General features: G+C 38.1%; 1 protein-coding gene across 2 annotated transcripts; it reads right to left on the bottom strand.

Annotated features, from left to right (window-relative positions):
- Positions 1-40,867: 40,867 nt before the first annotated feature.
- Positions 40,868-128,655, bottom strand: LOC134531734 (uncharacterized). 2 transcript variants are annotated; one of them, XM_063367577.1, is made up of 4 exons: positions 128,606-128,655; positions 69,926-70,088; positions 64,741-64,851; positions 40,868-46,714 (listed from the first exon to the last, which is right to left on the bottom strand). In XM_063367577.1, the coding sequence occupies exons 1-4, from the start codon at positions 128,612-128,614 to the stop codon at positions 46,482-46,484; spliced, it is 516 nt and encodes a 171-aa protein (XP_063223647.1). In that variant the 5' UTR covers positions 128,615-128,655; the 3' UTR covers positions 40,868-46,481. The 2 variants fall into 2 exon arrangements, with proteins under 2 accessions (XP_063223647.1, XP_063223648.1); XM_063367578.1 differs by having other exon boundaries at positions 46,440-46,711.
- Positions 128,656-144,179: the final 15,524 nt, after the last annotated feature.

Genomic DNA, 144,179 nt, shown 5'->3' with positions numbered 1-144,179 from the left:
GGGGTTTAGTATTTTTTCAAGACGTTTTCACTTATATCGTAGCTGTTTAGTTATATAGTTTAAAATTTCGGTCTGCTAATCAAATGATTCAATAGTCGACGTAGCTACTCCGGCAACTAATTCTAACGGTGGGTGCGGAAACTACCTGTGTTTCGCGTCGTCAAGAAATGTAATTGAAAACACAGTTTTTGTATATGCAATTATCACGCTCGGCATTATTTTAAGGAATTCTATGTTAAATTTCGTGTCTAAGTTTCGTATATGTATATCTGCCACATGAGAACACATGGATTTACTTAGATTTTACACATCTCTGGCGAGTACTGGAAAACTCGCTCACGTGTTTATTTTAATTATTTGATACTGAAATGCTGCAATGATTTGCATGTATTCTTAGCAACGGAACTTTCAAGAGTGCTTCAAATACTTCTAGCAATCTACATGGTACCAAGCTAGATGAAAAAAATTTCACCAATATTCAGGATATAGCTGGGTGGTTGAGTCGACGCAGTATGTAATGCGAAAAAACTATTATTTTAAGACATGTGTCTATCTTTACACGCGGATAAACTTCCAAAATTAATATTAATGCTTCAATATATAAAAAAAAAACTTACACGAAATTCTAATGGTAATAATAGGCGTGATCTTAAACATCAGATATATACTAACTTTTATGTAATAAACTTTATTTAGATTTTCCTTGTAGCCATTAACAAACATTTAGTTCGTATTTTGATATTGTTATGACCTATGTGGGGAGAACTGGGTTTGTAAGGGATAGCCTAATTAAGGTTTTTCACAGTTTTATTAATTACTAATATTTACATTAATAATAAATAATTGAACTCCAAAATGTCAGATCACACATCACTAGCACTTAAACAGATTTGTTCTCAAGTCACTCAATGTCTGTCAAGTTCCGCAGTTTGCACTTATCACTGGAGCTAGGCTCAACAGTGGTTCGCCCCTTACCAAGCGCCTGTCCACACACGCAGTCTCGCGCCACTCAGTCGCAGCATTCTCGCGATCCAGTCGAACTCCGCTTCAGGCCATTCTCGGGAAGGGGGGGGGGGAGGAGGTTATCACTCTCTTCGCCGATGTCGCACTTCCCTTCGCTCTTGGAACTTGCTCGGAACTCCCGCGCAGGTCGGAGTCGCGCCTTAAGGGGCCCGCCTACCTGGGCACACATACGGTGTGCAGAGCTTCAGGAAAAACAACGCGATTTCAAAACTACTCAAGATATCCGAGCGTAGCCTATTTACGAATATAATTTAAGAGTTCGCTGAGGGCCGGAAAGTACTTTTAATTTCGGATTAAGTTTTTAAACTGTATTTTTAGAAGCGTTAAAATGCCTAAAACGCGTGTTTTCAGACTAATTTTTAGTCATAAAACAATCAGTACAGATTCTTGAGAGCACTTAAGGGGATTGGTGCACCAGCATCGTATTATAAAAAACAATATATTTGTGAATGATTCAGCTGCTAGAGAAGATTTGAACCATTCGGGTGTAAAATTTATTTTTTTATTTTTTTATTTTAATTAGATTATTGCTGATTTTCGGGAATTTTTTAAATTCAAGCTTTATTAAAAAACTATAAAGAATTCAGTGGTAAAACTTTCGCAGATAAATTTTCAGACACGGGAGATATGACTGTGAGCATTATTTTATCTGTAATCATTATTAATTTAACGTATTTACAATTTAAATTTTAATAAATGAGCTGCTACGAAATTGCGTGATATTCATTTGCGAATTTAATAACATTCGCGTTTTCATTTGTAATTCAAACGCCTACATATCTGTCGGCTGAATGATTGACTTTATTTTAGTCTTTAGCTTATTGCAGTCGGACCTAAAGTAAAAACGTAGCTGTAGATGTTTGAGCCGCGTGCAAGCTCGGATACGAGAAATTATGGAGCGCGCTGGACAGTAGTGACACCTTGCGACAGTTTCCCGAACTTGTTGCAGCCCGTTCCCACCCTGCCACAGCTGTCTGCTGTTTACGAAGGGGAGACGGGATTTCGCGTGAAACTGATATGAAGTCAACGTATTCATTTTCAGTAGATAAGAGAACGTGTTTGGTCTAGCTCGGCGTATAATTGAATGGTTATTCTCTGTTATTATTGAGCACAGTGATTTAGCTAGATGTTTTTTGTTGTAAGCGTGAGATTTATTCAGGAATAAAATGCCGAAGAAGCAGAGTACACAAAAGAACAAAACTATCGAAAGCCATTAGAGCGCTTAGAAAAAAGAATAAAGAAAGATAAGATATTATTTTATTATAGCTTTTTTTGCCATACATTTATTTTTCAGAGTTGCGTATGTACAACGCGATGGACGCGATGCGACAACAAAAAGATGTGTAAAATTGTAAACATGTTTTTTTTTCCAGCAATGCGTGAACCATTCATAAACTATACTCAACATGTATACGTATAATTACGTTTGAATTTTTTTTATGAGAGGCATCAATGTTAACAAGTTTTTTAAGCCACAATAGACTTTTTTCAGAAAAATAAGTGTAGCAGAAAACACTCAACATAGTCTCACACAAAATCAGTTTACATGAATGCAGTTTTAAGAAGTAAGCTACGTAAATAATAGTTAAACATTATTTAATATCTGCTGGTAACGTTTCCAAAGTATCAGCTTCGCCTTCATTCACGAACAATATTCGTGAGCTTATTTATTTATTTTACTGGCGTTTCGTTGGTGACTGTTAGGACTGCAAAATTAGTAAACATTTTTCACCCTATCCTGAGTTAAATATAAGTGTGCGCGGTTAGATGAGGACCTAGATGTGTCTCATGCTTACGCCTTTACACTCTACTCATGCGGGGTATTAACCATGCGCGTAAGGGCGCGTTGCCAATGACCTGTAGGATAGTCTCAACAATCCTCTACGGACTCGAAAAATGTCACCTGCTCATTGGCTACTTGACTTGTGACAACTGTTTGTTGTAATGCCTGTGATTCATCGTTGATTTTGTTGAGGAGTTTTCAGTGATTCAGAGCCTCCCATTTAACTGTGGCCGAATTGAAGAAGCAGTACAAATGTTACATGCTTGAATTCATAGCGAATGGAAACCACAAATATTTACTGATGTAGTGGTTGGTAAAAAAAAAAATATTATTCGTATCGCGTCCATCGCTTCGCGCCATGTTGGCTACTATATTATATGGATTTACAAAATATAACGATTCATTTACGACACTTAAGATAAGGTGTGTAGGATTTTAAGAATTCACTTGAATTAATATTTAAGAACATATTTCAGGATAACTTGTGAAGACGCTCGTACAGACGGCACCGGTTGTGATGACTCATTGTTACCAGAGCAGGTATATACGAAGTGGCATGTGAAACCTCAACACAACTCGAAAATCACTAAGTGTTACATTGAAATGTGTCCGCTACAAATGTTCAGGAATTATAATTTTGAAATCGAGTAGAAATATTCCTGCAATTAGCATTAGGTATATTTTAATAGACATTGAAAGCGAATCATTAAGTAGCTTCAAAATTCAAATACCAGAATACAGATAGTCTGTAACAAAACAGACCTCACCGACTAGATATGGTCCAGATTGTTAATACTAACACATTTGAAAAAACTGACCAGTTACTGAATATGTTTAAAATTTTTAAACCTGTTTAGATGATTGGTGATGTAATAATGTCTCTTGGAAACTACATAAGATTTTAACTGCTTTTATTTCTCCATAAATTCGCAAATCACCATGGCGGCCATTTTACGATCACGATTTAGTTCTTAAATTTTAAATTAGTTTATTTGTTGAGAGCCTGGTACAATGTGTCTGACCACTAAAGCGATCCGAGCCGCATAGTGTATACTACTGCGAGGTTGCTGAAGTAGGCTCGGGTCGGGACGAATTTCGCTGTGAAGAAACAAAGGTTTTTAATACATGTAAAATTATCCCAAAGCCGAAAATTTGTACAGTAGTAGAATGAACATTTCTTAGTAACACGTCAAAAGTTTAAGTACAGCCGCAAACCTTGTGCGTCACACCAGGGGCGCAACAACAAGGGGGGGGGGCAAGGGTATTTTGCCCCCCCCCCCCTCTGAAACATTGAAGTGGGGGCAAACGGGGGCAAAGAAAGTGCTGTGTAATCAATTTTAGATAATAAAACTGCTTAAATAGCACCATTTTCCACCTTGAAATACAAATTTTCTAGGGGGAGGACCCCCGGACCCCCACGCTTCAATAGGGAGGATCGATGATTCTTTATAAAAAGGTATATTCCCCCCCCCCCCTTTGGAAATTTAGTTGTTCCGCCCCTGCGTCACACCAAAAACGAGCAGTTAAGTACAAAATGACAATTTTTTGAAACGATCCACAATAATGGATATTGCTAATGCAGTTTATGGAGTAGACCGTCAGTATGGGACCAAAAATAATCTAGAAACATTGCCCTATCTGAGGATAGTGATAAAAAGCACAAAGTTTAAACATGTTTCTATAAAATAGACCTTTTAAATCATTAAAGGTAACGAATTAACTTTCATTCAATTTTAAGGAAATATAAATACATCTTACATAAACTTAAAGAGCCCAACGTGGAAATCGCTTGAAGTAAACGTTGTTGCATATTTATTCATCTTTAAATTGGTATATTTTTTAAGTGTCTCATACAATTAGTCTGACCACTAAAGCGATCCGAGCGCGTAGTGTATACTACTGCGAGGTTGTCGAAGTAGGCTCGGGTCGGGACGAATTTCGCTGTTAAGAAACAAAAATTTTTAATACATGGAAAATTATCCCAAAGCAAAAATTTTGTACAGTAGTAGAATGAACATTTCTTAGTAACACGTCAAACGTTTACCGATGAAACCTTGTGATCACACCAATAATGAGCAGTTCAGTCCTTAATGATAATTTCTACAATGATCCACAAAAATGTTTCGTAAACTTAATAACTTTAATACTTTTTTAAGTCGGTTCTCATTATGACACCAATGTAATATAAAAGAATGCCCTACATGGTAATTGTGATAAACACCTCAAAGTTTAAACGTCATATTATTAAATTGGTAATTTTAATCATAAAAGGTAAGAAAAAAATATATTTTTATAGAAATTTGACTACATGTTACATAAATTAAATATGTTGAGCGTAGCGTCAAAATCACTTCATAAATATTGTCTGTGTGTGTGTTTTTTTTAAAGGTTTAAATGTGTATATTTTGAGTGTCTGGTACAATAGTCTGACCACTGATGTATTTCAAGCTGCGTAGTGTGTGTGCAGCAGTGTTAAAGTCGCTCGTGCTGGGACGTTTTTTGCTACAGAAAACTAAGGTTTTTAATGTATGGTAATTCCAGACTGAATTTTACTCTGAAAGAATAAAAGTTTCCTAACTACAAGTGATTTTTGCTGCAAACGTAGATAAAAATCTTCCAGGATGCGATTTGCTTAGGTAAAAGTGTTAGTATGATAAATTCTTTAATTTCTAAATTATTAATAAATAACAACAATAGAACTTCCCAGAAAGTTGTGATAAACTGACGATATTGCGCGAGTAGCAGACCCGTACGTGACTACAGAGAAAGGCTATTTTCCTTGACCGTTAGGATTTCTGGGACAAACACCCTCTCACAGCTAGGGTCATAAAATACGGTCAAACTCTTGCAAAAACATCCACCACCGCTCTTTGCCACTAGCAATTCAACGAAGTAAGCTAGGCGCAGCACTCCAATGAATTAACTTAGAAAAAAAAAATACTAAATATGTAATTCTATCAATACATTTTACAACACAACTTATGTTTTATTTATTTTCTGGAAAAAAATAATATTATCATACGAATTATGTTATAAAAGTGACAAAACTCAATAAGTACATTTACGGTGTATGGTTTTCTTCAATTGTTATGTAGTAAACTAATTTTATACAATGAAATATATATATATTATAATATAGGCTACATTAAAATTTTGCATAGTTCTGATCGAAAATAATATAGTGTACTAGCTGCCCGACCCGGCTTCGCACGGTTGTATTTATGGGGGGGAAAATGAGACCAAATCGAATAGCACCGATGGTTTCCCGACTCTCAAGCACGCAACGTTGTCATGGAAACGAAGTACCCACTGTTTCCCGGGCTTAAACACCAATCAACATTGATAATCAGTTTATTATTAATTATAAATTATTAAGACTATTAATCGAAATAAAAACTACCCTATCTCTCAAGTTGGAAACAATTACACATAAATGCCAATTTTCATCTAAATCGGTTGACTTGGTAAAGAGTTCACTGGACCTTTTTAGAAATCAGATGTAGTTAGTAATTGTCTTCTTAATTTGAATAATTTATATCACTTTCAAATCCCGACCGACTTTGTTCTACCAGTGTATAGTTATTTACCTGTATATATCTAAAAATTGGTGGTCTGTATTTAATGAGTGATGAGGACTACACTAACAATGAAATAGTCGTTGCCATGGAGACGAATGAAGCATCAACAATGCTACAGCCGTTGCCGTGGTGATTTTCTGCCAACTCATACATACATCACATTAGAAAACTCTAAAATTATCAGATTAAGACCATTAATCGAAATAAAAACTATCCTATCTCTCAAGTTGGAAAAAATTACACATAAATGCCAATTTTCATCGAAATCGGTTAAGTGGTTTAGGAGTCCATTGAGGACAAACATTGTGACACGAGATTTATATATATTAAGATTAGAAATAAAACATAATTATATTTTTTGGTATTAAAATCATTTTGAATAATAAAATTTTTGTAACAAAATACGAACACACATATATATAAAACCAGAGGTCCTCTAGAATTTTGATTTACAAGTTCCAAGCAGAAATTGTTTATTATTAATTTTATTGTATCAAAAATCATTCATATAAGAAAAAAGAATATGTATATCTCAATAGATGTAACATGAATACACCATATCATATGCATTAAATATATTTTAAGTAATCCGTAAATAAGACTAAGTTTATTGAGTGTCGCAGTACGCAGCGTGTTTCAAAGCCCGCCGGCCGTGAAAGATCAGTACGGCCGCAGTACACTGCAACGCTCGGGCAGCTTTAATGAGGCAAATAATTATGCTAGACTCTTTATAAATATACTATCTTAAAGCTAAAAGTATAATTAAAAAACATTAGACATTTTTTCGCATTGGGCTCCTCAAATCGGTGTAAATCGTATTTTTATCTGGGTGGCAAAGATAAAAAAATATATGTCGTGAATTAATCGCTTTATATCATATCTTAAATATTAAAAATTTATTTATTTTCTAACATTAATGGGTGTATTACAGTTTCTAGATTATTTTGGTAAGTTTACGGACAGTCAAAATTAAAAACTGTATAAATGGGTAGCATTTTAATGGACTGATGCAAGTTGCTGTCACCTAGGACTTAAATGCAAATTTTCGGTGATAACGTACAAAGTCTACAGCGGTAAACTTTCTGTATGTTATTAAGCATAGTCAACTCTACCACAGTACAAAAATTCAGCTTTGGACAAATTTTTCACAGGTTTGTGCATTTTTAAGTCTTGGTTTCCTGGAGTAACACGAAAGTCTACGCGGGGTAGGGCGGCTACCTGATCCGAGAATGAAGGATAGGGCGAGATGGGAAGCGAAGATAATAGCTGGTTATCGCGGTTCGCTTTCCGTCCGTGTTGGAGAGAGAGAGAGAGAGAGAGAGAGAGAGAGAGAGAGAGAGAGAGAAAGGCGATATTGTGGAAGACCTTCGAAAGATTCCCGCTAGATGGCAGGCCTCAGAGCTGCGACCTTCGACAACCTCCACCCACAGAAGCTCTCTCGCCACTAACTCGCCAAATCTAACCCGCTAGCTTATATACGTGCTGGCTGGCCTTACAGTAGTAATAAACAAGCATTTATGAAAAACTTAAGCTCATTTCCAACAAATTCTGGCGAATGACTGTTTTTTGTCCTGCACCAATCCCCTTAAGGGGCTTGCATAACACCTTTATCTTCATTTCTCCGCCATATAATGTTACGGTCACCGCTCAAATTTCACAGTTATCATGTGAAGACGAGAAGACTGCGCGCCAGTACAGAGACTTGCGCTTAGAGGCTATACCGCGCTGGAAGCACCAGCGAGCGTCGCGCTTATCATCCCGCCTCACTAACACACATACACCCCTGACGAGGCGGGCCCCTTAAGTACTCCTGCGTCGTATATCAAGAACCGACGAGAGCTGCTGTGACGAGTCGTGTCATGTCATCCTGGGCCAACATTACGCCCGAACAGTCTAGAAGGGTGGCATCCATTCTCGCCACTCAGCCGCGTAATTCCTAAGGCAGCTCAGCTATAGATAACGGCACCGAGGAAGGATGATGCGCGGGGAGCAGAGGGGGGAAAGGTTAGCGACGACCCTTGTAATCCGTCCAGGCGCGAGTGGCATGCCTTACATCAGTGGAAGGCACGTGACACGACGCATGACGCCAGTGTCCGTGTAGGGCCACAAGCCAGGTCTGAACCTGGTTTGTGTCGCGGTCCTGTCTGCTTTCGTAACAATATTTTAACTATGCCAGTATCATTTTTTAAATGGCAAGAATATTAATGTGAGATAATTAATTTTACCGGAGAAAAGAAATGTGCCCATAAAGGATATCCCAATTTATTGTGGATAGATTTATTAGCTAATATTGGCACTATTAATTAAATTGCAACAATTTAAATGTCTATCCACAAATTAATCACATTTTAACAAGTTCACTATATACACTCCAGAGGAGCTCGGTTTCGCAGTGGCTCTCTCTACTGTCCATCTTTTACCACGCACCTCGGTATCAACACACTAATCGCACTACTCACTCGTCTACCGCGTCGTTAAACAGTACTGAGACTTCGATCTTCGTTCACGAAGCCTTCGCTCGTCGCCCGCTATCGCCCACCATGAGATAACTCACCCACTTCACTTCACTGCTCTCGCAGGTCGGCATCCTTTTTTAAGTATCTCTCAAGTCCCGCCCTGGAGAGTTCTCGTAGTCCCTCTAAGTGTTGGGTCATCAAAGTCGATTTAACACTCGAAGCTGCAAGAACAATGGCGTTATAGTTACTCCACTTCATGTAACAGATATCTGGGGACTTGCTGAACCCTCGGAAGAGACAGACAGGCGCTAATATTTCTGGAAGGTGCATTGAGAGGGGGAGGGGGTGAGGTTGTTTGTTAGAAAGCGACCACGCTAGGTATCCCACAGGGTGGCGAACCATACTGGCTGGCAGGCCTCATTTTCAACAGCCTCTTAACATTACTAATAAACACTTCACATAAAGCAATAGTTTGTGTATAAAAATTTAAAATAAATGCGAAAATAGGAACTGATATATATTATTAGATACATTTTTATTAATTGTAAATTTAAAAAAGTTAAATTTTAATATTTCGCTGATAGCTTTACACATTAGAGATTAAAAGTATTAAATCCAAACTCACGCAATAGGCCTCCAACTCTTTCTTGACAGCTACCCTTGGGACTGCAGCCATCTTCCTCTTGTTTATTTCGTGCTCGACTCCTTGCAGTTTTTCGGTCCTACAAATGGTCGGAGTCATGGGACAGGTCAATTTAACTCCCAATGTGGGACCATTTAAATTTAATTAGACTTTTGGACGCATTGTGCCGCCGCCAGAAGCTGCTGGTGCATCCTGACACTTCCAGGAGTGCTGAAACACCTGGTGGTACTCAAAAAATGACGTAAAATGGCTTCCTATACCTGTGCAGTACCCTTCTGCATCACCAGGAAAGACCAGAACATCAAAAAATGTCTGTTGTGTGTAAGCCAGTTTCTTTTCCAATATCTTGGCCTAGAAGACCAAGTTATTGAACCACAAATATTCGACCATGCCTGCAACACTTGCTGAGAGAAGCTTGTGGAGAAGAAACTTAAAAGCCCTGTACTCCGGTACTGCTTCGCGCTGTACTTCTCTTGGACGGATTTAGACCTCACCACCTGCCCAACTTGCCATTGGGACTGCCACCTCTTCTGTCTTGATTGGGAAGATACTCTGCTCAACCTTGTCGAAAAGTCATTCAAATTCACCGAGTTTCCAGAATATTCATCCACACCCTTGAGTACCAGACATGCAAGCGCACCCCGGCCCTTTAGAGGACATGATTATGGGGATCTAGCGCAATATATTCGGCATTGGGAACAGATCTTGCCGGTGCAAGGATTTTACCACTCTAAATTAATGAACATGGTCAACTCACTTCTTCGTGGAGAAGCAGCTGACTGGTGGAGTATCCGCGAAGGACTGTAAGATTTCGGAGAATTTTTCACAGCGAGTTTCCTGAAATACTATGGTAACCGACTGTGGATGGCAGAAATCACCGCCCAATTTTTGGCACCAAACAAAAAGAGGGGGGGGGGGGGGGCGTTGCAAGATTGATGTTTTATAAAATGAAATAAAAAGATTGTATTCAAGAATAAATGCCATGAGTCCCTTCCTACCTTACTGTAGCTAGTACGGGCCAACCATGGCCATATTTAAGACACCCACCTCCAAGGTATTTGTCATAACTCATCATTCGAACCAACCTCATGAAGCATGATTGCCTCAAAACCCAGGGCTTCCCAACTATTAAAAATAGGAAAAAAATAACCAAAATAAAAGATCCTGACCCCAAACAGAAGCTTACCATCTCCACTATGACTGTCTGTTGCTCCACAAAATAAGTCTGAAAATAAAGCCTGAATCAGGAAGTGTTTTGGAGGAAGAGAAAAATGCCCACAAGGGTTGCCGTAGAGTCCATGTGATATGATCTCAGGCACCAGGCTCAGGTAGAATGTATATCTACCCAGGGTATTATGTGCACTCAACACAGCTCGCTTCAGAAACTTCCGTGAGGCGAGTTAAACCTGAACCCGCAGCCTATTCATTCCCTTATTGACTTAGTAGCCACCAAAGGTTTTGTGAGCAAGAATGTAATTCTTGAAGTAGGGACTCCTATGAAGTCTCAACCCCAAACTAGTCCGGCATGGAATAGCCCTTAGTTGAAAATGATATCCAAGTAAACAACATATTGGGCCAAGAATGGCTCACGAAGCAGTGGGAGATAATATAATTCGAAGAGAACCTTAGGAAAAACTGCTCCCCAAGCTCTGAACTGGAACACCAAAGAAGAAGTTAACCCGAATGTCTCGAATAAAATAACTACCTACATCCCTAACCCAAAATCTCAGGAGGGTCTACAGATGGACACACCTATATTCTCCCTAGATCCAGGAGACCAGCAACTCCAGAAAACTTTCCCACGAGATGCCGTCGCAAACCTTTACACTCGAACCAACTGAAGTGGGTTTCATTAGCAATACTGTGACGACAGACTTTAAGCATCACATCATACGATCAGAGGTTTAACTGAAACTCGGAGCCCTACCACACAAAATAAATGTGGGCTGGATAGAAAACTAATCAGCTTCGATTCGATGATGAAGGGAAAAATTGGATTATCCCAATGACTTCAATCTAAAGAACACCTCAAGTGATCGGCGAGAAAACAGTGTTGTGCACTGTCCCATGCAGAGTCCAGCCCTAGGTCTAAAGCTTTATGTGCTGGTCTAGGCATGTGCGACGATCCTAGAAATGCCAGCCGTGGCCACAAAGGGGAAAGGACTAGTATAAAAGTTCCTTATTCCAGTGACATCTGCCAGCACTCATACCAAGTGGGAGCAGACGCCATGTTGCTCCAAATTACTAATGAAACACTCCGAACACTCGATTTGTATGATGTAATTATGGGGATTGCAAATTTTGACATCGCTGATCGATGAAAGTTAAGGGTAATCATGAACAGTGTATTTTATTATGTGTCGTGGTATTTCGGCTGCATAACATATGCTGTAAAAAAAATATAGAACACAACATGTGTTTATTATGTTTAATGTGCTAAATGGTATAATGTTCTTAATACAGTGTATATATTTAGTATGATGTGCATGTTCCGAGTCAGAGAATTAATGGATTGATATGTAATTCTGGCAATCGGCCTTCAACTGAGAGATGTCTCGCAAATAAATCCGGGAGAATAAACTGTTGAGGCTTAACAGTGTTTTATTATGCTTTTTTCTTATTTCTCTCATCTCCTGGTCGTGACCTTTGGGACAATGGCAACATCCCTACCCCAACCTGTTTTTCAGGTTGCGATCCTCAGGACTGTGCCTATCTCCCTTTATTTTATTCCATACTCGACACCTCGCGGCTAGTCGACTTCATGACTGGCTGATATCTTGGGACACGTCGAACTGACTGAGTTATGTAGCTGCTTATCGCTGTGTGCCATATTGTGTTAGTGTCTGAGGAAGTGCGAAAGGCGCGCACTACCACAGGGGTAAATGACACAGTAGGCTTCCCAAAACAAAACAGTCGTGACACGTGTGTTCGTCTGTACTGTCGTCGTTGTGTTGTCAGCATACCTGTTTGATTTCATGGATGAGTTCGCATATGCATAGCTATATTATCGGTGTGTTGTCCAAATTATCGGTTTAATATTATTTTCAGGTTCTTCTGTCACTGTGTTCAAGGTTGTTGTTTTGTCTGTATTTACTGTTTATGATGAAACTGCAATGTAGCTATGCACATATCAGCCCACTGTGTTCGTGTATTTTTGAAGTGAAATTTCTTGGGGCGCGATGGGAGTCAAATTTCAAGGCCGAAGTTTAATGCAACGTTTTCTTGAAACATTGTTGTAAATCGTGGCACACCTTCCCTCAAGCTTGACAATGATGATTCCCCAACTAAATTCTTGTATGTGTACTAAAGAGAGCTGATAAACACATACTACCAAAGCCACAGGCGGACCGAGGATACTGCCTCTAGCTCTTACTTATATACTTATGGACGTGGTATAGTAAGTGAAATAAAAACAAAAACGTTTTTCATATATCTGAATACAATATTTTTATATAGTATGACTTTTTTGATTGACCAATCAGATTTTAATATTGCTCCAACAGGTCACATTTGCCTTCAACTATCTCCAAATATATTTTGCTCCAACTGGCTTCAATTGGCTCCAAATGCCAACCTGTCAACCAATATAATCTTTTCTTTTTCAATGAGTAATCAATCGCTTTCGCCGCTGTAAGTTTCCTTCCGTGTTTATTATCAATGATTTTAAAGTCGCTCGAGTTCTCATCACTATCACCAGCCTCATAGTTATAATCAACATCATCATTAAAGCTATCATCATATTCATCATTGTATTCATTATCAATATCATTTCTATTTATTTTAACGCATCGTTTCCATAATTTTGGACTCAGGGTTTCATTATAGACTTTGATCTTGCCAGCTCTAGGTGCTTCTATATTGTTCCCAAGTTCGCGGAGACAACTAGAATTTGAAGTAATTTTTTTTATTTCCCAATGAAATATAAATACCTTCTTCTTCCACTGCCTTATTTGTCCCAATGTAATTTTAAAAATGCGGCGTTAGAACGTGCGAATGAAAGGGGTCTTAGGATTAAGTAAAAAAAGTATAAGGTAATACTCAGCTCATCGAAGATATGTTCTAACACGTGTGCTTGTGTTTAAGGTATTGGACCGGAGCGAACGGCGATGCTGCTGACGCTCCGAACGGTCGCGTTGTGCGGATGTCTGGTCGCGTGCTCGCGCCTGCGCACCGGGCTGCCGACGGAGCTGCAGGAGCTGCAGGAGCTGGTGTCGGCGGCGAAGGGCATCGCCGACGCCTACTTCTCGCGCGAGCTCGCGGACGTGGTGGTGCTCCGGGGCAGCGGGTCGCCGGGCCGCGCGGTGGACCACGTGCTGCGCCACCTGCACGGCCGCGGCTCAGCGGGGCTCCGAGTGCTGGCCGGTCCCCTGGACCCGGGGGACCGCGGAGGGGCGCGGGGCTCCTACAGCACGGAGAGCCGCGTCGGCTACATCGCGTTCACACCCTCGCTCCAAGACCACTGCTCCGTCGGCCGCGAGCTGTCCGCGCTGCCCTTCTGGGACTCCAAGGGGCGCGTTCTGCTCGTGGCCTCCGAGCAACCTCCGCTGTCGGGGGTCGTCAGAATGTTCGAAGACTGCTGGAACGACTACAGCATCTTGAACTTGGCTGTACTCTACCCCAGTTCATCTGGAGATGATCTGAACTATTCTGTGTCAGTTTACACACACAATATATTTAAAAATCATGGTTCTCTGCATCACTTCCATGGACGCAACACTTCGCTCAGTGCCGATATCTACCCCCCAAAACTCCTCGATGTGAGTGGCTACAGATTTGACGTATCCATAGGCCCTGGTCATCACCTGGCCGACATAAGAACCAACCAGGACGGGGAAGTATATCTGGAAGGACCTAGCAGTAAAGCGACGATGGCATTCGTCACAAAGCTAAACGGAACCGCCCGTGTCATCAAATCTTTGATAACTGTTAATGTTAAAGAAAAGGACTACTTTCGGACTCTGTACGCAGACGAAGCTATAAATGTTTTATCAATTGCCAATCTCCTAGCCTACCCACACGAACAAGCATGCGTTACTGCAGTTGTTCCAAAAGCCATGTGCATGCCGACATTTATGAACATATTGATGCCTTTTCCAAACGAAGTGTGGTGTTTGACTCTTCTTACAGCTGCAGCATTCGCTGTTTCTTGGATCCTGATTTCTCGTTTTGATCTCGAATGTTCTTACAGGTTCGGTACGATACTTGAGACTGTGAGGTTGGTTCTTTGGGGTTCAACTATTTGCAGCCCTAAACTATTCCTCCAAAGGTATTTAATTTGTATAGGTCTTTTCTTTAACATGCTGATAAGCAACGCATATCAAGGTTCCATGGTGACCTATCTGTTTAAGCAGTTTTTCTATCCAGATATCAATTCGTTTTCCCAGCTTGTCTCCACCGATTTGTGGATTTCTGTATTTCTTGCTTTAGAAGATTTGTATTTTTTTATGGGTGATTTTGATGTTGCTGATATTACTCTGTTTAGTGCAATCCCCAAAGTTTTATTCATACCTAACGATTCCGAAGCACTTGACACTACGGCCTTTCACAGAAATATTAGTCGCATAATGACCAGAATTACCGCACTATACGCCACAGCACAGCCAAAATACTATTCAGAAGGCAACCCATTGTTGCACATCACTGACGGCTGCATTTCGAGACACCCGCTCAGCCACTGGGTCGCCACGGACAACAACCCGTTTCTGGGGAGTTTCGACGCTGTTATTAAGCAGCTATCCGAGAGTGGTTTCGTGTACAAGTGGAGAGGAGACTATGCCGAAACATCGCGGAAAATGGCTTCTTTTTCAAAACGTGCAGTAAGGCATCAGTCAATCACTTTTGGCCACTTATTGGCTCCATTTGTTTTCCTAGGGTTTGGCCTGTCTCTAAGTTGTACAGTGCTGCTGTGCGAGTTAGTTTTCAACTATCATTAAACTATTGTAATTACGAGAAGTGTAAGGTTTAGCTATAGAAAAGAAAATATCCCACAACACATTTTTGACAATTTTTTAAGACCTGAGTGTCTAAATTGATTGCTTCATCTACGTAAACTCTAATGATGACGTTAATTTGAAGGAAGCATATTTTTTTTGTATATATTTGACATCAAGCTCACAAGATAATTGAAGATTTGTGGTGAAACATACAGTATGAAAGTATTATCTATTTAATATTTTCACTTTATTTTACTAACTCATAAACCAAAACTCGTTTTTTGGAAATATTTTCACTTGGTTTATTTAAATCATTCAAACAAATTTTTTTTTAAATATCATTTCTTTCCGAAGTTGTTTTGGTTTTGAGGGAACAGTTAAAATAAACCCTGTAAATGTATCTCTTAAATATTAAAAAATGTATGGAAATAATTTTAGTTTAAAAAAAAAATATTCAATGTAAACTATTCTAAAATCAAGAACAAGATATGCAGATTTCCTGCCTAGTTGAAAAGTTACTTTCAGTTACTTTCAGTAACTTTGTTTTATGCTGTTTAGTATAAAGTAAAATTGGCCAGTATGTCATAAGTATTGTCTTGCACTAGTATCTGCACAATATTCGAGGATTTTTAGCATCGTAGCATGGTCACACTTCCTTTTTTTCTATTTGCTGTTTGTTGATAATTATTTTTGTTAATGTATAATTTTATTTTGTAGTAGTCTACCTAAAAATACGTTAAACCTCGTCCATTCGGACTAAATATGACTAAAAGCAATCTGAAGAATCGAAAGCTAGAGTGGTGTCGGGCTGATTCTTTAAGTACGCCATGATGTTTGTCAACTGGTGCGCTTTCTTATACTCAACATAAACCATTTTATTACAATAATTCCACCTTCTATGCAGGAACTGTACATTGAATCAAATTAAAGAGTGAATATTTGGCGTACTTACAGTTAAGTTCTTGCTATCGTGGTTACAGATTTTTATGTGAACATTAAATAAAATGTCTACAAATCTGATCTGGATCAAAGAGGACCGGACATACGAGGTTTTACGTATAGGATGTGTGTTATGCTGTAAATAAATTTTTTGGCATTATTTTTATACTTACGATCTCTCCGTCTCTTAAAAATTTAAATGCACAATACTATAAACAGATTAGAAAATGTTTGCATACAAAATGAAATTGTGTACAGTTTTGTTACACTTATATGACACACCTCTCTCCAGCACTAATATGAAATCACTTAACTCAACATACACGTATAAACTTACATACGAAACACACATACAGACATGCCTGCTTCAGTAACTAAGCAACGAAAGACGGGAATTTATGAACCAATATTATTTAGTAAGCCTTTTCATAAAGGAAAGGGAAATTATTTGCATGTACTTATGTACAGACGTTACTAAAATATTATAAAATAAATTGTTACGAAAATTATAAAAATTTCGTTTCAAACTTTTTGTCTCGGAAAAATATTGTAAAGCACACAGAGTTTATTTTATATATATATACACATACATACATACATACATACACATAATACACACACGTTGGCAGGTCTTCACGTAGAGAAAAATCATAATAATTTTGGGGAAATGGCAGACAATATTTTTCCTTCAAATTTGAATGTGAATTCAAACAGTATTTCCCCCTAATTTTGAACATCGTGTATGCAATATTTTATTAAATATTACCAAAATTATTTTTAAAAGGTGGAAAAGGGGTTGGGGTGGTTTTTCTAAATCTCTCGTATAGGTATTTTTTTTTTCCTAAATCAGATGACGAGAGTTACTTTCTTATTAGTTTGAATGTTAAGTGTGTAAAACTCCTTTAGTTAGTCTACACAGTTTGTTTAAGGTGTGGGAACGGGTGATGGGGTAGTTTCGTTGAAATCTCGTGTGCAAATAGGAATGGGTAGGTTTTTTTTTAAATCAGATGTAGACAAAGTATTTTCACTTATTTTGAACGTCAGGTGTGCAAAATTTTATAAATTAGAACCAAAATTTTCAATTTTAAGGGATCAGAAAAAGGGATTGGGGTAGTTGTTTTTTTTTTTTTTTTTTTTTCGAAATCAGCACAGCAGGGTGAAGTTGCACCAAGGCGTTTGTAACTAATGCTCATTGTTTATGTAGACAGCGTATGTAAATGTGAGCGGGCGCCCAGAGGGGATCCAGGGTGGCACGAGACGCCGCTTCTTTGTTACTACCTGCTGCCTGATGTCTCATCGCGCACCCCTGCTGTGTTCCCCGAGCTGTTGGGTCGGAACACCCAAAACAAATAAATAGATAAAATCTGCACCGTTAAAATTATTTTCTAAGTAACACAACCAATCTGAACACAACTTCAACTTGCCTGTTGCAGACATTTTTCTTTAGATCTGAAGTCGTAGGATCTTATTTTATCCACACCATATCACTGAGAATAGTCCTTTACACTGTGGTTTTGTAGGAAACGACATTTTATAGAGTTCAGACTTTCCCTAATTTATATTCCAATGCCAAACATGCTTGGAACAACATAACAAAAATTCTGTTACTTTATAAACAACTGATCGATTTGTTAAATTCACATAATTTTTATTTAAAAATACATAAATAACATACATAGCAGCAAAATAGTTCTAAAATATTGATGTGAAGCAAAAACTTTTTTCAAGTTATTTCATTTCTGAAGCATTAATTTTTATTGTTTTGTTGTAAGACCGTAGCGCCTAACTTTCGGGTATGATCGGTTAAGCCCGCCGTTCAAGATGCCCAACTTCTGCTATAGGTACCTTGTGTTCTGCCCACGGGTATAAAAGTGTGCATGGTACTCTGTGTAGCAAAAGAGGAGGAATAACTTGTTTCTTCCCACACAATTTACCTAAAGCGCGAACAGAACAACGACCATCGCTGTGTGCAATAAACATGTACATGTTGCTGTTAATTCAACATAATACAGAAAATACCCGAACAGTTCAGCTGTTTATTCTTAAATTATGTAAACCGAGGAGTGCAGTTTTGATATTTTACGTTTTACTGCTTTCATTCGCGAAAAATTGCAACTAAGTTTTTAACATTAAAAAAAAACATATAGGCCCTATATGCAAATTTGACCTAACGAGGCTATTTAAAAAATCTAGTAATTTGATATAAAAAGGATAAAAGGGGATTGACGTCTGTTTTAATTGAGGTTTTTATGATATATTCATAAAAATTAAAAGTAATTAGTTCATCGAGATGATTAACAGTAATAATTCTGCTCATTGAACCTTACGATATGTAAATGCTACCAGTTAGAGTTAATCATGTTCGCAGACTTTCATGGCCATTGTCTGAAGTAGCTTGGCTTCTGGGTTGTAGCCGCGTCCTTGGTTCAGTAGGTAACTGCTCCTTGATGATGGCGACTGTAATGTCGACCGAAACGTCGGTGAATTATTCGCCATGGACGCGGCTACAACCCAGAAGCCAAGCTACTTCTACCAGTTAGAATTTTGATTAATTTGAGACACTTTAGTAACAATAATAGTAATAAGCTGTGACTACGTGTAAATCAACAGAGTTATACCAGGTTCTTGCCTATTTTAAGATTGTTATTACTTTATCATATGACTGTTTAAGTTTACAATATGTATTCCAGGATAGTTTTTTTTTACTCTGAAGTTTCATTCGGAACATCAATATGTTTGATGTGTCCCCCGATGTTCCCGAAAGATGATATTTACGGGTGTATGCTACCACACATGGGTCATCGGTCCACCATCTTGTCGACTTCGGCTGTTGGGTGTAGCAGAAAAAAAAGAGCACATTCTAGTACAGTTTTAGGCAAGACTTCAGGTATGAAAACCTTTATACCCATTACCAGACCCCTTGGAAGGGTTCTGAAATTGTACCTTCTAGGGCGCAGACATGCTAGCAGGGGAAAAAGGCACGATGACTGCTAAGGAAATGGGTATCATGTGGGGCCGGTTTAGGGAATTATTTCCCTTTTTTGAGTTGCGGGGGTTGCTGGGTACTATAGTCTGTCTCACCGTAGGTTGCAGTACAGAGCGAATGGCGCCCACCGTTGCCAGATTTATACTACCTGGCTTTTTAACATTAAAATACTAGTTTTTTTTTACCATATATGATTATATGGATTGTTAATAATTATTTTCTTGAATTTTGCTAATTTTTCTAAGACCATAAAATATTGTTTTCTGACAGCATTATTACAGTTACTCGCATTATGAAAACAATTATAATTTCTAGACACCAATTATTATTTCACACTAGAAATTATTTTTAGCAGTCGTTCACTATTAATAAAAATACTTTCCATAACAATATTAAAATTCAATAAACTATTGATAACAAGCCATGGGATATGGTCAAACAGTGCCCAAATGTTTAATATTAAATAAAATTAAATATTTGGATGACAAAAATTATTGAACCCAAGATAGCATCTTTCGGTTACATTTTCTTATAAGTAAGAATTGTATTTTATTAGATGATGCTCTTGGTGAAATTCAAAATGAAATGTATTTACAAAATTCTCATTCCAAAATATCCTTTAAAAAATAAATTTTGTTAGTAAATTAGAAAGTCTTAATTACATTATAAAGTTGTGTCTGGCAAAAGAGCACACCGAACAAGTACTCATGGGCGTAGATCCCCGGGGGGGGGGGGCCAGGGGGGCCCGGGCCCCCCTGGAATTAATGGGCCCCTCCTTGGGGGGGGGGCAACTTCGTGATTATAAAGTTAATGGTGTACACAACATATATATCAGATATATATATATATATCAGATTATTATTTACAACGACGACAGACACTTTGACATGCTTTACATTCCTACCTTCGAGTTCCGTAGTTATTTTCCCCTACCCCTTCTGCAAAAGCCATGGTATGGAGTTTTCCAGTGAGAACTTTGAAACCCTTAATTCCTAGAAACAGTTCATTCCAAAGGACGAAGCTAGGGTAGGGTTCCGTTAGCATTTCCTCCCCATTGTTACCCACACTACCTTGTCCTCTGAAACGACAGTATTATAGGTTTCAGGTAGTCTGTTTTTAAAGTGGTATTGCTCTCGTGTGCGCTACAGTTGCAGCTTACCCTGTGGCGGTATTGCCTGATTAAGCAACAAGTCTGAGCCCTGCGCCAGTCTTCTGCTTTCTTGGCAAACATCAACATGGATAAGTTCGTGACGCGGAAGAAACGGAAAACAGAATCTGATTCTCACCTGGTAAGCTTGATTGTTTTATAAGTAGTGACTATTATTTAGGTAAAATATTTTATTTAAGTGATTATGTAACATTATTTTTTCCAGTTGCAGCGTGGGGGTATCCAGTTAAGCATACCACCAGGGTGCATCCATGCGCCACCAAACACTCCTACTGATTATCCTACTCATGCAAGCGAAGTGTATGGGGGCACAAGAAAATCGTGTGTGGGGTCTTTGCTAGAAAAGACAGTTAAGCAGAAAGTGATAAATCATAAATACAAATAAAGAACATGAGTCGCACTCAACAACGTTATAATTTCGCAAACTTAACACATATACATACACTGTCAACGGATTCGATGCCAGCTAGAGGCATGTGCGTAGCAAATACAAATTAGCATACATTTAATGAAGTTTATTCCCTTCACAATGATTTTCACTCCTTATGTCTTTACTGAGTCCTTACTTATGGAAAAAACTAGGGTGAACCTTGTGCCCAATGTACTCTGATTCAACAAACAAACTACTACTGCGTATCTCTTACAGTCGTACGAAACAACAAGCAACAAGCAACAAGTTAACATTCTTTCTCTCTCTCCGTTACAAGTTGAATTTCCTAGGCATGCCCTGGATCATGCAGTATAAAACAGTCGCCTCTGACAATGGGGATAGACATTTTCTCATTTTCTGTGCGAAATTATGACTCAGTTACCACACACTATAAGAGAGGAGAGAAACCAATATTCAAGTATACGTGCGTACGCATTACGTTATGGCCCGGAGGCGAGCGAAGACCAAAATCATAGTGAACATTATGTCATTACACACGTGATTCACAAGACGTACGTTGCTGTTAACAACTTTAGGAACTGACTCAATATACATACAGACTATACGAGCGGTCCAAACACGTGTAGGGGCAAGGAATTATGTACTACAAAATAAACCAACACCTAGTATAACGTTAATTGTGCACTCCTCGAAAAAAAACATATTAAATATCTATTACTCATAGAGAGCGTAGTCCCGCGGACAGAAATGCAAGCCCAAGAGAGAAGCGAGGGATCGGTTACATGGTTTGTTACAGCTACAATTTTCAGTGGGTCTCGTCATGATGACATTCACTGCCAAGGCTAGGTAAGCGTAATACAGAGAAGTGCTCAAACAAAATATGCTAGATCACGGGGGGTATGCCTTAACCAAATGGCTCCGGTCGGGGGTACAGCTGGGAGGAAAAGAAAGAGGGCAAAATCAAGGCAAAACGATGCGTAAAATTACGTCATACGGAGCTGAAAGCTCTTATGAAAAAAAAAAAATACAAGGGCGGCATCGGGCACTTAACGTGCTTACTTCTAAACCAAAAGCAATCAAAGCGTGGTCTGGATGCCGTTGAAATAAGTTAAGAGTCCACTGCCGACAATGCAAGTCGCGCAGCAACTAAAATCAAAACCACATGCAGGAGGGAGTAAGCAAATGCTTCCAGCAGAAAGAAGAAACAAAAGAAAATATTACACAGAAAATAAATTAAGTGAAGGTCAAAGTCAAAAGGGATGGCTACATGAAAATCAAGGCTGGCAAGCATATTTAATATTTACGTTACTCGCACGGCCATCGTGTGCACACACTAACTCCGTCTCCTGAAGAATTTTACCTAGACGAGCTGCCCCTCGACCGGGCCAGAGACGACCTGCTTCCACCAAGAGAGACCCACGAAATAGACAATTAAAAGTTATACGCGCTCATTTATACTATTCGCTAGATGGCGTTGCAGTCGCTACAATTGAGGAGAGGCTAGGGGGAAAGAAAGGGAAGGGGAAATTGGCACCTTGAGGCGGAGAGGGGTTAAGAGGGGAGAAGGAAAGGAAGGCTGCGGCACGGAGATGACGTCACAGAAGCGCGGCGGGCGCTTCACAGTAAATAAACAACTTAATACTTTAACAGTAATTATAGCAGAATTAAGTTTATTTACGAACTGAAACTTATATACCATTTTCTGGAATTTTTTAGCTCATCTCCATTCTGTAAGGCTAGCTGCTCTGTACGTTACATGTGAATTATACAGGGAATAATTTTTTTCCTCGTCAATATGGAATTTAAAATCACTCCTTTTTTAATCATCAAACGATAATTTTCACAATTCATGGCCGATAATCACTTTATAACATTTGTTATTTGATAACTGCAACACTGCACGAGTAAACAGAAGTAAGAGTGAGAAAGAAGTATTTAAACGTTACACATCCGTATTTAAGTTAATAAGGAAGCAAACGCGTCTCTTTAATAACTAATCAAGCGGCATATTTTAACTAAATAATTCACTGCCAAAATAATGATTATACTAAATATAAGCCGAGAAATGTATGTGGTTCAATTAGCTGTAGGATAAATTTCTTAGTTCTATCTCCGAGAATTTTCATTTGTGTCATTAAGTTTTTTTTCTTTTTTACCTGGTTGATGCCTTACTAAATAAAATAGTCTTTAAGGTTTTAATATGATTCGATCGTTCATTTGATGTTGATCCGTTTATTAGCTTTGGTGCTTTGGGTTTTTAGGGCGCATAAAAAACTGTGAACAAAGAATTTCACGAACAGCATTTGAATCGCAGTAATTATGTGATGTGGCATAAAAAACCCGACAAAGTGCGAGTCGAACTCGCGCACGAAGGGTTCCATACCATTATCTATAAAAACGGCAAAAAAAATTATGTCTGTTGTATGGGAGCCCCACTTAAATATTTATTTTATTCTGTTTTAGTATTTCTTGTTATAGCGGCAACAGAAATACATCATTTGTGAAATTTTATTCTGTTTTCACGTTTGTTGTATGGGAGCCCCCCTTAAATATTTGTTTTATTTTAATTTAATCATTTATTTTTAAAGTGAATATATAACTAAATATTCTGTGAATATTTCAAGCGTCTACCTGTTGCCATTTTCAATATCGAGCAAACGTAAAAATAAAGTGTATAACATACGAGCTTATCATACAGAGAAGACTTGTTTCGGTTGACCTCTGCCGCAAAGTTCTTAAACCACAGAATTCACGGGCTCCCCCTGGAAATCCTACAGATTTGCGCCCATGAGTACAGTGATAACAGCAGAGATCGTGCATTGGAAAGAGAAAGCAAATGCCCATAAAAATGCACGCTGCAGTCCAAGGACGAGACAGACTGTAGCAGACTCCGGCTGGCAGAGCAGCGAGGGGCGGAAGGGGTGGGGTGGGATCAGGTCACGTGACATGCGGCGCGGCACCACGTAACAGGGGTCGAACACAGGAGTTCCAGGTTTTTGGCCCCCCGGGACCCCATGCTAAATCAGCACACAAAATACTAACTCTGGGCCGAAAACAACATGTTTATTTCTGTACCTCGGAGGCATAAGACGCTATGTCCACTTTTGGGCAAAATGAAATTTTATTGATAAACTTGACCACTGGTTGACCTTATTCCTATTTGCATAGAACACTTATATCTACGATATGTCAAAAGTTCACTTATTTTGAGTAGAAAATAGTCAGGTATTTAAGTGAGACGCTATTTAAAATTCTTTAAATTTCTCTCTTGAAAAATATGGTTATTGTGACATAGTGTATTTGTCTCCGAGGTACAGATTTATAAAAGTACAATCGGTCTATTGTGTGTGTGGGCTGCAAGTCGTGCGCGGATATGGTCCAACACACCAGAGCAGTGTAGCAAAAGGGCCTGAAACAAAAAAAATGTTACACAGCTAAACCTTTTATTATATAAGCAACAGCTTCACGTCAACGACCAATCCTTGTTCGAAACATTTATCATCCTTACTTAAATTATGAGTGCCAAAGTGTGTTTGTATTTTTGTCCTTCCTTCACGCAGCAACGGAGCAACGTATCGACATAATTTTTGGGCAAATATATAGTTCATGGGCCGGACAGTGACATAGACTACATATAATTATGAAATTCCATCCCTAAGTGAGTGAAAAAGGGGTAAATTCAGTTTTTTTTAATAGAAAATATAAGGAGGTATGTCATAGAAACACAAACAGTGAGATTGTGTCATTTCTGTACGTCCACCACACCCTCGCAGTCGGGTAGGAAACAACAGCAATCGCTCCCCTCCCCCCCCCCCCCCCCCCAAATATAATCCAGTAACAACCAAAAAAAAATTCGGACAGCAATGTCCAAGTTCCCGCCCCTTGCACGGTGGTCTCTTTCTGCCCCGACCAACTCTTCTCTCCTGGACCATCCTTCGCCCTGTTATCGACCTGCCTGCTTTATGCATGACTTACCGCAACCCGCATGAACGTGTCCAGGGTTTTCCCTGGGCCTCGCTCAACTAGCGCAGCCTAGTTTCAAGGTAGGAGAGTCAGTCATGGCATCAATCGCTGCCACGGCTGGCCCATCCCCAACTAGCGCACGATGCATGCTAGCATTCCCGCATGGCTGGGACCCAGCATGATCAGGCGTGTAGGCTTCCGCCTGGGACGCACTGACGAGAGGAGGTCGGATACTCGTCATATCCGATTTAGTCCGGATTCACAGTATTGTAGGGCATGGCTAGAAGTAGAAGTGGTGCAGGTGGGAGCTCCAGATGGCCAAGCGTTTCGGAAATAAAAATTTTTGCCACGGATACGTACGTATTTTATGTTTGCTTGATTTTCAAGTAGTGGTTGTTGCAGCGACAAGAGTTCAGATTAGTAATGCGAGCCGCAGGTTTAAGTCCCCGTGCGGAGACTCTTTAATTTGGCATTTTTTTTAATATTTTAGGATACTTACACCGCAAATTAACCGAAATAATGCAAAATGTGTTGTATTTATTTATATTTTCACAAAATGCATAGGGCGTCATTATTTTAACCGGCGCGAAAATCACGAAAAATTGGGGATTGCGAATAATTTTACGAGAAAGAATTGTATCACAGCAGCATACTCGAATGTTCATGTATATTATCAAATACATGCATTTTTTTATTGGTTGTAAATATAAGCGTTTGTAAATGTACGCTTCATTTAACTAATTGCGGCACATTTAATGGATTGTTTCAATATGTAAGCTTGTAAATTACCCCAATATTAATTATTTTTAAGTCATTGTTTTGGACACAAGCCATTGCTATTTTTCACGGTTTCTCATAAAGAAAATCCGAAGAACCGACAAAGAAAGATGAATACACAATCACACCTTAATCACAGAAAACAAACCCCAAGTCAGTCAATATCAAATGTTAAATGTAAAGACAGCACAAAATATTGTGTGGAAGGAATTAGTCAAAACAGACGAACACAGTGGCCTAACAACGAGTAGACATTAACAACAAATCAGCAAATACAGAAAAACCACAACATAGGACAACACAGCGACAGACGAACCAACGATGATACTAAAAAGGTAACCTGGAAAACACACCGACAATACAGCTGTGCATACGCGAACACAACGCCGACAGAACAGATGAACTCAGTAGGCTCGTAACGGGTGTTCTACTCCAATTCATTACGCTTCTTTACGGCGACGTACGAGGTGTGTTTGGTCTCATCCCTGAAGGGACGCAATCCTCTGCGCTTCCCAGCGCGAGGGCATCTCAGCTCGCCTGTGAGTTAGGCGACCCGCGAAGCTTGAGCGAGGTTAAATAAGTAGGTTCTCGTTTATTTGACTGTCACCTGGCACTGGAAGTTCCACCCGGTGCTTATGCATTCTGCACAACTTCGGCGAGCGGAATAAAGACTATTCTGAGTTGTGAAAACCGTTGCCCTTGAATGGGTACATAAACCCATGTTTTTTGCAGCAACTAGAGAAACCGGCACCGATGCTCCAAGACACCGCACAGCCACTGCGAGACCCAGCGAAGCTGCGTCGACCGAGGGACGACGTCATCATCGGGGTATGCCCTGTCACTAGGAACCACAACTGAGATGATGACATGACGTCAACAGTACAGAGGGTCTTGGGTTCAAGTCCTGAGTCAACGGGCGAATACTAGAGCAAGGTGGTGGCTGGGGTGTGGCAGGAGTATTCGAGTGGCTGGTTGGAGTCCCTATATGAGCGAGCAATACTCGTCCAGCGAGTACGGGTAAACCAAGTAGAGGGAACCAGCAGACGAGTCGGCAAAGGGCCTAGGGCTCTCGGGCTCGTCGACAAAGGGCGAGGTGTCACAGCGCGCCAAAAGCGAACGTGACTCGCTCGCCCTGTGAGCAGCGAGTGGCGGGAGACATCGGCGACTTCACGGCTGGTTCGAGGACCAGCGCCACTAGCTGCGGCGGTCCAGCTGTGAGGAAGACGACGAGTCCTTCTGGTGCTGAGGGTAAGTGGAGTTCAGCGACTGCATCTCTTCCCGGAGCCGCAGCGAGCGGCGACAGAGAGTTTGTCCTCTTTACAGAAACCATACGTGCCGTCAGGAGTTGGCGTGGGACGGCGGAGCGGGGTGAGTAGCGACAGCGACAGCGACAGCGACCGCGTACTCAGCGGTGTTTTCAGCAGCATCCGAGTTCAAGAGTAAACACTGTGGTCATTTCTAAAAATTTTCTGAGCTGCGTTGTAAGCACAGCTGTAAATAAATCAGTCTCATACATTTTTTTCATGGAGAGTTATTCCGTGCTTGCCGATAATATTTTAATTGTCTGCGGGCAGGGGTCGGCAGACCGCGGCTCGCGAGCCGCATGCGGCTCTATTCACGGGATTTTGCGGCTCTACAACTCACTGCGCTGCCGCAGCACACTACAAAATGAAACGGGCCGATCACAGCGCATGTCCTCAACCTGCGCTCGCACTGCCATCGTCACCGTACTCACCCGGATGCTTCTGTATTTTAATCATTAATTCATTAAAATAATTACCTTCTGTTGTTTTATCAGTAAAGTTCTACTAATTACTGCACTATTTTTTACATTTGCGTTTTTTTTTCTAAGAAGCTTTTATTTTTCAGACTTTGTTGGATTTGTGATTAAAATATTTGGATTTTATCCTAGTTTTTTTTTATCGTTTTAAAATTTCATGTAGATACAGAAAAAATACACGTTGCAGCTCTCTATAAAATTGGGGAGTCTGTTTACTCTCCAACGAAAGTCTGCCGACACCTGGTCTATGGCAACAGAATTGTAAAGCACTATTTTTACTAACGCATGTACTGGAGTCAATGTTCAGTAAGAATTTTAAGCCCCCACTGTTACGTGTTTGTTTCAATTGTGTGGGTGTTGTAGATATTTTAATGCACTTTGTTCCTTTTCTTCTTGTTCGCAGCTGATGAATAGTCAAGACATTGTGAATTTTTCTGTTAGAGCGGCATGTCTACAACGCAGACGTATCCCATATGTTTAATGAAAACTTATAACTGAGTGGACTATATCAATAAATGTTTTGTTTGAACCATTTGTTTTTTTGGCACATAAACAGTAAACACCCTCGCATATCCCGTATCCCCTTCACTAAGAGTGAACACACGAATATTTAGTAGAATTGTATATATTTTAAAATACGCCACTGCATATAATTTGACTGTCATAGAAGGCATTGAGATGGTAATTTAATTTAATTTATAGGAACTGCGTGAAAATATTAACTGCTTCAAATTAATATCATTTAACGTTGGAGTTAGTGTGGAGTATCTTCAACCGCTTAAAAATTAGGCATTATTAACGCCCATGAAAGCAATACTTCACAACATAGCCAGTGCTTTCGTGACATCAACCGTTACAAAACAAACAGCTGACAGTCTGACGCAACATTAATTTGTGGATCGACGTTCAGCGTGCCTGCCAGTAAAATGTGTTCCGTGCCTGCATATAAGCATACAAATTAAAGTACACTTTTATTCTACTACAAAAGTTTTACCGATACAAAATAATTGAAAGTACGTTAAATGGTTAAAAACTATAGTGCATCAGGCTATGTGATTGTGTGACACGCAACATTTCTAAAAAATTAATTTCAACTTTGTTAAATATATTGTTCTAAGTTTACTAAGTTACGTGCTTGATGTATAGGTTTGAAAATAAGATATTAAGTGAATTACATGAGTGACAAAAACTTTACAGCACAGAGATGCATAATTCAGAGAAGACGAGAATCATTTGAGTCCTTCATACGCTATTAAACATTAATTTAAAGCCAAAATTTAAATCGTGCCAGTCAAATCTGTAAAACGTAACCTTTAACCATTAACACCCCTTTTGCTAAGGAAACTGCAGTTAAATGAAACAACTTTCGTGTTTAATTTAAAACTCCTTTAAGTTATAACACTAAAATACAAGCAACATAAGAAATCCAAGGTAATAATATCAGGCAGTATAATGTGTTTGTAGTTTATAAGCTCCTCGTACGGTATCTTGGACAGAAAATAAAGAAAAAGAGCCCGCGGAGCGACGAACACGTTTTTACTACCTCCCTTTAACTTCTGGTCTCCTGATACTTTCTCAAAGGAACTGCTGGCAAATATTTAATTGTATAAAATAAATAATAATAAATACATACAAACAAAAATATAAATTTATTCTTAAAATTTTCAATTGGCTTGAACATTTCGTTACCCGCCATCTTCCTGTAAATTCCCCTCTCACCCCCACACTATAGTGGGAACTGACAGGTCGTAGAAAATGCATACAGTTTAGTTTGTCGTGCGCATTTAAATGGGCATTATTGTATCACACGATGGAAGGTTTCGTACCAAGCTCCTTCGGAAGATTCATTTGAGCATAGTACATAAGTTTCTGGAATTCCTCGTTATTAATAGTGACTGAATGCTACACAGACATTCTCCTTTGGAATAATAATTTACGTTTAGCATAGAAGTATATTTTTTGTCAGATTGACTACAACTGTAATAATAATATCAAGAGACGTTATTTTATCGTCTTAGAAAATTCAAGAAATAGTAAAAAAATAAAAATTCATTAAAATTGTTATAATTAACGATGGTATTCACAATAAGACTATGAATGTTAACAAGCCGGGTAGTTTGAACGTGGCAACAGTTGCTCTGCACTGCAATTGAAGCGCGAGACGGACTGTAGTTCCGCCGCCGGCTACCTGCAGCGCTGCCCGCGAGGCTGGCGGGGCGTGGCCACAGCGCGCGGCTCGTCGATGGGGGGAGGGGGCAGGGGAGGAGGAGGAGGAGGTCGCAAGTTCAAGAACTCCCGCATGTAGTTCCTGCAACTCCGGTCAACTCCGACTCCCGGTGGCTGTGCGCGCTAAGGCTCCACACATTCACGAGAACCGTGTGACATTCATTTATACCTACGTCTGCATCTACACAGTGTTTCCGAACAACTCGTGGAAAAATATTAAATTTTCTTTAAAATAAAATAAAACTAAAACCTAATTGACACTAAAGTGCCAATAAAATTGAACTACAAAAGTATCGTTTTAAAGAAATATCAGAAACTACATTCAAATGAGCAGTAAATTGAAGCATGTTGTTTAAAATACGGGAAAATTACGCCTGTGAAAACATTGTTGGTGATATCATTAATTTAATTAAGTAAATGTGGCTTGTGACCCTTTTATTCTTAAGCAATTTCTTAAGACTTAGAGCTATACCAATTTTTACCTAGACATTTAAAAAAGTCATAATATCTTAACGTTCTCAGAAAAACTTTTTTTTTTAGAAAAATGCGTACTTATATGAGTTAACCGCAATGCGACATGCCAGCATGTCGATGTAGCATGAATACATCTTAAATATAAACATTAATGTTCACGTAATGACAAAATAAACATACAAATATGTTCAATGGTTTCAGAGGGGCATTGAAAATTACTAAAACAGTTCACTATTCTCACTTACCTATTAAAACTGTTCTAAAGTACTGTGCTACCACGAGTATCTGTACAGCCTTGAATAAGTAGCATCGCGTTATATCAGATGATCGTGCAGGTATGATAACACATGTCCTCCGTGGCCAGACTTATTGGTCAAGCACACACATTCACACAGGTTTTGCGGGAATTCACCCGAGATGGTTTGGCAGGTGATTCCGTGTATTGCACGCCCTCTACTTTGCTTTACCTGTGTGTTTATTGTTTGGTGAGAACTTGTACTCGACGCCTGCGGGGCCTGCAACCCGCAATGTTTGCGCGCCTAGAGAGCAGTCGGTCGTCCAGGCAAGCATTGGTTCTGCGGGAAGGAAAAAAGTGTTCCAGGGATAAAAATACATCCTATTGTCAACATCCTGCGATGACGTCATGCCAGAAGGCGGCCATTGCTGCGACTACCTATAATACTGTTCTGGAAGGTTCTCTTCTGTGCCATATGTCGCTCCCACGGGTGTACAAGCCCCTCCGGAGCGAGCGAGAGCAGAGACCGCCGGTGCCCGCCGCAACCAGCATCGTCTCTACGTCCTCCGTCGCTCCGAATCCACAGACGGCCTCACGCCTCCGGCTCACCGCTGGAACCTATAGCACGTCTGGCAGGCAACGAGACGCTAAGTCACATTTTGCAGCTTGAGGGGATAGAATATTTCAGAGGTGGATCGCTGCAAGAGTTGGGCGAAAACAGTCTTGAGTCGAGTTTGGACTTGACATTTTTTCTGGGGACGTTGCGTGTGGTCGCCGTGTTTATGTTGGTGACATATTTCATGGGCATAGTGACTGGAGTCGTTGAGCTGGTCGGTAGTTGGCGGTAGAGACGGCCGGCCTTCACAATTGGACTTTGTTACTTGAAAATCACTACGGTGGTTACCAGTCCTTACGTACGTTACGTAACGTGCGACACGCTTAACTAACAAAAAAAACACCATGCTGAATTATAGTCAGTATGGTGGGGCATTAATGAAAATCAATGTCTGACATAGTTTTTCGTAAGTGCCCAAAGTGTGTTTACAATAATGTACGTAATATACACACGCACTTATACAGAGACGGTGCACTTACTAACACGAGTGGAGTACGCGTTTGAAGTCTTCAGTGAAGGGAGAAATACTTGAAGCACGCAAAAGCTGGTGTGAACAAGTGTTATTTATGACCCTTCATTTTCAATCAAAATAGGCCTGTAGTATAATTTTTTAAAACAATGAAACAAATAATACCTATTTAAAGGGCTGAAAACTTTTCTATTGCATTCACATAATTTTTATATTATTAAATAATCATAACTTTACTAACTTTTGTCCATTACATATTATTTAATCATGTAAAAAAAATGTTTCCTTAATTTAATATAAAGGCATCCTCACAATTTTTGTAGTGTGTCGTATTGCCCGAAATGCTTCATTTTACCAGAAGTTGCGGGTAAAAAGACGCATTGTGGTAAGTCTAGATTCTGTACATCTACTACTGTACTAACGGTACTCTCCGCACAAGTTTTATATAGAGTAATAATAGTAATATAGTGGAGTGTGCAAAACTGCAATTACAGCTCAATATGTTGTTATTTAACAAAATTGTAGGCTCTTACTTTAAGGTGCACCCTAGTCCCTACACAGTAGTGCGAAACGAGATCCCTGCTTGTATTGCTGGCCGCCTCGCGCCTCTTTACCACGCGGCAGTGAGTGGACAACCCTGTCCGCGGCGCTTCGCTTCTCCTCTCCTCGCTTCGCTTCGGTTCGTGCCAATGGACGAGCAGATTTACACAAAGATGGTTTGCTGTTTACTTTGCCCAGGGACGTCGCAACAGGGGGGGGGGGGGGGGCAGCAGGGGCGAGTCGCCCCCGTGCTGTTATGCAAGGGGGGGGGGAGCGAGAGTAGCATTTCGCCCCCCTCCTTTTCCCAGAATAAATGTTTGGTCCTAGTAGTATTTTTCTCAACCAGTAGTTACAAGCGTTGCATCGGTGATCACATTGATTAGAAAATCAAATTTATGATTGTCAATATACTGTAAAATGATTGCCAATTCCTAGATGGTATTTTATTTAAATTGTACTACATCTACTGTCAGAGTAGTATTTAATACATACTGTGTCATCAAATTCTTGGAATGGTAGGTATATTTTTTATTTTGGTTCGGAAACTCATTAAATAGCACAATTTTGCATCTAAAATTCCAAATTTCCCCCGCTCTAGGTCTGAGGTAAGTGTGATAAATCTTTTCGCCCCCCCCCCCCCCCCCCCACCCCGCCACATATGAAAACGTTCCGACGTCCCTGACTTTGCCGATAAGGAATTCCACATAACAGGGGCACCACCATATCGCATTGTGCACGGTAACAATTCTAGCGATTTACGGAACCATTAACGGTCTTGCGTTCATTGATATTTATGCGTCCTCTACGGGTGCTGAGTATGTGCCCACATAACGAGTATATTTTGGATAAAGCTTGTATTATTCAAGATTAATGAGGATTCCGATACACTCATTTAAGGTGAGTGGTATATATTGGTTCCTCCGGCGCCAGGAGGCAGTACGTGGATAGTGGAGTCCGCCATCTTAGATTGTGACCTCACGGCGGCCATCTTGGATTATCTTAACCTTTACCTTGACATTTTACTTCAAAATTGGCCAAGATTTGCCAAAATATTACTCAAAATTTGCTCAAAATTCGCCAAAATTTCCAGTTTTAAGAACAAATTCCGCCATAAAATCTCAAAAAATCAGAAAAATAAATATTTCCCTGTTTCGAGATAAATATGCCCGTTTTGAGGAAAATGTACCCGTTTTAGTCCTCAAAAAATGCCAGTGGCTTAAAATGTCCTCAGAAAGGCTTAAATTCCTCATCTACAAATCTCCAATAAACCTTTGATGACATTTGATCTAAACCAGTAATATTGTAGCCTCAATGGACACCATTTTGAATTATGACATATTGCAAATTTACTTACGACCGGAATATTTAAAAACCGTCATTATTATCGGAAAAACGTGGAATTTTTTTTAAAAAAATTATAGAAAATTTTAATAATAAAAACATTTCGCCATTTTGAATTATGACTTCACATCCGTCATATTTGGCGATCATAATTATTTAACTAGAAATGTGGGAAAAATTTTAATTTAAAAAAAAATTAAAAAACCGAACTTACGTCATAGAGCTCCGGGTCCTAAGTTTGAATACGGTGAGAGCAAAAAAAATGGTGACAGAACCATAAACCATGGAAACCACCGACAGACTGACCTCTCACCACTAATACCAAGGTAGATATATCGCCAGATAGTATGACGTGACATCCGCCATGTATATTTCATATCCCCTTCACTAAGAGTGAACACAAGAATATTTACTACAAAAATATATATATATATATATATATATATATTAATACGTCACTGCAGATCATTTGACTGTCATAGAAGGCATTGAGATGGTAATTTAAACTCTCACTTATTGATATTGTGTGAAAAAAATTAACTGGTTTTTTTTTAGTTACACATTCGGTGTTACTGTCTTGTTACATTTTTTGTCGTGTTATTCTGAAACACATGTACGATGTGTTTTTATTACACGTTTCTTGTGCATATTTAATTTTACTATTCATACCGTCGAAAACCCATTTAAGTTACATTAGGTTACGAAGGTTGTGAGGTTAAGATGCTTGACTAATAATCAGAAGGTTTGGGGGTTCGATCCTCCGCTAGGTCACTGAAAATAAAGGAAGTAATAACGTGATCATTGGGAGGTGAAAAAGTTAAATTAAAATCTAAATTGCACACATTTAAGTAACAGATATAATCTACAAAAAGTAAAATATTTTTGGTAGTAGTGCAAATTAACATGTTTAGTGTTATGGCAAGTTTAGTATATGATGCAGTAAAATTAACAGGCAGTTGTGGTAAATTTATATAACACGAAACTAAAAATATACAAACACGTGTAGGTGTAAAATACACAAACATCGGTGCAGAGAGTGCTGCCACATACAGTAGGTGTAACATAACACAAATTTTTACAGTGTAAATGATCAGACAAAACATTTATATTACAGACATTTTGTTGGATGACAAAAGAGTATACATTAATTTTACAAATGAAGAAGAGTGATGTGTCTAACAAGTTTTCATCAGGTTAAACATATTCTTCTAAGAAAAACTGTTATTAAAATTATTTTCTTATCTATAAAGTTTCTGAGTTAAAATACAAAGGAGTGGTTTTTTTTTTCATATATTTTGCTTAAAATTTTTGTTCCTTCCCCAATAAATACTTCAGATTATTAATAGAAATATGTTTCATGTCTCCATTTAGCATAAGGATTAACCTCACGAATTATGTTTCGGCTAATCAGGGGTAACCTGCATACACGTATGATGGACAAACATACTTCATGTAGTATACTTACAGTTACAGACTAGTGTATTATTAAATACTTTAGTAAGTCGTCGATTAGTATGCTGTATTGTGACTGATATCACCATATTTTCTATATTGACAAATATATAGAATATATATATATATATAGAATATATATATATGGATGTTGGTATATACGACGTCAATAAACTCCAACACCGTTTGACCAATCACCATGAAAGTTGGCACATCGAAGGTTTTTTTTTTCATGGTAAAATATTTTTATGATATCCATTTTTTTTGTAACTCTCCACTAGATGGCGCTGCAGTGCACCTACTTCTACACCGATTAACCGATTGCTATGAAAATTGGTACATTGTGATTTATCATGTCCTTAATCTTCAGTAATAAGAAATAATGTTTGTGGCTGTGATTAGTAACTGGTGAGTTTATAATGGAATACCATTTTAACAGCCTTATTGATTCCAGATTACATACAAACAATCAATGATGTATATATGTATATATAAATAAACACTGGCAGGACAAGTTTGCCGGGTTCCGCTAGTCTCATATGAAAATGGAGGACACATGTGAAAGTATAAACGTAATGGTTAAACAATTTGCGCTGTTCTATGAAAACCCGCTTTGTGCGGCATTTAATTGAGACAATTGTATCCAGTTTTCAAGAAGTAGTGTAGTGAAGATGAGATAAATGCTATTCGACCAATTTTTGTATATGCCGAAACTTACTAAGGTTGTCGACTGCTTCCATACTTAAGGCGATTGGTGCATGGAAAATATTACGACAAAACTAATTTAACTGTACATATTTATTTTTGATGCTTCTTTTTAAGACATAATATACCTAGGATATTTTTAATAAACTTTTTTTTACTGAGTTATGTCATTTTAAATGCATTTATTTTTATTCCAAGCCAGAATTATTTAGAAAACACATAATTATGTTAAACTTAAGTATAGTTCAAGAAACGAGTGAACGAATAGGTTTATGCACATATAAAAGTAAGAAGAAAAAATTTTCATCGTCAAAATTACAGTTTAATATTGACAATTTCCATTGATCACTGCTGGACTACTTCAGGAGCGATTTAAAGAATAAATTTAAATGAAAATGAAAACATAATTGGCAGAACACTATTGAGTTATGTATATATTTTCATATCCTTTTGTTTTTGATACTATCCGACTCAAAACATGCCCTCTGGCGTGACTGTTCTAGTGCTGCGTGTAAAACTCTCGCCGCCGGGAAGAATGTCCCCGCGACGTGGCGCTGAGGGCGGCGCTTGTCGGAACCAGGTAGTCCGGTGGAGCTCCGGCCGGCGGGCCGCAGCCTGCGGGTGGGGAGGGGGAAGAATGGGGTGTAGAGGGATGACGAGAGGAGACCGAAGAAACGACGGGTCTGTCAAGGTCGCGCTCATGGAGCTAATATACAGTAATACATCTGGAGAGCCGGGTATCGGCTTCCTCTGCTGGAAGAAAATGAAAAAGAGCCAAACACGCCTCGCGCGGCCGAAGAATCCTCCAAACTAAACTCGCAACAGCTCCGAAACTATCAAAACAATCAAACTGAAAATTTTAATGGAGTATCTATAAACATTTTCCCCCACATCGCTTTAATATTTTTTTCGAAACATGAATGCTTTCATTTTTAAAAATGAAATACTTATTTACTGCCAAAATGTTTTGTGATTACGCAGAGTAAATTACAACATCGAGGAAAAATTTTTGTTTGCAATTGTAAGTGGCGGACACTAGCGTATGAAATAAGGAAGAAGCCTCAAATTTTATTTATATACCCCTTTTGACGCATTCAACCCCATACTTTTATTTTTACAGAGAGTTGAAGTGGGAATAATGTTTCAGTGGGTAACACTACCGACATATGTCTTCGGAACGCACTTCTTTTTGTTATTATACATCTCAAAATTTATAATTTCATACACAACGTTTATAAAAACGAATTCTTACTTACCTCATTTAATCTATTACAAACCTCTTGTAATATACGTGTATTAGTAGAAGAACCAATGTAACATGCAAACCTTAGGTAAACACTGGTAGAGAATTGTTTGGAATAACTGTAATGCTATGCATATACTGACAATGTAAGAAACTTCCAATTTTATTAATTGTTTGCATAAGAATTAATAATTTAAAAAAAATCATAGAATAGGCCTTTATAGACTGAAAACCTTTCACGTAGTTTCAAGTCGCGTACATAAAAGTTTTTTAATATATATAATTACCAAATATTGTTTAATATATATTTAACATTTTTATACATGTTACAACACACATATAATAACAAACCTATATAGTATATAAAAAGACAAACGCCAAATTTTAGCATTTTGTATTTCTTTTCTCTGTGTGAATAAAATAACAGTTCTTAACGTAGTTGCTAATACTGTACTATATTTCTAAAAAAAAATTACGAAAACCCCTGACATCGTCACCATAACAATGATAAATTTGGAAAATAATTAAGGCACATTTTTTAATGCTACGAAGCACACTCTTAAGAGAAATGTTTTAAACTTATGTTGGGATGTAACTAATATCTTAAAAGCATTCTGAAACCGTTACTTTGAGGGAAACCTTTATATACCGAACACCATACCATCCTTTAATCGAGTACGATTTTCGCTTCTTAAGACCCATTTGTCTTCAAAATGCACTGTACTGTGTAAGTAATAAATCAGTCTTAAAATCAGTTAATTATTTTATCTTCCTATTTCGTATTCTAATTGAGATAAATATCAGATAAGCATGTGTTACTTGTATCACGACATCAAGGTATTATTTATCAGTAATTAATATTTCATTTTATTTTTTTGTTAACTAATGTGCATAGGGCAGTGCACTAGACATCACTACCTGTGTGTAGTGTTGCGTTACACTTTTTAACGCATTAGAGTTTACATAAAATGATAAATTCAAAATTTCTTTTAAAAGTATAAATATCAGCGATCAATTTAATTAATGTCCAGTATAACTCAGTCAGTAAAACATTCGGAAATATGTATAGGACCTGTTAACCTAAATATTTGTTAGCAGTTAAACTGAACTAAGATGTGTTACAGTGGTTTTTTCTCTGTCCGTATATTAGAGGTATGGAACATCAATAAATATAGTTAAAAAAACTAAAGAAACATGCTTTTAAAGATTATCAAACTAAAAAAATAAAAATAATTTTAAAATTTAATTTATGACAATAGTATATAAGCAATACTAGTATAAATGAGAAAAAAAGCTTGAGGCGCTTTGTGCCATATTTTTTGTATATTAAGCGCCCCATGCTTTTTTCTCATTTATACTAGTATTGCTTATATACTATTGTCATAAATTAAATTTTAAAATTATTTTTAACTTTTTAGTTTGATAATCTTTAAAAGCATGTTTCTTTAGTTTTTTAAACTATATTTATTTTTAACTTTTTAGTTTGATATTCTTTAAAAGCATGTTTTTTTAATTTTTTAAACTATATTTATGTTTAATTATCATAGGGAAATGAGTTACCGACACTACCTATTACCATCTGAGATAACTATTTGGAGTTGAAACGTCACAAAGAAATAGTAAAGTCTCTCCGAATCATTTACAGTTAGATGTATGGATATAATCTTAGAATTTACCAGAAAAAAAAAACATTCTTTTTTTCCGGCGTGGCCGGGAGTAGAACCTACGATCGCTGAAACCGTAAGCTGTCGTCTCAGAAGTCGCGCGCCTTAGACCACTCGGCTAACGAACGTGATGCAATTAGTTGGACATTTTACAGTGATGAGCACTCACTCTTAGTCGAAAGAGTTACAGACGGACAGACAAACAAACATACAGGTGAAGCTAATATAAAGCATGTAATAAAATACGCATCTGTCGCCCATTTACTTTAAATACAGAATTATAAACTACATATTGTGAAAACATTCTGCAGCAGTTTTTGCTGAACGGAAAAACACGGATGAGAAGACAGACGAAATGTGTTTGGTAAGTGATTTTTCGTCAAATGAAATGGAACAGGACAGTGCTTATCAGAATGAAATTACAGAACTACTTTTGTGCAAGGAAATGTATTTTACAAAGACATTTCAAGAGAAATCACCTTTAAATGAAATAGATCTTGCTGACATGGAAGAAATAGACTTAGATTTAGAGGCCAGGCCCCTTTCAAGTGACGAAATTTCTCTTGAAGGGCTGAAATATGTTTCTGGCTATATAGCTCACCGTTTCAGAAATAAATATCCTGACCTTGGCACTACGGATTTCAATTCGGAGGACGATAGCTGGATACATGTACAATCAAAGGGTAACTTAAAATGTCCCACTAATGAATTTTTTGAATTAATAAAGATCGCTGAAATGTGTTTTGATAATATTCATGGCAACAATTTGTGCAAAAAAGAGCGGATTTTTGAATTACTGACTAAAATTATTTGCGGAACTACTGAAAATAAATATCCAGAAGAAGTTATATACTGTTTTGTCAGGACAAGAACGTATATGCGTATCAAGTATTTGAACATGAAATATTTCAACGAACAAGACCAAAAACGCAAAGAAAGAAATAAGATGAGGAAAACTACCCTCTAAGATTTTTCAGTGTGATAGTGTCCACTTTCCTTCACCATAATATGTATGTTCATAATTTATTTACGATGTTTTTTAATTACTATATTTAAGAAAAGCATTTATTGTGAATATCGCAGCAATTATATAGGGCTTAAGGTATTTATTGTATTCCAAATATTGAGTATGACATTTTTATTGCCTTTATTAAAAATAATATGTATATTAACAATGCAACAAAATTGCGATATTTTTGTATGGCTATTGCAATTTCGTTTCTTGTAAACATTATTGTAGACTTTTTCATATTGAAATTAAATTTGCTATAGGGTTGTTTGTATTTTAATTTTACAGTTATAAGATTTTTTATATGTTGTTTACTGTTTACAAACATTTGAAAAATATTTCCTTAAACATATTTCCATTTCCATGGCAATAGTCTTGTTAGCTTTTCGGGTAACTCATCTACATGGATGATAAGATGGTGCGACATCTAAAACATATCACACCACCTTTACATAACTATAAAACTAAGAGGTGTTTTCTTTACATAATATTAAAGCACAGTGTTTCCTTGTGGCGTAGGAGATTTAGAATTTACATTTATCTAGAAAAATGGGCTTTCAGAATGTTTTTTAACACACAGTGTTTGGGAAGGTTTTTTAAGAAAAAAATTGACTACGCGTTTTATTTTTTTTTCAGCTGAATTCGGGCACTTGCATGAAATATAATTAATCCGTAGGAAGCGCAATGGTTTAAAGTATTGATGTTGAAGATTTGAAAAGATTTATTGAAATAGTGTGAGAGAATGAGCGAGTTGAGTGAGAAGAGTGCGGGAGTGGCCACATGACGTCTGCGCAGTTGCGGACAAAAATAATCCATTCTGCCTCCCCATGGCGAAGAATGAGTGAAAGAGAAACCTGATAAACATTCCCCTCCTCCGGGCACGATAGAACCTTATCGGCTGTGTGTTAGAGGGAGAGCGAGATACAACCTTCGAGGTTTTGTTAGTTCCCGCTAGATGGCAGGCCGCAGAGCGACTACCAGCGACACCCTTCCCGTATGAAGGCCATCTCGCTACTGACGAGCTGGAACTAAGCTCCTGACCTCCCTACATAGTAACGGTCACCCACATAGGCATCTAGACTCTTTAGTGGTCATATGATACAAAATTCATTGTTTTCGGGCCTGTGACCGTTTTTTACCGTGCACCAATCGCCTTAATACAAATGGGTCTGCCTGTTAAGAATAGTCTTTATATAAATATAGCTTTATTTTTGTAGTTATAAAGGCAGGTAAATATTTCCTAAAATATTAAAACAAATTAACCAGTGGTATATTCACTACGTTTTTCATATTGTATGAATTTTTCGAACAAAACCGGAACCAAGTTTTGCTATCAAGGAAACAAAAATGCAAAGATATTAATCTTATAAATATTTTAATTTTACAAAAACAATATACATTTCGTTTAAAATATGTACAAATAAATAATTAAATATATTTTATACAAAACTGTAAATATAAATAATTTCACAACAAATAGATAACAGTAGATAAAACATTTACACGCGATTACTAGTTTCTTACATTCACCAAATAGTTAGAGATTATTTTATAACATAACATATAACATGCTTGTGTTACCATGCCACGAAAAATTAACAAAACCAAGCACAGTTAATATTTTCAAGCATGACAGTTGTAAACAAACAGGAAGTGCATACTTTAATGTAAGATACAGATAATCCTTGCACGACACCCATAATACGTTTAAAAAAACGCTTCGTGTTGAAATGTACTGACTTAAAAGTAGCGAAACGTCTACGAAAAAACTCTCGACACTTTTTAAAATTTTGTTAACTATGACAAAATGAATAGACATATACAATCAGGGATTCACGATATATTTCTTTTCTGTATCCTATAGCATTGAAAATGTGCGTATGGAAGCTCACGTCCACAAATCAGTTTTGCGAGTTATTGCGTCATAACGGAAATCCAGTCCTTGAAAGTCACAAAAGTGAAAATGCGCTCAGTTAGCATGTCAGGGTCATTTTTATGTGTAAAAGTTTATACTAACTCAAATAACACTTAAGCCATATCGTTAAAGCGTAAGCTGTCATTTTATTGTATTTGAAATTTTTATATTTATTTCAAGCAAAATAGAGGAAGTCCACTATAAGTTAAAGCGTACGCAAAAAAAATTACTTACTTGTTAGTTATTGTAAATATATAATAAAATTCCTACTGAGAAATTCTTTCAAGGAATGAAAATGTACTCCCACACATTCAAACCTTTGTAGCTAAGTAAGTTCATAAAAGTAATTTGCCCGAAGGTGTAGTAGCATTACTATGTGCAAAACATCTATATATACAATGTTAGCTTTGGAAACATTTATACTTAAATTTAAATTTAACGCTGCATATTTATACATGTTGACTTACTGATTATAAATTTAAAATCAAAGACAGAGTGAACACCTACCAATGTGATACGGTGCGCTTTTGGAAATCAGTACTTAAAACCAAAAGTTTGACTGTTGCAAACAGGCTTCAAATTTAAAAAAAAAAAAATCAGAAAACTATCCTCGAAATTTAGTCATTCACATTAAAATTATACGATGAAAACACTAACACTCAAAGAAAAATGCGGTTGGTTCTTGGTAAGTAGTCCAGCTTTCACAACACTCTCTCTTATTAAATCGAAATTAAATTTCATTGTAATGTTAACCCAAATTATTTTGTTCCATTCCATTGACCACTTCCAGTAAAAAAGCAGTCATATTTGAATCACAACAAAGTATTACCCTATGCCTAATACGCCCTAGTATTCGCCAGAGGGAAAATCAGTACAAACTAGACATTCACCCACTTATTACGTCATGTAGATATAATTTATTTTATAGGTTTTTAGAACCCAAATATTAAACTTCTTTTAGATTAACTTAAAAAATTATAGCATATGTTCAGTAGGTCATCTACAGATAATTGAATATTTTTCAAAATAAACTTTCAGCTACCCCATGTTTATCTAATGCCACAAATTTTTCAGTTGGCTGAGAAGCTTTGATTTCTGGGTAAAAAAATATCATGTCAACAGTTTATTCACTCCACAATTCTTTAAGTTGCTTACGAATGGGAATATATTACGATGTTAATTTTATTTTGAGTTTAAACTACAATTAATAATTATTTAGAATCAGACAAACTCTTATATTCTAATATTATTTTTTTGCAATAATATTTTTCATTTTAAATTTTTGGCAAACTTACAGCAAAATGTACACTGATTGGGCGTGTTTAGCGAAATCATTATAATCCACATGCCCTCTGTTGTCAAAAGCAATAGAGAAATGTTTGCACTGAATATCCAAGCAGGCATCGCCAGTAGTCAGAGCCTAACAACCGCTTCTCCTTCTTTCTACGCCGCCTAATAGCCTGTTTGAGAGACTCGTTCTCCTGTTGGGGTAACAGCCTACTTGTCACTGCTGTACGGCAAGTACTCAAGTCTCGGTCTCAAACGCCATACTGATTTATTTTTGAAGTTATACTTCTTTAGGCGCGTTATGAACAGATTTGATGGGAGTGAATTTGTACGATGCGCACGCACCATGCAACGAAATATTTTCACAGGATGAAAAAAAAAGCTAAATACAAATAAAAATTACATATGTGATATTAAATTTATACTTAAGTGATTGATATTGAATTATAGTACATATGTTAAAAAATATATACACTTATTTACTGTAAATATTAGTGACAGAAATAGTTTTTAAACAATTTCAAGTATATATAAGAGTATTTATATAAGTGAGGTTATGTTCCCGTATGTACAATTTATATTCATTATAAATTATATTATTGCATTATTATTTTAAAAATTATAATTTTATACATTAATAAAGTAATAAAATCATTCAGCATCATTATTAATTTTCTTTACTAATTAAAATGTATCTCGATTATTTTACTACATGAAATATTAATTTTCATGTGTTCATATTATTATTGAATACGGAGTATTTATTTAAGTATTTCGATTTGATAGAATTTATTCTTTACCAACCGTATTGATTATATGCTCCCAGTCCTTTCATTATTTCTGCATGCAAAATTAAATTTAGTTTTTTTTTTTACTACGCCAAGTAAGTATAAATAACTTCTAACGTGCATACATAAATAAACGCACCCATGTTTTTTATTATATCATCATTACTTTTATTTAAAGGCTATTTCTAACATTTTAACTTTGCATTTGTTGTTCTGTCATAATTTTTTTCAACAGATATCTACTAAGTGTATTATTGTAAATAATGGGTGTATAAAGTATCCCGTGGAAAAAATTCAACATGGCGTGTAATACCAAGCCTTAACAAGCTGAGGATGTTAAAGCAAGCGTAACTGAGCCAGAAATGAAAGAGCTTATTCTAGAGTTACACAATACCAAATATAAGGTTTAGAGTTCGTAAGTTAAGCTACAAACCGTTGTGTGTTTGTATTTTTCTTTCCTCTGATTCGTCATATTTGGGATTTAAAAAAAACAACTGTTCCGCCTGTGCATCTTTGTTCGGTAGATCAGATGAAGTAGCGATTTCGCCTTAGCGACAGACAAAAACCTATTACCATTTTTTTTTCTTGTCATTCTATTGACCAGCAGTTTACATTGAAGACTCTGTGCCAATGGTAAAGCCTCATTCAAAGGAGCACGGAATAAGACAATCGAGTGAGTGAATAGACGTCGAGGCGATATCTGCCTGAACGATGCGGAGAGAGAGGCATGCAGTTTATTCTCGAGGTCAATGAACCAGGGTATTGTTCCAGTCCAGTTTTAGTATCTACATGAAACACATTTTAAATCTTTTTTTATTTATATCAAAATGAATTTAACAAATTAATAAGTAAATATGCAGTTCTCTGCAAACTACTTGCATTTAGCTTTATTTTTTTTTTAAATCATAAAGTCAACGGTGTTTTTCTTTGACTTTACGAGGTCAATAATTGTAAAGCGCTTAGTAATGATTAACATGACGGTGATCATTGTAAAGCGACAAGTCTAAAGTTTTCAGTTTAGTTAAGACCTCGAAGCAAACACACTAGAAACATATAGAGGGAACTTCATTATTTATGTAATGTTGTTACGTCAGTCCAAAAAAATATGGCCGAAAATATGTGAAGTATTAACATTTTATTTAGTTAAAATAACGTTTGAATGGTGGAAAAAAATATTTTCTCTTAGCAAAATTTTTATTTATATCTATAAAAGTTTATTTTATAGATGAACCAGGGTGGTTTAGATTTTTGTATAGAAGTTAAAATGTTTGTCACCACATAAAACTATTTATTTAAGAATCAATTAATGACAAAAATACATTACGTCGTCGCTGAATGTCGCCAGGTTATTAATCTCACGCTTGCCTGTGTTAATAGCATGGAGCTGTCCGGTTTTGGTTTCTAGTGTATTTGCTTAAAGCATTCGCAGGTCAAGTCTGGGTCATGTAACTTGTATGAAATTCTACAGTTCTCAAAAGTAGTAGCAATTGTGCCAGTTTCCCAAACGTCCCTTGCATAGTAACGCGCGATGTTTATTTACGAACAGTTGCTAACAACATGAGAGGAGTGTCTGTTCAAAAAGTAATATTTCCATCTTTAAAAAACTAATAGTGGGAAAATGAAAGCGCGTAAAAGAATAAATGGGATCGTAGCCATTACATTTAAATGGTACAGTAAAATTGTCTAGAATTACTGTGTGAAGTATTATTCTCGAGTAGGTACTCTTTTGAAAAATAAATAAAAATTAAATTCTGAAAAAAGCAATTTTTGAGTACCTCTCACATTATTTTCTGATTCTGTAAAACTGCATTGCAATATTTCAGTTAGGTAAACTTCATTCGTTGGTTCGATTAGGTTGGCGACATTAAAAATAATTAATTAATTTTTTTGGGACAAGTATTATTCAAAACTAAAATATTTTTAGTTTAATTTTTATAGAAGATCATTGATGAATTATAGGAAACTACCCCAATGTGAATTCAGAGTAAATTGCGATTACATTGACGTGAATTTTAAGAATAGACTAACAAATTTGTTAAGTGTAAATTGCGCTATTTGAATCAGAGATTAGGGAAACATTAAAATGGAGCTTAAGGTCCGATTCTGGGCGAGGGGGAGTGAACCCAAAATGGGAGGGGGATTTCAGTGTACTACGCTTACCAATATGGCGGCCGTTTGCTTACAAATATATCAGCTATACCTTTATCGGTGGCTGAATTGGAGATAAATGTCAACTCATATCATTACATTTGTATTATAAAGATTCGTTTTGGACTTTTAATATGTATAAACACATTAAAGAAGTAATATTTTGATCTTATCTTCTCCCGAACAGCTTAACTATAGTCGATAATAAAAGAAGGCTAGAAGAGCTGATACAAATATAAAAAAAGTCTGTCATATTGTTATATGAAAAATGGCAAAGGATAAAAAAGGGGGGGGGGATGGGTTCACGTCTGGCGGTTAATATTCCATATGTGTCCTTTCCTAATCTCCGATTTGAACAGAAACTCCTCAGAAGTGAGTTGAAAGAACGCGGGGGGTAAATATTTCGTATCGCGTATCCAAGTCTATCCCTTGATCCTAATGGCAGGATCCTGAATACCTTGATCCTGTGGTAAACGATGCTTGCTGTTTTAATTTGGGGCATCGAAAGATCCTGGATATATAAAAAAAAATTGTGATGCAACATTGAACAATGATCGTATTATCAGATAAAATAAAAATCCGAACATAATTTTTTTTTTTTACTTCCTAACATTGTTTGTATTGTAATCAGTGGCGTAGCCAGGATTTGTGTATGGGGGGGTGTTAAGAAGCATGTCCCCCCCCCCCCTACGTATTAAAGCGGGGGGTTCGGGGGGTCCTCCCCCGGGAAAATTTGGATTTTAAGGTGTAAAATAGTAATATTTTAGCAGTTTTCGGTACTTAAATTTAAATATTGTAATAGTAAAAAATATTATTAATTTTAATATGAAATTAATTAAAGATTTGGTGCTAAGGGGGGAGGGGTGTTTGAACCCCTAAAACCCCGCCCCCTGGCTACGCCCCTGATTGCAGTGTGCAGGACTGAATGGCAACAGCGCACGGGATCACGCTAGGCCCCGCGAGGGGAGGCCCGGCGCCACAGGTAGAAGGGCGACTCGGGCCGGTTGCTGCCCAGGCGCACCGGCGGCAGGCCGGCGAGCCGTCGCTCCCGCTGGAAGCGCAGCAGCGCGCGCGCATGCGCCATGCGGCCGTAGAACATCTCCCCGCGACGCAGCACGGCGGCCGCCTCCGGCCCCGTCGCCAGCAGCGGGTCTGCGTCTCCCCCTCCTCCTCCTCCTCCTTCTGCGAAAACCAACACACCGCCCCTCCTCGCTTCATTGCGTTACCCTCTTAGGTCTCGGCGAACGACTTTTGGTCGGAGTCAATTTCCCCCCCCCCCCCCTAACCTAAATTAAAACTAAGTGTTGTTTGGGAGGGGTCTGGGTTAGGGAGAGACTCTATGTGCGTCTCAGGCCGAAGCCCATACGCTCTAAGCATGCAGGGGTTAGCCATGCGGGAGAGGGTGCATGCATCGTGTTCTAAGAGGGGTGTTGGCCAGCCATGGCAGCAATTGGCGCCTTGACTAACTTGACTAACTACCCTCACTGGCTATTCTAGACTATAAACTAGATAAGTTGGGCCCAGGTAAAACCTGCACAGACACAGGGAAAACCCTGGGCACTTACATGCGGGATGCAAAAGTTCATGCATTATTGACAAGCAGGTTGATTACGGGAAACAGAAGGATGGTTCAGGAAGAAGAGTTGAGAAAAGAGTCTACCATTCGGGGGGGTTGGGGGCTTGCACATCGCTGTGCGCATTGGTTTAGGTGGCACTGGTTGTTTCGGGGGCGACTTTAGTCGTTTCCCGCCAGGCTGCCAGCCAGCCAGGTCGGAGTCGTTTCCCGTACCTGGAAATAGTGTAAACACGGTGCTGCCATCTGTGGCGGATGGCGCGAACCAAAGTTCACAACGCCAAAGGGAAACTTTGTGGTATTAACTGTTTAATGAGTTCTAACAAGATGAGCATTATTTTAATAAATATTCCATGTCGGAAATCAGGTTTCAGTATATATTTTAGTTCCATGTGTTTTTTTTTTTTTTTTTTTTTTTTTTTTTTTTTTTTTTTAGCTTATTTCGGAGTTTGAGATTTCGATATTTAATTCGAAAGGTTCAATAGTCGACGTAGCTGCTCCGACAGCGAATTATAGCAGCGGGTGCGGAAACTACGTGTGATTCGCGCCTAGTGATGTAGTTGAAAACAATAATTGTGCATGCATTCATCACGCACGTCATTATTCTAAAGAATCCTACGTTATATTTCTAGAGACCGGAAGAATTCTCGGGTTCAGTGACCTCTAGGATAAACACCTCTATGTACTAGGACAAATTGCGCCTGCTCATTGGATAATGACTCGTGACACGTGTTACGTGAGATGCTTGTGATTTGATACTTCTTTTGTTGAAGTTTTTTCACTGGCTTAGAGTCCTTCAAGTAAACGGTGATCCAATCACTGACTCAGAATGAAAATGAACGAGTTTGGAGTGTAGCCTACAGCGAAATGAATCAGCGAATTTTTCCGGTCTCTATATATTTCGTGTACGTGTTTGGCGTTTTAAGTGTGTTTACAACATGAGAACACGTGAATTTTCTCGTTACCAAGGTTAGATGTTGCACATCTCTGGCGGGTACTGAAAGACTCTCTCACATTGTATTTTTTTTTCTAGAACGGCACAAAGCACTGCATGACCACCGGAAATCCTCCCCCTTTTCTCCTGCAGACGATCCTCCCCACCCCCGCGCGTCTATAACCTTCAAGACTCGTGGCGACCACAGCGACGTAAGTAATCTGCAATATAGCTACCAGTGTGCAGAACAAGGGGTTGGTTGTGCATGCATTTCTACATGGATGCTGCGTGAGGCAATTCACTTTTGTCCAGCTGATTGTTTGCAACATGATTGCGGGGTACCGAAGATATCGAGTGAAGTGTAGTGTTTGCACTGTGGAAATAAACTCGGTATGGAGCTGCCCTTTTTCTTGGAATTTTTTAAATTTTTATGGAAGCTATTGTAAAAATTAGTTTATAATATGATGTCCAATTATATGCGATATATATATATAATGTGTAAAAAATCTGAACAGGCATTTTTATCAGAGATTTTTGTAGAAAGATGTTTTTATCATAATAAATTTATTTAACTGGTTTGCAATTTAATGAAAGTTTTGTGATTTACAGTGATCCATGCAGTCTTCCTCAATTTTCTATACGGATTGATAATTTTAGATTATTTCTAATTTTCTTTGAATACCATCATTCTGGGGGGTTGGTGGTTGCTTTTTAGCCCTGTAACTTCATTGGTAATTTCGGTGTGCAAGTTAATTTTACGAATTTTTTGGCAACTCCTATTAGAGTGATGAAGATTTGCCCCTCTGTCCATCCAACTGGTGTTGTGATTGACAGTGTGGACCACAACCAAATGGGTAGAGTTAGGGAAGGTTTTTTTCAAAAAAGCAGATATAACTCTTAACTCTCTAATATGACAAATATTGCATCACTAAGAAATTAATGTATCTTAGGGAATATACCAAAAACTTTGACACAAATCAATTTTTTATACAATCAACCATAATTGCAAGGAATGAAAAAAACAGGCTTGGCGGACAAATTAAAACTTCTATAGTACAGACACAAACAAATCCGTTAAAATTGTTTGTTAACCTTATATATTACCTAAAACATTTAAATTAAAAAATTTTGATGCAACCAATCATTGGTGCAAATGTTAAAGAGGAGGGGTGGGTGAAAGGACATAAAAAATTCATCACTTTATTACTACATACCTACACTAACAATCAAATTATTTGAAACTTATTATAAACTTCCTAAGTATTAGCTTAAATGTTGGTTAAAACCAATTTTTATCACCACTTATTAGTGCAAGGTATAAAATATAGTGTTTGTAGGTAAGAATTTCATAACTGCCTTAGTTGTCTTATTTTTAAATAATATTTTAGATATTCAATGCTGAATGCAATTAATTAAAAACATTCAAAACATTTTTGCTGCGTGGGAGCAGAGAAAAAAAATTAATTGATTATTTTGGAATTGTGAAGGATATTTTATTTATATTAATCTCTCTAAATGTTCAAGTAGATTTTAAAAAGTTCCAGAAGTATCCAGAATGTTCCAGAATAAATTGGTATTTCGAAATCTGCACACGTAGGCTGTTTCGAAAGAATTTTTTTATTACTGCTCTGCTTGTAAAAATGCCCAATATCTTTAAAAATGCATATGCATATATAAAACTCATTAAATTCACATAAAATTACTGTTTAAATTGCATTTCTTTAATACCTAGGCATGCAAGTAGTATTACCATAGCTTCAAAGTATTTTAGTGTCCACTTTGCTCGACAGGTCAAGATGTTAATCCAATAATCCGCTAATTAATTCAGTACATTATAAGTATTTTTCAAACAATAGGTTATATAATGATTAAATTCCGAACGGTTTCTTAAAGTACACATTGTAGTTAACAAGAGCTACATGAAATAAAATAAATTTTAGATCAAGTAAGTTTGTAAATATTTTTTACTTTGTTTATATTTTATTTTGACAGTAAAATTATAAATTTAATTTTTTTAGTTAATTTATCTTGTTCCAAAATGTGATTTACAGTGCACTCATCACAAATAGAGATCACTTACTGGCATAGAAGCATATCAATTTAAGTACAGTAGTCAGTCTTCGTAATCTACCTAATTGTGAATGGCTATAAAATACTCTAGTATTGGAGTTTACCTTGAAACTTATGTAACATTAATATAATTAACTATGTAATGCCATATTATTGTGATAAATAGTGCTATAACAATAATGTTAATTTTTTCCATATTTGGTTCTTGTTTTTGAATATTGCTTATAAGACCAATTTTTATGATATGTATGTTAAGTGTAAGTATATTAAAGTTATTTATTTATTTATTGAAAACGAGACTTTGGCCGAACTGCACGTGGGTCAATAAAATAAAATAAATAAATAAAGTGAATGAAGGAATAATCTGCTAGAATGAATCGAACTGCTGTGTTGTGTACTCATGTAGCTTCGACTTCTGTGATGTACGTGTGGAACTGTGCTATATTAATGCTGTTAATGTGCCATTGCGAATGTAGCCTAAGCTTCAAATGTTTTAACGGGCACCATTTGTAGAGACACAAGTAAAAGAGAAACTTTCACTTCATCTATGAAACGTTCAAATTCTAAGTCTTCTGTGGACTATGGACATTTTTTATAAGATTCATATAATGTTGTTAAGGCCTATGGTTTTATTAGAGTTTTATTAATTACCAATATTTAAATTTATAATAAATTATTGTACTTAAAAAATTCCGACCACCAAGATGTTTATTCGCAAGTCACTCGATGTCTGTCAGGTTCCACAGTTCGCACTCCTCACTGGAGCTAGGCCCACCAGTGGTTCATCCCTTACTTCGCGCCTGTCCACACACACAGTCTCGCGACACTCAGTCGCACTCTCTCGATCCCGTCGCTCCGCATCGCGCCGCTCTTGAGGGGGTCCCTCACCATCTTCGTCTATGTCGCACTTCCAATCGCTCGGAATCCGCTCGGAATCCGCTCGGAACTCCCGCGGAGGCCGGAGTCGCTGTAAGTAGCTGTGGCGCCCTTATCGAATCCACGAGAGCGGCTGTGACGAGTCGCATCATCCTGGGTCGACTCGACGCCCAAATCATCGAGAAGGGCGGCGCCCATTCACGCCACTCCGCGCGGCGGCCCACGGAATTCGCAAGGCCGCTCAGCGATAATAGCCCGAGGCGGGACGATGCGTAGGGTGAAGAGGGGGAGGAGGTAGCGACGACCCTTACAATCCAACCAGGCGCGCGTGGCATGCCTTACGTCAGTGTACGACACGAGACAAGGCGCGTGACGTCAGTGGCCGTGCGGGGCCGCCAGCCAGCTCCGAACCTGGCGCGTGTCGCGGTGCTGTCCGCGTTCGTAACAATATGCTATGCAGCATGTGAAAGTTTCGTGTCGATCTGATTAGTACCTGTATATATATATATATATATATATATATATATATATATATATATATATATATATATATACGCAAAGGTACTAACATTTGTCTGTAAGTAATTTTTGTAATTATTTTGTACCGCGACCGTGCTGCCATCTGTGATCAGTCGCGGCAACCAAGTGTACCTCAGCTTAGCGAGATGTGTTCTAGCAACTGTAAATCGAGTTTTAACCAAGCGCAGCTGCAAAAGGGGGATAAATCATAAGTTAGGATGATATATTTATGATTACTTAAATACTTAAAAGTTATGTGTTAAACTTTTATCTCATTAAAATCTGTAAGTATGGAAAGTTTTAAGGTTCTGTATTTGTGACCATAAAATTGTACATAATATTCCTCTGGCTTATATGATGTGATTTTTTGCATCTTTATCCTTTCCTTATACGGTAGCCCCTCCTGAATAGTCATTCTTAAGCCGCAATTGATTTAACAAGTTTGTCCGTATAAATATCTCAGTACAATTATATAGTTCGAGGCTTGCCATTGATAATTACGAGTAAAAACTATTGCTAAAACTCATAATTAATTATATGTTTTATAAAAAAAATTATTTATACTGCGGGTTCGGCGTTCGTCTTCTTCCCGACGTGAGTGTGTGTGTGCGTGCGTGCGTGGCTTGGGTGACGTCACGCGCTTCTCTGGTTTACTGACACGTCGCAATCTCTCACCCCACGTTCACTTCCGAAACACGCTCCCCGGACATGCATTCATGTACTACTTATGTGCAAAGAAGAATGTTGATGCAAATTGAGTGTTTCTGGCGATGATAGAATGAGGCAGTAACAAACAAATGACGTTACCTTCAAGGCAATCTTGTACATCGTTACAAATGCTCCTTTAATTAATTCAGTGAAAATCAGTTAGTTTAGAGTTTGCATACGATTATTTTGCTGGTGTATAAAATACGAAGCAAATTCGCATACTCTTAAGCGTTTAAACGTTTAAACAGCAAGAAAAAAGAAAACAGGCAATGTGAGAACTCATTATTGAAAACCAGTTTTAATATAACAAGGCCATTTTTAAAGCTGGGCAATAAATCTTTCGTACTCAGCAGAACAGGTAATAAATTACTAACGAAACTTGTACCTCGGTAGCGTAATCAATTTCAACACATTGACTTAGCTTTTTCACAGTATGAATTACGTATTTATTTCTTCATGTGAATGAAAAATTATGTCTCAATATTATTACGTGAATTATATATAGATCCTAAGTGCGCAATTGAATTTAAAAAAAATTTGTTTTATAACAACCTAGGTGTATTTTAATGATTCAAATGCTCTTTAACTAAAACTTTTTATTTTATAACAGATAAACAAATAATAAGTAGCATCATCTTGCAGAATATTCTCAATTTTATAACCGCGATGTAGTTAATCTATGTCTTCTTAAATTTACGCATTTTGGAGAAACGCTAAAAGTATAAAACCGGTTGTGAGTTTGCTTTGTATTACTTACTTTTATAAAACCAGATGTCCCATAAGCCATGCAGATTTTCAAACTATCGCCATCTCGAAAAGAGTTTTGTTAGTATTTTACATTCTTTTGAGCGTTAGTAGCAGCCCAAATGTGTAGCAGCGTTTGACGTCATGGCTCGTACGAGAGGAAAGGAGGAAAGGGAGAATATAAATTAGTGTCGTTGAGTTGCCGGCTTGTGCGCACTGTCATTAAATTATGCAGCAAAATTCTTTATTGTTTCTCACAGAGAGGTTTGAACTCAGGATACAAACTAAAGTTGCGAATACCGATGTAGTAACATTTTTACTAAAATATTTTAAGTCGTTAATTAAATTATAAAATGATAATGTATTTGAAATTTCCAAACATTTAACTACTTTGATATTAGTAAAATAGTGATGTTTAATGTATCTTGTAACCTTAAAGGCCCAATAATATTTCAATCCTAACAGAACTTGAGAGCTTAAAATCGTGTTTTACACAACTTTTAACTAACCATTTGTATGTACTCTTTGTCTTAAATTGAAGTGCTTTATCGATAAATAAATTATGTTTTTCCCGGATCCTTAAAATTTTTGTTTTAAAAGCTTGTCCGGAAACCGAATACTTAATTATATTTAAAAGATAAAAAGATTTACGATAGAGGCCGCATAATGATGTTTAATTCAATTCTGTTTACTACACGAATACACGATCTTTGTTCATGCTAGGAGTAATATATAAATATTGGCCATCGTGTTTTTAAAATAATTAAATAAACACTTATTAAACATATAAAACCAAACTTTTTTAAAGATAAAAGTTAATAAAAATAATACTTATGCTCAGCTTTCTAGCCAAACCATTTATGAACAACTATCAATAGCTATATTAGTATTTTTTAAAATAATGGCGTAATCATGAAAATGAATGTACTCCCAATAAGAGAAGTATCCTAGGATGAAGCTGCAGAACAACAGTGAAACCAGAAAGTGACCTCACAAACCTCTCTATCTTTAATGATAGAATGTTTCAAAGGCTATTAAAGCATATTTCACGCTTTCCTTAACTACGCTGAATGGAATGACCAGGAAGGTGAACAGCCACTTGAAGAACGCATCCTCATTTTATGAACTAGCTTTGTTAAAAAAAAAAAAAAAAAAAGTGGAACTCACGCAAAGAAAGTGTGAATTATCCCATTTTTTTCAAGTTCCACAAAGTATTTATAATACTTCATTAAAATTTATTTATTAATTATTCATTAATTACAACCATTAGTTCCGGATTTGTAATGCGAGTTATTAACACTAAAAAATTTTATTGCTAAAAGAATATTTGCATCATGAGACTACTCGTTCTAAAAGTTTAAGTATTGAATGACATTTTAATATCAAAAATGAAAATTTTAAATTTAATTACCCTTTTGGCTTGTATTTTTTTAAAACCAATGAAGTCGTAAAAATAAACGCGTACAACCGAAGCTAAGCGAAAACTATCCTTTAATAACTTTTCCTCCTGATCGGTTGATCGGGTTCCGTGTGAATCAGCTAGTACCATTTTCAGGTAATCATGCGTAACATGAAACTTATTTAATATTTTTTTAATATACCAAGTTTTTGAAACGGGCTAATAAGTATAACATTATTTTTCCTAGTCCCATACAGATTTCTAACCCCATACAGTATGTCCTGAAGATTCGTGACTGTGAAATTTTAATAACCATGAAAATACTTGTAAGATTTAAAACGAAAAAGTGGGGAGTAAGCTATAGATAATAGACAATTTTATTACACTGCAAATGATTTGAACTGCTGTTTGAGTTTTCTCAACGACAGCTACTCCCTACACTCCTTAGGCACTACTATTATCTACTGCATGCGCCCCAAGTTTTTCGTTTTAAATCTTACCAAGTATTTTCATACGTATTGAAAAATCACAATAAAAATTTTTCAGGACAGTTTTTATGGAGTTATAAATCTTTAATGAATTAGGATAAATTATTTTACACTTTTTATTCCGTTTTAAAAAAAGTGGTATGTTTAAATAATTATTTTCTGCTTTTTAGTCTTGTGTAAGCAATGTCATCCAGTTCTGTGCTATTTTTAAAGTTTAAAGTCTCTAGCTCATTGGGAAGTTAGTTTCGAATAGATTGCAAAATTTGTACCGAACAGACAAACGAACAGACCAGAAATCGAGTTAAAAAAAACGCGGTAAACAATCTTTCTGTTCTCATGACCAGGTGCACCAATGTAAATTATGTTTGTGGCCAATCCTGCACATGAACCGCACGAGGCGCGTAGGACTTACGCTTCATGCGCTGACGCCAATCTTGCCCCTCAAGGTCACCTTCACTCCTTTTTTTCCTGATCGCGGCTTGCGTCGCGTCGGCTAAAAGAACACTTTTTTAAAACATTAAGAAAGTATTAATATTTCTAAACACAACCATACTTTCTCTATGAAGTAGTCAATCGATAGTATTGGACCATCGTTGTTTATTTCTGTGGCAGTCAATTTATAAAATTTGCAATCTTGACAAATTTGAGGCTCTGTATCCAACACTGGCCCCAAGAGAACGTTGACGAACTGAAAAGTTTTAACAGACCTTCAACGATTGATGTAATTAATAAATGTTTCTGAACCTTTGCGGAAAACTTGTTTGGGTTATAGCAAATATCGTAATAGGTAAATATGGGAATCTCTGGCCAATAAATTAGCATGTCAAGCTATTCCACACTCCACGCCGCTAGATGCCAGTACTGTTGACTAGTTTCACTCCGCACCGCCAGATTCGCCGACATCACTGGTCTCGTGTATTTCTTGCCAGTTTTCCCACTTTGTCACTATTACAACATATTTGGTTACTACAGGTAATTGACAAACAGCCCCTCGCGCCTGGCGGTTTAGGCAGTCCGCGACACGCACAGCGGCGGCTAGCTGGACCACTCGTGAGCACCGCGCGACACACATCGCGAGTGTGCGCGTAGAGTGGAGTCAGGCGGCGAGGCTAGGGAACACCCGGTGCTGGCACTGCTCAAGGCGCGCGACTTGGCGAGTATGTTCACACGTTTGTCGTACTCGTCGTTGCTCGTTGTAGCTCGTGGTAGCTCGTGGTAGCTCGTGGTAGCTCGTGGTAGCTCGGGAGGGCTCGACCTTCCCCGTGAAATTCCTGTGAACGCTCGCACATAAAAGGATGAAAAGCCTCAGTGCAGCTATTACACCCGTTCCCACCTCCTGTTGAATTTGCAGCGATATCATGTCGTGCAGTTGCGCAGTTTTCGTTTCGAAATCTTCAAGCAGCATTTAAGTAGTTTTACAGTTTTAAGTTGTTCTATGGAGACCAGCCATAAAGTGACTATGGAGTTTTCAGATCCGTACGAGGGATGACGGGTCATATGTAATCCCACTAAATGAACAACCACAATTGTAGGAATTAGGTTTTAACATACTTGGAAACAAATCCTGAGTAACACAAAACTGACTGTTATTTAATCATGGTAAGTTTAAAATTATTTCCATTAATCAAAACTAGACAAAAATTGAAGCAGGATATAACAAATGAAACCGAAGAACGTTTGAATGGTGTACGAGAAGTGGCCCGCCCGACGCAACTCGATTTAGTCCAGCCACGCGCCTCGTGAACGAAGCCACTTGTTTGTAATTCAACTGACCACAATTTCGCAGTCACGAACCTCAAACAACTCGAATTGTGCATGATGGAGAACAAAATGTAAATTGAATTACAACAATTATTTATAGTACTTAAACTACTTTTTTCCTACGATGTAGGCATTACACAGATGTTGGATGCCTCACTGGCCGCCTATATTTCAGGCAAAAACCTCTCAAAATAACAAAATTTAGAAATAATTTCCTTTTCCTTTTCCTTTAAGTCACGGCTATTCAATCTGGTAGTTGTCACTAAGATGAATCTCTTAAAATCAGTTCTACTTTTTTTTTGTTGCCAAAATTGGTTTTCATTACAAAACTCATCACACAAAGAAGTTTGAAACAATGGCCTAAAAATATCCCGTTGGGAAGAGACGAGAGAATAATTAAATGTTAGGAGACAAAAAAACGCAGAGAAAATATATAATGGTAAATAAAGCTGACAAAATATTAGGTGAATATTTGAGTTAGTCTATATCAAATTATCATAAATCATACACCAAATGAATTGTGCATCGGCGGTAATTCTCATTTTGTTTACCAATTAAACGCGCGTAGAGTAACTAAAACATTCGGAGATGTGCTGAAAACTACACATACATAAACTTAGACTGCTATAGAGAACGTACACAAACACAACCAACATTGCTCAGCAGGAGATGTCCTACCAGAATGTAAGATTTTCATACAGCTAAGAAACAAATCAGTGATTTATGTTTGTTATAACAGAGATATTAAATCTTTGAAAAAATGGTTGAGAATATCATTTCCATTGATTCATATAATGGGCTGGCCAAAATTTTATTTTATGTAATCTTACAGCGCACCTAATTTTTTAAAGAAAGGAAACGAAATTTACGACAATGTTTAGTATATTAGTTTCAAGTTTTTTTTATTGTGTATCGATTGTTTTTAATTTTGTTTTTATGACGTAATAACACAATTTAAAGGGAATTTTTTTAAATATAATATTAGAGCATATCTATGTCATAGATCATTTTTAATCTAATATTACTAATGACGAAACATATGTTGTTAAACCTGTGAAGATGATATTTTTTTTATTTGGTTAGCAATCTTATCCCTAATATGACAACGATACAATCAGTGTGTGGGTAAACAATTTACTTTAGCCTGTAACTTAGAAAATCATTGCTGTATTTTATATTTTTGCTACGAAATATGGATCTGCTTTAATGTCCTTTCTTTTTGTTGCGTGACGTCATGTTGGTTTCTGCATTAAACTAACTAAGGGAAATATATAGTAAGGAAATACAACTGGAATTTTTATTTACGTACAAAATATAACGAAGGCTCTAACAAAACTACTTGGCTAAGAAAAATAAGGTATTAAAGCCCGAGAACGCTAAGCAAGCGTAACCACATATTATTAATCATTTGTCTCTTTGCCTCTACGCGCAAGACTGAACTACAGCGTGAAGTCTTTTCGGCGGTAACGCGCTTCTAAGGGTTTTGAGTTGTGACGCTATCCTTTTATAGGAAAACAGAAGACTCACTTCACTATAACACACTTCTTTCAGTTCGGCATGCCAAAATGATTATATCTAAAACTGTTTTGTTGAAACTACCAGTTGCAGTCCTTTTATCCATAAATTACAAGATATTGACTGATCGCTATTTGATGACAAATTAAATGTGCGAATTCCACTTAAGAGGAATCAAAATTATGTAATCACAATCTTCCAGAACAGCTCATAATATGGACAACAATGGAGTTAGGAATTGTTAGGAGACTGCATGCTAAGTCCTTGGAAACTTAGTTGCCAACGATATAACTTGTAAAATTGCAAGGAAGAGCTCTGTACCATTTTCAGTTTTACAAAGCTCTGACTTGCAATTTTACAAGTGATATCATTGGCCACCGGGTTTACAAGGGGTTTCCTTGTAAAAAAAATTGTACAAAGGTGTTTACAGTGTAGTTTGATCACTTTCTACGTAACCATCGCTGTGAAGAAACACCCAAAAACATTGCCGAAGTGAAGACTGGCCATCTCTGATGGTTAATAAGTATGAATCAGTATTGCCATCGTCAAACACATCCTTTACCATAAAATGCAGTCGTTTGAAACGGTTCCCACGATGCAAACACCACACCTCGCCCAATGTTTTGGTCGTTCCACAAACATGGTGCCGACCATCAACTGGACAAACAGTAGCTTCACGCAGTATTCGTATTGTAATGCATGCGCAGAGAGCCCTGGTAACAGCAAATGTCCGGGTTGGAGATGACATGCAACTGTTCCTACAACTAATCAAGGAACAATTGAAAAATGTCCTGTGTACATATTATTCTGTCGGCGGTATGAAACTTGGCCACTGCTGCCTAGTAAAGACATAACAAAACTTTTATGTTGTCCTTTCTCTGATCATTCATCCCGGTGCAACGCCTGAAGCAAGTCTCAGTGTTTTTGGCTGCGAGACCAGGCAGCCAAAAACTCCGCTCCCATTCGCCAGGCGAATTATCGGCCCGTAACGGCAGTGGGGAGTTGACCAACTCTCTTGCGGGTTTTTTTCCACACGCTTCCGTATCCTCTCCAGTTTCACTGCGGACGCAATATGCATTGTTACTCATCCTACCCCCCCTCCCCCCTCCAACACCACATACACAGCAGTTGTGCGATACACGATTATGCACGTAATAACAGAGCAGGACTTGGATGATTCTTATTTTAATTAGTCGTTACGTTTCGTTCGCGGCGAAGTAAATTCACAGCAACACTACACTATTAAAAGTGTTCACCTTAAATTTTTTGAATAATGCTGGTTACAAAATACCCAGGTATCTCCAAAAAATTCACAGCTTATGTTCGAAAATTAAAGGAAATCGGTTAATTTGTTTTAGAAATAAATAAAATATAACATTCAAAATATTTTTTGATATACAGAAAATAACTTTTTTATTCTTTCACGCTTATATTTACATTGTTTACAACGAAACACTAAACTTGAAAGTCTGAAACCTAGTTTTGACGAAGTTCCGGTTATATGAGAAAACGATAAACTCTTCGTTTATTTATGGTTAATTCTTCGTTGTAAAGTCCGTAAATTTAATGAGATCTCTAACAGTGTACTTGCTGCTTGGTATTGGTAAAAGACTGTTTATTCACGGCATATTCTTCGTCGACAAGTCTGTAAATGTAATGCAGTTTCTAAGAATGTGGAGTTTGTATGGCACACAGTTATTCTCCAAGGTACATTCAAGATTACTGAATGCTCTGAGCCATTTGGGTGTCAACTCGGACCCATGGTGGGATCAAACCGTCAAACCCTCTCTATACTAGCTCTTGATTGTGTAATTAGTCCTCCCATACTTTACTTTTAGGCCCCTGACACACGTATCGCTCTGTCGCGCGCAAGAACAAGCAAGCGAATATAGCCACTCGGTGGCCCGTGCGAATAAACAAGCTGCAGAGAAGCGCTACAGAATAGACATTTAGCGTGCTTATTGAATTTCATTTTTAATCAAAATCCAACTCGATTGTTTTTCTAAAATTAAATAACTTATTTTATACACGGGTGATATTAATACTACTGAATACAGAGTTTTTTTTATTTAAAATGTTATAATTTGATTGAGTTTTTACTATTATTTCATTTCTATTAATTATTTGAATGCAAAATAAAGTTATTTTTTTACTACTCCAAGTAAGTATAACTTCTACCTGGCCTACATAAGTACACGCACCCATTTTTTTTAACATCAACTCTTATTCGTACAAAAAAAATTTGCTTTTCTTAATGAGTGTAATATTTGTATACGTTTTATTTTACAACACACATACAGCAATTTGTATATACTTGCTTAAATTCTTTCTTGTAGCATCCATGACAACAACATTGCTCACACCTTCCCTCGTAAAATGATATTGATGCAGGCATCAGATGTTAGATCCTAGTTGCTGGGCTTGATTCTATTTCAATGATGGATCGGCGTGGACCAAAGAAGCCGCTGTAAAACAATCCGCGCGTGCCTAGTATCTGAGAGCGTCGGAGCAGCAGAGGCCTGGCGCGCGACTGGAAGTGGCCCGTGTGGACATCCTCACGCCACTCTGTTGGGACCCGCGTCAGCCACAGTCGCCGTGTGGACGAGTCCCCGCGTCAACAATGGCGGCTTATGACTATCTCCTAACTCGTCACTCAGTGGCGCCACCGAGTGGTCGTCAGCCAGAGCTCATACCTTCCGGGGATTAGAGCGGCCTGATCTTACCACCCCCTGTCCCCGTGTCCCCCTTCCTGGGCGCTGTTATCATCCCTTAGTAGCCTGAAAAATCTGCGGGCTTACTGAGGCTTCCGCGTGGAGTGGCATGAATAAGCGCCGATGTTCTGGATACTTCGAGCGTCGGATCGGCCCGGGATGAAGCGACACGTCGTAACAACTCCAGAAAGACGTTCAACGGGTATAAAAGTGGTGACGCCGGCCTGCGAGGAAGTTTCCAACAGGCGAGTTGAGTGAAGTGCGAGTTCGACGAGCGGTGAAAGCGCGGAGCGATGTTACCATGCCAGTGTGACCGAGTAGCGCGAGACTGTGTGTGGACAGGTGCGAGGTAAGCGGTGTACCACTTTTGAGCCTAGCTCCAGTGAGGAGTGTGAACTGTGGACTAGACAGATGCTCTTTGATTTTTTAACAGACATTAAGTGTAGTGATTTAATTACTAATGTAAATAATAGTAGCAAATAAAACTGTATAAAGTTAATTGGGCTATCATTACGAACCCGTTTTTCCCACTCGAAACATTTGGTGTCAGATGTGGGGTATCCCTAATCAAATAATTAATGGTGAATAAAAATATTATAATATATTTAAAAAATACTATTAGAATTTATATTTTTGAGATTAAAATTGAAGTTGCGAACTGGAATTAATTTTGAGTAAAGTAAGGTTAGTGTTAGTTTTGAGTAGAAGTTTAGGTAATCTCATACGTGAAATTATAGTGTAGTGATAGGATAGTAGTGATAGTGACAGATACATAGTGTATGTAGACAAGGAAGATGGCTGCCGACGAACTGAAAAAAACATTATGACTTTCTTGGCCGGAATGAATAATAAAATAAAGAGTTACCAAAAATATATGAAGAGTAAAATTGATAATAGCCAAGAAGAGAATGAAGTGAAGAGTGAAATAAGAAACAGCCAAGAAGACTTGAAGAATGTCATTAAGACCTAAATGGAAGAAATGAAGAATGGCCAAGAGGCAATGAAACAAGCACAAGAAGATATTCGAAACGAGCTGGTTGCTGCGCAAGAAAACATGCGGAGTGAGCTCGTGGCTGCTCAAGAGGTAATGAAGAAGAAGATGGAAGAATCCAGTATTCAAATCGAAGGCAAGGTGCCTTCGAGTTGAATACTGGATCCTAGCCGAAAATGGAGAACTGATGGCGCAACAGCTATCTCAACTCGAACAGACCACTGAACAGCGAGTAGCAGCTGTAACTGAAGAATGCCGAGGAATGATCAAGGAAGCTCAGCTGCTACGAAAAGGAGGTGTTCTTCAAAGTGAAGTTACCCAAAACTCAAGCCACCCATCATTGATGGCCAATCGTCGGGGCTGCTGAAGTAAACGGCTAAGGCACTCCTATTGGCCCTGCGAGGATCTCCACTTGAGCTGCTTCAGACCATGCCAGTTCCGGAGTAGAACTATGCTGTACTAGTGGAAGCTCTTGATCTTACATATGGCGACCGACACATAGGCGAGGTGTATAGAACGGCGCTCAAAACACATCAACAGCAATCTTAGGAAACATTCCAGGAATCGGAATCTGACATTGAACGACTCGTGCACTTCGTCTACCCGGAAGCACCAAAAGAGTTCCGACAGCAGCTAGTCACCAGTGCATTTATAGACGAACTCAGAGATGCAGAGATTCCACCAACTCTTCGTATGGCCCGCCACAAAAATATTCGCTATGTTCTTGTTCACGCTCTGGAAATCGAAGGTGCATACACTGCCTCAATAAACATGAGCCTCAGGGTGAGTGAGGCAGGCCGTGATAAAACTTTACCACAAAGTGAATCGCAGCTCAAGTACTATAGAAGAAATTATGCTCGGGTCAATAAGAAAGCTGATGGATGGTTCACAATTTCGAAGAGCAAGAGGTCGCCCACAGTGCTTCGCATGTCGAGAACGGTGGCATGTCCAGCGTGACTGCCCGAATTGTGGGAGCAACCCGAAGGAAGAGGACAGCGATGCAACAATGCGATCAAGGAGGGGAACAAGTCGCAAGTTCAATGAGCAGGAAGTCGCCTAAGTGTTCTGCGAGCCAAGGACAAGGGCATGTTCAATGGGGATGCCCGGAACGGGAACGTGCCCACCGGGGCTGCCTGATGGAAAGGGAGGCGTCACGACCACAAAATGCAGAATAGAGAGATCCATAGTAATTGCAAAGCGGACCTATCACCCTGAAGAGTCTGAGGACGGCCGTGATGTTACATCTGCCACGAAGTGGGCCATATCCAGTACAATTGCCAGATGCGTATGATGGCTTCACAGCATGGTCTACAACAGCACAGTGTTACCTGTTCAGAACGAACAAGTTTACGGAGGAGGCAGTGTTACGAACGCGGGAGACAAGTCCGCGACGCGCGCCAGGTACCTGAGCGGCCTGGCGGCCTCACACGGTCACTGACGTCACACGCTCATACATCGGGAATTAGGTTGGCCCGGCCTCACCACCCCCCTGCTCCTGCGTCCTCCTTCCTCGGCACTTTTATTTATCCCTGGGTAGCCTGGGAATACGGTGAGCTTACAGGGGCCTCCGCGTGGAGTGGCATGGATAAGTGCCGTTGTTCTGGATGCTTCTTGCGTCGTGTCGGCCCGGGCTAATGCGACACGTCACACCCACGCCAGTCAGTTCCAGAAAGACGACCACGGGTATAAAAGTGTGACGCCTGCCTCCGCGGGAGTTCCAACAGGTGAGCTGAGTGAAGTATGAGTTCGATGAGCGATGCGACGTGGAGCGACGGGACTGTGTGAGTGCGACAGAGTGACGCGAGACTGTGTGTGTGTGTGGACAGGTGCGAGGTAAGGGGTGAACCACTGTTGAGATTAGCTCCAGTGAGGAGTGCGAACTGTGGACTTGAATAATTCTTGGTGTTTTGTGAACATACATTAAGTGTGGTGATTTAGTTAGTAATGTAAATATTATTATCAAATAAAACTGTATAAAATATATTGGGCTATCCTTACGAACCCATTGTCTCCACTCGTAACATTATATACGAAATCTCCAATACTATAAACGCCGGTGAAACACCAGTTTTAAGCATTTTTTTCTCGCTGTTCAAAAGTTACATGTTATAAACGAAAACATAAAATGAAAACAGTACAGGCAAGTGTAATGGTTCTTAAATTCTATTCTTAACCAGATGCCTGTACAATGTAACTTATTTTTGTAAATGGAACAGAAATATTCATGTAAAATGACAGATATTTGTAAATTTGTACATTTACATTATAACAGCTGTATCACAACAAAACATTGTTCGCAGTTATACTGGGTTCAGATAATTACCCGGGAATTTATGATTCGTGTCGTCCCAATGCATGCAATAGTTAAAATTTATTTGTAAACAGTTTCCGGTTTGGCTTTCCAGTATTAGCTGAACACGTAATAAGCATGCTACAACAAAATAAAGTAAAATCGTTGAATATTCGAATTTCTTTAGCATGATTTTAAAAAAAAAGTTATGCTTTAATGTATCATCGATTAAAATTTAAAATTATGCGTCAATTTTCGTATCAAACACTCAGTATTATCTCGAATGACGTTATTTAATATGTGGAAAAAAAAACCATTACCATTTGTAGTACAAAGTTACAACATCTTTCTTTTAGTGTTACAAACTATTTCTTGGGAACTGGTTTCAAAAGTATTATTTTGTAAAAGTACAGATTATTATTTTCCTGTGTAGTAAACATAGAGCGGTTTGCACGTCATTTGGCAACCTAGCCTTAAGACCATCCATAGACTTCACTGCGTCGTGTCAGCACGCTTGGTAAATGTACGGTGAGGGTTCGAAGCAGTGTTTAACGAAAGAAGCGCTCGTCCTCCGTGGTCCTCCGGGGGCGCTGTGTGGGGGGGGGGGGGGGGGGAGGTGCCGGGGTCACCTGGGGGCGGGAAGACGTATCGCTGCTGCGGCGGGGGCAGCAGCCAGTTCTCCGGGGGCAGGAACACGCCGACGGGCCACATGGCTTCCGGCCCGCCCCCTGCCGCCGAGCCTGGAACACACGAGCGCCACGAGGCCATCAGACACGCAAGCAAAAAAAAAAAATTATCACACTGTATTGTAAGCCGTGAAACATTGTTTTCAAAAGAATGCAATGACAAATAAAAAAAATTAATAACATTTGAAAATTAAAAAATAGCTTTATTTTGAACTTTTATTTTCCGGAGTTAAATGTTCAACAACAACAAAATGTATCACGTTAAAAAAAATTATGTTTTTTTTATTACGTTCTTGCAATGGGTAAGATTGAGTTAAATGTTAGTTTGGGCATGCGCCTTTAATAGTTATGATGTATGCCATAAGAAACTTAAATTACCATATTACCCGCTGCAAGAACTTTTCTAATGGCGTATCGATGTCCGGTATGAACCAAGTTTGGAAACATCCCAGCGTGAAAGATTTCGGGCGAATCAGTCGAAACAGAAATCAACCCGTCCTTTTTAACTGCAAGTCCAGTGTTTTAGCGTCAAATAATTTTTATTTTTTTTGTGTGACATCTTACCAGTAACTCAAATACCCATTCCTTACCAGTAACTCGAACACCTATTCCTTACCAGTAACTCGAACACCCATTCCTTATCAGTAACTCAAACACCCATGCCTTACCAGTAACTCGAACACCCATGCCTTACCAGTAACTCGAACACCCATGCCTTACCAGTAACTCGAACACCCATGCCTTACTAGTAACTCGAACCCGGATCCCTTCGCATGGAAAGCTGGTGTGAATCAGAATGTGCTACGGAGGTGGGTTATTAAACCCCCTCCCCCTTTTTAACCCTTTCACCGTTACGCCATCTTGCTGGGTGAGTCGAATAAGGCCCATTAACCGACTCAACGTACCAAGTAATAACACTGAATGCCTCGTGGTTCGGAAACGCTTGATCCATATGCCTAATGTTATGTTGTGGGCGTATGGCACACCGTGTAGTGAGCTTACCACGCTAAATCTATCATTTAAATTGTGATTAATTTGTGGACAGACAGTCAAATTGTTATAATTTAATAACCAGTGTAATTAAATTTAATAAATGTAACTGTTCTTGATTTATTGAGTTGTCATTTACGTACCTGTATTCCCCCTCGTAACAGTATTAAATTAGGATAAAATAACATGTTAAAGAAACCTTGTAGAGTGTCTCATTTATATATATAGTGTAAATTTAATTACAAGAAATATTTTCTATCTTGTTGCCTAATGACGGCATTAATAATTAGTGGGGTAGTGTACAATGAGGATGATCAGTACACTCGGTGAAAAGGCAATGGAAAATTGCCAGTAGTGTAGTTCACTGCGCTACCTAGCTACATGTGTGATAGTAAATTATATGTATGATTTGCTACCGAGCTGTGAAGAACCTGCGCACTTTTATTCTGCTTTGGCGTAGAGCGCATACTTTAGCGAGCCGAGCGCTACGTAGAGACAGCCGTGACGCTATGTTGCTATGTGAATAAATGCTTTAAAATTTTCTACACAAGTTAAACTGCGTGCTTCATTCAACTGTAGACACACGGGAAATGAACTTCTGATGAGTGGTCTTAACGTAATTGGTGGAAATTAGATTTTTTAAAAATTTGCCCCGGGTTTTTTTACAGTCGGCATATAACGTGCTGCGATAAAAAATTTCAATATAAAACTTAATATTAAATGCTTATATGATTAAAAACGTGTCGGAAAAATAACTAAAACAAAGCGAATGAGGTGAAGCTTCAAGGCTAGTTAATTTTCTTGTAATTTCTATTATCTGAGGGGTTTTCCTTATTAATTAATCTCGATAGCTCTTTTGCATTTTGTTTACCCCACTGATTATCATCCAGATATTTACTACATGGAATATATTAGCGGAGAAAGGCACTCAAGTTTTCAAATTAACTATGGTTTTAACGCTTACCTATTGCGTGACGTATTAACAGCTCATAAGTAAGGCTAAGAAAATATCTGTTGCGAGAATTGATGATCAAACACCATTGATTAGTAGCTATGACAATAAAATGGAATAACCAACCCGGCATGTGATAGCGAGCCTCGTGATGAAACTGGATCATCACGGGAAGTCTTGAGTGCTGCCACGTGACTGGTTTTTGTTATTCAGAGCGGACGCGTAACCCTGGAAATGGCGCAAAGCTTTCAACCACTGCGCTGCTCTCTAATAATCGTCTCACGAACGGCTAACTGAATAGAGAAGAAGACGAGTGTGTGTGGCACAACGTGCCCTATCCCCGCTGGAATGAGTTCTGCACACGCCACTGAGAGCCCAGCACTAGTGCGTGCAAGGCTAGAAACACAGGCGACATGCTAACGATGGATAGAGATCAGGTTTATACCTTCGGTGGGCATACCATGAACTAAGCTCGTCACTTTAAGCCGAGTCAGTTCGTAATCAACTTCTCCAAAAAAAACATGCTAATAATTAAACATGATTTAAATTAAAGATTGTCTGGTTGAACACACTGCCAATTTTGCAGAAAGTTAAGAATATTGGCAGCGACGGCCCTAAACATAACTGGCCCCTGAACTATTTTAATTTTTCGGGGGCCCCAAATATTTTCGAGAGGAACCTTATCGGGGGAGGGGGAGGGAGGGCTCGGAAGGTGTGGAAAAGCCATCCCCCGGAAAATTTTAAGAATAAATATATAAAACAACGTTTACAAACCAAACCTGATCTTAAATTTTGGCAAATGTTTTGCCAATAATTTGTATTAAGAAATTATTATATTCGTTACTAATACAGTACTCAAGTTGGTTTTATAAATGCTAATGATCGAATTCCTGTTAAGTCGTGTCATTACAGACAATAAATTTTTGAAAGTAAGAAATCATTAAAACTAAATTGAAATCGAAAAGATATTGACCAGCAATTTAAGTTACATGCTAATAAAAATTAAATATATCCTTTCTCTCATGAATGTCCATATGTCACACAGAAGAATAGACGAACAAGGAAAATAATAAATATAGTTTAAAAAACTAAAGAAACATGCTTTTAAAGATTATCAAACTAAAAAGTAAAAAATAATTTTAAAATTAAATTTATGACAATAGTATATAAGCAATACTAGTATAAATGAGAAAAAAGCTTGAGGCGCTTTGTGCCATATTTTTTGAATATTAAGCGCCCCATGCTTTTTTCTCATTTATACTAGTATTGCTTATATACTATTGTCATAAATTTAATTTTAAAATTATTTTTTTCTTTTTAGTTTGATAATCTTTAAAAGCATGTTTCTTTAGTTTTTTAAACTATATTTATTTTTAACTTTTTAGTTTGATATTCTTTAAAAGCATGTTTTTTAGTTTTTTAAACTATATTTATTTTTAACTTTTTAGTTTGATATTCTTTAAAAGCATGTTTTTTTAGTTTTTTAAACTATATTTATGTATAATTATCATAGGGAAATGAGTTACCGACACTACTTATTACCATCTGAGATAACTATTTGGAGTTGCAACGTCACAAAGAAATGGTAAAGTCTCTACGAATCATTTGCAGTTAGATGTATGGATATAATATTAGAATTTACCGGGGAAAAAAAACATTTTTTTTTTCGGCGTGGCCGGGAGTAGAACCCACGATCGCTGAATCCGAAAGCTGACGTCACAGAAGTCGCGCGCCTTAGACCGCTCGGCTAACGAACGTAATGAAATGGGAGGGACATTTTAGAGTGATGAGTCACTCACTCTTAGTCGAAAGAGTTACAGACGGACAGACAAACATACAGGTGAAGCTAATATAAAGCATGTAAAAATGGAAAGAGCCAGTGCGGGGCTCTGTGTGGTTACCGGACCCGACGGACCCGTCCGACCCTGGTGCCAGTTATAAATAGTGGTGTAATTTCTTTACGCGTCATTAAACGTGTATTTTTTTCTAAATTGGATTTCTTTCCCTGTCATCCCACAACGTATTTATTTGATCTAATTTGCAAAGTAATTTGAGAAATTACGTAGGGTGCAAGTACACATGTAATTTCCAGTGTAACTTCTCCTTCTGCAGTATCTATCATAATATTCAATCAGAGATATCTTACATACCTAATTTTAAAGATTGTAAACGGTCGTTTACATAATTTTTTTTCACTTGGTTCTTTTACCGCGGCTTGGTATACATTTTACACAAATTACACCAAATATAGCAGCTATTTTGTATTGAAAAGCATACTTAATCATATTTTCCGTATATTGTAGTTAACGTGTAGTTAACGTAACTGATGAATGAGTATACCTGAAGCTAACAAAGGTTTTATTTTGGAAAACGCTTAATATCTTATACAAAACTAAGTAATGTTTGCAGAATGATTATCTATATTCCAAGAACCAAAATTTATACATTCGAGAAATTAATAAGCAAACATTTGAAATGACATACATTTGAAAAACCATCGAGTAAAGAAAAATGGAATACAATTTATATATTTTACATTAACTGATGTCTTCCAATAAATTTGGATACAGACGAGTTCGTCTTGCTAGTCCTGTCAGTAATAACCTCATGGATCAGGTGTTCAATATAGGCGGCCCGCAGACAAATTTCTGCAGGCCCACTATGAAAATGATAAAGTTAGGACAATAGTTCAAAGAAAATTACTTAAATGTCAGTGGAATCAACTATTTATTTACTGGGGTACGTTAACCGGCTTGGGAAGTTGCATTTGAAGTTGAATGTGTGTGTCATTTGAAACTGTACAAAAACCAAAATATTTTCGATTTTGGAAGATATGCGTTACAAAGCTTACTGGATGCGTGATTACGTAGAGACCTGCAAAATTCGCGGATTCAATGACCTCCAGGATAGACTCCAATATCCTCTCCACACTCGGGCAAATGCCACCTGTTCATTGGCTGCTGACGCGTGAGTTGTCTCGACTAAGTGGCCTGTGATTGGACAGTTCTATGAGTAAGGGTCTCTAATTTGCTTTCATTACTCCAGATTAACAGTGAAGCAATTGCAGAAGCAGCGCTAAGGTATAATTATTTGAATTGTAGCATATCACGAAATGAATCCGCGAATTTTGCAGGTCTCTAGTGATTCGGAACAGTTGCCATTGTTAGTTTGGAGTCGCGAACCCACCGCCAGCGAAGTGTCGGCCCTCAGCTGTCGAGTAGAACGAGCCGGAGTAGGAGTGCGCCGGCCCGGCGTAGTTGACGTGGATGGCCGCGAGGGGCGCTGGCGACGACAAGACGGTGACCGCGTGGTGCAGCAGCGCTAGCAGCACTGCGACCTCGCACCGCGCCTGGGAACACGAGGAGCGACATTACCCCTCGATGTGGCAGCAGTGGCCATACACTCCGCAGGGCTACGGGCTACTCACATTTTTATTTTTGGAAGCCCTCCAGCGGAAAATTTTAAAAAATTTACTCTTGAAAACATTTCTGACCCAACCTGGAACTCAATTTTCAACGATGGTTTTGCTACTTTATCTTACGTATGATATTTTTATACTCTTTCATAATAAATTATCCTCGGACCAGTTTTATAAATGCTTAAGATCTTTTTTTTTTCGACGAAAGAACATTATTATACGTGGAAATAAAATATTTCAGTTTTTTTTTCCCCTAAAACGAAATCATAATTGAAATAGGCACTGACTATCACTTTAAGTTTCACGATATTAAAAATTTTGATTTTCCTTTTCCCATTAATGTCCATATTTCTAACATCGTACCATACAAACAAAAATAAACTGCCCGGCTTGCCTGTCCTGTGGCCACCCCTGCAGGACATACAAGCCCCCCCCCCCCCCTCACCACGGACATGAGGTGAACAGCACTGTACAGACACCTGCCAAATTCGCGTTACTTTTCTGGACCAAGGATAGACTACACACGCTTGTATGCAAATTAGTCAATGTATTGTGTCCACGGACTGCTCCATCATTTTTTTTTCCTTTTTTCCGACTGGCATGTCACAGGATCATTTTTAATTGCACAGTGCTGTTTCTCGGTTTCTTGTTCTTCAGGGACACTGCGTGTGTAAAATGGTATGCATTCCAGCATCTCACTAAAAAAAAAAAAAAAGAACTCTATTTTTGCATGTCTTTTCTAATGGAGCAGGCTATTAATTTATCGAGTCACAGACTTAATTATTATATTTCAAGGCAAAACAAAACCTAGTTAAGTCACGAGCTTATTTGTACGAAATTTGTTGAAACAAACTGATTACCTATTGCAGACCCGACGACTGTCCTGCCAGTACACTTGACAAAAATCAATTCCGGCACGTCGGTTTGTTTATCTTTGTATTTGCTCTATTCAATAGACCGCCTGGTAAGTGAAGTGGTCTTAATAACTACCAGTCATTCTCCCTCTTCGCTCTTTCTACCCTGTGAGCCTTTTTGTGAAGATGCCTTGACATTAAAATGTTACATAACGATAACATTTGTTTATTTAACATGTTAAATGATAGTCAATATAAAGTTCAGATTAACTTTACAGACATAAGTGCAATAACAATAATACAATAGTTAATCTTACAAATGAATAATCAAAGTGACTTGCTTGAGAAACACAATAACTCGATATAGTTTTGGTATTATTTTATTTTATATAAGTTTGCATATGAGTCATCTCACAAATTTTGTATCAGTTGATCAGTGAGAACCTGCATTTCGTACCTAATACTCTTGGTAATGCTGGTTTGATGAATCTATAATAAAATTTAATGTTATGTTAAATTATTCATTAAAAACGCAAATTTTTCAAATAACTGGCCTTGCAATCATATTTGAGAATTATAAAGTCCCCAGTGGGCTTACGAAAGTTATATTACCTACACACAACTAAAAACAGTCAACGATTAGCATAATGGTATATGATGGAGTAGTTATACAAGCGTAAATAAAAATGTTCATGTGTGAAACTAACCAAAATATCAAACTAGGAGACTCAATAAGTGGCATATGTGACAAAACCTGTAGACTATACATTAGGTTCTTTCCAAATCACTGTGCCTCGCATCACAAATTTTGCAATGAGCCCACTGTAATCTAGGTTGGTTGTAGGGACTTCTTTATGTGATAAAATTATAAAATATTCGCCTCATGCCGGGAAGATTAAATATTGTTACGAAGACTGGTACAATGCTGGCCAGCCAGCACGTGAGCATGCCTGCGGGTGGGGTGTGATCCATTACCGCTACACGTCTAATCCGATTAGCAGCGGTGCCTCGCATTCCTACCTCCTCTTCCCTAAAACTTTCCCATTGAGACCGGAGTATTATCTGCGGTTCTCGAAGGTTCCGCACGTTCCCAGAGACACGTTTGCGTGAAGTGGCGTGACTACGACGCCGTTGTTCTCGAAGCTTCGAGTGTTAAGGATTACGAGACCTTTCCAGGGCATGACGTGACAGGTATATAAACGGAGAGATTGACCTGCGAGGGCAGTGAAGTTAATAGGGCGCGTGACCCGTTGGTGGGACAGCAGGCGGCGAGCTGTCAGACTTCGTGGCGAAGATTGGTGCGTCGTCGGGGGCCGAAGCATCCGGGTGTTGTATGCGAAGCGGACGGGAGAGTAGCGCGAGGCAGCGTGTTGAGACGGAGGTGCGCAGTAGAGAGAGCCACTGTCGAGCCAAGCTCCAGTGAGGAGAGTAGATTGTGGACTTAATGAAAGCGTAATTAATTTGAGGAAAGAGAGATTAATTTGAGGTCAAACAGTCTAATTGTTAAAACTTTACGAAGTGTGGCGTTAATAGGTAATAAATAAATCTGTATTTAATTAACTGGGCAATCCTTACCGGACCTGTTTCCTCACTCGTGTGTGTATGTATGTATGTCTGTATATACATAAGGATAAGCCTACTAATGGACACATCAACGCGCCCAGGCTCAAACATTGGTTCTAGAAACACGAGCATTAAATATAATAGTTTCCATGTGACGTAAACACTTCGCTAAGTAAGTATTTTTGAAAAATTGAACCCTTAAAATGTGGGTTCAAAGTTCAGACGACATATCAACGGCCAGCCTCTACAATTGGCCAAATAAACGTAAAATTATAATAAAAATCATTTAAATTACGATGAAGGCAACTAACAACGATTGATTTTTCTAAATTAATCTTTAAAGGGAGCAAAGGGAGTACTTTTTTTTAATACGTAATCTTAACTCCGAAGTTGATCATTTGATTGTAAGAAACTGAGCTCCCAGAGCATACAACAAGTGTCACGTAATTTTTCTTTTCTTTTCAGAAATTTTATTTTTAGGAGATTAAATAATGGGTGTATGGTTTTAGAATGTATGTATGTTCTCAGGTAATCAAAAAAGTAAAATATTGGTGTATTAATAAAATACAAATACACAAACCACTTGTTTATCACTTTCTTAAAGTTCATATTTAATGAGTTGAAAATTGGAAGGTAAGAAACTTACCATATCATTTATAAAAATGAACCTAGTGTGTAATATTTTATTTTCAAAAACCATCTTGACTAGATGGTAAAAGAGAGGTAAGATCATATTAAAAATAATAATTAATATCTCCGAAGCTAATCATATGGGAAGTGAGCTATAACATATGGGAAGTAAGCTACTGTATATCGTTACAACCTATGATGTGAGTAGAACTGGGTTCGTGAGGGATAGCCCAAATATTTTTTTTTTCGTGGTTTTATTGATTACTAATTTTTACATTAATTTATAATAAATAATTGTGCTTAATAATGTACGATCACAAATCACTGGCACTTAAAAATGTTAATTCTCAAGTCACTCAATGTTTGTCAAGTTTCACAGTTCGCACTTCTCACTGGAGCTAGGCTCAACAGTGGTTCACCCATTACCTCGCGCCTGTTCACACACACACACAGTCTCGCGCCACTCCACCACCGCACTCTCACGATCCAATCAAATTTCGCTTCTTGACACTCTCGGGGGGGAGGGGGGGGGGGAGAGAGTCACTTTCACCCTCTTCGCCGATGTCACACTTCCCTTCGCTCGCGGAACACTTGGAAGTACGGAATTGTCGCGGAACTCGCTCGAAACTCGTAACTCACGCGGTACTCCGCGGAACTCTTCGCCGCACTCCTCGTGGAACTCACTCGGCGCCCGTCGCAGAACTCTCGCGGAGGCCGGCGTCGCTGCTTAAGCACTGTAGCGCCCTTCTCGAACCGACGTGTGCAGTTGATAACGGGTCGCGTCATCCCTGACCGACCCATCGCCCGAACAGTCTAGAAGGGCGGCGTCAATTCACGCTGCTCCGCGCGGCGGCCCGCGGATTTCCCAAAGCCGCTCAGCGATAGATAACAAGCACCGAGGCAGGACGATGTGGTGGATCGGGGGGAGGAGGGTACCGACGACCTTTGTAATCCGGCAAGGCATGCGTGGCATGCCTTACGTCAGTGGACCGCAAGAGACTCGGCGCGTGACGCCAGTAGCCATGCGGGGCCGCCAGCCAGCTCCGAACCTGGCATCCTGGTCTGGTCTCTATCGTTCGTAACAGTATGAATACAAACCTACAATACCACCAACAGCTATTTTTTTTAACACTTTCTGAAATTTAACCATTAATGGAGATTTAAAAGGGGTTAAGTTTGATAGTCAATAATATTAGAACGAATAATAAACATAAAGAGTTACACAGTGTGTGTTTATTTTAATAAATTTGACCACCAAGTATGCAAAAAATGTATAAGTGTGTTTTTTTCTAATATTTATGTTAAATGTAGGGAATGACTTAATACCAATGCCCAGACGCAACCATTAGTCCTATAAACATGAAGTTATAAGAAAACATTATATGTATATGATGTAGTTAGCTACAAAAAACAAAAAGTCTTTAAAAATTGACACCTCAAAGGATAGAAAGATGGTTTAAATATTCTTTAAAGAAATATTTTGGTGGTTTCTAGTAATTCCAGATTTTGAGAAATAGCTGTAAAATAATTATTAAACCGTGTTTTACATAGTTTTTTTTTATTTAGAAAACAAGCTCAGTGGTTGAAATGGGAATGCGAAGTTTGTAATAGAGTAAAATAATAAAACAATTCTGTGAATTATAAACTTAGCGAAATTATTCTAAGAAGAAAACAATTACGTTTAGGAAACAAAACATAGCTAAGAACCTACTCAATACAAACCTACATATTGAAACAAATCTATTATTAGGAAGCGCTAGAGACGAAGGCTCACAAGCCTGGTTTATTTCTGGGAAAACCCGTCCCTCCTAGGTAAGGTATCGTCTGCACTACACGGACCTTCCATTAGCGGGCAGCTTTGTGACGATCACGCCGCCCTCCGCCGACATCGCGCGGAGTCCGGGTGCCTCGACGTCTGGATCGTTCTGCGGGTTCCCAGGGCGCTGCCGCGTGAAGTGGCGTTAATACGGATATTTAAAAAAAATTTACAATTACATGAAAACAACTGTATCTCTACAAAATAAAGTTCGCAGTATTACTGGGTTGGGATTCTTACGCGGGCATTTATGCTTTGTGTTGTCACAGTACCTCCAATAGTTAGAGTAGTTTGTAAACCGTTCACTGAATAGCACATACAGTATCATTATCAACTGCGCACATAATAAGCATGATACAACAACAAAAAATGTCCAATTATTGAATAATTCGATTTTTTTCCCCTCATTATTTAAAAGGTTATACTTGAATTAAACATTAATTTTCGTCAGAAATACTCAGTCTTATCTCGAAAGACGTATTTCATATATGTGAAAAAAAAACCATAGACACGTGATGCAAAAATTCAAAATATCTTTCTTGTAGTATTACAGACAATTTCTTGGCAACCAGTTTCCAAGGGAATCATTTGTAAAAGTAGCAAAAAAAGATTTTTTTTTTCCACGTACTGCCATGCAGAGCGGAATGTCGATGGACAAAGACCACGACAGCCCACAATGCACAGTTAGTAATGAGTAGCTGGGACCCGAGCACCCTCAGACCAGAGACTCGGTGCGAGAACGTGTGACGTGTGCCCGGCATTCACCGCGCGGTGGATCCAGGTCACGCGAACGGCTCCTAACTGGAGCTGAAAGGAAGTGTCTGGAAGCGGTTGTGGTGGAGGAGGTGGGTGGTGACTAGTGCGACGGAAGGTCGTGAGAAAGTGTCTCGCCTGCAGCCCGAGGTTGTCCGGCCCTAGCGCTTGCACCGCAGGGCGTGTCTCGCGCGGCCCCGCGCTATGTGGGTCGTTGCGACGCGTGGCCCGCCATTGCAGGTGCTTTGTTTCCTCCGACCGGCGCCGGGACATGGTGTCGCTATCTCCTTGCTATCGGGAGCAGCGAGCGGCGGGCCGGCCGACCTTCGGGAGAGGCCGGGCCGAGTGCAGCGCACCGCTCCACCGCTCCCTGGTGGCGATGGTGGTTATTGCTGTTCGTACGCCCGCCGGCGTTCGACGACCACCTCTTTTTTTTTGACGTGACAACGTCTAATAAATCGATGAACGCCGGCTGCACGCACGAAAAAGTGTCCCGTTACGCACATTGTCCCGTTACGCTCATTGTTCCGTTACGCTGTGTCCCTTTACGCTCATTGTTCCGTTACGCTGTGTCCCGTTTCGCTCATTGTACGCTTGCACCGCATCTATCTCTCTTCCACTCGACTGTTTATAAAGTGAAGTGAAAAGTTGATGTGGTTTTCATTGCTTATTACAACAACAATTTCGGCAATAAAAGGTTAATTATTCTTGCATTTTAAAAATCTGATTACTAGTATAATTTCAAGTATTTATTATTTTATTATTAAAATAAAAATGATTCAATTTTATTCGTAAAAGTATGCAATCATTTCATCAGTGTTTTGTTATGACGTTGTCATGTTAAACTATCGTCCGTAAACCAACTTTACAGACAACCAATTTATTAAGTTAGGCACATTAAATTTCAAAAAAATTATAAACTTGGTTTTTTTACGATGCGCTCGCAGTATGAGTCGAAATTTTCACAGGATGAAAAAAAAGCTACACATAAATAAAAATTTTATATGTGTTTTTCGAACATATACTTCAGTGAATGATATTGAATACCGGTCAATATAATTAAAAACATGTATTTATTGTGAATATCAGTGATAGAAATTGTGTTTATAAACCTTTTAAAAGTGTATTTATATAAGAGAGGTTATGTTCCCGTATTGTATAAATACTATGTCAGGTTGCTTGTAAGCTTCCATTTTCGCTGGCAGGGAGTGTCTGTGGAAGGTTTAGTAGTCTCCTGGTTTTCATGGGAGTGTTTGTGAGGTTATGTTCCCGTATGTATTATTTATTTACATTATAAATTAATATATTATTATTTAAAAAAATAAAAAAAATAAATAATTTATAATAAGTATTCTGCATATTTATTGATTTTCATTAAATAATTTTATTCCCGTGTTAAATTAACATTGAATACTTAGAATTTATTTAATTTTTTTAACACATTGAATTTATACTTGATCAACCGTATTCATAATATAATTCCAGTCCTTGTGTTATTTTATTTATATTAATTATTTCCACTCAAAATTCAAGTTAGATTTTTACTACGCCAAATAAGAATAACATCCACCGAGCGTACCTAAGTACACACGCCCATATACTTGTTGGTGAGCCCTCGCAGACTGGCTGTTAATCGTGAGAGCGCAGCAGCGCCGGTGGCGCCACGCTGCTCGCACAGCGGCGTGGCGGGACGGGAAGGCAGCAGAGCGGGGTTCCTCCTCCTCCTCCAGGCACGCGCGCCTCGTCGCGGCCGGGTCTCCGTCAAGCACCTGCACTCTCCTCTCTCCCCTGGAGAGGCGGGCGCGCCCCGCTTCCCACAGCGCGCGTGAGTCGCGCCGCGACATACGTTTAATGGGCAGTTGGGAACACCAAAAAAAAAAAAAGCGATATCCGGAATCGCAGACCTGTAGTAAAACGTAAGCGCGTGAATTTTAATTTCCCGCTCATCACTGGCTGAGAGGACGCGCGATTGCAGCGCCGTGACGTTCGGATGTTCCCCCGGGAAATGCCTGATGCATGGTTAATTCAAACTCACGCGCTATTTTTCGCGCTTGTTTCTTAGGAAGGGTTGCAGTTCCGGACAAATATTTCTTAAATATATAAACATATTAAATCCCTAACACGCATTAAATATACGGCCTACAATTCACGAACACTGTGTATAATTAGAATGTATATGCTTTGCTACACAAGTGCGTTGTCAGGGAGATGGGAAGTGGGTCCATCCCCACCCTCCTTGCAACCCTAAAGCCAGAATATATATAACTAATATTTCACCTTATTAACTAGCTTAAAATGATTAAATTATGGCTCTATGTGCGGCTAATGAATAAGCAAAATTAGATAGTAGCCTTATATTCAAACGAATGTTAGGACATAATCATAAGCAGAGAAATTCAAGAATCTACCTTTCAATCATGGCAGTCTTTCTAAGACTTTCTGGTTTTGAAAAAAAAACTGTAATAGGTTCTCAGATAGACAACTTATGCACCTCCATCCAGACACTCTAGAAAAACACTGTCCTATATGTTGTTAAAAACATATGGCGTATAATTAAACCACAGCTTTGAAAGTAAAGTTAATTTATTTCTTACTCCAAATTTTTAAGAAGTAATATTTTTTAAATATTTGTACTAATCAATTTATACACAACAACTAGCAGTGGAAATATATATAAATAACTTCCAGTAAATAGCCTCTAAGAATTAAGTCTGAAAAACGTTTTTTTTTTGTTATGAAAACAAAATGATTTTTTTTAAAAAAGCAGGTAAAGAATGGCATATTGTCAGGGACGAAATATGCAATAAACCATCCGTACGAATTCTCACACTACCAAACTAACGACTTTCATGGAGAAACAATAGCCTAGTATGATCCGTTACAAATACAAATTGTAGGTCCACTGTTCCGTTAGGTTAATATTGTTGCGAGGACGCCAGCGATGAGCCAGCCGGCGCGCCAGCCTGCAGGAGGGGCGCGATGCAGGTAGCGCCCGTCCTTCTGAGGTAACCCGATTAGCAGCGGCGCCTCTGTACCTCTCTCTCTCTCTCTCGAAGAGGTTTTCCCAGAGCCATTCTGCGTGAAGTGGCGTAACTGGAACGCCATTGTTCTCGCGGCTTCGATAGTTGGGTCGGGGATTCTGACAACACTGCATTTCAAAGGTCTGCGGGAGTTTTCCATGGCGGGGCTGGGAGGTGTTTCAACGACGATGACCTGCGAGGGCAGTGAAGTGAAGAGGTTGAGTGACCCCTTATCAGGCGATAGCAGTCGACAAGCGACGGCCTTCGAGAGGAGGGGGGGGGGGGTGAAATGTGGACTATTGAAAGTGTGATTAATTCGTGAACAGACATTAAGATCGTTGTAATTTTAAAAAAATAGTGTAATTATTATTTAAAAAATAAAACCTTTTTTTTAGTGGGTTATTCTTTCCTAACCTGTGTTCCCCACTCGCAACAAATAAATGTCTGACGAAGAACTTTTACGTATTTTTTTACAGATATTTCAGAAATTACTAATTCGTAAACATTATTTTCGGGTGAATACAGTGTTATACAAAGATATATCATGAAGATTTATCAAAACAATTATTAAAAAGTTATATGACATATACTTGTGTGATAATAACTTTAAAAAGCTAATATTAATTACAACTATCTATAACAACCATAATTTCTTCCTTTAATTTTTCTTTTTTTTTTAATCTGCACATGCAAATGTTTTTATACTTCCCATAGTACTGACTTTCTTATTTCTGTGTGAATTCGAAGAATTAAACGACAGTCTAATAGGCTTTAAAGGCTCTCTTATAAATACAAAATCATAATTTTTTTCTATAACAGGTTTTTTAAAAATTAACTGAAATAACTTAACAGACTTCTAATGGTGTAGTTTAATCTGGCCTACTGATTTATAAAGTTCAAGGCCTACCTATTTTCTTATATATATATATATATATATATATATATATATATATATATACACACACACACATTAGCAAACCCGGTGAACTCCGTTTCGCCACCAGATAGCTTCGTTTTATGTAACATTTCGTTTGGTGATTAAAAGAGGAAGAAAAATTTTTTTTGTTTTATATTTGAAAAGGAAATAATTTATTTCATTTCACAACAGTAATGAATTCATTTTGATAACAAAAATGAAGTGTTATGTAGTTGAACTTCTCTAAGTAAATGAAAGTGAATCCAAAGTAAATACTGAATCGAAGCGTTATACGTGTCCGCAAATTATCCGTTTCATTGAAGTGCTCTTTGGTAAACCACATTTTTTGTTTTTTGGTCTGACGTTAACACAAACAAAGCGGATGGTTTCCCAACTCGTGAACACGCAACGTATAACTGCCCATGTGAAAAACAATGATTTTCTAAATTTATTCCGCAAACACTAAGCGATTGGCCTTGCGACTTGTTAATTGTCATTGCGAACGCAAGGCGAACTGGAAATTGCAATCGTTTGAAGTCAAACGGAAGATCAGTCGGAATCATTGGTATTCGAGGAATACATACATTTTCACCTGCGTACTTTCCGTTAATAATGGTTGCCTCAATCAAATTCGGCATAAGTCTTTTTACCGAAAGTCGAGTACCGTTGCAAAGTCGCGGTGGATTCAAATTACGCAATATCATAATAACTGTACCAACTTTGAGTAGCAAGTTATGTGGTGGAAATCCTGGTAACTCCAGAGAGTTCAAAAACTCCGTTGGATAATTTACTACATAATCGGGATTTGTTATGGAATCAACGGATTTGTATGTCACCAAGTCGCCAGAAATTTTTGATTGAATGGTGAAATTCAGTGCGTGTACATCATTATTCTTTGCGGCAAGGATTGCTCGTTGACTTAACCAAGCATAATTCTGATAATTCTCACTAATGTTTGGGAAAACATTTTCAATAAGAGCTAATTGAGAGTCTACAAATCGGCAAAAGTCGTTGGTAAGAGTAATTAATCCAGATGTCGCATCAACTGGGACTTTTCCATTTCCAACATCTAACAATTGTTTGGAAAATTGTGCAGCACTTTGATCATTTTGAAGTTGAACTCTCATATTAGTGGTTAGCGATAATGTTTTTACGTTATTCCATAAAGGTGATGCCTTCAGGCAAGCATTCAATTCATCTGCAGGCGTTCCACGGGGAATTACTGGCAACGTCTGCCTGAAATCGCCTGCCAACAATATCATGAAATTAACTGAGCAGAGAACAATGAGTAGTTGATTTGATGGTTTCCAATTGAAATGTTAGGAAACGAATAACTTTTTTTTTCTTTTTTTTTTTTTTTCACAATTTCACAGTGCACACAATACCGGTTTGTCACATGAAATTAACTGAGCAGAGAACAATGAGTAGCTGTCAAACAATGTATCACGCACCGGCGCCATCTACTTAAAATGTTGGTTTGTCCTGAATTTTTCCTGAATTTTCTTTGCTATAAACCTCACGGAGCCCGAGACCTTTCCAACGTCTGCAAAACCGTGGAAATCGGTTCGTGCGTTCTGGAGTTATAGCGTCAGGAAGGAAAACCCGACTTATTTTTATATAGTATATATATATATATATATATATATATATATATATATATAGTATGTATATATATATATATATATATATATATATATACTAGCTGCCCGACCCGGCTTCGCACGGTTGTATTTATGGGGGGGAAAATGAGACCAAATCTCCTATTTACAGTTATAATAAATGAAATAAAATGAAAATTAATTAATTATGACAAAAACTTAATACAATGCTTTGTAATGTACCGAAGAAAAAACGAATAGCACCGATGGTTTCCCGACTCTCAAGCACGCAACGTTGTCATGGAAACGAAGTACCCACTGTTTCCCGGGCTTAAACACCAATCAACATTGATAATCAGTTTATTATTAATTATAAATTATTAAGACTATTAATCGAAATAAAAACCACCCTATCTCTCAAGTTGGAATCAATTACACATAAATGCCAATTTTCATCGAAATCGGTTGACTTGGTAAAGAGTTCACTGGACCTTTTTAGAAATCAGATGTAGTTAGTAATTTATTGTCTTCTTAATTTGAATAATTTATATCACTTTCAAATCCCGACCGACTTTGTTCTACCAGTGTATAGTTATTTACCTGTATATATCTAAAAATTGGTGGTCTGTATTTAATGAGTGATGAGGACTACACTAACAATGAAATAGTCGTTGCCATGGAGACGAATGAAGCATCAACAGTGCTACAGCCGTTGCCGTGGTGATTTTCTGCCAACTCATACATACATCACATTAGAAAACTCTAAAATTATCAGAGTAGGTGTATTTGGTTCATATGGGGACAGGGGAGGGGGGAGGGGGATTCGGGGATTCGAGGCGGCCATTTTGGATGACGTCACTTCCAGCGGCCATCTTGGATGACGTCACTTCCGGCGGCCATCTTGGATTACTTCACTTCCGGCGGCCATCTTAGATTGCGTCACTTCCGGCGGCCATATTAGATTGCGTCCCTTCCTGCGACCATCTTGGATTACGTCACTTCCGGCGACCATCGTGGATTACATCAAGTCCGGTGGCCATTTTGTTTTCTACAACATTCCTCTATTTTGAGTTTCGTCCGCCATCTTGAAAATCTTTATTTATTATCCGATTTTAAAGAAAAAAATTTAAATTTTAAAAAATTAAATAATCAAAATTTTAAAATAAAATTAAAAAAATATTATTTAATACAATTTTAATTAAAAACCTACATATCGAACACCCCACTCCTCTAAATTACAAGTACATCATCTAGCACCCCCACCCCTCTGTTACAATGGCATCGTCATCGAACACCCCACTCATTCATGTTACAATTTTTCGTTACATCCACCATCTTGGAAAATCATAATTATTAACTTAGAAAATCAGGGAAAAAAATATATACCATCGTTGTCTGCTGGAGGGACCATCTTATTTAGTGGAGACTGCCATCTTGATTTCATCTGATGGATGTCGTCATCGGCTGTAGGTTTATAAAGTATGTTAGTGTATGTAAGGTCGAGTTACAATTCTCTACCAACATTGTTATGAACCTTATAGACCAAAATCCACAGTCATTTTGTTGTTGTAACCGACAGTTTTTTCTTAAAGTCTTATCACTTATAGGTTTTAACTAAAATATATGTTATCAATACTATCGTTGTGGATGCGTTAGTTAAAGTAATGATAATTTAAAAAAACATTTATTACTCCATCTTAGCTGGCCAAAAAATTTTCAGAGTCCTAACTCACAAGTAATAATCTCTTCTCATGTTTGCGTACACGTGTTTTAAAGCTGCATGGAAGCAGATATTTTTAATGTCTGCGTTCAATTTCACTTTTATAAACAAGTTCATGTTTGCGTACATGTGTTTAAAAGCTGCATGGAAGCAGATATTTTTAATGTCTGTGTTCAATTTCACTTTTATAAACAAGTTCATGTTTGCGTACTCGTGTTTTAAAGCTGCACGGAAGCAGATATTTGTAATGTCTGCGTTCAATTTCACTTTTATAAACAAGTTCATGTTTGCGTACTCGTGTTTTAAAAGCTGCATGGAAGCAGATATTTTAATGTTTGTGTATAATTACATTTCACCATTCTGTAAGACATTTATAAGTATCAGTACCTCGTGGGATATAGGTTCTATATTAAAAATAATAAACAATATGTAGGTAAAATTGTATTTATTAAATTAAGAACATATTTTACACAACAAAAATGGAGCAAAAACAAAAACTACACATAAAAAAACTGAAACTTTACAACAAAAATTGAAACTATAAATCAAAAACATAAACTGTACAGCAAAAACAGAAAAACTATACAACAAATGGAAACAACTACCAAACTGCCAAACTATTTAAATCAAAAACTATTTACAGAAAAAAAATTATTCGCCGCTTCCAACATATCCGTGGGGTACTGTGTGGATACCATCTTCGCAGATCAGCCGTTTGTCGTCCTCCCACGTTATGGCCAGCTTATTGCTGTACTCAGTATAGAGTATGTGCTGATGGGAGCGAATTGCTCTAACGCCTGCCCTCATTGTGCGGTGGTCTTGCAGGGCTTCCAGGTAGTCATCGAATGTTATGTGGTTTTTGACCACACATCGCTGGATGCCCTTGGCCTTTTTCTCGCTCTTACCACCACACCTGTAGGCGTAGAGTTTGGCCCGTAGGCTTACAAACTCCTCCATCACTTCTCCCCCACATTCATCTTTGAATTTACCGACAACTTTCTTGTTGATGGGGGAGAAGCATGGGTGGTCGGAAGGGTAGCAGCTGGTGTCGAATTTAGCCATCAGTGTAGGGTCGGTTTTGAGGTCTGAGTAAAAGTCTGTTGTCTGGATCTCATACACAAAACTGTCTGTATCCATATACATCAGGTGAATATTGTCATGGTAACGGGGTTTCATGGTATTGTAGTGGAAGTCGTACATGAGAGTCTTTGAAAGATCTAGTACGGCCAGTCCAGCATAGATCGGCTTGTCGAAAATGATGGTCTCGTGATTAAGGTGGACTAGAGACAAATTCGGTTCGTACATTGTACGGTCCTTGAAGGACGGACGACACACCAACTTCTTGAACCTCTTCTCAGAGCACACCAACTCCATTTTGAGCCTCCGCCTTTTATTTTCCATCAGTTTACCAAATGTCGAGTTCACAGCGAGCTTAAAGAACTCCTTCTCGAACTCGTTGGCTGCTGCTTTCCGCTTGTTGGTATTCAGCCGAATATAGGGCTCCAACCATGCCGACTGCTCAAACTGCAGGACTCGATGTATCTTAGTCACTCTCAGCCCATGAGATACCGCTTGCTGGAGGTTTTTGTAGTGGACAATGTAGTGCTCTTTATTTTCAAGTGTTGTCATCAACTTTGATTGATTTGAGCCGGGCAGACACTGATTTATGGGGAGAAATGGCAGGTCTTTATGACTTTCATGGAGCTCGGGAGGGTACTCCACATCACACTCAATAATGTAGCCTGTAGGAGAATCATCTGGGACAGACACGACATCAATTGATGTGTCTGCCCATTGGAAATGCCGAATTGGAAGCGGCAGAGACATCGCCCACCCGTACAAATTATTTGCATCAATGTACTCCAGGAATGTGGATGGCTTGGATGCATCATATGTCTCAGGTATGTAGGAGTTATTGGCTACGCAATGACGTTTAATGCTTTGCGCTACTCCCCCCCTAATACCAGCCTCCACAAACATGTACATATCATAATCGGTAAGAAGCTCTAGCTGTACGCCTGTGGTTCGAAGCATCGCATCGAAAGCGAACCCTGGACAAGAAACATAGTGAGACGGATCTAGGCTGTATGTCTCCAAACATATGGAACGGAAATTCTCGAATACATCCGCCAAAATCAGGACATCTGTCTTTAGATACAAGTCAGCGTACTCCCCCAAAGTAGCACACTGAAACTTGTCCCAGACTTTCACTGCATGAGCGTACTCCATCTCTGAAATCATGGAATCAGTCAGACTATTGTAGAAATCATCGATGGATGGAAGACGAGTATCATCTAGTCGAGCAAAAGAATCCACAAAATCATACGGGAAGACACCCTTGCGGGTAACCAACTCCAACTCATCAGGCGCGAAAAACTCAGTAGTACTTATAAACTTGTCTGCAGGCAAGAACTCAGCGAGCGAAGCAAGACCCCGACTCATAAAACGGAACGTATCGACAAACTGAATGCTGAACTTATCATGTAACTTCTTGGAAAAAGTTATCAGCTTCTCCTCTGAATTCGGAATGATGAAGATGTCTTTACTATCATACCCCAACTTCCTGATAATGAAGTTCTGATCGTATGCCAGGTTGTGGAAGAACACAATCAACTTTTTCGGTCTGCGCCTGAGAAGGTTGCAGTCATTACATGCAGGCCCAATAAATTCGCCGGTGAAGTGATTGTGGTCACGAACTTTCTTTACAGTTCCTCCGAACTTTCCTCCACAGTAGCAACAACACCTTGCTTGCAGAAAAGCAGTGTTTTGTGCATGTGTGAGCGGAGTCATAGGAACAGACGTAGAAAATATTTTCTGTACGTCATGTCCAATCTCCACAATGCGGGATATGAACTTATCCTCTGCGTCACAACCGCGATACAATACAGGCTCTGATGGAAGTGCTGAAGTGAGGTGTGCAGGAATGATGGTATTATCAGCTTTCACGTAAATACAGTAGCTGTATGCTTTATGCTTTTGGTACTGCAGCGTGTATGACTCATCAGTATTCGGGTGACATGTATGGATTTTCTCTAGAATAGCTTCAAAGTCGCAATATACCACGATGGGCATCTTATCACTGTGATGGAAGTTTTTGAACTTCAGAACAGGTGGCTGGCCGTTTTGATCGGGCGATGGCATCTCCATCCTAACAGCAGCATGCTTTTTGCAGAGCCCACGGTGTTTTTCCAAACACTGAAGACCAGTGAGCCCGCTAACCCTACCCCGATCATCGTAATGCTTGAAGCATCTTTTACAAACATGAATAGCATCATGATGTGTAGTGATTTGGGACCGAACCAGAGCAGAAAAATTAGTGATGTAGGTGAAATGGGATGAATCGTCATTGACCAAGAGCAGAAGATCGAAATGATGTTCTTTTTCTTCAGGAGCGACTCGTGCAGGAACAACATTCAGATTCTCGTCGATACTGTAGATGTTGATGGAGACTCCGGGGTTCTGTTTTTCAAACAGTGGTATTTGCTTGATTGGAGTAGGGAAGTCAGTGTTGTTGAAGTTGAACTTCCCCTCCAAGTCATGGTAGCGCTGGTTGACACGTTCAGGATGCTCACCTTCCACGTACTTCACAAGAATCGACCACTTAAAGCACATGTGGTCTTCGAGGTTTTGCGGATTTATCACTGCGTATTTGTCTTTGATGGAAGTAGGTAATTCGATGTAGGAGCTGGCACGGAGTGGATCGAGCTTGTTGATTCTCAACTGTAGTCGCTTAACGGCCGACAAAGTCCATCCGGACCCCTTACCCATGTAGTCTTCCTCCTCCTTGCAGATCTTAGAGATGGACTCGGTAACTGCCTCCTCCACCTCATGAACTGCGTAGAGGGGGACATTCATGGTTTTGAAGGCCCTCTTGTCTTCACAGGCATCTACGGGTTTTTTGTAGGCACACTCGAGCACGATATTGAATTTGAGAGGTCCGTTCTCTTCAATCTCCTCCACAAGTTGGTTGATTATTTTGTTCTTGATGGAGTCCAGGTACGTACAAATATCCTTGGCAGAACTTGACGTATTTTCTGCCACGTACGTCTTCAAGTTACCCTTGAAACCCACTTCGGCGGTGATGAAGCCGTGGGTATTGGCCAAACCAGTCACGGTCACCACCTTTGTTCGGCTGGTCGAAGGCTTGGGCGTAACTGCAGGCTTAACTGCTACCATCCTCTGCTTCTTTGTTGGAGGCGGAGCAGGCCCCTTGCATACCTTGATGTGGGCTTTTAACTTATCAGCCCTGGCGAACTCCTTAGCACAGTTGTCGCAGGTATGTGATATGCGGTTTGGGTTAAGACCGCAAGCCGACTTCTCATGGCGTCTTGCAAAATCAGCACGGGCGAAGGCCTTATAGCAGAAGCTACACCGCATGCCTGATGTCGTAGCGACAGCTCCAGCACATGATGCAAGGTGCTGCTGCATCTTATCGCTGCGTGCGACCATCTTTCCACATAGGTGGCACTGTTGGTGGTCACGATGCTGGTTCTCAGCACACTGACGCTCGTGCCGGTAGCGGTTGTGGCCTGCCGTGAATGTAGCAGAGCAGAAACGGCATTTCTGAACGGTAGACGCCATCATCACGACACTCGGTAGACTGGTCTCAACGTACGGAACACACAACGGTAGCTCGACGCACGGAGAACTATAACAAAAGAATTAAGAATACAATGTAGCTAGATGTTAACACGAAAAAGTTGCAAACATAACCTCAAAACTCTATCCCTCAAGCTTATTAACCTAAACTGATAGCAATGTAACTAAATAAAAAAGTTACAAACATAACCTTAAAGCTCTAGCACTCAAGCTTACTAACCTAAACTACTAGTAATGTTACTAAATAAAAAAAGTTGCAAACATAACCTCAAAGCTATTCCTTCATGTACAATCCTAAAAATGGTAGAATATTTAAAGTACCTACTCATAAAAGTTAAAGCTGAAAAAGTATTCAATGTTAACTCAAAATGATTGATTACATAACCTCAAAACTACACTAATGCACAACTCAAAAATGCTAGAATATTTAAAGTACTGTTAAAAGTTTAAGCTAAACAATTCCTGGTTACCCATACATAAGTGTACAGAGAAAAAACTAGCTATCAGATAACCTACGAAAAAGCTGAGAAACATAAAAATATTAACGAAACATGTAGCATACCTCAGAAAACGATGAAGTGGAGCTGCAGAAGATGATGTATCGGTGGCGGTAGGAATCGTGGTAGCAGCGAAACTCACACACGAACTAGCTCACTCAAACTCCAAGAACACAATGAAGCTCCGACAGTTAATCCTGGCCTTTTATAGCCTCGGACCTGCCTGTTCTTGGAAAAACATTAGGAACAGAGTATTTCTGTTGTATCCGCCAATAGGAATGTAGTACATGGAAGTACCATTGTCTTCGGAAAAACCCAGCATGACTCATGTGCATGTCGTAGCAGGTCTGTGAGTGGTGGTGGTAGAAATGTAACCTGACAGCCAAACATGGGAAACCACACTCGGGTAAAACCACGAATGACCTAGGTGATTAGAGATTAGGGCGCGAGGCACTGCCTGCATCGTGACTCATCACTCAGGAATGTCGTCTCACAGTGTCCAGGGGACCCAAACAATAGACTTGACCGTGCATGTCACAACTGGTACATTAGTCCGCGACTTTGTGGCGCCATGAGGCGCTCATGAATGTCTGAGCCTGCCACCAACAGCTCGTCAAAGTGTCATCACGAAGCACTCGAGCTGCAGTCATGACGCGCATGCTACAACAGGCCCGTTAGTCACCGACTTCGTGGCGCCAAGCTGACACTCGGGTAGACAGGTAGCTAAATGATAATACTAGTAATGCAAGGAAATAAAAAAAAATCGGGTATGTTTAATACATTTATTAAAAGTAAGAACACATTACAAAACTAAAACATTTACAATTTATTCTACATTTATTATGACCAACATTCGTTTATAAATTTTTAGCATTTCATTGCGAACAATCAGTTGAACATCCACAGAATGACACATTTTGCTGATGTTCCAGGAACAAACCCTTTTCACAAACATTTAAGGAGACTTACCTTAAGCTTTATTTTCATTGGTCAAATAAAACATCTCCCTCTCTTCCCCTTTTACAATGATGCTGCTTCACCATTACGCTAAAATTCTGTAAGACCAAAAAAAAATATACTTCCCTTAAACCTTACGGTAGAAATTTCATCCTAGGATGCTGTTACTGCATCTAGAAATTAAAAATTATATTATCTCATACAGGTTTTATTTACATGTTAGACTTAACCATCCTACCACACACACACACACACACACACACATGCGTGCGCATGCGTGCACTGAGATGAAATACATACTTGCCCAAATAATGTACTTTTATTTACAAAGGCAACATATTAAAACACATAATATTTAAATTTTGTGTAGATTGGATGGTACCAGAAACCATACTACAAAACGAGCGGACAACACTTGATTCTTTACTATGATTGGGCTGACGGATTGCCTCTGGAATGCCCTTGTTACCTTTAACGACTCAGAATTAATAATTTTATCCATCAAAAAACAGCAACAGTTTAACTAAGCAAACATACACCCCACACCCCTCAAAAAATTGTTATTACACAAGGCATTATTTACATGGTAGGAGACCGCACATACGAAGTGCGAAGCTTCAGGTTAGAAATATTGATTAAAATAACTACTAAAGATGCTAATTTGTTTATGAAAAAATTGCACATGAAATACAGACACTTGCTTATTTACACACATATACATACATACATACATACATACATACATACATACACCCTGCATGGCTTCAGAAGTAAGTACGATATTTTGAAAACCACTCAAGACTTACATCTGTTTATGAAAAGGAGCTAAATATTAAAAAAAATTCAAAGTTAATTTTAGAGATGAAATATCATGTGCAAGTCCTTGCATGCGAGAAGATTTTATTACGCAATTATCTTCATTTTCCCCAAACCATAGGTCTGATGTCTGGATACCACACAAATCCCACACCTAACATATGCAATACGAGATGACTGCACGCCAGTCCAAGCCCCTGCGCTTAGAGACGAATCTGCACTAGAAGCGTTAGCAAGCATTGCAATTATCTCGCTTCACTAATGCAGATTCACCTCTGACTAGGTAGACCTCCTGAAACAGTAAACATAGGACGGTGAAACACGTTAAAATAATGCATTTCAAAATAATTGAATAATATAAAACACTGCATATTTCACGAAAATCACCACGCAAATGACAGCCCTTTCAGTCACAATTCTGCGAATGCTATCACAGAATGCTAGATTTAGAAAGAAAGGATCATTCATTCCTTCATTATGGAACAAAGTAATACATCACATGAAGAGAAACAAAAAAGGCACACACTTCGTTCTTAGACTCGTGCCGCCTCCTTGACAGAGAGAAAAGATTGTACACATAAAATAGTATATATTTCATTTCCAGCGATGAAGCTGTACTAATATCACCTTGACAAGCTTAGATGATCTAGGGAGAGATAAAGTAAATATATTAACAAAAAAAGTCGACTAAAATTCATTTACAAACAAAATACTTAACATTCCTTCGATTACATATTTTTCTCAATTTAATAAATGAGAGAACACAAACATTTGCTTAAATCACTATTTATCAATTTTAAACTCTCTTGTACATCAGGAAAAAATATATTGTATCATTCATTATTAGTTGTAATGTAAAAAATGCAAAACAGTTTCTTTGTGGGATGTGGAATGCTCACTCACGATCGAAAAAAAGAGGGGCTTCGCTGTAACTCAAGGGGAGGGGCGGAAACCATCTTGAAAGTTGAAGTTTCTCATATATTTGGATGTATAGTAATCAAGTAAGTAATAACATTTGGTGGTATAATATCCGTCTGATTAAAGTTTATTTGCTAACATGAATTCACAAATTAAACGAATCTCTGAGTACATTTGCTTATCTTTTTTAAAAAAAAAAATGCACAGATTGATTGTTTTATCATGAATAACCAGGAGCACACTAAAAAAACAAACGAAATTCTCGCCAATAATAACCAACAGCACACAAACAATAAAAAAAAACCATGTGTTAGTAATAACATGCAGCATGCGGAGAAAATCACCAAAATATTGTCAAGAATAACCATCAGTACATGTAGAATACCAATAAAGTCTTGACATGAAAAAGGCTGAAGTGCACGGAGAAAATCATCAAATTCTCGTCAGGTAAAAAAAGCAGAAGCACATGAAAAAAAACCAACAATATTATAACACAGTAATGTTGAAGCACACGTAGAAATCTATCGAAATTTCATGTGAAAAAATAGGAGCACTCAGAGAAAACTATCAGGGAGAAGATTAAAAACTCATAAATTATCAATTTTTTTAAAAAAGTTCAATTTAAATCCTGCCCAAACTCTCATGTTGCTTAAGCAAAGAGTTCACAAGTTGACTTGTGCTAGAACTCTCATGTTGCTTAAGCAAAGAGTTCACAAGCTGTGCTCCTGGTTATTCATGATAAAACAATCAATCTGTGCATTTTTTTTTTTAAAAAGATAAGCAAATGTACTCAGAGATTCGTTTAATTTGTGAATTCATGTTAGCAAATAAACTTTAATCAGACGGATATTATACCACCAAATGTTATTACTTACTTGATTACTATACATCCAAATATATGAGAAACTTCAACTTTCAAGATGGTTTCCGCCCCTCCCCTTGAGTTACAGCGAAGCCCCTCTTTTTTTCGATCGTGAGTGAGCATTCCACATCCCACAAAGAAACTGTTTTGCATTTTTTACATTACAACTAATAATGAATGATACAATATATTTTTTCCTGATGTACAAGAGAGTTTAAAATTGATAAATAGTGATTTAAGCAAATGTTTGTGTTCTCTCATTTATTAAATTGAGAAAAATATGTAATCGAAGGAATGTTAAGTATTTTGTTTGTAAATGAATTTTAGTCGACTTTTTTTGTTAATATATTTACTTTATCTCTCCCTAGATCATCTAAGCTTGTCAAGGTGATATTAGTACAGCTTCATCGCTGGAAATGAAATATATACTATTTTATGTGTACAATCTTTTCTCTCTGTCAAGGAGGCGGCACGAGTCTAAGAACGAAGTGTGTGCCTTTTTTGTTTCTCTTCATGTGATGTATTACTTTGTTCCATAATGAAGGAATGAATGATCCTTTCTTTCTAAATCTAGCATTCTGTGATAGCATTCGCAGAATTGTGACTGAAAGGGCTGTCATTTGCGTGGTGATTTTCGTGAAATATGCAGTGTTTTATATTATTCAATTATTTTGAAATGCATTATTTTAACGTGTTTCACCGTCCTATGTTTACTGTTTCAGGAGGTCTACCTAGTCAGAGGTGAATCTGCATTAGTGAAGCGAGATAATTGCAATGCTTGCTAACGCTTCTAGTGCAGATTCGTCTCTAAGCGCAGGGGCTTGGACTGGCGTGCAGTCATCTCGTATTGCATATGTTAGGTGTGGGATTTGTGTGGTATCCAGACATCAGACCTATGGTTTGGGGAAAATGAAGATAATTGCGTAATAAAATCTTCTCGCATGCAAGGACTTGCACATGATATTTCATCTCTAAAATTAACTTTGAATTTTTTTTAATATTTAGCTCCTTTTCATAAACAGATGTAAGTCTTGAGTGGTTTTCAAAATATCGTACTTACTTCTGAAGCCATGCAGGGTGTATGTATGTATGTATGTATGTATGTATGTATATGTGTGTAAATAAGCAAGTGTCTGTATTTCATGTGCAATTTTTTCATAAACAAATTAGCATCTTTAGTAGTTATTTTAATCAATATTTCTAACCTGAAGCTTCGCACTTCGTATGTGCGGTCTCCTACCATGTAAATAATGCCTTGTGTAATAACAATTTTTTGAGGGGTGTGGGGTGTATGTTTGCTTAGTTAAACTGTTGCTGTTTTTTGATGGATAAAATTATTAATTCTGAGTCGTTAAAGGTAACAAGGGCATTCCAGAGGCAATCCGTCAGCCCAATCATAGTAAAGAATCAAGTGTTGTCCGCTCGTTTTGTAGTATGGTTTCTGGTACCATCCAATCTACACAAAATTTAAATATTATGTGTTTTAATATGTTGCCTTTGTAAATAAAAGTACATTATTTGGGCAAGTATGTATTTCATCTCAGTGCACGCATGCGCACGCATGTGTGTGTGTGTGTGTGTGTGTGGTAGGATGGTTAAGTCTAACATGTAAATAAAACCTGTATGAGATAATATAATTTTTAATTTCTAGATGCAGTAACAGCATCCTAGGATGAAATTTCTACCGTAAGGTTTAAGGGAAGTATATATTTTTTTGGTCTTACAGAATTTTAGCGTAATGGTGAAGCAGCATCATTGTAAAAGGGGAAGAGAGGGAGATGTTTTATTTGACCAATGAAAATAAAGCTTAAGGTAAGTCTCCTTAAATGTTTGTGAAAAGGGTTTGTTCCTGGAACATCAGCAAAATGTGTCATTCTGTGGATGTTCAACTGATTGTTCGCAATGAAATGCTAAAAATTTATAAACGAATGTTGGTCATAATAAATGTAGAATAAATTGTAAATGTTTTAGTTTTGTAATGTGTTCTTACTTTTAATAAATGTATTAAACATACCCGATTTTTTTTTATTTCCTTGCATTACTAGTATTATCATTTAGCTACCTGTCTACCCGAGTGTCAGCTTGGCGCCACGAAGTCGGTGACTAACGGGCCTGTTGTAGCATGCGCGTCATGACTGCAGCTCGAGTGCTTCGTGATGACACTTTGACGAGCTGTTGGTGGCAGGCTCAGACATTCATGAGCGCCTCATGGCGCCACAAAGTCGCGGACTAATGTACCAGTTGTGACATGCACGGTCAAGTCTATTGTTTGGGTCCCCTGGACACTGTGAGACGACATTCCTGAGTGATGAGTCACGATGCAGGCAGTGCCTCGCGCCCTAATCTCTAATCACCTAGGTCATTCGTGGTTTTACCCGAGTGTGGTTTCCCATGTTTGGCTGTCAGGTTACATTTCTACCACCACCACTCACAGACCTGCTACGACATGCACATGAGTCATGCTGGGTTTTTCCGAAGACAATGGTACTTCCATGTACTACATTCCTATTGGCGGATACAACAGAAATACTCTGTTCCTAATGTTTTTCCAAGAACAGGCAGGTCCGAGGCTATAAAAGGCCAGGATTAACTGTCGGAGCTTCATTGTGTTCTTGGAGTTTGAGTGAGCTAGTTCGTGTGTGAGTTTCGCTGCTACCACGATTCCTACCGCCACCGATACATCATCTTCTGCAGCTCCACTTCATCGTTTTCTGAGGTATGCTACATGTTTCGTTAATATTTTTATGTTTCTCAGCTTTTTCGTAGGTTATCTGATAGCTAGTTTTTTCTCTGTACACTTATGTATGGGTAACCAGGAATTGTTTAGCTTAAACTTTTAACAGTACTTTAAATATTCTAGCATTTTTGAGTTGTGCATTAGTGTAGTTTTGAGGTTATGTAATCAATCATTTTGAGTTAACATTGAATACTTTTTCAGCTTTAACTTTTATGAGTAGGTACTTTAAATATTCTACCATTTTTAGGATTGTACATGAAGGAATAGCTTTGAGGTTATGTTTGCAACTTTTTTTATTTAGTAACATTACTAGTAGTTTAGGTTAGTAAGCTTGAGTGCTAGAGCTTTAAGGTTATGTTTGTAACTTTTTTATTTAGTTACATTGCTATCAGTTTAGGTTAATAAGCTTGAGGGATAGAGTTTTGAGGTTATGTTTGCAACTTTTTCGTGTTAACATCTAGCTACATTGTATTCTTAATTCTTTTGTTATAGTTCTCCGTGCGTCGAGCTACCGTTGTGTGTTCCGTACGTTGAGACCAGTCTACCGAGTGTCGTGATGATGGCGTCTACCGTTCAGAAATGCCGTTTCTGCTCTGCTACATTCACGGCAGGCCACAACCGCTACCGGCACGAGCGTCAGTGTGCTGAGAACCAGCATCGTGACCACCAACAGTGCCACCTATGTGGAAAGATGGTCGCACGCAGCGATAAGATGCAGCAGCACCTTGCATCATGTGCTGGAGCTGTCGCTACGACATCAGGCATGCGGTGTAGCTTCTGCTATAAGGCCTTCGCCCGTGCTGATTTTGCAAGACGCCATGAGAAGTCGGCTTGCGGTCTTAACCCAAACCGCATATCACATACCTGCGACAACTGTGCTAAGGAGTTCGCCAGGGCTGATAAGTTAAAAGCCCACATCAAGGTATGCAAGGGGCCTGCTCCGCCTCCAACAAAGAAGCAGAGGATGGTAGCAGTTAAGCCTGCAGTTACGCCCAAGCCTTCGACCAGCCGAACAAAGGTGGTTACCGTGACTGGTTTGGCCAATACCCACGGCTTCATCACCGCCGAAGTGGGTTTCAAGGGTAACTTGAAGACGTACGTGGCAGAAAATACGTCAAGTTCTGCCAAGGATATTTGTACGTACCTGGACTCCATCAAGAACAAAATAATCAACCAACTTGTGGAGGAGATTGAAGAGAACGGACCTCTCAAATTCAATATCGTGCTCGAGTGTGCCTACAAAAAACCCGTAGATGCCTGTGAAGACAAGAGGGCCTTCAAAACCATGAATGTCCCCCTCTACGCAGTTCATGAGGTGGAGGAGGCAGTTACCGAGTCCATCTCTAAGATCTGCAAGGAGGAGGAAGACTACATGGGTAAGGGGTCCGGATGGACTTTGTCGGCCGTTAAGCGACTACAGTTGAGAATCAACAAGCTCGATCCACTCCGTGCCAGCTCCTACATCGAATTACCTACTTCCATCAAAGACAAATACGCAGTGATAAATCCGCAAAACCTCGAAGACCACATGTGCTTTAAGTGGTCGATTCTTGTGAAGTACGTGGAAGGTGAGCATCCTGAACGTGTCAACCAGCGCTACCATGACTTGGAGGGGAAGTTCAACTTCAACAACACTGACTTCCCTACTCCAATCAAGCAAATACCACTGTTTGAAAAACAGAACCCCGGAGTCTCCATCAACATCTACAGTATCGACGAGAATCTGAATGTTGTTCCTGCACGAGTCGCTCCTGAAGAAAAAGAACATCATTTCGATCTTCTGCTCTTGGTCAATGACGATTCATCCCATTTCACCTACATCACTAATTTTTCTGCTCTGGTTCGGTCCCAAATCACTACACATCATGATGCTATTCATGTTTGTAAAAGATGCTTCAAGCATTACGATGATCGGGGTAGGGTTAGCGGGCTCACTGGTCTTCAGTGTTTGGAAAAACACCGTGAGCTCTGCAAACAGCATGCTGCTGTTAGGATGGAGATGCCATCGCCCGATCAAAACGGCCAGCCACCTGTTCTGAAGTTCAAAAACTTCCATCACAGTGATAAGATGCCCATCGTGGTATATTGCGACTTTGAAGCTATTCTAGAGAAAATCCATACATGTCACCCGAATACTGATGAGTCATACACGCTGCAGTACCAAAAGCATAAAGCATACAGCTACTGTATTTACGTGAAAGCTGATAATACCATCATTCCTGCACACCTCACTTCAGCACTTCCATCAGAGCCTGAATTGTATCGCGGTTGTGACGCAGAGGATAAGTTCATATCCCGCATTGTGGAGATTGGACATGACGTACAGAAAATATTTTCTACGTCTGTTCCTATGACTCCGCTCACACATGCACAAAACACTGCTTTTCTGCAAGCAAGGTGTTGTTGCTACTGTGGAGGAAAGTTCGGAGGAACTGTAAAGAAAGTTCGTGACCACAATCACTTCACCGGCGAATTTATTGGGCCTGCATGTAATGACTGCAACCTTCTCAGGCGCAGACCGAAAAAGTTGATTGTGTTCTTCCACAACCTGGCATACGATCAGAACTTCATTATCAGGAAGTTGGGGTATGATAGTAAAGACATCTTCATCATTCCGAATTCAGAGGAGAAGCTGATAACTTTTTCCAAGAAGTTACATGATAAGTTCAGCATTCAGTTTGTCGATACGTTCCGTTTTATGAGTCGGGGTCTTGCTTCGCTCGCTGAGTTCTTGCCTGCAGACAAGTTTATAAGTACTACTGAGTTTTTCGCGCCTGATGAGTTGGAGTTGGTTACCCGCAAGGGTGTCTTCCCGTATGATTTTGTGGATTCTTTTGCTCGACTAGATGATACTCGTCTTCCATCCATCGATGATTTCTACAATAGTCTGACTGATTCCATGATTTCAGAGATGGAGTACGCTCATGCAGTGAAAGTCTGGGACAAGTTTCAGTGTGCTACTTTGGGGGAGTACGCTGACTTGTATCTAAAGACAGATGTCCTGATTTTGGCGGATGTATTCGAGAATTTCCGTTCCATATGTTTGGAGACATACAGCCTAGATCCGTCTCACTATGTTTCTTGTCCAGGGTTCGCTTTCGATGCGATGCTTCGAACCACAGGCGTACAGCTAGAGCTTCTTACCGATTATGATATGTACATGTTTGTGGAGGCTGGTATTAGGGGGGGAGTAGCGCAAAGCATTAAACGTCATTGCGTAGCCAATAACTCCTACATACCTGAGACATATGATGCATCCAAGCCATCCACATTCCTGGAGTACATTGATGCAAATAATTTGTACGGGTGGGCGATGTCTCTGCCGCTTCCAATTCGGCATTTCCAATGGGCAGACACATCAATTGATGTCGTGTCTGTCCCAGATGATTCTCCTACAGGCTACATTATTGAGTGTGATGTGGAGTACCCTCCCGAGCTCCATGAAAGTCATAAAGACCTGCCATTTCTCCCCATAAATCAGTGTCCGCCCGGCTCAAATCAATCAAAGTTGATGACAACACTTGAAAATAAAGAGCACTACATTGTCCACTACAAAAACCTCCAGCAAGCGGTATCTCATGGGCTGAGAGTGACTAAGATACATCGAGTCCTGCAGTTTGAGCAGTCGGCATGGTTGGAGCCCTATATTCGGCTGAATACCAACAAGCGGAAAGCAGCAGCCAACGAGTTCGAGAAGGAGTTCTTTAAGCTCGCTGTGAACTCGACATTTGGTAAACTGATGGAAAATAAAAGGCGGAGGCTCAAAATGGAGTTGGTGTGCTCTGAGAAGAGGTTCAAGAAGTTGGTGTGTCGTCCGTCCTTCAAGGACCGTACAATGTACGAACCGAATTTGTCTCTAGTCCACCTTAATCACGAGACCATCATTTTCGACAAGCCGATCTATGCTGGACTGGCCGTACTAGATCTTTCAAAGACTCTCATGTACGACTTCCACTACAATACCATGAAACCCCGTTACCATGACAATATTCACCTGATGTATATGGATACAGACAGTTTTGTGTATGAGATCCAGACAACAGACTTTTACTCAGACCTCAAAACCGACCCTACACTGATGGCTAAATTCGACACCAGCTGCTACCCTTCCGACCACCCATGCTTCTCCCCCATCAACAAGAAAGTTGTCGGTAAATTCAAAGATGAATGTGGGGGAGAAGTGATGGAGGAGTTTGTAAGCCTACGGGCCAAACTCTACGCCTACAGGTGTGGTGGTAAGAGCGAGAAAAAGGCCAAGGGCATCCAGCGATGTGTGGTCAAAAACCACATAACATTCGATGACTACCTGGAAGCCCTGCAAGACCACCGCACAATGAGGGCAGGCGTTAGAGCAATTCGCTCCCATCAGCACATACTCTATACTGAGTACAGCAATAAGCTGGCCATAACGTGGGAGGACGACAAACGGCTGATCTGCGAAGATGGTATCCACACAGTACCCCACGGATATGTTGGAAGCGGCGAATAATTTTTTTTCTGTAAATAGTTTTTGATTTAAATAGTTTGGCAGTTTGGTAGTTGTTTCCATTTGTTGTATAGTTTTTCTGTTTTTGCTGTACAGTTTATGTTTTTGATTTATAGTTTCAATTTTTGTTGTAAAGTTTCAGTTTTTTTATGTGTAGTTTTTGTTTTTGCTCCATTTTTGTTGTGTAAAATATGTTCTTAATTTAATAAATACAATTTTACCTACATATTGTTTATTATTTTTAATATAGAACCTATATCCCACGAGGTACTGATACTTATAAATGTCTTACAGAATGGTGAAATGTAATTATACACAAACATTAAAATATCTGCTTCCATGCAGCTTTTAAAACACGAGTACGCAAACATGAACTTGTTTATAAAAGTGAAATTGAACGCAGACATTACAAATATCTGCTTCCGTGCAGCTTTAAAACACGAGTACGCAAACATGAACTTGTTTATAAAAGTGAAATTGAACACAGACATTAAAAATATCTGCTTCCATGCAGCTTTTAAACACATGTACGCAAACATGAACTTGTTTATAAAAGTGAAATTGAACGCAGACATTAAAAATATCTGCTTCCATGCAGCTTTAAAACACGTGTACGCAAACATGAGAAGAGATTATTACTTGTGAGTTAGGACTCTGAAAATTTTTTGGCCAGCTAAGATGGAGTAATAAATGTTTTTTTAAATTATCATTACTTTAACTAACGCATCCACAACGATAGTATTGATAACATATATTTTAGTTAAAACCTATAAGTGATAAGACTTTAAGAAAAAACTGTCGGTTACAACAACAAAATGACTGTGGATTTTGTGGATTTTGTGGATTCTGTGGATTTTGGTCTATAAGGTTCATAACAATGTTGGTAGAGAATTGTAACTCGACCTTACATACACTAACATACTTTATAAACCTACAGCCGATGACGACATCCATCAGATGAAATCAAGATGGCAGTCTCCACTAAATAAGATGGTCCCTCCAGCAGACAACGATGGTATATATTTTTTTCCCTGATTTTCTAAGTTAATAATTATGATTTTCCAAGATGGTGGATGTAACGAAAAATTGTAACATGAATGAGTGGGGTGTTCGATGACGATGCCATTGTAACAGAGGGGTGGGGGTGCTAGATGATGTACTTGTAATTTAGAGGAGTGGGGTGTTCGATACGTAGGTTTTTAATTAAAATTTTATTAAATAATATTTTTTTAATTTTATTTTAAAATTTTGATTATTTAATTTTTTAAAATTTAAATTTTTTTCATTAAAATCGGATAATAAATAAAGATTTTCAAGATGGCGGACGAAACTCAAAATAGAGGAATGTTGTAGAAAACAAAATGGCCACCGGAATTGATGTAATCCACGATGGTCGCCGGAAGTGACGTAATCCAAGATGGTCGCAGGAAGGGACGCAATCTAAGATGGCCGCCGGAAGTGACGCAATCTAAGATGGCCGCCGGAAGTGAAGTAATCCAAGATGGCCGCCGGAAGTGACGTCATCCAAGATGGCCGCTGGAAGTGACGTCATCCAAAATGGCCGCCTCGAATCCCCGAATCCCCCTCCCCCCTCCCCTGTCCCCATATGAACCAAATACACCTACTTATCAGATTAAGACCATTAATCGAAATAAAAACTATCCTATCTCTCAAGTTGGAAAAAATTACACATAAATGCCAATTTTCATCGAAATCGGTTAAGTGGTTTAGGAGGAGTATGGCAATTTTTGATATTATTTAAAGTACTTGCAATATTTCAACGGTGATGAGGACTGCACTAACAATGAAATAGCCGTTGCCATAGAGACGAATGAAGCATCAACAAAGCAACAGCCGTTGCCATGGTGATTTCCTACCAAAAACTGGAAATTAAAAAAAATTTAGGGGTGGACTACCCCTAACATTTAGGGGGATGAAAAATAGATGTTGGCCGATTCTCATAGATACCGGATAAGCACAAAAAATTTCATCAAAATCGGCCAAGCCGTTTCGGAGGAGTATGGCAACGAAAACTGTGACACGAGAATTTTATATATAAGATATATATATGTATACACACGCCGATATTAATTTAATTTCCTTTGCCTCCAATTTTTTTCTAATCGTGTTTTGTTTTTCTGTACGCCTATACAAACATATGTAACATTGTGATTAGGTATCATAAAAAGCCGAAAAGAAATTATTGAATTACGACACAGAAATAAATCTCAGTAAACTTTACAATGTAGTTTTAAAATGTATCAATTGCTTGAAACTGCTGGTTTGAAGCAAATCACTCACCAGCCAAGTAATAAATAATAATCACGTAATAAAACTAAGCCAGTGGGTGTTTCTTGTGGTATAAACACATAAAACTGTTTGGTATTTTGTGTTAGATCGACAGTTATAACAGCCGAATTGTAATTAAGGTAATCTATTAGAGGACCGTGAGTAATGATGCCGCCAGTCGCCATTTATCTTCCCAGCTGAGACTGGAACAGGTTGTTCCAGCGAGGGGAGCTGCAGGCCCGGCACGAAAACGTTTATCGGTAATAGCCGTCCCACCTACCAGGGGTGTAGTGCCCGCCTGCCTGGGCGATAGTGCCCGCCCGCCTGGGCGATAGTGCACGCCCACCTTGGGCGATAGTCCTCGCCCGCCTGGGTGATAGTGCCCGCCCACCTGGGCGATAGTGCCCGCCCACCTTGGGCGATAGTGCACGCCCACCTTGGGCGATAGTGCACGCCCACCTTGGGCGATAGTCCTCGCCCGCCTGGGTGATAGTGCCCACCCACCTGGATGATAGTGCTCGCCCACCTGGGCGATAGTGCCCGCCCACCTTGGGCGATAGTGCACGCCCGCCTGGGCAATAGGGTTTTGAACATAATTTATTAAATAAGGTTTTTTTTTGTCTAAAATATTTTCTTTTCATTGATGGAGTATCGAACAAAGAACGGATATCGAGCGAATAAATCAGTGAACTGAGTGATTTTTTGATGAATTTTGGCATTTTCTCGGAATTTTCAGCTAAATAATTAAGAATTTCCAAGATGTTCAAATTTCAAGATGACGGGGCGCCACAGTAATAATAAATATTTACTGCACTCTAATGGGTAAAAATTAAACTAACATGGCGGCAGATCACTTTAGCAGAATAAAAAAAGATGGCGGACGTGACATCATACAAGCTGTTGATATATAGGTATACATTGGCATTAGTGGTAGAAGGTCAGTCTGCCGGCAGCTTCCGTGGAGGAAGGATCTGTCGTTAATTTTATTTTTTGCCTTGACCGGGTTAGAAACAAGGACTTCATGACGTAAGTGCGATTTTTAAATTATTTATTATTATAATTTGATTAATTTTCTTATAAATTTTAATCTTTTCCCGATTTTCTAACAAATAATTACGGGTTTTCAAGATTATGGGCTTGACGTCATAATCCAAGATGACAGATTGTTTTTATGTACATTTTTATTAACTTTTTTATAAATTAAAAGATTTTTCCCGATTTTCTAGAATACAAATTACGGATTTTTAAGATAGCGAACGTAACTAAACGTGCAACGATGACGTCACAAAAATCCATGATGGTGGGAGTAACGAAAAGTGCAACGTTTCTAGAATCAAATATTGCGACCGTAACGTAATGTGCAATGGTGTTTTTAAATATGTTATAACATTTTTTTTTTACTTTAAAGTTTTTTCACATTATAATCAGATAACAATTACATATTTTCAAGATGTCGGACGTAACGATAATTGCAACAGTTACAACATAATTCAAAATGGTGGTCATGGTATTCTAATTGTCAAGGCCATGACCTCGGAGGGTTAGGGATGCTATTAGATATTGATTCTTAAGCCTCATTACGGACTTTTGAAGCCATTGGCAATTTGAGGACTAAAATTTTTTCGAAATAGAGAAAAAATTGAGATTTTTAGCAAATTTGGGCAATCACAGTTTAATGATTCATAACTGCTTAATCTTGAACCTAAACAAGTGAATTTTTCACCACCATTTACGCCTTCTAGTCAGTTGGCAGCATCAAGATGGAAAAGTATTAGACGGATGCGCGGATCATTGTGAATCGCTCGGCTTGGTGAAGGACGGACGGATGGTGGACGAATGGATGACGGACGGACACAACGGACTATTGTGAGTCCAGCTTTATACTTTCCAGCCAACCTCGCGCACCAACTGCGCGTGGTCTGAAGCACAGGCGATAAATGCGCTCATGTCGCAACACTGTTAGAAACAAATTTTTTGACGTGACAACGTCTAATAAATCGATGAACGCCGGCTGCACGCACGAAAAAGTGTTCCGTTACGCACATTGTCCCGTTACACTGTGTCCCGTTACGCTCATTGTACGCTTGCGCCGCATCTATCTCTCTTCTACTCGATTGGAACAACCATCGATTTGACTTTTTCGAGGCACATTAAACTTGAAACACTCCCATTCGTTTCCTACTTTTCCTATCATCGTCCTATCCTTAAGAGAATAACACAGATTGGAAGAAGTTAAATAGCAAACATGTATAAAAGTTATAGTTAAAATAATCTCTTCGTTAAAGTAATAAACATATTTGAATTAATGAGTACAAATAAAAGTAGATTTATCAATTAAATTGTAGATTTCATTTCACTCCTTCTTTGTATCCATACAAAATAGTGATAATTCAATAAAAATGATTCAATTTTATTCATAAAATTATGCGATCATTTCATCAATGTTTTGTTATGACGTCACGTTAAACAATCGCCCGTAAACCGACTTTACAGACAACCAATTTTTTTTCCTTCGTTAAATTACGTAACATTGCTGATAAAACTTCTCCCGATACCTTCGCAAAATTAAGAAACAAATCTGTGAAATTTCAGAATTTTCCGTAAAATAACAGTTCATTATTTTATTGATTGCCGTGGCACCAAACACGTAGCAGCATCAGCGGCCGGTAGTTCAGCTCTTAACGGCCGAAGGATGCGGACCAGTGGGGATGCGGACAGTTTGAAGCAACGGTAGTACATAGCGGGCACGAGCCTGTGATCGCCCGCAGAATCTTTGTGAACCCAAGGCGTCGAAACGCCCAGAGCTGCATTCGAGCAGCCAGCGTGGCTCTGGCTGCGCAAGACCGGGTTTATAAACCACGCAATACTGCAAGAAACACAAGACACAAGATGTTGAAATACGTCATTTTAAAATTCCCATTTATAAAGGACGCAAGACACAAAAAAAAGCAAAGCAATCATCAGCCAATTTCAAACTCCTTGCATAAGCTTGCATTTCCGCCTTCCATATTTTAAGTAAAGTGTTCCAAATTATTTTAAAGATATTTACGATTTTCGTTTTATAACATAACTTTTTCACTTATCAAACTATCACACAGCTATATAAAATGTCGCGTTTAAATTAAGATTTTAAGACTTTTCGCTCGTTTTCGCGAAGAAAAGATAATTGTTAATGATATGAAGCCAGGTGAAGAATTTTTTTCTACAGTTTTAAATTTTTAATTTGTAGGGCCTTGCCACTTACGTGTTTTATAAACGACTGAAGTTTCCTCGTGTTTTTTTCGCGCTGTGTCCTTACGCTCTTGCGTTTCTTGTGAAGGTTATACACTTGGCCTAAGTCTGCACTCTTAGCTTCGCCCCCTGAACGAGTGGCTAAAGTCTTAACAATGGTGCTGCGCGGGTTGTCGTTTTTCCCGGCGCTTTGCAGTAGCGAGTGTCAGAGTGTGAGAAGCTTAGCGGAATGTCCTGGCCGTTTCGAGGAGTGTCTGATTTGCTACGACGACGCATTCAAACAACCCCTTGGGAATTCATTTCTCTTTATAAACTACTAGGCAATAACTCGCGCAATTTCAGAATATTGCTGATGTCTTACAATTGAAAGGAAAGTATGTGATTGATTCCACACATTTTTAATATAAATAAATGGACACAATAAATCGTCAGGTGCATAATTTAATTCAGTGGTTCTTAACCAGTGGTCCGCGGACCACTGGTGGTCCCTGGAGGCATTCCAAGTGGTCCGCGAAGCCATCCTAATAATATGTGACGTAATGAGTAGAGTCGAAACAACGCGAGCCGCGCGTGGCACGAGTCCGAAGGCGAAATGCGGTACAAGAGGGCGGGGGATGGCGGTTTCGTTCCATTCGTTCTTTGTTTTATCGGCGCGGGTTGCCGATCGTCACTTGTAGCGTCGACGATGTAATGAGCGGTAGGGATTTGTAACGTGGCCTTGAGAGAGTGACGAGTACCTACCTACTACAGTACTTGGTTTAATTTTTAAAGTTCGTCAGCAAAAAGCAAATTTCCTTAGTGCACGAAGGTAGTTATAGTAAATAACTACTCCAGATATAAATACTACGTAGGTAAGTAAAATAAATATTATCTATTTGTTTGGTTTAGGTATGCCACACAACTAACTAATTGCGGATTACTAATTTTACTTTATTTTCGTCACATTGTAAATCTGCTAGGTTTCTTATTAGGTACCTACTGTTGTTTTTAATCATTTTTATAAAACGGAAAATAATGCACATTTCAGTACTTTTGTAGGTTAGGTTAACCGTTTTAGTGAGCAATTAAAAACGAACCTTATTTGACTTGCATTGTTTGTTTTTTCGGGTTAAACCTTAAGGTACGATTCCACCGGTGTGCTGCACTGTGCTGCACAGTATTTTGGTGGAATCGTACCATTACAACTTAATATTTCAAAGCAGTTATTCTCAACCAATTGAGAGGCAAAGTCGGGAATACATAATAATGTCATTTCGGTGACAATGCAATTGTTTGGTATAATTGAGCAGATTATGATGTATATGTAAGTATAGGTACCTACTTAATAATACTGACGTATTTGGGCTCATTTGATACATCTTGAGTAGTAGATACTTTTACCGTCATTCCCACAGCTGGCCATAGACCTCACAAATAAAAGCTTGTCAAAACAACACATTTTTATTATTATATATAAGGTATACATGTAATACATAAGGTATACATAAGATTATACCTGTCTGTATTATCACTAAAACTTTGTTTTCAGGAAAATGCCACCAAAAAGAAAATATGACGACGACTATATTAAGCTGGGATTTACTTCAATAGAAATTAATGGAGAAACTAGACCGCAATGCGTTTTATGTGCAACTGTTCTTTCTAACGACGCTTTAAAACCGGCAAAGTTGGAACGTCATTTGAAGACCGTGCATCCGAAGTTCTGTAACCATTCGCGAGAATTCTTTGAAGGCAAACTAACAAATCTTAAAAAAATGAAACTTGGACCCAGTGGAACAAGTTATTCAACGTCTGAAAAAACATTATCTGCATCATTTGAAGTTTCAAAATTGATTGCGAAATCGAAAAAAGCACACACAATCGGCGAATCTTTATTAAAGCCCTGTATGATCAAAGTTGCAGAGGAGCTTTTAGGCGCGGAAGCTCAAAAGAAAATTCGTGAAATACCGCTTTCTAATGACACAGTTAAGTCACGCATTCAAAAAATGTCAACTGATATTGAAGACCAAGTTATTGACAAGATTAAAAACAACCCTTATTTTGCATTACAATGTGATGAGTCTACCGATGTTTCGCAATGCTGTCAATTACTTGTATTTATTCGATTTTTGGAGGACAATAAAATGTTTAAAGAAGAGTTATTATTTTCTCATGAACTTAAAACGACGTCGCAAGGTGCAGATGTTATGAATGCTATAAGTCAATATATGGAGGAACGTGGACTTATGTGGGAAAGGCTTGCCGGGTTTTGTACTGACGGTGCTCCTGCTATGCTTGGTTCTCGCTCTGGTCTTGCAGCATTGATAAAAACCAAAAATTCCCTCCTCAATTACGACGCACTGCGTTATTCACCGTCAAGCATTGGCTGCCAAAACGCTCCCGGAATGTTTCACTATGGCTCTGAAAACTGCTATAAAAGTAGTTAACTTCATTAAAAAGAGCGCACTCAATACTCGTCTATTCAAACAGTTGAGTTCTGACATGAACTCTGAACACGAAACTCTGCTTTTCCACACAGAAGTTCGTTGGCTTTCCAAAGGAAACATGCTGTGGAGGCTGTACGAACTAAGAGAGGAAGTACAAATATTCTTAACTAACAAGGAAAACAAAGAGTTGCTAGATCAGTTCTGCGAGCCCGAATATAAGGTACGTTTTGCTTATTTGGTCGACTTTTTTGCGCAAATAAATAAATTGAACCTTCAACTGCAAGGGTCAGGAAATTTGAAGTTGCAAGGCATGAGCAACATATTTGCATATGAAGATAAAATCAGGGCATTTATTGCTAAAATCGAGCTATGGATCAATAATGTCGAAAGAAAAAACTTTTCTGCATTTGATACGCTCAACCAAATTATTGACGGACTGGGTGCAGATATTAAAGAAGAAATTCAGAAGAACATGATGATCCATTTGACTAATTTAAAAAGTGAATTCAATCGCTATTTTCCTGACTGTTAGGACAAAAGTATTCAGAAACTGATCCGGAATCCTTTCATTGTCAACGTTTCCGAAGTCTCTGATGAAATTCAAGAAGAAGTGATTGAAATGCAACACGACACGAACTTAAAAGATACATTAGAATCAGGAATAAATCTTGAAGATTATTGGAGCCAAAAAGCAATTTCTTTTCCAAAGTTTCGAGACATTGCTATACGTTACCTACCTTTATTTTCATCGACGTATCTATGCGAGCAGGGATTTTCGACGCTTCTGATTATTAAAAACAAGCATCGAAATCGGTTGGATGCCACTGCCGACATGCGTTTAGCTTTGAGTAGCACTGAACCAAGAATTCAGAAGTTAGTAAAGAGTATGCAGCCACAAAAATCACATTAAATTATAATCTGTAACTTTTAGATTTCTGCCAAATAATTAAGAAATGAGTGCTAATTATAAAATTGTGCTTGTTTTCCTTATCAAACAACCCTTAATTTAGGTTTTTAGGTAAACAAACTGGGTGGTCTCCGGCAAGACATACATTTGGTAAAATGGTCCCTCATAACTAAAAGGTTAAGAACCACTGATTTAATTCATAACAAAACCGTGTAAGAAAGATATTTTTAAAAGTGGTTATTCGTAGGCCATTTTTATTTTCTCGTATAGATTAAGTACCTATCTGATTTAATAACATGCTTTTGCCCACGACTTCGACTGCAGGACTTCGGGATTAGACCCATAGTAAAATTAATAGAGAAAATGAATTATATAAAAAAGATAGATGAGAGTGATTTGTAATGCATTTTTGCGCATCATTGACATGGTAGAGTCGTGGAATTCATATTGTTTCTCAGTCTTAATTTAACGCAATATATTTTTTAGACACCATTAAAATATTTTTATTTTATTTTCCGCCGGTACGTATAAGTTTTGCGCACTCGATACTCTTGGACAACCAACATAGAGCCGACCATGCGAGAAGCGTGGAGTGCCCAGATTAATTCTTGTCACTTTCAATGTTTGGCTTTGAGACGTGTTGTCAATGCAAATGCTAACTTTGCAGTAATTGCAGCCTATTAAACTGTAATGGCTAATTATTGGCAATTATTGGAATGAGGGTAATCAACACGCTCTCTCATTTAGCTGATCCGGTGAGAATATGTTTCTCCCCAGCTCTGTGATGCACAGCCTCGTGCCGTTGCACAATCTCGGTGCCTCAAGGTTACTCAGCAACAAAATCGGGACGCCAATCGCCAGCTCCAGTTTGTGGGGAGGCGGGTAAGTCCAAGGCAAGACGTGACGGACGCAACAAACGATAACGCCTTTCAAATTCAAGGCAAAGCCATCTATTGAAGAAATTAAATACTAAACTGTTATTGGCGCCGTTAGTTCGCTAGCCGCCGCGAGCTCCACAAAGCGGACGGGTCTCGCCAGACCTTATTATATGACCGTGTGGCGGACACAGAGAAACACTCGCTGTTTTGTATTGCACATGGTTCAGCCAATTTGGCATGAAAAGGTATTTACAGAATTATGCTTCACATCCCACAGTAACCGTGCATTTATTTTCGGGATAAAAAGTACCCTATGTCACTCTCCGGTCCATAAAATATCTCTATGCAAAAATTTTTCTCGATCCGTCTTTCCGTTGTTGCGTGAAATAGGACAAACCAACAAACTCACTTTCGCATTTATAATATTAGTAAGGATAAGACACTGTACTTTAAATATAAATTTATATCTAATAAATATTTTTAATAAATAATGTTATTTATATTTTCATTTATAATAATTGTGAACAGTACATATTCTAAAAAAATTAAATTATTTTTAAAAAGTGACCTTCAGCAAGAATCGAAACCCGAGCATTCGTACGGCAAGCTAGTACGTCACCACCTAGGCCACTGCCCGTTGGCCAGAGCGAAACTTAACTAGGATAAAAACTGTGCTTACATTTACAACGGCTTTTTTGTCGGAATTGGCTGGCCAGGGCCCTTTATTATTTTAATGGGTGAACACCCTAAAGGTATACTACTAATACACCGAGTCTCATTCAGAAGTGAATTTCCCCAAGTAATGTCCTCCCCTTGTCAGTGTGAGGAGGTACAGAACTGGTGTACCTCTCTTGGACTTTTAACTACCACTCTAATTATATGTTCGAATATTAAAGATGAAGGTAACTTGCACGTCACTTTGTATATTACAATGCTCAGTTCCAAAATTTCTGTACTAAATTACATCCGTAAAACCAACGGTTTTAGGGATTTTCACCGTCCGAAAAATACAGGCTGTCCACAAAATAATGTTTCAATGGTGCGATGCAATAGCCTCTTCAATTCTGTGTCTCAAGTCTGGCAGATCTTTAGGTAGCGGCGGAACGTAGAAACGATCTTTTATAAAGCCCCAAAGGAAAAAAAAATCGCATGGCGTTATGTCAGGTGAGCGTGGAGGCAAGCAAAAAAAAAAAAAGCTTTGTCGTCTCGAACATTACGACCAATCCAACGGTCAGGTACTTCGACGTTCAACCACTCTCGCACAAAGAGATTCCAATCGGGAGGAGCACCATGCTGTTGCCAAATAAAGTTTACAGGTTCAACATTATTTCGCGCTGTAAGTCAGAAAACAACAGAAACAGTACTCGTGCATGCAATTATATAAAACTTTTCGAGTTAATCTTTAATTATGACCTTGAATCATAACACTTTACAACGCTTACAAGCGATACTATTCGAATTGATAACTGGGACATTCATTTACGGACAAACTGCACGTATAAAAAAGAAACTTTTGTAGGCAAGTGAAACTGCACTTAAATGCTTCAACCCCTCTCCCTAAAGTGTCTCTGCCCGGAGGAGAGCATGTGGATCCACACGATGAAGAAAGTTCATGGCGTTGACATCGGAGACTGGAGACTGGAGACTGTATCAAACAGCAAACTTCAGGATCGCCGCGGCGATCAACGAGATGGCTTCGGACGTAGGCACACGCTACGCAGGTCTTCGGAACAGCGGTAGATAGCAGCCAGCGGCTGATACGGAGTACGGAGTAAGAAGTTCAGGTATGAAGTTGATGTTCAGTCCAGAACAAGGGCTCGGAGCAGGGCGGTCCTGCGAGTCGCAAGCACCCAGGCATGGGAGGGGACTCCAGCAGGCAGCACCAAATCACAGCCAGACACCTTGAATAGATCTAGAGGTGTTCGTGAATTGCGCGTTGACGCCCGGTCTGCCCGCTCGACACGCCCCGACGCCTGGTTGAAAAGTCCGTGGAACCGGTTCCGTTGGCACACGTCCCGCGTCCGGCAGTTAACTGTCTGTGCACGAGCCAGACTCGCACCTGCGCAGCTCGTTCCTGTTGGCACAACTCGGGTTGGTCACATGCATTTTTAACTTTCTCGGAATACCTACATTCCGTTGCGCCCCTCCCGATTTTGTGCAACAGCTTAGCTCCCGGTATGCGGCATTTGGTAGTAGTTTATTTCGTGAACGGACCCCGGGAAGCAGAATAAACGGAAAGAGTGTAACCGCGTTGCTGCCATCTGTGGCGGATGGCGCGAAACAAAGTTAACAAAGCCAAAGGGGAACTTAGAAGTAACGGTTTAGTTAATTTTAACAAGATGGGCTGTATTTTAATAAAAATACCTTGTCGAAAATCAGGTCTAAATCCGGGGTTTTGTAAAATTTTTTTAATACCTTTTTCGCTTTTATCGGATCTGTTTCATTATATATTTTTAATTTTCGGTCCACGTAACTGCTCCGGCAACTAATTCTAGCGGAGGGTGTGGAAACTACGTGTGATTCGCGTCAATAAATGTAGTGGAAAACGAAATTTGCGTATATAATTATCACCCTCGGCATTATTTTAAAGAATTATACGTTAAATTTCGTGTCCGAGTTTCATATAATTTTGCTCATTACCGAGGTTATAAGTTACACTTCTCTGACGAGTAATAAAAGACTCACTGGCATGTTTTATTTTTATTTTTATCCTTCAATGAGGTACAGTGAGTTAAGAAAATTGTCACTACAATCGAATCGCGAGTTTCGTGCCGAATAATAAAGTCGATATAAGTTTCAGATTTTTACGCGCTGACACCTGGACTGAATCACTACAGCCCGAGATGAATTTCTTTGGATAACTGTCGTGGAACAGCGCGAGTTAAATAGTCAACTGCCTGCGGCAGGTAAGTGACTGTACGTGTGCTTTCAGACTGGACCACAGAGGGCCTTCGTGTAACCCAGTTTATACCTCTTTCAGCTGCGAGTAGCAACCAATAATCAGCTTCAGATCAAGCTCTTTGTGAACAAAACAGTTACGATATTATCTTTGGAATAAATATATATATATCTCTCTCTCTCTCTCTCTCTCTCTCTCTCTGTAATTGAGTGTGTGCATGTGTTTCCTTGACAGAGACTCAAACTATCAAAATAATTATATATGAATTAAATATGTCAATCAATTAATAAATGCATGGTTGAGGGGTTAACATTTGGACTACCATGAAAACTGGACGTTACTGTAACTAATGCTTCAAACCATGAAGATGATAGTATTTTCAAAAACATGAATGTAATGTAACTCAGCATTCATTAAAAAAGTAACATTAGTTTTTTTCTGCGGAACTGGTTCGAAATGTTTGCAAATTACGTAAATTTTTTAATCAGTTCTAAACTACTCTGTATTAATCTATTTTCAACCTAAGAGAGGATGCAAATTTCTGTTTTAAAAGTTGGTAAATAATATTAATGACGATCTTGTAATTTACTTGGGTGTTTGCTAGATCGCTTACGAAAAACCATCGCACAAATATCACAACAGAATAAAATGTGTTATTTTTCGTAGTGATTACTTAAGAAGAGTTAAATGCAAAATGAAGTTTTAATAATTTTCAAAATATAATATTAAGGAAAATTAGAGCATTACAAAAAATGTTAAGTTGCATCTCTGAAGAAAATAAACTTTTAATTAAGTGAGCATTAAAAATGTCTGAGGAAAGGAAGATTCTGAATTTGTGGACCTTAGTAGTAGGCTATGTAAACGGCAGAGCTGGCGATGGAGACGGCGGGAAGATACGATACGATAAGAGACGGATACAATGTACGCCCTTATGGCTTTTGACGTAACGGTGGCCATCTTGGTGTCAAATTCCCTCAAAGTTCCTCAAATATTCCCTATTTCTAGGGGAAAATTCCAGTTTTATTCCTCAAAAATTAAAAAATTCGAATTTGAAATGCCCCAAAATATATTTTCCTTTGAAAAAAACAAACGAAAATTCCAAAAGCAGCTTAAATTCCCCATTGCCAAGCCGCCCTAAGTAGCTAAAGTCATGACCTTGACCTTGACCGTAAAAATTAATTTTCTTAATTATTTGACCAAACAATCTGCATTATTCAATCTATGACGTTGTTTTGTCTTCTTGAAAGTCACCTGAAAGTATAGTTACGCATCCATATCAACCAGCTACATACTTGCATTCGATCAATTCACATTTTTTACTTGGTACCTAAAGATTTTGTCCTTCATGCCAAACGTTCGCGCCTTAAGACGTCAACGCATTTATCCCTTGTAGATCAGACCAGACCACGTAGCACTTTATGGATGAGGTTGGCCGGAAGTAGAAAGACGTAGAATTTACATTGACGCTCTTGATGTAGTTACTGAACTATTGCCTATGCTCATAAAGTGTTAGAATGCAGAAAACGGAATCAAGCCTAATTTTATTATTTTTATTTTTATTTTTTGAAAAACATGTATTCTCTAATTTAAATATGTTATTGACTGAAAGTAAGTACAAATCCAACGATTTTAAAGCGTTCAGATATGTATCGTTGACATCGAAGTACTTAGAGACGGAAAAAACGGGTAAAAATGTAAGATGGAGAAACGACGGAGTACGTGTGGTAGAGGAAACGGGACTACCAAAAAAAAAAAAAAACACATTGGCCCATTGCCACGCCCGCCACCTGTTGGGAGGCGAGTGCTCTAACCACACCACCACCGTGGTCGCGAGTTGATGACTGGCCTCTACTTTCGACACTATTCGCCTTGTTTTTAAAAGGTCGTCTCGATAAACATACGAAGTACTATACTGTTAGAAATTTTTAACAAAATTTTAGTTCATTATTAAATAATAAGTGGAAAATTTCAAAATTGAAAAACCATAAAAACATGTGTGGGAATATAAAACATTAGCAATTTAAAAATGGTTGGTATTCCCGTTAAAAACTATATTGACGTTCGATCATTGAGCAGCATCGCTAAGACCCGTTCTACAATGGCACGTAAACGTGGACATTTATCACGGAACAGAGTTTCTGCAAAAGCACGCACCCGTACGCATTAGATGGGCAATGCTGAGATCTTCCGTTTACGTTGCTCCGTGCGATCAATAAAAGCCGAGTACGTTAAAAAAGATTTTGACGTGACAACGTCAAATAAATCGATGAACGCCGGCCACACGCACGAAAAAGTGTCCCGTTACACACATTATCCCGTTACGCTGTGTCCCGTTACGCTCAGTGTACGCTTGCGCCGCATCTATCTCTCTTCCACTCGATTGGAACAACCATCGATTTGACTTTTTCGAGGCACATTAAACTTGAAACACTCCCATTCGTTTCCTACTTTTCCTATCATCGTCTTATCATTAACAGAATAACACAGATTGGAAGAAGTTAAATAGCAAACATGTATAAAAGTTATAGTTGAAATAATCTCTCAGCTAAAGTTACAAACATACTTGAATTAATGAGTGCAAAAAAAGTAAATTTATCAATTAAATGGTATATTTAATTTCACTCCTTCTTTGTATCCATACAAAATAGTGATAATTCAATAAAAATGATTCAATTTTATTCATAAAAGTATGAAATCATTTCATCAATGTTTTGTTATGACGTTGTCACGTTAAACTATCGTCCGTAAACCGACTTTACAGACAACCTATTTTTTTTTATTTTTCCATTGTCTGCGTAGATAAAAAGGCTATTTGGTTTACCGACACAAGAACACGCAACATACAGTTGTTCCTGTGAGGAGCAATCAGTATCAAAATCGAAACCACACAATTCTAAAGTTAGACCTTGAGCTTTATTGCTTGTGATTGCGAACGCCAATCTAATTGGGAATTGCAATCTTTTTCAATTCAAAGAATATCTAGTGTTCTATAATTACTTTGTCTTTTATTTTTTTTATTACTTATGTAAATTCTGCCCGTGCTATGATTTCGAAGCATAATATTATTATTTAAATTAAAATTGCTTAAGTTGGAAACGCAATCTCGTTAGTTGCCATTCGCTACGTTTCCGTGCGTCGCTAAAGCAGCAGACGCGATAGTGAAATGTCCCGGAGGATACGTCTCCGTTCCCGCTCCAAGTGCAGAACGGGCCTAGTGCTAGACGGCCGTGTTCCCGAACCAGCGACGCCTGGCTGTACAGCCCTGCAGCCTCGGGAAGGGAGGGGGGCAGCGTGGTGGCCGGGCGGGCTCGCCTTTGCCCTGGAGGCGACGGCTTCACGCCTGTCGCTCTTCGACCACAGCCTCGGGCGCTGGCTTCTTACCGGCCGTCGCCATGGCTCAAGGCTCGGGCCCGCAAGCATGCATGATACCAGCTGAATTACCTGGCGTCGCGTCCGGGCTGAATCACCCTTGGGAGCTGATTTACGGAAAACCTCCTTCTCAGTTCATGGCTATTGTCCTATATATGGTTTACGCTCATAGGGGCAGAAAATTTTCGCGAAAAAAACCGAACCCCTACTAGACTGCAACAAGGTATACCCACACCAGCGATTTCTTCCTTGTGATTGGCGGCCGTCTGCGAGAGAAGTCGTTGCCTTGTTTGCACGAGCCACTAAGGACGAATTTGCTTCCACACTGGATTAGTGTGATTGGTTGTTGTAACAATCGGCATGCACCTCAAAGTAACTCAACCAATCACGAAACACAGACGATGCTACAGTGTTTTAACTTCCAGCTACTATCGGGATCTTTTCGCGAAATTTTCATGGCCCTACTCATCACTGACTTAATGATCGCGTAACGCTGTGGGCTATATAAGTTTTATATTTCTCTTTGCTAATCTAACATTTTCATTGCTCTTTGCGATCGCGTCCGTGGCGCAATTCTGTTTTCATGCGCTTGCAGTGTAACATTTTCATTGCTCTTTGCTAACCTCTTCCTCCTGGCATTGCTGCAGAGTCCGTGGGTCAAATATAATATGTTGACATCTTGGTGTTGGGTAAGCCATTTTCCTGCACATCATCGGTGATTTAGGTATCTTAAATGTATTATTCTGTGTGTTAGTTGATTTTTTTTTAAATTCTGTGTGTGAATGATGTTTGTCCATTACATGACCATTATCTTACATGACCATTATCTTTCCATATGTATGACCATTATCTTCCCTTAAGTCGTTCTGTGTTTGAATGATTAATGTCATAAGGTAGATGAATATTCTTTCCTTTTTTTGTTGGTACCACCTTTATATGCAATGAAATTTGAAATAAATATTTTATTGTTCACTATATCTTCACAGACCAACTGTATGTGGCTTTGTCACGATCAAGAGTTGCAAGTCAAGTGAAAGTTATGTTGAATCAATCAATAGCAAGGACGATTATTGAATCACCACAGACATTTAATGCGCTTACAATATATTAAAATTAATTGAATTGTTAATAAATATTTCATGTATATTAATTTAAAGAGTTTGTTATATGCATAATTTTTAACCTTACAGTTAACTAAAATTACGTAAGGAATTAAATATTAAATTCCAATTCAATGAAAGGTTTTTTTATTACGGTACACTTCTTTGGTTGCGTTATGGAAAAAAATGACAGTGAATTTATAAGATGCGCGCGCAGCATGCAACGAATAATTGATAAAATTAAAGAAAAAAAAGCTACATACCTACAAATAAAAAAACTATATATTCTTTTAAATCATGTACTATTTTAGTGTAAGATATTGAATACTGGTCCATATAATTAAAAACATTTATTGATTATGAATATTAGTGACAGAAATTGTTTATAATTTTTTCAAGTGTATTTATTTAAGAGAGGTTATGTTCCTGTGAGTATTATTTATTTGCATTACAAATTATAAATTATTACATTATTTTAATTCAGTTTGTTTATTGATTTTAATTAATAAATAAAATTTATCTCCATTACTTAATTAAATTTAATAATTAATTTTATACACGGACTTATATTAATATTTGATTCAGCGTATTTAATGAAATCGTTTAATTTGATTAAATTTAAACTTAACCAACCTTTTTATAATATTGATCCAGTCCTTTTTTATTATTTTATTTATATTAATTATTTGCACGCAGAATTAAAGTTAGTGAATCATGGAATGACGTACCCACAAGAAAGGACAGTGGCGTACCCACGAGGAGCAGAGGTGGAGTTTAGCGTAGCAGTCAGTCACTGACTTATCATACACAGTAAATTATAATTAACATTCATAATATCAATTTATTTTATTATTTGTGCGTATGTTCCTTGAGTATATACATCACACTGTTATGTATCCAGATCCGTAGACAAATTTTATAATAAAATAATAAATACAAATTTAAGAATTATTAGTATGTTTCCACTAGGTAGGAAAGCTAATATTTAAATTACCATTATGGTATCACTACAATATAAATTTTATAGGATCTACCCTGTACCAGACTGAGTTTTGATCAAGTACACGGATTAGGTTGGACACATAACACTCAAGTGTTCTTAATTAAATATAATGAATATTTAATTATGATGTCTATGTTTGATTATGAAATCTATCAATTTCAATTATTATTTCTTTTTACGGTAAATCTATTATATTTCCTCGGCTATAGTTTAATCTCAGGGTAGCATTTCTTGAGTTCTTTCTAACTAGACTTCTGGGGGCCGAAAATGACTTGACTTCTTTCAACAGAAAACATATTATCCAGAAAATATTTGATTTATTTTAACTTATATTAAATTGTCAGTTTTTCTGGTTAAAATTATCACCAATTTCACTTTAGCATGTTACTTATATGAATATAATTATTAAATCTTGTAGAACACGAAAAAAATGTAATAAAGTACACATACCACATCAGCAGGATGAACTTACAATACGAACATTGTTTCTTAAATCAACTCTACGACAATTCCTTTAGTATTTCACAACAGATAGTATTAGTAATGTTTTTTTCAATCTTCTCAGCATTAATTACATACATTTTAATTTTAGCGTCCTTAGCAACCACCTTATTTTTCATAAACAGACGTTTCCAAAGAATAATGTACACCTAGACATGATTGTCTTTGACCGCAACCATGGAGTAACAAAAAAATAATTAAATGAATCACATGCACAATTTGTAAGATAATTATGCACCGTAACGGTACATATTAAACCATTTTCTCGATTATTATACTAAATTAAATAATTAATTTTATACACGTGTTTATATTAATCGTATAGGCTATATAGATACGCTCATCACTCACTGACTCTGTAACCTTGGATACAAGCGCAACATGAAGCACAAATATAATTCTACTCCATAGAGATGTATAGAATATAAAATGGAAGTGTAACAATAGAGAAACATTTGAAATACAGCTACATAAGAGGAACACGCCTATATTATTAAATTTAAGTTTTGTTATATTCATAAGTATTAATTGGGCACCTTAGGGTCTCACGAATAACTATGCTTAAGTATAATTATTAAAAAGGCTTATATCATAGAAAATTTATATTTAAACGAAATACGGTGAAGTTCCTCCCCCCCCCCCTTTTTTTTTTTGTAAATGTAACTGAGTCACTGGGAATATGTTGATGATATTTAAAGGTTGTACTTATGCCCTTATGAAAATTTATTTTTTAATTTTTTAATATACTTATATCTTTGAAGTTAATTATTTTATTTAAAAAGCTGTTAGTATTTTTTTCCCTTTTATATATATATACTATATGTTTGTATGCCTAAAAGGTTTTTAGTAGATTTGTTTTTTGTAGTTACGCCCTTTGTTCACATAATTTCTTGCTGCTAAATTTATCGCTAAACAGCAAAGATGCATCTAATATATTAATTTAATTTTTTGTCAAGATATATATTTATATATATATATATATATAGAGAGAGAGAGAGAGAGAGAGAGTTACGAGTGTAATGTAGGGGAAATGGGTTCATAAGGGATAGCCCAATTAAGTTTTATTACATTTTTATTAATTACTAGCGACCCGCCCCGGCTTCGCAAGGGTGCAATGCTGATACTAAATATACTACAGAATGTCTTTATATACAACGTTCACAGCTTTTTTGTCATTAGACAATACACACATGTTTTCTTTAGAGGTTACTCTTGAAATATAATTGGTCATGTGAAAAACACTCAACGCTCAAATCTAAGCCTGCAACGTTGAAAGTTTGACCCTGCGATTTATTAATGGTCATTGCGAATATATCTTTGCCGGAAATAGTAGGTGTTTAAATTGGACGGTAAATCCGATGGTATCAGAGGAATTCGGGGAATCAATACATCTTCTCCGGTACCATATCCGGTGAGTATTGTGCACTCTATTATGAACGTTTTTAGTGATTTTACCAGCAAACGCGTGCCATCGCAAAGTTTAGGTGGATTCAGGTTTCTTAAAAAAATAACAGGACAACCTACTTTCACACCATTTTATGAGGAGGGAATCCAGACAGTTCAAAGAATTAAGAAATTCTGTAGGAAAATGAACAGCTTCTTCCAAATCGAGAACAGTATCGACCGAGTATTATAATTTCTGTACAAAATTTACTCAGTTCTTGTTTGAACTCACACTTTAAAACTATATGTATGATTATGAACAAATTGCCTTACAATTAGTATGTACTGCAGAAAAAAATATTTTACTTACTATTCGTTCAACTAAAAACAAAAGATAATCAACAATTATCAACAACAAAAGATACCTATTGTATTCAGTTTTTTTTAAACTTAAATACCTTACCTTAAACTACGACTTTCGATAATTAAAAATACTTGCCCTGATACTAAATTGCCATAACTCTAAATTCAAACAAAGATCTTAATAGAAGAAATACAATTGATAAATTATGGTTTCAATCTAATCATATCTAACCTAATGTACTTACTATAAGTGCGGTTTAAAAATTAACCTTAATACCGACTAAAGTACGAACATACAATTTCGAAAAAATTGTCGCTCTGAAAAGCACAATTTGTCTTTAAAAAAATTCACCTTAGTATTTAAATACTATCATACAATTTCGAATATATTTTTTGAAATTTATCCTAACGTACTTATAAGTATGGATTACGTTGTCGCGCTGAAAAGCACGTTTTAATTGTTTTAACTGTCCATTATTTTTCATAAAAAGTAAAGGATAAAAAATGGTTATTGTGGATGATCACTAAGAGATACACATATACCATCACGGACTTTTTTTTTACTTTTTAAGGTGTACAATAGTGTAGTACATTATTTTGATCTATCTCGTAGGGTTCAGCCAGCGTTTGCAATGTAAGCGCAAAAAATGTGTTTATTTACGACATAACATTAGAAACCTCTAAAATCATCAGTGTTTCTCTACGATATTATGAATGTATTATACATATAAGCCTTTCTCTTGAATCACTCGATCTATTAAAAATAACCGCATCAAAATCCGTTGCGTAGTTTTAAAGATCTTAGCATACATAGGGACAGACAGACAGACAGACAGCGGGAAGCGACTTTGTTTTATACTATGTAGTGACTAATATTTACATTACTAAAAAAATAATTGTACTTAAAAAAATGTCTGATCACCAATCACTAGCACTTAACAAATGTTTATTCTCAAGTCACTCAATGTCTGTCAAGATCCTCAGTTCGCACTCCTCATTGGAGCTAGGCTCGTTAGTGGTTCGCCCCGTACCTCGCGCCTGTCCACACACAAAGTCTCGCGCCACTCAGTCGCACTCTCGCTGTCTCGTCGTGTCTCACCCCCTTCGCCGATGTCGCACTTCCCTTCATTCGCGGAAATCTCCAAAGTTTCGGAACTCCTGCGGAGGCAGGTGTCGACGCTTATACACCCATAACATCCTTCTCGAAGGGACGAGAGCGGCTGTGGAGTGTCATGTCATCCAGGCCCGACCCGACGCCCGAAGCACCGAGAACAGCGACGCTCATTCACTCCTCGCGGCGGCCTCTGTAAGCCCGGAATTCCTAGGCATCTAAATGTTACAATCGCCCGAGGCGAAACGGAGCGCGGGAAGCGGAGGGGGGTGGATAGCGAGGACCCTTGTAATCCGGTCAGGCACGCGTGGCATTCCTTAAGCCAGAAGACGGCACGTGACGCCAGTGGCCGTGCAGGGCCGCCAGCCAGCTCCGAATCTGGCGCGTGTCGCGGTCCTGTCTGTGTTCGTAACAATATATAAGAAAAAAATTATTTTGTGCTTTATTAAAAATAAATTACTTTTTTAATAAAATTTACGTGTATATCAAATTTATGGGCTTGTTTACTTCATCATCTATCAACGGGTACCTTACAACTTCCTAGTGTAGTATAAGGAATATTCCTGCATGGTTTCAAGTCTGTAAGAAATATACTTGAATAAACGGGAAAATTTGATAGTGAACGCCCCGCAATTAGAAAAACTGGAACGCCAATCTTTAGCTTCATTGTGGGAAGGCACGATATGTCGGGCGCAAAAACGACAGCGCGTTAAAAATACAAGGCAACGTCATCTATTGACGAAGTTCAAAACTAAACTGTTATTAGCGGCTTTAGTTCGCTAGTAGCCACGAGCTCCACTAAGCGGACGGGTCTCACCAAGGAGAAGGATACGAAGTTGCCAAACCTTACTATATAACCGTGTTGCGGACATAGAGAAATGGAGACACTCGCTGTTTTTATGTCTGTTATAAAAATGAATTTACCCATGGCGATCGGTTGAACGGTATAGAAGCTGGTGCACGTCAGTGCCATCTAATGGCGAGCTACAAAATAAATGGATAGCATTAAAACCTACATGAAAAAAATCACTTAGATCTGCCAACTATCATAATGATCGGTCAAACGTTGTCGGTATTTAACATCTCTAGCTGCTCTAACTGCTATTTTGCGTGAAAATAACACTATGCCTCGCTTGCAATTATTGTCAATATTTTCAAAAGGAGATAATAACTACCTGCAATATAATGGATGCAAACAAGTCGCGCCAATTTCGTGATTATTATCACTATCCATTATACGACACATAGTGAATAGCCGTTGGAAATATTTGTGACGGAGCAAAAAGAAAGATAGGTATCGTGATATGTTTACAGAAATAGCCCTTAACTAACAGTATGCACTGACAAAATTAAAAAATGGCGAGAGAGATCGAGCCCTAAGGGCCAGTCCATTAAACTCATCCCTCATTTGTTGTCCGGTAGCATATTTCGTGCCCAGACAACTGCTTCACTTAATTTGCGAACTGTTAAATGTTACGCAAGACGAGGTCATAGCTGTGGATATTGCGTGAGTTTTTATCGCTATTGGCGAATTCACCCTTTCGGCCCAATTTCATTCAGCGTAATAATTGTGACTAGTGCCGCCATTTAAGTGTTGGTATTTAAAAGCAAAAATTTGCAAACACTTGCGAAACATTAAAAATAAATATATATCAAAAGTTAGGATCATAATTTAAATACACACGTCTAAAGCATACCCAAACAAATCTAGATGTAAAAAACCTTCATAAAATTATTTATTAGGTTATTCTTAAATAAAAATGAAACAATTATTTTCTACATAATATTTTTAGAGAAATTTTATGGTTAAATAAATGTGTAAGCATTTTTAATTAACTTTTGGTAGTATTACTTATTATTACTTTTTATTACTTTTATATATAGTTGCCGAGTGGATAAGTTTTATACCACTGTCTATTCAAAATTATAAACTGTTCAATCTTTAGCAACTGAGACGTGTTATCTATTCTTATGAGCATTAGACAAACAAAACTTTTGGTTCTATGATTTTTTTTCGGAGATATTGCTGATCACGTAACTCATGTATGAAGTAAATGTCCTCTGTGTGTTGCCCGATGTTCACCAGAACTTCGGGAAGACTATGCTAAACATAGGTACTGTCTAATGGTAGTGGTTTCGCCTTATCACTATATCACTACAGCCATATATCACTTGTCCCTTCCTTGGGACACTAGCGCGTCGATTCGACGTGGTTCGGACCCCTCTAGACTAGTGGAAAGGCACGACTTGGCCTGTGACGTCATGCGAAATCTGCTTCCTGGGAGAAACAGCTGACATTATGTCACTGCTGTTTCCTACAGCAGTTAATTTGAGGGAATCGTACGATTTACTAATCCCAGATCAGTCCCCGAACAAATAAGGAGTTCGCCGCTCGATCGTATACAACTTCGCGATCGGAATAAATAAAAAACACAATTGCTCAAGATTACGCACATTTTCGCAAGTTTAGAGTATTTTAAATATTGTTAACCTAACAGCCTTAAATTTTAGTTACTATACCTAAACGATCGTAAACCAACCCTCCCAATAAAAAACAACAAATGTAACAAACCTTTTATTTTAGTTGTGTACAACTAGAAATGTGAAAACCAACAAACCCAAAAACAAAGATCAAGAACGAATTTTTGCGAGAAATGTATTTATTAAACACAACTAACTGACAGATTTAAAAAAAAAAAAAGTGTGTAAATGCGAATTATTCGGACATATGGCTCGGTGTAAATGACTCGCAGGTTACCCTTCATTAACAGTGACGATGCTTAACATTTGAGGCATCATGCAGCACCGATCCAGTTTTATTTTCTCGTGGTGTAACAAAATAATCAATATTTGCAATGGAATACTCATCATTGGAACTTCTGGAAATGGCAGGCATACGAACACAGCTAAAATCTCTTACGCATCGCACACGTCAGATAATATGTACATACAAGTAGTCTTTTCCCATGCTAGCGTATTTTTAAAGTGAAAACTTTTTGAAAAGGCTGCATACTAAGGTCCCACCAGGTTTAGCGATTAAACGCTTTTGTTACCACCATTTTTTTTTTTATCTATCTCGTGACTCATATGTTGTATCGCCAAGTGTTGTACATGTCCTGAAAACAGACCACTGCACGTTGCCTGTCAGTGCACTTACGCCATCGTGCACCTACGTCATTGAGCGTGACCCCGGGGGAAGGGGATGGTGGGGAGTGTTTGAAAAAGTGCCTCGAAATTCACTCTGGGCGACCAAATAATTAGTCATAACTTCGCAACGGTAAAGGTTTACACGAGTTACTTGTGCGTCGTCGGGTGGATGTTGAGGTGCTCTAAAAGGTTAGCTAAGCAGAAAGAAAAAAAAAGTTGTCGAGTGATAAGTTGTGTCGGGTGAGTTTACAAAACGACCTAAAACTGCTTGTTTCAGGTACGTCTCGTAGTTACAGCAGTATTCGGCGCCAGAGGCGGCGGGACAGGACTACAGCGCTCGGGGCGATTCGTGCGCAGAACCGAACGAGCGCCAGAACTCAACAACAGAGCGAGTGAGGCGCCTTCATGAGCGCCGGAGACTTGGAGCGCTGGGCGCTGTTGGAGGGCCACCGACTGCGCCGACCAGTACAGAGGCCAGGATGGAAATTTATTAAATGTAAAGTAAATTAAACATTTATTTACGCTTGATAAATGTAAAATATAATTTTAAGGTTGACCGACAAAAAAAATATATGTAAATACATTCATAAAAAGGCCAGTTTTATTTATTTCCTCTTAAATTACACCTGGTGGTCCACTGGAGTCGTTTTCAAGTAAAAAAAAAAATTACGGTAGTGTAGCAATGCTACCCACCCCGTTTATTTTCTCAGCCTTTGTAGGTACATCAGTTGCTTCCCAAGCTCGGATACGCCCGCCCGCAGTTCTCAGTCAAACTGAAGGGGGAAAAAATCAGAGTATTTTTTTCAAAATATTAAAATGTGTATTTTATTTCATTTCTGATATGTTGTCAAGGCACTGAGTCACGAAGCCATTTCAGACATTCTTCACGTCCTCGTTTCCAGCAATCTATACTCATCATTGTAATCCACGTTGATTTATATATATATAATTGTAAATACGTGCGTAATAGTTGCATATTTGTATTTATATAGTTTCATGATATCATCCTTTCGTAACTTAAAATGCTGTCTCTCGGCCAGTAAAGATGCTAATTATATTATTCATAGTGTAACGATGCATATATGTAATGAACAGAATGAATAACTAAGAGCTTTTAAAAGTGTTATTTTCACTGTGAATTATATATTAAAATTTTTTTAGCCATAAGTTTAAATCTATGTTTCATATAATGCAGGTATTTTTCAAATAAATTATTTATAGTAATTTAAATAGAGTATTAAATGCATTTGTCTAAGCTTAAAGGACTTCACTGAAAGATCAATCTGGGCGTATTTTTTGCAGAAACTTGGCATAAACGTTGTATTTTATACGTACTTGCATGGCATTGTGAGCAATGGTCAAATCAGTTAAAAAAATATCTTTCAGAATAGGGCTTCATGTAATTTTGTACGTTTAGTAACTTAAGTCATTTCTTAAATCGATTGGTGTAGCTCAGTTCACACGGGTAAGTGAACCTGAGTGGAAAGTCAGGTCATGTATTATGATAGCTGGATCGTTTCCAAATAGGCTAATTTACTTCGCTAATATTCATTGGACCAACCACTGTATGGTTTGGGTGGAGCGGGGGAGGGATGTTGGTTTCCCTGGGCGTGAAATGCGCTTAAAGACCTCTTCGCGTCTTTTCTGCCGGAATGAAATACATATCCCTTACAACTGCACTTTCGTGCTGGCAACGTCTCGAGTGAGACGTCTGGTGAGCGACTTTCTTGGCGCTGCGATTGTACCTTCGCAGCGCGTGTGGACCCGCGGACCAGATAATCAGATCATCAGATACGATCACCGCTGTTGGTAGATCTGGTGAAATGGCAGTCTCGGAGGTAGTCGGGAACTCCCACCAACTGACACGCAAGACGTTCGATCAAAAAGGACTCTCAGATGAATGTATTGCAAAGTCTAGCGTTAAGTGCGTGAGCTGACTAAATAAAGGCTGCACGACAACAAAAAATTTCACACGCTTCAGAATAATAATACAAATCTTCACTTAAAGTAATAAACTTAACAGATCCTAATTAATTGTTTAAGTACTATCGCTATATCTATTTTTTATCATATTAAGTATTAATTTAATCACAATAGTGTTGCTATGGTTAGTGTAATTCATCACTTTTATTTGTATTAATACTTGCAACCCACCCCTGCTTCGCACGGATGTTTACTACTTATTGTTGCGTCATTTAGATTTAATAGATAAGTAAGTACTTATAAGTATAAAGTTCTCGCAAGTGTCTGGTGTTCCCAACAATTATATACCTAATAAAACGTACTGCCCATAACTAAATAATTACTTTGTAAAAAATATTGACAGCTTTTTTTCTCATCAGACAACACAAACAGTTATTGTTTTGAAATCAATGATCAGATTTATTCCTGGTTACTGTGAGTCATCCTTAGAATATACGCATGCTATCTGCTATCGTGGACTTTTCTGTAGGCCTTTTAAAGACCTACAATTATGTAGTACATTAATTTGAGGTCCAAGTCATGTATAAGTCAACGTAAGGCATGCAAGCGTAAAAGCGTCTTTTTACAACTTTGTTGCAAAACATCGAGATTTCTCTAACATCTTTATAATCAATATGAATGGGTTTTTTAATAAAAAAAACCTTCTGGAAAAAATTCTCTACATGATGGTGAAAATGGTATCAAAACCCATTGTGCAGTCTAAAATAAGTAAGTGAACAAAAAGGCAGACTCCGATAACGACTTTGTTTAGTACTATTTAGAGATTAAGCTCTGAAATTGGCTATTGTAATTTATGTACAAACTTCTTATCGTATTTCAGATTGTGCATTTTAAATCGCATTTTAGACATACCTTTGTGACATTTGTACGTGCAATGAAGTTGTAACAGGACTTTATTCTAAAATCTTTAATCTTTCTCAACTTTACGAATAGATTCTGCACTCGAAACCAACGGGAAAAGTCATATTTGAGATGGGGGAGTAGTCTCGTTTTGTCTGCAATGTCTGTGTATTTATTAATCGATAACTACTGCAGTTATTTAAACCAAACCCATAAGTACACGTCATTACGCAGGGTTATCTATGCCTCAGAATAGCTTTGTCTGACTATTCTTACCTGCGCCCGTTGCAGTTTCTTTTTTGAATGTTTGTTTCTGGTTTGACAGAAATTTTATTACTGTTTACTGTAACTTAGTTTTTGTCATACGCATTAGTAGTATATAAGTTTTTGTCATACGTATTAGTGTGTATATATATATATATATATATGTTCCCCCGAGCCCTGGCTTCCGGCTGAGGAGCGAGGAGCCGACCGCCATCTTGTATTGTGACGTCACGGCGGCCATCTTGGACTCAAACTTCCTAAAAAATTACTAAAAAGAATTTTATATTTCTAGAAACTTCCCTATTTCAAGGGAAAACAATTCCCGTTTTGAGGGAAAATTTCCCGTTTTATTCCTCAAAAATTTAAAAATTTGGATTTCGAAAATCACAAATACTTTTGCCTTAGAAAGAACCAAAATTCCTAAAAATGGCTTAACAGTCCTAAGAGAAGCCGTCCCTAAGCCGCCAAGGACACGACTTATACCTTGACCATAAAATTCAAATTCTTTAATTTTTGACCAAAAAATTACGAAAAAATTGAAAGAATATAAAAAATTGCTTACTTCAAATGATTAGTCACTTATTTGACTTCAGTCCTCTGTTCGATTTCCGAAAACCCGAAAACCAAATTAAAATATTCCTAAAATTAAAAAAAAAAAAAAAAAAAAGTTATTTAAGTTTCCCCAACCAAGTGCCTGCGAATTTAACTAGCCGGCCATGAGTCCGCTCTCCTCTTAACCAGCAAGTTAAACTGCCAAATTACCTAGTTAAACATTCTCAATAACCATTTCTAATATCAACAGCCTATAGACTCAAATACCTACATTGTATGTACCGTCCGCAACGGATTTCAGTGAAGTTAATAAAACTACAGCACAACTCATGTGTTCTACCTTCTGTTTCAGGTCTACTGCTAGCTTTCCATTGAGGGAAAAACAATCGACATTTAATGGCTCACCCTAAATTTTACCGACTACTTGGTAACGCAGCAGTTTTAGTTCCTAGCACGAACAATTTGTTACTAATATTGTTTCTTTTTCCTACACCAACACAACCACACGACGATATGGCTGCGCGAGTGTCGGCCTGATTCACCTGTGCTGTGACATGCTCATATGGGCCAGCTACACATTCATGTGTCGTTAAGGGGTTTCGCTGGAGCTTTACGCTACAAGCCACACCCGCGATTAACTAGATCACTTGCTTGCATCACACCAACAAGCCTGTAACAGCTCAGACATCACGACACTACATCACGCCAGTTGGCCGATCTAGCTGGTGGGGAGCTGCCCTCCCCCGCCGACGACACTTGAACGTAATTATCTTAGCATTACACTACAGGCCGATGTGCCAAACCTATCCCACAAGACACGCGCCCCGCCCCTTGATCCAAGTGATTCTACAACAGCGTGTGGTGCACCTGAATTACAATGCACTGAGCGAGCTATAGAAACTTCTGTTTCTGGTCTCGCACACCCTAACTGCCCCGGTTGGCAATACGATGGATCGGGGGCGAACGCAAGGAACTTACGGATCGCAACGCCGTAGCACACAACATACGCAAGAAAACCTCGGTCGTTTATGAAGCACGAAAGTCGCAAGACGTCACCAACCCTGCAACTCGAAATCGTAAATAAATAGAAAACGTAACTTATTCCCCGAGATCTTATTTTTAAAATTTATTTCATAGAAAACTACTGAAACAGTCAATAATTTGATTAATAAGTGATATTTTCTTTCACTGTGCGAATGGTTAAGAAGGGAAAACGTGATGTATACAATTTTTAAAAAAAAATCGTTGCTTTCTATGCACTTAACGTCTTCGTCTTTGAAAGTTTTCGGTACACTAAAACTTAAAATATTGAAGGCTGAAAAAACAAGCCGAAACGCAAGAAGTTGAAAGTTGGGCGATGATTGCGTGTTGCGTAGTTCGTAAACGAGGCTCATGGCCGTGGGTCGACTGCAGACCGATGTTCCCGTGCAGCCGCGGCAAGCGAAGAACCAGGCACTCACCCAGTCCATGGTCTGTGTGGTTCTCTTGCACTCTGCACACGCCGCTGCGGCTGGAGGGTGACTGGCCCGCCAGCGCGAGAGATGTTCTGCTCGCCTCGCCTCCCCACCCCCCACCCCAATAACACCTACCGCCGGAAACTTCCCCCTCTCCCGCCGGAGAGGTCCTCGCAAGAGTGCGCGACTGCACTGGCCTTTCTCCTCCGGGCGTCGACAGCGAGTGCCGGTGCCGTGTCACACACATTCCCGAGACCGAGACCTAGTTTTTCGAAGTAGTTTTTGGCCCATCCGCTAGATAGTAGCATTCATAATCTATACTAATATTATAAAGCTGAAGAGTTTGTTTGTTTGTTTGTTTGAACGCGCTAATCTCAGGAGCCACTGGTCCGATTTGAAAAATTCTTTCAGTGTTGGATAGTACATTTATCGAGGAAGGATATAGGCTATATTATATTATCAATTACATTAGGGATCCTTACTAAAAAGTCCAATTTAGAATCAAATGCGTTGGAGGGGGTTAGATACAACATGCAGTACACGTACGAAGTGTGTGCTGACAATGCCGCAGGCGCTAGAAGTTTATTTCCTATTGCCTATTAACATTATTGCCACGCACTAGATGCCTTATCATTCTTAATTTTCCCATACAAGTAAAAAACACCCGTGTGATATTAACAACGAAGCAATCAGTACCCTCAAAAGAGTTCAATTAGTAAATACTTTTTATCACTTTAAATCGCAAACCTAAACTATTGTTTTTTTTTCCTCTCTACGTGTTTAATTTGTTTTGTTTTTTACTAAAATTATTTTTTATTATTTTTAATTAATTTTCATTTTTCGGACCATCAATAATTTTCCTCTCCCATTACAATTCTGACAAGGACTTGTATATATATATATATGCGAAATACCACTCACTGACTCACTCATCACGAGATCTCTAAAACTATACACCCGATTGACTTGAAATTTAGCATAGTTACTCATTTTGTGATGTAGACGCTCACTAAGAACGGGGGCGTAGTAATATTACATATTATATACATATACATATACATATTATATCAAAATTTCCAGTTTTTGGTAGGAAATCACCATGGCAACGGCTGTTGCTTTGTTGATGCTTCATTCGTCTCTATGGCAACGATTATTTCATTGTTAGTGCAGTCCTCATCACCGTTGAAATTTTGCGGGTACTTTAAATATCAAAAATTGCCCTTTTTTTCAAGTATATATATATATATATATATATATATATATATATATATATATATATATATATTACAGACTTGAAACTTCACGGTAATGTTCTTTATGTTACGCAGGATGACACTTTCCGGAAAATTATATCCCATGGGTGGTTAAAACCAGGCAACGGTGGGTACTTTGTCTGCATGAGAACAGGATTTTGCATTGTTCATGCCTTCTGCGTCTCCATGGCAACGGGCATCGCGCGGCAGTGGCGTACCCACAAGGAGGGACATGTATAATGAGCGGCGCAAGAGTGATCTGCCTGTAGACTGCCGTAGCGAAGTACGGGTACATCAGTTGTACGTTGCGTGCACGAGTCGGGAAACCATCGGTGCTATTCATTTTCTCTCCGGTACATTATACAGCATTGTAATAAATTTTCACTGAATTTTTTTTATTTACCATTACTGTAAATGGGAGATGTGGCTTAATTTTTTTCCATTAGTATAGCCGTGCGAAGCCGGGTCGGGCAGCTAGTTAACATTATAAACTTAAAACTTTGGAAATCAACAATTGCCCCAAGTTTTTTTTTTTTTTTTTCGTTGTCAGTTTTTCAAGAAGGCTCCGTTTTTTTAGGGAGGTAACAGTTCTTCCTGATCTTTCAGAGTTATAGGGATTTTTTCTGGGGTCAGTAAAAGAGCTTTTATTTGTTCTGTGACATCAACAACTGCCTCCTTGCTACTTGATGCATTTTATTCTGCTGTTGTGAGAGTGGTTTCAATATCAGAGATCACAAGAGATTTTGGATCAGATGATTTGGGAGAAGTAATGATTTCTGAAATAAACTTATGGCCTGCGATTGCTGATGTGTTGAGAGAATAAATACTAGTACTTCAAACTCATTAGCTTAATTCCCAACTGTAGCATCTGAGTTCCAGAATATGTTTAATATCACTCCGAAATTTTATTTGGAAATGCCCTATCCGTATTACTGTGTTGCCATTACGCCGCCTGTAGGTAATAATATGTGGCTTGAAGACACAGACATCAAGAGGCTGGATTTCATATTTTGTTGGGGTAGTAGGATTAGCACTTCAATATTAAGCTTCTCGCACAAATCTACTGTTGTAAGCGAGTGTGTGAAGCATGTCCATCAACAATCAAATTTATTTTTCCTCGTGTTATAATATGCTTACTGAAGTACTCCAACCATTAACCAAATGTTTCCTCATTCATCCATCCTGAATCTGTAATACAGACCTATGTAGTAGGTCCTTGCCCTGGTGCCGGTACATAGAGCTGGAGCCGATGTCCGCCATCTTGGATTGTGACGTCACGGCGACTGAACTTCAAAAATTTCCAAACATGACTAAAACATTTTTACAATTTGCCCAAAATTAGCCAAAATTTCCAGTTTTTAGAATAAAAGTCTGTCAAATAATCTTAAAAAATTGGAGAAATTAAAATTTCCCTATCTCGAAGGGAAAATTCCCGTATTGCATCAGCCAGTACGTCAAGTCCGCCATCTTGTTTTCGTCTGCTGGAGCCGCCTTCTTGGATAAGAAATATTGTTTTAGTCTGCTAGAATATGCTACCGCCATGTTATTTTAATCTTTACCTGCTAGAGTTAAGTAATAATTTATTGAAATATACCCGCCATCTTGTCGGCCATCGGGCCACCATCTTGGAAATTTGTAGTCTATTTATTAAAGTGGAAATTGGGGAAAATTCCAAAATCAATCAAAAATCAGCAATTAATTAATTGATTGATTTGATCGATTCCTGTCCTTTTTTGATACTTGATCGATGAAAAATATTTTAATTTTACGTAACAAAATATTAATTTCAATAAATATGCTGGAAAGTTATAAAAGAGACTTAAATTTCTCTAATGCCAGCCTCTGGTAAGCTGATGACATATTGGCTCCAATTTTGGAAATTTGTAATTATAGCTTTCAAATTCGGAAAAGAATACCAATTTTAAAATAATTACTCATTAGTTTACTGGTTAATTCGATGGATTACTGTACTTGCGTCAAACCTCGGTCAATGCAAAAAAAAATACAAACTTGATTAAATATCACTATAATACATTTGATCTTTGTACTTTTAAGAATGTTTGATCTGTGTTCTGCAAAAATCAAAAATTAAGTTTTAATTGTAATGAATACATAGAAATTTCTTAAACATAATAACTTAAATAAATAAGTAATTTTACAAACATTCTTATCTCAGAATTTATGGAATGTTATATTAACGGAATGGCGTATTGAGTAAAATGGCAAAGTATTTTACTTTGGAATAATTTTTGACAAATTTGAATTATGAAGTAGCTTGGCTTCTGGGTTAACCCAGAAGCCAAGCTACTTCAGAAAATGGCCGTGAAAGCCTGTGAACATTATTAAATTTGAATTATCTTAGTAGGTATCAATTAAATAAGCATGGCTTTGTGTCCACCTGTGCAGGCGTACGTGCGTTCTGTGGCGTAACGATCGCACACATAATCGGGAATACATTATCTACAAACTGAACTGTTTATATTTTAAAAATATTTTGAATATTTGTATATAAACAGTATTTCGGCCAAATATTAAACTACTTATCTACAATAGGTACGCTCTATAGCTTCTAGAGACCGTTTTTAAGTCTCAATAGCTGTGACCCCTCTATGGAAAATTATCCTAGCAACGAACTTTTAAGTTGAAATAATTAAGCAACTTTACGAACTTTATTCGACACTATTTTGGAAGACGTTTAAAACTCGCTATATTTACAATTTCATGTAACGTGTGTATGTGTGTTTGCTGCCTCTGGAGTCAGTGGACCAGAGAAGCAGAGCCAATCAGAGACGAGCTACAAAGAAACTAATTTATTTGAATGAACAATGTTAGGAGAGAGTAAAAAGGTACTACAAAATGGCTTCACGCAGTTACCAAGCACTGTGACTTTATTAGTGCGTTTTAGCTAAGGAAATTAGCATTCATCGGAGTAAATATGCTTAGGGAGTGCCAAACGTTGTGCTAGTTAGCTACAGTAATAAGGCATCACTGTTAAGTATTGTTTAAAAGCAGGAATCTACAGTACTATAAACGCAGTGAGTCCTTTGTCTTTACCCATAGCTGCTATTGTTAGTGACCGTTAGGTGACGTCTCGTAATTTATTCAAACAGTTGTGAACTGACGCTAACTAGGCCAATTTTTAAAGAAACTTAAATTATTTTATTTATAAAAGTAATATGTACGTTAAACTTTAGAAAGTGACAACAACAAAATTAAAAGATTGACAAACACTCGTCTTCCCCAGTGGTCCTTTGAAACGATTTGATTTGCCTACCACTGAAAATAGTTAGCTGGAATCCATAAATAACTTTGAATCAGTGAGACAGTAAAAGTGGTGTGCGATTTAACCTGAATGGGAATACTTTCACTCGATAAGACTTTTGTTTGGTTTTGTGCCCATCATATCAGCCAGACCATTAACAAGTGTAGGCTGACACAACTCGCTTATTCATTCAATATTCTGACAAAACTTAATATGTTAGTTGATAATATAAATAATTGACAATTATCTTAACTGACCAATAAGTTGAATGAACTAGGCAATCTAAACGTATATGTGTTGTAAATTCAACAGTTTGAATATCATCTTTATTTTTTTTATGTAATTTGGTATCAGTATTGCTATAAAATATTGAAAACCATATTTGCTAGTGTATTTTTATTTATAATATGTCAGAATCCAGCTTTATTTAAAAATCTACATTTTCAAATTGAGTTATATTTTTCTAGTCACACACTAGTGTATATGTATACCTAACCGCCTAGTAATTTTTCAGATTGATTCTTATATACTATATGATATATTACTAGCGATGGATTAGGCACCGGGTGGGTGTCTTGGTATAGTGTAGGTATAGTGTGTATTTATTGCAACTAAAACTGAGGTTATGATTTCCATCACTTATACTTTGTGGCTACGCAGTTATTAATTTTTTGAAACAAAATATGAAGCATTTTAACATTGTGTTTTGATTGTTCCGTATTGAAAAATAAATAATCTTAAAAATGGTGTGGTGAATTTTCCCAGCAACGAATGACCAAAAAATAAAACCAATCTAGCAAACATTTTCTTTAAATAAATGAGCGATTTATAGGTTGTTAGGTTGCCAAAAAATACCGTGATTTTCCAAAGAAAATAAGAGCATTGGGTCGCATGGGCGTCGCAACCGGGTGGTAGGGGGGGGGACACGTCCCCCCAATAATAAGTTTTCAATTTCGTCCCCTCCAATAATATATTTAGTTTCGTAGTTATATTAAAAATATGATTTCTGTGACATAACCCATATGTTGCGCATGGTGCATTTAGTCCAATCGTGGTAATGTGAGCACTGTGTTTTTACAAATTTGTTCTCTAAAAATATTTTTTTATAAAAATAAATTATATATTGCAACCAACTATAATTAGAATATCTAGGAAAGAAAAATGTCTAAAAACCACCTTTTTGCACCTTCAAACCCCAAATTTTCTCGGGGGAGGACCCCCGGGCCCCCGCTTTTTTTTTTTTTTTTTTTTTCATGGGATGGATATTCCTCAACAACTAAATCAATTGCACTCTCCCCCCCCCCCCCCCCCCCCAAAAAAAATATATCCTTGCGACGCCTATGTATGGGTTGCAACTCTTTATCTTCCTTGATTTGTGCTCCTGCTCTGAGCGCTGTCGAGTGGCCCCGACACGTGGCCTTGACACGGAATTGTGTCGATGCTGTCGAGCTGATAGCGCAGCTGAGCCCCCCCCCCCCCCCCCAATGCTACTACTAACCCCCATTCCCTCCACATCAACACTCTCTCCCCCCCCCCCCCCCCCTTTAGTGTATGGGCGGTCGTTGCGCAATCGCCCACCTTCTGAAGAGGCCTATACAGAGTTTCTTCAGGTCGGGATTGTAAGACCTTTTGTTTAGGAAAATTTAGAGCTTCCCATAACAAATAAAACCATCATGATTTTGAGCTCAAAAAGAAAGGACGAATGAACCTGTCTCAACATTTTTTAAAGCTTTTTAAAGTTCGGGACATAGGTTGAAAAATTTCCGAATGTATGGTTTTAAACAGCTGTTTTTATGGCTCGTGTGTAATTCTTAATAAAAAAAATTAAAATTAAAATGGTACATAAAAATGCATAGGTCATTGCGAAAAAAAACTCCCAGGATTTTGTTAACGACGTAACGCATTTCCGCACATTTATTCTGCCGGGCGGTGACTCCCTCTCGCGCCGTGTTCTTCAGCCGGCGACTGGAAGTAGGGGTGGGGAGATGCGCATGCGCGGACAGCGGAGGGGAAGATCGTCCGCCACCACCTTCTCCTCACTGGCGCGTTGCGGTGTCGGGTAGCGCGATAAGCATCTGCGATCGCTGAGAGCGGCTACGGCCTTTTTGAATATATATACTGTATAGAAGTCGCCAGCCCAGGTTAAATTTTCTAATACGGTTTTGAGGTAGTTGGTTAATTCACCGCCGCAATCGCCACCATCTCTAGGGCATCGACTTGTGGTGGTCCCTAGCGGACAAGTGTCGAACTCTTCAAACACCCCTTCCCCCTCCTGTTGAACGAACTTGAGCTGCAGTGAATGATAGTTGGGGGGTGCGGGGAATGACAGCGGGCGACAGAGCTGCGCTCTAACGTGTAAATAACAACTAAGACGATACAGGGCATTACGGCAGCGCACTGCAGCGGTGAAGTTCCCAAGCTGCTCATCATACGCTCCTGAAAAACGTAGAGTAAATCCTATCCACTTGCGATTTCTATACAGTATATATATTCAAAGCTACGGCGCAGGCCGCTTGGTCTGGAAGGAATGGATATTCCCAGAGAAAACCTCGACCATTCTTAAGAGTACGTGGGAGATAATATTTTCTCGCGCGCGGTCAGTTGAAGTGGTTCATTCTTTCCTCGTAGGATAGCGTCTCGTTCGGCCGCCACGAGCGTACGTAGCGTATCCATGCGGACATCCCGCGAACTAGTAGGAAAACTGATGGTGAAGGGGGGTGGAGTGGAGTGAGATAGAAAGAAGAATGAAAGACGGCTGATAGGAGTGGGATGAGTCACCTGAAGCAGCGGCTTTGTGATGTGCTGAAGCACAAGAGAAGACACGACACTGGACTATCACGCCCGTTTCACACATAACCAGACAGAGCGGATAGAACATTTTTTTTTTTAGTTTAAAGGAACGCCGATTTTATGCTTAGCTCTTTCGGCGTCCATTTTATAACCTTCTTTACGCTTCGTGGATGTTACTGTGTGATACACCACTTCGTTTAAATAAAAACCGTACAACAGTTCTGGTACATAAAATATTACAAAGCGAAACAAAAAAAAAATAGAACTTTAGATACAAGTCTACCCTACATACCTAATAGATTAGTATTGTCATCTGCCTGACAACTGCAGAACGAAACTTCTTATTTATACCTTTTTTAATACACTTGACGTTTCTGACTCGTGTTTTGTAACAAATGTACCGTTGATTTGTATAGAATAAAACACAATATAATTTGTTAATAGTTCGAGAAAATAACAGCATATTAAACTCTGAAAAATCGGCGATCTCTGCACTTTCCGCATTACAAAATATCGGCTTGACCTCAACTTTTTCGGCTCTTATCGCGCGAGGTGGCATACCAATGGCGCGTCCTGATAGGCTGAAACAGTTTTCCTCTGTTTTATCGGCGTTGTCTGGCTGACCCGAATTACTAGGCACTGGCTCAGGCAAATGAAGCTGAACTACTCCAGGAAATATCATCATAATCAGTTTGCTAGTGTACTATTTTCTACATGAACTTTTGCTAATTGTTTCTCCAAATTTCGTTTCGAAGTTTAAAAAAAAACACGAAGTCCGTGTAGTCTACGTTTTTGATTGAAAAGTCAAGCAAGAATTTGTCTTTTTTTTTCCCCGCAATGGACCTAGATACTAGTTTCTATATTTTATTTAAATCCAAATGTCCATACTTTAATTTTACTTCAATTTAACTTTTATAAATGTATGTTGTGTATAATTAAGTATACCATTTTTTATCGATCAACATAATATTTGCTCCGTAACCAATTAAGTGAACTTAAAAGTGAATGTTACTGGCATTACAGTATATTACACATAAATTATTATTGCAATCACAACTGGTAATCATAATTTAAACAGAACTACTATAATCTATTTCATTGTCCGTATTTTGACGTTTAGCTTGTAAGAAAGGTCTCTGTAAACAGGATTGCAAAGATCTTATTTTACCAGAAAACTATTGGACTGCCAGAAACTTTTTAAAAAGTGAACGTCAAAATTCGGACAACATGGACTTTATCTCAATTGAAGTTATTTCTGAATACAAATATTACCATATCGGTTTTTCTAAATTGAACGACAGTTTACTATATAATCATTGTGTTATGTTGAAATTGAGCCAACTTTTCGCTACAGAAAGAAAACGTATGTCTCTTCTCATATAACGTAGAACATGGTCGTGGTAACTACCCACCTATATACTACCTCTGAAGGTACAATTACTGAACTCGCATTCGCGGTGGCCTGGGTTTCAAACCTTTTCCAGCGAGTCTTGTTATATTTTAAGTAGTGTATCTATACTGCGGCAAATATTAGACTAAATTATATGTGTCGTTAACGGGATACAAGAGCCAGTCCTGTCAGTCGTTATCCGGTAGAGCGCGCTTGTGATGCGAATGTGCAGAGCTCGGCTGCGGCGAGGCTTACTCCGCGCGCGGGGTTGCCAAGTCGTCAGTCGCGCGCTGGCCGCTGTCGCAGTGCCTTGGTTATCTGCCTCCCTGCCACCCGATATGTTTCCTCCGCCGGGATCCACGGCCTTCACATGCTGTGCGCGTTATATGTGCACGTGTTATTTTACATACCTTTTCAATTAAACAGTTGTCAACAACAATTTCTTCGCTGAAACAATTTATTTATTTGGGATTTAGTTACTATTTGAATAGTGGCTTATAGCGAGAGATTCTGATGTATAATCTCGGCCAGGGTATGATTTTGTGGTCTAATTTCGAGCATAAACCGAAAACAATAAAAAAATAATTCTCAGTTTTATAACTCTAATCGATTAAAAAACCTTTCACTCGATAAGAAATAACTTATTTTAATTGTACTAAATACTTTAATAAAGTAATGTCTTAAATACTTCCTGAAATGTACAGGAACAAACACTATACAAAATTTAATGCTGTATTAAACAATGATACTCTGGCCAGAGTTTTTTTGTGTAATTTTACAGAGAGTTCACAAAGATAGTTTTTATGTATGTACATTAATGATACCGTTGAAAGACACCATTAAAAATTTATACAATATGTGTACTATTTAAATGCATATATTAATTACATATAATTTAGCATAACATTAAAGAATGAAATGAACATATTGACATACGTTTTTAAACAGAGAAATTATAGTCTTTCAAGCACTTTCACTGCTACGATACACATAAGTAAAAGAGGTGTCTATATAAATTTATAATAAGTTCGAATTTAATCTACTAATAAACATAAAATATGTGTTTGATAACCCAAATTCTAAAAAAAAAAAAAAAATCTTATTGCTTTTACATACAAAATATGATCATAATATTATCTACACTGTTATATTAGGACTGTGTCAAAAACAGAAGAAAACATGCATAACATTTAGGAAACCAAAACTGAAGTAATCTGTTTTGTTTTTACATGCTTTATATTAGCTTCACCTGTATGTTTGTCTGTCCGTCTGTAACTCTTTCGACTAAGAGTGAGTGGCACATCATTGTAAAATGTCCCACCGATTTCATTAAGTTCGTTAAATTGAATTGAATTGAAAAAAATTGACTTCTGTGATGTTAGCTTTTGGATTTCAGCGATCGTGGGTTCTACTCCCGGCCACGCCGAAAAAAAAAATGTTTTTTTTTTTTTTTTTCCGGTAAATTCTAAGATTATATCCATACATCTAACTGTAAATGATTCGGAGAGACTTTACCATTTCTTTGTGACGTTGCAACTCCAAATAGTTATCTCAGATGGTAATAGGTAGTGTCGGTAACTCATTTCCCTATGATAATTATACATAAATATAGTTTAAAAAACTAAAAAAACATGCTTTTAAAGAATATCAAACTAAAAAGTTAAAAATAAATATAGTTTAAAAAACTAAAGAAACATGCTTTTAAAGATTATCAAACTAAAAAGTTAAAAATAATTTTAAAATTTAATTTATGACAATAGTATATAAGCAATACTAGTATAAACGAGAAAAGGCACAAAGCGCCTCAAGCTTTTTTCTCGTTTATACTAGTATTGCTTATATACTATTGTCATAAATTAAATTTTAAAATTATTTTTAAATTTTTAGTTTGATAATCTTTAAAAGCATGTTTCTTTAGTTTTTTAAACTATATTTATTTTTAAATTTTTAGTTTGATATTCTTTAAAAGCATGTTTTTTTAGTTTTTTAAACTATATTTATTCTTTAGTGATTTTTGAGCTTCTTTTACAAAGTCAGGCTCTCGCGCATTTAGTCTTCGGGTATTTAATTGATCTGCTATCTCTGGAAGTAAGCACTCCGCAAAAAAAAAACTGTTGTAGCTTTGACAGCATGAGTTTTTCCCAAATTTCTTTGTCGAACAAAATTCTTTCAACTTGGAAATCATTTTTCGTATGAACTACAAAGTCGTAATAATTTCTACTGCAGACGCCAAGTTGACCTTGAATCTGGTTAAAAAAAAAAAAAAAAAAAAAAAAAGTGGGTTTTCTTTAGACGCAATTCTCCAAGTTTTCCTTCGATACACGTTTTTTTTTTTTTTTTTTTTTAAATATAGTCTAATTTATCGTCTCCAGCTGAAAATAAGCATTTAACTTCCAGCAAACCATCGTCTGCCACTAGTACATCTGGAGATATTCCGAGAAATGAAAAGCTTGGGTGTACAAAAAGAAGCCACAATCTTCGACTTCGACATTTTTTAGTTTGGAATACATATTCTTAGCCAAATTTTCGTTAACTCGTCCAAACTGAACGGCTTTGGAATTTATCTCCCTGTGATACAAAATTTATTTTACTAGACAGTGACAGGATGCATGTGTTCTTTTTACCACAAAACCGAAACTATATGCTGTAAGTCTGTTCATAGAAGCATCCCTCCATTTAGTGTTCTCGTGTTGACCAACAGTACTTCCTTCTTTCCAACTCATGAATATTTTTTAATGTTGTTGCATCCAGATTCAGGTTGTCGAGGATAAACTTCATCTTTGTATCAAGTTCTTCAGGACTCAACACGTCTTCAGGACACGAAATGTCTTCAGCACTTGGACAATACTCCAAATCAGGACCAGGAGTGTTGTTTGGTCGTCTCTTTTTATTTGGGGGGCCATCTTCATACTGGAGACAGCTAATTTTTAAAACTGTTTGGAAGTATTTTCCTGGGCTTCGACCAAATTTGTTTTTCCATGGGATGAAGTGCCACCTAGGACCTCTGACATGGGCCAGTCCAGCTCCCATACAACGAGAGTGATAAGAGCCTCTTTTAGCAAAGTTTACCCGTTTTCCACCTGAAAACTTTGCTAACATACTCATATATCGCTCAATCTGATTTTTAGTTTTGTTAAATACGAGTCTATCAGATTTCATTACCATAGGATCAAGAGCCTTTTCAATAGCTTCCATAATCCCCGACTCTTTCACAAATGTCACAAAATTTTCATTGGTATTTTTTTCTATTTCAGTATTCTACACGGCAGTTTTCGTGACAACCGAATACATGATGAGGACCATTTTTTATGTCTAGTTTCAATCGAACGATAGATGTACCAACAAGAGATGTTCCAGCAATTTCGATTGCTTTTCTAGCGCCGGATTTTAATCTTACTATTCTTGATTCAAGCAAACGACGCGCAGATGGTGGAAATGACATATTTCTGGAAAATTTGTGAAAATGTTTTTTTACAATGTGGTTTGCACACTCAATTTTTATGACTTCCCTTCCGTAAGGAACTCGCTGCTTCATTCTAGAGTAAACACTGAATCTCCGTCACCAAAGTAAGTATTTTAACAAGTGCTGCTCAACACTCCCGCAGAACCCTTCTACTATTATAGTTTGTTCCATTACAGTGTTTGACCACTATAGTTTTTAAAGCAAAGATGTTCATTCACCTTTTTGTCTTTGAGTCTTGCAAATTCGCATGCGAAGCAATACTTCCTTTTCTCTCCCAGGTACAAGAGTTGGTTTTTTTCGGCTCTCATAATGCAATTCTTCAAAAGAAAAAAAAAGTTAACATGCACATTTTGACTGGATGTTATAAGTACTGAAATATTTTATTTTATGAACAACAGACTATAGAGTAAGCATTGGTGTAAACAGGAAGATAACTCACCACTCCACTTAAATCGAAACTATGTCAGTCAATCCTCTTATTCCAGCCGCCGTCGCCTACGACACTAATATATGGTGTATCATTTTCTACGTTACCTATGGCAATAGCTATTTTTTTTCATTCTCTATCATTTTCTTGGAAAGTTGTCTTTGCCGAAACCAAATTAAAAAACAACCATTGTAGTAGTAGCGTTAAGAAAACTTATGCAAATCACATGTACACATATTTCACTACACAAATCTATCACATTATAGGGTTGTGTGAATAGTGTATTTTGGTAGTCGAAAATTTTGAATCGAACAGGATTTTTTTTTTTAAATTACTTGCGAATAATTTCAAGGTCGAAAACTATCTTACATTTTCACATAGATAGATACATAACAATACAGCACACATGTAGTGAAAATAGTAATACTATATTAACTTTTGCAGACAAAGTGAAAATTGTACCATGTTTATTAACTATTGAAGCAATGTAAGCATCATTAATATGCACATTTCTCAGATAGAAATATTAAAAAGTGCAGTGTTGTACTTTTTAAAATTAAAATTAAAATCCAAATTCCATGACCGCAATGAATAATGGTGGGAGGGGGGGGGGGGTTGAGAATTTGTACAATTTGAAGGAAGTAGGCTGGAAAATAACTTGTTGCACTCATGGGTGCCGCGTGTTGAGATCCTCTTCAAGAGAACTATACTACCAGCCAGCTTGTGTTAGCTACCCAAGGTCGACGGCCCACTGTTGAGATTCAGCGCTTCGTTCCGTGTTGTCACTGGGCGCCCTCACACGTACATACCCACACCACTTGAGGCAGACATTCCTCCAGCTGCCCGAAAGTAGCGGCAATCTCCTGATATTTCTGTAGATCTCTTTCCACAGAACAAGGGTACAAAAAGGCTTCACCACCAAAAGTAGTACACATTAAATAATTGAAGCTATATCAGCTCGTAAGATTCGTTTACCGTGCCCAAAAGTTTGAAATACTCCTCATTTACAAATAAGTGTAACTATGTTACACCGCGTACTGGTACAAACATTTCGGGACCAATAAATTTTACGATGTGATTATAATATTCTATTAAACTGTACTCCTCCCCCGTGTATCCGACATCCAGTTATCCGGAACTACAGTTATGAGGAAAACATCTGCTGGCCCGTACAACCTCACAACACAACACGATGCCCTTCTCCCTTCCCTTTTTACCCTCTGTCAAACCCATAACACCCATTCACTTGCCTTTTATGGTAGACGCGGTAGTTGCTTACAGCGTTACACCTTATCTTTCAGGTCGCACGTCGACCTCGGCCGGCCGCTAGTGCTATAGAGCATCCCACTCTTAGATTGCAGTGTGGAAGTAAATGGGCGCATTATCTCTCTCTCTAACACACGCCGATTGCCGTTAGCACTGTCCTTGTTTCTTCGTGCGTTCTTGCCAAATATCAAATGAAATTAAAATTTTAATTTTTGGACCAAGATATTGTATAGCATCGAAATAAGCATCAGGCAATGCTTATTTTGAATACTTAACAATATTTTAAGTGTCCGAAAAAATTTAAAAACATAACTTATTCGCTACGAACTGTTTTGAAGTATTCCGATATGTTCACATAAAAAAAAAAAAACCTAGGTGTGTATTTCATTCAGATTTTTGTTATTAATAAATTAATGCCTTAGGACGCCACCGAACAAATGTTAAGACAAAAACTGTACAGGTTTCACTTCAATAGTTTTTTTAATATATTGAAATGCATTTTCTCACAAACTGACACATCAAAAAGTTGACCAGCGGAAAAAATTGTTTCTATTAAATATAGATGGGGGACGAAAGCGTGAAAAATGTTCACAATGAATTGAATTAGTTTTTAAAAGCAGCTCCATCTCAATTGCTTCTACAGTTTCCGTGAAAATAGCTGTTAAAGATGTGTCTTATCAGTACAAGAGCGCGCGCTGCCGTCGTAAGAGGAAACAGGGTCGTGTGTTTAGATAAGTGGGGTTCTGTCCTACAAGCAATTTCAAATACATGGCTTCCTTAATCAACAAAAATATTTTAATCGATTCTTGAAAATAATATATAAAATGTATGAAATAAATACGAAGGAATTTAATAGCGATCATAGTACAAAATTTTGAATTATTTTTCTATCCTTCTCAACACCAAGCATCTTATCAAACATTGTTTTAGACAAAGTTTTGGAAAATAATTATGATATTTACAAACAATGTATAGAGATTTGATAAGGTGTCTACTAAGGCAGTTACGTTTTTTTTTGTCCGGTGAAAATTTTTTTCGAACCCATGCAGTTATGGCTGGTCGTATCAAAAATGTATTTAGAAAACATTTTTCGGTATTAGGTACTCCGAGTTATCATACGTTAAAACGGATTCGATATTATTCATATTATGGGAGTTGTTGCGATTTTACTGTTTTTCAAAAAATCTTCCCCATTTCGAAACAATTGTTCGGATTTTTCCCATAACTTACTCGACCGAGAATTTCCATTACCGTATTTCATTTATCATTTTTGGACATGACTTGTCCAAAAATACGGCATTTATCGGGCCCATGAAAATGTGATACACACACACAGATATATATATATATATATATATATATATATGGGATTTTTAGAACATAAAAGAAAACTATAAGAAATTTTCGTCTACAATAGGTAGTTTTTATTTGAAATTTACATAAAAGTGGCATTATTACAAATTTATATGTGTAATAGTATCAAATATTATTAATTACGATATGATTTCTTAAAATGCTTCTTGTTCGATCCGAATTACAAAGACACGCATCTCCTGAAATTCGTAATGTGTTAGAGATTTGGCAACAGCGCGCGCCATAACCCGTGTACTGCAATCTAAGAGTGGGACGGGCTATAGATAGTGAACTGGCAATGCAGTTGTGCCGTGTATATATATATATATATATATATATATATATATTTATACGTTTAGTATTTGTTTATACTGTG

This window comes from Bacillus rossius, chromosome 5 (genome assembly GCF_032445375.1).
Source record: "Bacillus rossius redtenbacheri isolate Brsri chromosome 5, Brsri_v3, whole genome shotgun sequence".
In the NCBI taxonomy this organism is placed as follows: Eukaryota; Metazoa; Arthropoda; class Insecta; order Phasmatodea; family Bacillidae; genus Bacillus; species Bacillus rossius.
The sequence above is the reverse complement of the archived record's forward strand: the minus strand, read 5'-3'. Positions and strand labels throughout refer to the sequence as shown.

Coding starts and splice junctions, on each gene's coding strand:
- LOC134531734 (XM_063367577.1), bottom strand. Junction 64,852..69,925: donor GGGCCGACACTTCGCTGGCG/GTGGGTTCGCGA, acceptor CGTGTGTTCCAG/GCTCGGCGGCAGGGGGCGGG. Junction 46,715..64,740: donor ATACGTCTTCCCGCCCCCAG/GTGACCCCGGCA, acceptor TGGTTTTCGCAG/AAGGAGGAGGAGGAGGAGGG.